Source organism: Notolepis coatsorum, assembly GCF_963971535.1.
Source record: "Notolepis coatsorum genome assembly, chromosome: 7".
Classification (NCBI taxonomy): Eukaryota; Metazoa; Chordata; class Actinopteri; order Aulopiformes; family Paralepididae; genus Notolepis; species Notolepis coatsorum.
This window is the reverse complement of record NC_140171.1, coordinates 12,368,322-12,496,890: the sequence shown is the minus strand read 5'-3', so window position 1 is coordinate 12,496,890 and position 128,569 is coordinate 12,368,322. Positions and strand designations below refer to the sequence as shown.

At 44.7% G+C, this 128,569-nt stretch overlaps 1 protein-coding gene across 1 annotated transcript; it reads left to right on the top strand.

Annotated features, from left to right (window-relative positions):
* The first annotated feature begins 31,999 nt into the window (after positions 1–31,999).
* On the top strand, positions 32,000–120,556 carry LOC311232029 (uncharacterized protein). The gene is made up of 20 exons (XM_084318695.1): positions 32,000–32,079; positions 33,654–33,812; positions 34,203–34,311; positions 35,067–35,160; positions 35,439–35,589; positions 43,909–44,041; positions 45,974–46,099; positions 54,585–54,644; positions 54,736–54,858; positions 56,938–57,093; positions 60,352–60,405; positions 61,650–61,876; positions 76,395–76,474; positions 107,157–107,246; positions 107,327–107,404; positions 108,040–108,144; positions 112,736–112,841; positions 113,349–113,399; positions 114,135–114,295; positions 119,881–120,556. The coding sequence occupies exons 2-19, from the start codon at positions 33,695–33,697 to the stop codon at positions 114,290–114,292; spliced, it is 2,019 nt and encodes a 672-aa protein (XP_084174821.1). The 5' UTR covers positions 32,000–32,079; positions 33,654–33,694; the 3' UTR covers positions 114,293–114,295; positions 119,881–120,556.
* Positions 120,557–128,569: the final 8,013 nt, after the last annotated feature.

Genomic DNA, 128,569 nt, shown 5'->3' with positions numbered 1-128,569 from the left:
GGCTCCGTGAGCAGGCAAGCCGTATGATGAACATGGCAGTGATCACGGGACGGGAATCAGCCTGGAATATATGTTCACAGTAGTCAATCGATATCTTTATCTTTATATATATCTTCCTGGACATTTACTTTTAAATCGACATTTTACAATTTTACACTAATTACTGTACATTTTACTGTATATTTTTGGCTGTATATACATATCTCAGAATATATCCCGGACCGTATTTTATTCTTTATTCTTCTTTCGTGACTTTTGTTTTGACTACCTAAATGTTTACAGTTACTGTTGTTACAAAGTGTTTATTGTTACTCAGCTGATAGAGTTGTATAAACTTGTAAGTCGCTTTGTATAAAAACTTCAGCTAAATGACTAAATGTAAATATATGCGTGTGTGTGTGTGCGCGTGTGTATGTAAAATGCACATACATTTCCACTGGTTAACACCGAGGGGAGTCTGCAGGACATCTCGTAGTCCAGCACTTGTCTGGAGAATGTCCTCTCTATAGATAGTAGACGGTAGTGATCGATTTTTGGAATGGCGATCAGGAATTGGAATGATCTTTTTGGAGAACATCTGATCTGAGGTAAGGAATCTATTTTACAAGTCTTGGGATAATCAGAGTTGTATTTGCTGAGATCTCAGCATTCGCCCTGTGTGTGTGTGGGCGATCGCTTTGAGGAAATCAGAATCGATTTTTCAGATCGCCTATATAGCATGCATACATAATACTATCGATAATCTGGCGCTTATTTGAAAACTATTCATAAATAGGCAAAAAAATTACAGTTTTTGTTAGAGCCATATGAAATCCGTTTAATTTTTTTCCAAATTCCATTTAATTTTTTTCCAAATTCCGTTTTTTCCGTTTAAATATTTCAGAATTCTGTATTTTGCTTTGTACGCTCATTTTACCATCAGAAATAGTGTCTAATAAGTGGGAATGAATAAATGTCCACAATTTAATAAGATATAACAGTCCATTTAATAGGGCTGTCTTAAATACTTGGAAGCTTCGTTCGATGGGCATGGGATTCGAATATGAAAAAAAAATTGATAAAAAAAATTATATATATTTTTGCAAAATCAACTCTGCGTCTCTTTAACTACAACAAGCAATGCTGTTTGTTATTTATGAGGTCGGACTCGGCACTGACAGATTTGTGTTCATTGTGCTGCTTTTATAAAGCCTCAAATGACGGCTTACAATATTTCATGAAAGCAAAGTGTTTTGTTTGTCTAAGATTTAAAAAGGTTTAAACTTTACAGCACTGACAAAGTTGAACAAAGTGCTGTACATGTCTCAAAAAAAAAAAAAAATTATATAGTTGATTCCATTTTTATTGCTTAATTCCGCGATTCCGTCCGCGATTCCGTGATCGCGGATTCCATATGGCTCTAGTTTTTGTGTATTCTAGAATATTCCAGTAAAGGGCGATTATCATGGAATATTTATATTTTCCTTGAAAACAAGGGCTTTTCAAAATGCTATAAAACGAAAATGAACCGATAAAAAAACAATCCGCTTCGACTGTTTTTTTTTATATTTTATTTTTTTATTATTTTTTAAACAAACACAAACATAACAACATAAAATTAGATATACAAGCATTAATTAACAGTGCACATCCAATGAAATTACCATTTAAATAAATGTATTATACAAGATATACACCTAATACTTGCTATCTAATACCCTACACACATTATGCTCTCGCTCGCTCCCCCGGGCCCCCCCCTTGGATAATCCATCCATTATCATTCGCTCCTAACCAGGCACTACCATTCATATGCTAGCTTTTATTCTCTCCACCACTTCTAACCACATTGTAATTTTGGATTCACTGAGACCCAAAATTCTTGCTGTAGATATTTCTAGATAAATCACATCAAGATATGTAAGAATCCAGACCTTTCCGGCCCATTTTTTCCGGTAACCACATTGTAATTTTGGATTCACTGAGACCCAAAATTCTTGCTGTAGATATTTCTAGATAAATCACATCGAGATATGTAAGAATCCAGACCTTCCGGCACATTTTTTTCGGTTGAAACCATCGTGATTCCATCAGCTTTTTAGCCGCTGTGATACCAGATAAAACCAATCTCTTTAGCTGTATAGGGACTGCAAACTCAAAAACATCATTCAACAGTAATACAGAGGGGTGTACAGGTATATTCAGAGTTAAGAGATTTGATAATTGCTGGGTCACTTCCTTCCAGAATATCTTAACTGGTGGGCAATCCCAGTACATGTGCATAAATGTACCCTCATCCCCATTTGTACATAAGGAGCATCTGGAGTCTTGTTTAAGACCCATTCTGTTCAGTCTTATAAGAGTCGGGTATGTCCTATGAATATAGTTAAGATTTGTTGATGGTCCGGGTTACGTGACGCAAGTCGAACATTTGCCCAGGCTTCTTGCCAATCAAAATGTATTTCCAGGTCTGGTATATCCCTCCTCCAGACTGAGTCTAGGTGGAGGATTTCATACGAGGACGTTAATAATTGATGATAAAAATCTGATACAAAACCTCAGATCGCCTATATAGCATGCATACGTACACATAATACTATCGATAATCTAGCGTTTATTTGAAAACCATTCATAAATAGGCAGAAAAATGACAGTGTGTATTCTAGAATATTCCAGTAAAGGGCGATTATCATGGAATATTTATATTTTCCTTGAAAACAAGGGCTTTTCAAAATGCTATAAAACGAAAATGAACCGATAAAAAAACAATCCGCTTCGACAATGTTGACTGGAAAACGAGTCATTGATATGCGACGGGCAGATTAGACACACAGCCATAATTTAAAACATAGATTAGGCATTATTAACGCTAAGATTGAAGTGGATGGTGGGCATTCAACCGGTAAATCAAGATTAAGCTTGGGCTCTGAAAGTGTTAAGGTAATTAGTAGGGGTGGGAATCATACGGGAATCATACGATACGATATCGATTATTTGGACAACGATACGATATTTGCCGATATCACAAAGTCTGCCACGATACAAGAGGCTTAGGCTCAGCTTCTTCCCCCAGGCCATCAGAGCCTTGAACAATGAACATTGAGTGCCACAGAACACTGAACTATCCACACACAAGCACACACACGACACGCACGCTGTGCACGCTCACACACTAGCAGCCACTTTAACATGAGCGGGCACACACTCATGCCGCACACACCCACTTATGGCCAAAAGGAAAGGCCACTTTAAATTAGTATAACAGTAACAGTGTATTGCACTACCAAAGCTACCTAGCATGTCCTATATGCTCTGTAAATATTTTTTATGTACAGATACCGAGATGTCACACCATGTTACCTGTTTATTGCACAATGTTGTTTTTATTGGATTCTATTATATGTTGTACCACTGTATTGCACATCGTTTGCGGGCAAGACCACCCGCATTTCATTGTATACTTGTACAGTATGCCGTGACAAATAAAACTCTTGACTTGACTTGACTTGATACGATTCGACAGGTGCCTGCGATCGATATGAGATGATATTATGTGCCCATTTAACACAATCGGTCACATTTAGATCAACAAATAATAGGCTACGGAAATATCAATTGACGTTTTTATTTTTGAGCTCTTTCAGACATTTAAATGAAAAACAATCTATTGTTTTAATACAAATAGACCTGTTCACTGTAAAGTGCCACGTTTTTATATATTGAGCTTTAAACTTTTAAGTAATGTTTTGGAACTCACAACACGCAACCTAAAACCCCTCCCTCTCCCAAACTCCCTACAATTGTTTTATGTTGCATGATGATCATGAATACATAATGTTTAAATATCAACATTATCTGTCCATCCTCTGTAAATACTATCAATATAATAATACTCCTGACTTTCTGAGTTTCGAAAAAGTCAGTCAAAGCTTACCAAAAGCACGAGCAGTGAACTCCAAGCCCACGTGACTGAACTCAAACTAGAAAGAAACAGACTAAGAAACGACGTAAACTCCATGATCAAAACTGCAAAAAAGAATTTCATCAATGACAAAACTGAGGAAAACAAAAACAAACCACGTGAACTTTGGAAATTACTCAATAATCAACTAGGATGCAGTAAAAAACTTAAAACCAGATTCTCAAACATAAAAACGGACAACACGCTCATCACAGACAAGCTGGATGTAGCCAATTACTTAAACATTTTCTTCACAAACATAGCCACAACACTGGTAAACAAACTACCCTCCCACTCAGGGCTTTATGGGGTAGAACACATAGTAGCTTACTACAAAAACCTAGGGGTCCGCAAGGACGACTTCAAGCTGGAAATGGTAACAACAGATGAGGTACTCAATAAACTGAGCGCCCTCCAACCTAACAAGGCCACTGGCCATGACAACATCCCCTCCAAATTCCTCAGAGACTCAGCAGCCGCCATCACCCCAGTCATCACACACATAATAAACCTCTCCATAAAACAGGGACACGTCCCCAAGGACTTCAAAATGGCGAGGGTGACCCCTCTGCACAAAAAGGGCAGCAAATTAGACCCAGGCAACTACCGCCCTGTTTCTATTCTCACCTCCATCTCGAAAGTCATGGAAAAAATAGTCTACGAACAGGTCGAAAAGTACCTAGCGGAAAAAAATCTAATCTACGAATTCCAATCTGGCTTCAGAACATCCCACTCCACTGACACATGCCTTCTCTATTTGAATGACCACATCAAACAAGAGGTGGACGCAGGCAAATACTGCGGCATGGTCATGCTGGACCTACAAAAGGCCTTCGACACTGTCAATCACTCCATTCTGATTGACAAGCTAAAAGCAATTGGTTTTGATAGTCTATCAGTGAGCTGGATGCAATCCTACCTTGAGGGGAGGGAACAGATGGTGGAGGTAAACGGTACCCTACCCCCCCCCCCCCCCTCACAGTGAGCTGTGGTGTTCCACAAGGAAGCATACTAGGACCGCTACTGTTCCTAATTTATGCAAATGACATGTCGTCAGCTTGTGACTGCAACTTGTTCCTGTTTGCGGACGACTCAGCCCTGCTGGTCTCTGACAAGAACAAGTTACAGGTTGAAAAAACCCTCAGCTCGGAACTAGGCAAAATCTGCATATGGCTCGCGGATAACAAACTATCATTACACATGGGCAAAACAGAGTCCATTCTCTTCGGTTCAAATAACAAACTCAGCAAGACCGACGACTTCTCAGTTACAGTGGGTGACAATATTGTCACAAGGAAAGATGAAATTACCTACCTGGGTTCCATCCTAGAGGCTAATCTCTCCTGTGACAAAATGGCATCCAGTGTAATAAAAAAAGTCAACCAACAAACTCGATTCTTGTACCGGATCTCCTCTCTGGTAAACAAGAATACCCTGAAGACTCTGGCAGGAGCACTCATTCAAGGGTACTACGACTATGCTTGCACCTCATGGTACCAAAGCACCTCAAAGGCGCTAAAAACAAAATTACAAACATCTCAAAACAAACTGGTCAGACTACTGCTTGACCTTACTCCTAGAACCCACCTCACCCCTGCCCACTTTGACAACCTAGGATGGCTTAGAGTAGACGACAGAGTACAGCAACTTGCAATGGGCCTGGTCTACAAGATACACTACACGACCAAGGTACCCATGTACATGTCAAAATACTTCCCAAAGGTCAGTGAATACCACGATCACAACACCAGAGGGAGTGCCACAAATCATGTTAAACCCAGATTCGGCTCAAATAAGGGACTAAACACGTTTCGCAATTATGCCACATCAATGTGGAACGCCCTACCCAAAGCTGTAAAGGAATGTGGATCACTACCCACTTTCAAAACCACTCTCAAGGGACACCTACGGGAGACTGCAATTCAAAACTGGCCCCTGTAAATGTCCTAACCCAACCCCCTCCAATGTACAGTCATTTACCTAGTATGGTTTTGTCAATAGTCCAATGTACAATTTTGCTTGTTTGTACAGTGTCTCCCCCCCCCCCCCCCTCAATGTACAGTTTTGCTTGTTTATACAGTGTTTCTCCCCCCCCAACCACCTCCAATGTAAATTACCCAGTATGGTTGACAATATCCCAATGTACCCAACCCCCCCACACAACCCCACCCAACCTCCTCCAATGTACAGTTTCTACGTCAAATGTATATACTCCCTTTTCTTGACTCCTTCTGTATCACAAACAGTACTGTATTTGCAAATCTGGTATGTCATAAATGTATAGATGTAGCAGTACTGAATATCTGTATGTCATGTATGTCATATGTCCTGATGAATTGAAAATGGGGGACCCTGATGTAAACGAGACGAAAGTCTTTCTCTGGTCTGCATCCCCTTAACAATTGTGTATTGAGCTGTACTGTATTGTACCCATTCTGCAATCTGTTAATAAAGTTTTCAATCAATCAATCACTTCATCTGGTCTTTTCAAACGCACACACAGAATGCCCTTCCCCCAGTCCCCACACGCAGAAAGGTAGAATGCCCCCCCCCTCCTCCTTCCCCAGTCCCCTCTCCTCTCCTGTTCTCTCTCAGGGTTAGCTGCTTAGCTTAGTTAGCTTAAGCAGCTAACGTAACGTTAATTTAGATCTGCCCACGCGACGCGGGCATAAAAGAATGGCGACGATGCAAAGCATGTTGGATGCATTTGACCCGTTGCGGGGGAAAAACTGCACAGACTTATATCGGGTCGCAAAATAGGCGCTCTGTAGCCCTGCTGTGCTGTACAGAGCTACACAGCGGTTCACTACTGGGGGGATACGACTTGCCGGATTTACAAAATAAGAGTATCACAATATGAATCGATCTTTTTACGTTGCATCGATCCTATTTGATTATTGATAATAGATCGATATATCGATCGACTCCTAGTAATTAGCCCAATCCATGTCAAAAAGAGTAGCCTATAGTAAATGTATACACACACACACACACGAGAGGGAGAATAGCTTCTAGCCGACTTAATCATTTTAGAATGTTTCTGTTTCTGAAATATGTATTCAACTATCCAGTTAGTTTTTATAGTTTAACTTTTGGCTACTTCAAATCATTGAATGTAAGAGAAAAAGAGAGAGAGACGGGCTCAGCCGATGGTCGATGATATCGACGAATCGTTGCAGCCCTACTAAGCATGCTGCGGCCTCAACCCTGAAATCCCTGGTCTATCACTCTGCCCTCAGATTCATTACTGGTGATAGATACGTTGTTAGCTGACTAACATACACTCGAGACTGCAGCACTCAAGTTTGAACACTTTGATGAACATTGTTACTCAGCTGATAGAGTTGTACCCTTCCTGCTGACTTGTCGTACAAAACTTGTAAGTCGCTTTGGATAAAAGTGTCAGCTAAATGACAAAATGTAAAAGTAGATACAACACTCATCTTCATCACTGTGTCCTTTATGAGAAGGTTGGTTGGTCCTCTCTCGAATATCAAAGAAAAAAATCGATTTTTTTATATATATATAATTTTTTTTTAATTTTTCTTTTGTGACATGCAACAGGGCAGTTTTAAAACCAGAGAAAGTGGACAGACTTGTCTTTCTTGCCTGCAACTTAAAGTAATGGCTTTGCTTGTCCAAATGACAATACTGACCAAATTGAGATTTATTTTTCTCTTGTCCATTTATTTTGTTTGCTTTCTAATTTAAAATACAGTTTGAAACCGTCTGTACACAGTAGGCTATGTGTGCTAGCAGAACTAGACTCCAGTCACGAGTCCACCAAAAAAGCGCCAAAAAATCGAAAATAAACTAGCAGAGCCAGAACTGTTCAACTCCCCTGGAGCCACAGCCAGCAGAGAAGCCGGTTTACTTTAGCTTTTAAACCAGCTGCAGCCTGAGAACTGGAGTGTGAGGGGATGTAACACTAAAGATGGCGGCAATGACAAAGAATTGCTGCAAAATAGACATACATCTGTTGTTTAAATTTTTATTTATTTTTTAAATATATATTTTTTTATACTTATAACAATTTCGATAATTATCGATATCGAGAAATATGATAACATTATCATATCGTTATCGCGATATGATTTTTTTCCATATCGCCCAGCCCTACTACCTCCTTATACTACATCATTAATGGAATGGAATTATGGAACCCGTTCTAGTGGCTGGTCCTTAACAGTTTGAGTGCCAGCCATTAACATGGGAAACATGGTTAAATGCCAGAACCCACTTCAATGATAGCGCTGTGAACGCATAATCTCTCTCTTAAATTATGGCTATGTGTCTAATCTGTCGTTTATCAATGACTTGTTTGCAGTCAACATTGTCGAAACGGATTGTTTTTTAATCGGTTCATTTTCGTTTTTATAGCATTTTGAAAAGCCCTCGTTTTTCAGGAAAATATATAGATTACATGATAAAAGGCATTTACTGGAATATTCTAGCATGCACAAAAACGTTGTAATTTTTCGGCCTATTTATGAATAGTTTTCAAATAAACGCTAGATTATCGATAGTATGTGTACTTATGCACGCTATAGAGGCGGGCTGAAAAATCGATTCTCTCATTTCCTGATTGTGCACACACAGACACACACACGCATAGGGCAAACGCTGATATATCTGTGAAAAAAGCTCTGATTATCCTAAGACTGGTAAAATAAATTCCTTAGCTGAGATCAGATGTTATCCAAAAAGATTATTCCAATTCCTGAACGCCATTTCAAATATCGATCACGCTTATTGATTACAGTGTTGGGTCCTGTAAATACATAATCCACGCGTTTTCCGGGCCGGCGAGCACAATCGATCCTTCAGTTGGCTTGACGGAAAAGTAAAATGAGCAAACTGGCCACCCCCCTGCATCAGTGTAAAGCAGACCTGGGCATTGTACGGCCCGCGGGATGATTCTGACCGGCCCGCAAAAGATTACATGATAATTTAAAATATATATATTATTTTTTTTAAATATATATATATATTTTATTTTTTACTTTTTTCTTTTCATGTCAACGTTCACACGCACAATATACGCTTACCTAGGATTTGACTTGATTCATCAACAACAAAGCAGTCGGGGCAATGGCAAGCCGAAAACGGTCGAAAGTGTGGTTATTTGAAGTTTGGATTTTTTTTTTTCACAACTGAGGTAGGTAGATTACATTTTTAGAGACTAAAGTACCGAAAAAAGGTACCGTTGGGTACCGTTGGGTACCGGTATCGATTCACAGGTACCGGTACCGTATCGGTTCAAATGTGAATGGTACCCATCCCTACTGAACACACAACTGCAGGGCAAGGGCATTTTTGCTCATGAAATGCATAGCCATGTGAAAGCCTTCATGACAAAGTTGCAATTAATTTCAAGGCAACTAGGCAGCAACAATCTCGAACACATGAAAACCCTGAAAGAAGTCAAACCATCAGCTGATCACCGGCACAGGTACTCATCCATGTTGGGAGCACTGCATGATGAATTTTCAAGGCGTTTTCAAGATTTAAAAAAGGTTGAGGATGAAATGCAGCTGGTTTCCTCTCCCTTTACCTGCAGTGTTGATAGTTGATTGACCTGCAGTCTGATTCACTACTGAAAGAGCACTTTAAGTCAGCATCACTGCTAGAGTTCTACTCTGCTCTCAAGGAGGAGAACTTTCCAAACATGAGGAGACATGCTCAGAAGATGTTGGTTCTCTTTGGATCCAACTACATATGTGAACAGTAGGGCTGCAACGATTAGTCGACATAATCGACGACGTCGATTATAAAAAATCGTCGACGAGAAATTGTTGCGTCGATTAGTCATTAAAAAAAAATAAAAAATGTATTTAATTTTATTTTTTATTTTTTTGTGTGCACTACCTATCTTTGTGAGAGTGGCTTCTCAGGGTTCCAGACAACATCATAACATGATGATCCCATAGCAAATTTTGGACATTGAAAACATTGTTCCCCTGCAGGAGATGATGATCAGACTAGACACACAATACATTACACACGCACTCCTCTCACTCACACACAGTGATCAGAGTAAGACACACACATACACACTCCTCTCACTCACAGCGATCAGAGTAAGACACACACACATACACACTCCTCTCACTCACACAGCGATCAGAGTAAGACACACACATTCACACTCCTCTCTCTCACACACAGCGATCAGAGTAAGACACACACACATTCACACTCCTCTCACTCACACACAGCGATCAGAGTAAGACACACACACATACACAAATTACACAGTACACACCTCTCACTCACACAGCGATCAGAGTAAGACACACACACAAATTACACAGTACACACACTCCTCTCACTCACAGCGATCAGAGTAAGACACACACACATACACACACACACGGACTCCTCTCACACACAGCAAACAAAAGACCTAGAAGTCTGTCTGATCTGACTCATCCCCATCTCCCCTTACAGCTGTTCCACGTCACCCTCCTGGTCCTGGACCAAGTTACAGCCCCATCAGCCGCGGTGCTGGGGGCAGATGCTGCTAGTTATTTCTTTTTTATTATTATTTTTTTGGTTATTTAAAGTACACTTCCACTTTAATTTGTATTATTTAATTTATTTATCTTGTTATGAGTGATTGCTGTATTGTTGTTCAAATACATTTTCATTTAAAGTGGCTTAAAGATCCAAATTCAAATGTTTCATGAGTCATTATTTTAATTTGCTATGGGATCATCATGTTATGATGTTGTTGTTTGGTCCTGACAAGAGTCTCAAAGTCTGGGGTGATGGTAGACAAGCAACTCTGAGGTCATGCTCAATGTCCAATCTGTTCCTCTGCTCTGTCTTCAGCTGGACCAGAGCTGAGAAGCCACTTTCACAAAGATAGGTAGTTAAAAAAAATATATCTTTTTTTTTTCTTTTTTTTTTTACATAATTGGTTTTCGATTAGTCGACTAATCGAAAAAATAATCGACAGATTAGTCGACTACCAAATTAGTCATTAGTTGCAGCCCTAGTGAACAGACATTCTCAGTCATGACGTTTACCAAATCCAGGTACAGATCCTCTCTCACTGATGAACATCTGTCAGCTGTGCTTCGCATCTCCACCTCAGACATTCAACCTGACTGGATTTCTCACACTGAATGAAAAAAAAATAACTGAAGAACACTGAAATGTGGGAATATAACAAGTGAAATGGGACACTTGATCCTTTTCTTTTTTTTCTGCACAGTAAAAAATGGGACACATGATGTATATATATTTTTTTGCACAGTTCTGAAAACATTAAATGTTTAATATAGGCATGTAAAGTCAAAAAGGCTACAAAACTGGGACACTTTTCTTTACACAGTTCAGTCACATGTCTTGTTTATTTTGGCTACAAAGATGATGTGATGTATTTAGAAAGCTAAGAAAATCCTTGTTTCAATAGTATATGAAACTCAAAATGCCCTTTGTTATTAATGTGACTGAAAATGAGTTAAATGTTTCACATTTTGTTTATCATTTTGGAAATTCTATTTGAATAAATGATATTTTTGAAAGCTAACCTCACCTTTTAATTGCCAAATAATAACATACACTCTTATTCTCTCATACCAGCGGTCAAAACAATGCCATTTACTGCTTTTTATATAGAAATAAAATGTATATTATGCATAATTGAGTTCGGAATTTTGGCCCGGCCCTCCAAAATATTTTCAGTTGCTTATTTGGCCCCCTGGGAAAAATAATTGCCCACCCCTGGTAAAGTAATGTGGTGCAGTTACACAGGGAGAGACGATAGGGGGCGGTATCTTCCCAATTGAGCTCAGAGAGACCCGAGGCTGGATTGATGAAATATAAATTAAAATCGCCAATAATAATAATAAAAAAAAAAAAAAACGCTATATAGCGTCGGGGGCACTCAAAGGTCTGCATGAACTAACAACAAAACGTGTCCGTGGCACTCAATGTGTTAAGGTCCCCTGTGTTTGCTCAGAACAGGGTACATCTGCATTTCACTATGATGCCCCTCTAGCTCATGGAATGAACAGTCACTTAAAGCTTGAGGTTCTCCCCTCTGTTGTAGTGTTTAAAACCTTGATCTCCAACCTTTGTCAATGAAGTTGTACATGTTTTAATTTATTTGTTATTCTTGCTTTTTGCCTAGTCCTTTTATTATGATTTTATACGCTGTGATTTTATATGCTTTTCTTCTTATTTTCTTTATTTTTTTTATAATTTATTTGCTTAATTCTGTATGTACACTCAACATGACTGAATGAGAGAAACCTCTGTTGCCTTTCGAGTTTGAATAAAGGTTTGGAATTAAATTAAATTAACACACTGCTGCGGGGAGCTCCAGTAGCTCACCGCGTATCTCGGCGCTATTTCGGCGTCGGGGACAACCGTGCGCGTCACGGATCTGGGGTACACCAGTTCGACTCCCGGACTCGCCGTATTTTCTCAGTGTCTTTCCCCGATCTATATCCCATTCAACCTGTTTCTGTCGGTCATGCTTGACTAGAAAAAAGCGATAAACGCTAAAAAGAACCAGCTGACTGGTCAAAGTTTAAAAAAAAAATTAACACACTGCTGGTGCTTTGGAAAAAGCCATGCTTAAAAACTTGAATGATTCTTATTTATTATTATTAAAAAAAAAATTATTTAACCAGGAAGTCTCTTGAGATTAAAATATTTTTTGAGGGAGACCTGGCCAAGATAGCACACCATTACAAAGTTACAAATGTATAAAATAGAGCATGTTAAAAACAAACGGGGAGAATAAAAATTATATAATAAATGGAGCAGTGGCAAAAAAAAAAAAAAAAAAGCCCGACGATGTGCATTGGGCCGCGGCTCTCTGACGCCTTATTTTCTGGGTCCCGACCTGAAAAGTTTGGGAACCCCTGGTCTAGACAGCAACGTGTAAAGCATGCATGTAAATAATGTCCCCATAGTCTAGGGGCGACTGGCTCGAGAGGTAGAGCAGTCGTCTGGTAATCCGGAGGTTCCCGGTTCGATTCCCGCTCCTCCCGGGAGCTCAAGTGTCCTTGAGCAAGATGCTTAACCCTAGGGTTGGGCATCGTTTGGATTTGAACGATTCCGGTTCCGATTCTCCATTTCGATTCCCGTTCTAAACGATTCTCGATTTCGATTCTTTGAGGTGCAGGTCAAAACAGGTCACAGCTTATTTCGCAGGAGATTTTTCTTTTTTTTTTTCAGTTGAATTGATACAGTTTCATTTGGTTGCTGTACTGTAACTAGGGTATTAATGAACAACGTTTTTTTTTTTTTTAAAGAATCGAAATGCAAATATGTTACTTCCGGAACCGGAAGTTAGGAACCGGTTCTAATAGGAACCGGTTCCTAACTTCCGGTTCCGGAAGTAACATATTTGCATTTCGATTCTTTAAAAAAAAAAAAAACGTTGTTCATTAATACCCTAGTTACAGTTCCTATTAGAACCGGTTCTCGGTGCCCAACCCTACCCCTAACTGCTCCAGATGAGCAGGTTGTCACCTTGCATGGTTGCCTCCGCAGTGAGTGAATGGGTCAAATGTGAGGAACAAATTGTAAAGCTCTTTGGATAAAAGCGCTATATAAATGCAGCCATTTACCATTTAGAACACTGAATAACGTAGCCTGTACAAGTGTTTTCCTAACTGCTAATAAAATAAAATAAAGGGCCCTATTTTGATAATAACCCAGCTTAACTTTCAGCTTCTTCACTAGGCTCTCAATATTGCACTCTAGAAGAAAGCTTGTCATCTACCCAAGTATTTGTAGGATTATACTCTTTTAATTTGAGTCCCTTCCTAATGTATGAATGCCAACATTCTCTGAGATCTGGAAAAGATCATGCATTTAGTTTTCTTAGCATTAAGAACCAACTTGAAGGCGGTCAGGTGGCGTAGCAGAGATTGCGCTCGTCACCAATGCAAGAGGCTGCGGTCTCTATTCTCCCGGAGTCAGCATTGCCTCTGGCTTGGGCTGATCGCTATACTAACCCGTTTGGCTGGGTTAGGGGGCGGGAAGTCACGGGTGGGAATCTGGCATTGTGGACAGCGACGCCTACAGGTCAGGTCTGGGCGCTTGCTCAGCGGAGGCAGGACTTGATGAAGGCAGCGTGACCTCCCACGCGTTACACTTCACCAATGAGAGTCCTCGCTGCCAGGTGAAAAAAGAGTCACTGGCTGTCGCCGCGCGTGTCGGAGGAAGCGTGCGGATGACTTCAGGATTCCCTTGTACCGACCAGTAGGAGAACATGCGCACAACAAACGGGTAGGGGAGGGGGGGAATTGGCACAACGACTAAGATTGGGATGGGGAGAAAAACAGAAAAATCGGAGAAAAAAAAGAACCAACTTGAGACCATACAATGATGCCTGCAGCTGTTGAAAGGCAATCTGAAGCTCACTAACAGCCTGTGTCGGAGAAGAGGCAACTGAATAGACTATTCTATCATCTGCAAAGATGCACTTTAGCTTTAAGCATGACCTTCCTAATTTCCTCCCTTGTTTATAAAAATAGAAAATAAGACTGATGGATGGATTGATTGATTTGTATTATTATGTCATGCACCTAAAGGTACCCAGCCCACATAGATTTACAAGGCACTCCATATAATCTTTGCAGTGATGTACAATATAAAAATATACAACAGGGCTCCAGACTCACTTTTTTCACCACTGTCCCAGAACCGTCCCAAAATACAATTTTAGCCGTCCCAAAGTGAATTTAAACCGTCCCAAAAATCTAAATGTTGTTTCTTTACTTTGGTTTTGTCGTTTATAGTTATTGCCATAAGAAAACACCTTCAAATGATTAAGAAATAAATAATGAAATTTTTATTTGAAATTATTTTTACATTCTGATATTTTCACGGGTCTTGTGCAGTGGTTGCCACTGTCAACTAAGCGACCGACAGTGGCACGAGACGTGCACCGTTTGACAGTGATATGCGCACTAATAGGCGGCTCAATTGACATTTCCAAGTGAACATTTTTTTGTATCCTCTTGCGTCCCGGGGAGGATTTCTGTTCGTCCGAAATACATATTTTATTGTTCCCGGGACGGTGTTCGTATCGAGCCCTGGTATACAAACTCAATGATGTACAACATAAAAATATACATCTGTATACAAACTCAATGATGTACAACATAAAAATATACATCTGTATACGAACTCAATGGTGTACAACATAAAAATCAACACCGGTATACAAACTCAATGGTGTACAACATAACATTTTTAAATCAACACCGCTATACAAACTCAATGGTGTACAACATAAAAATCAACACCGGTATACAAACTCAATGGTGTACAACATAACATTTTTAAATCAACACCGCTATACAAACTCAATGGTGTACAACATAAATATCAACACGGCTACAAACTCAATTCCACATGTGCAAAGTATTCTGTCGTTTTCCCCCAGATGCTCTGGTGGAAGCAGTTTGATAGCCAGGCATCAGGCATCACAACAGAACGTTGAAAAGATCAGAATGTTTATTACCAAGCACAATGACGGCTGTCTCTAGAGATGAAAGGTGTCCACAAAGGTGGTTTACAGAAATTACCTACGCTCCTTGCATATTGGAGACATTAATGCAAAAAAACAATGCTAAGAAGAGTCTTCTTATATAACCAGTAAAAGTGAAGGATGGTATCTTAAGCGGTTTGGAGTAAACACACAGTGGCTCAGGAGGTAGAGCTGGTCGTCTGGTAATTAGAAGGTTCCTGGTTTGATTCCGGCTCCTCCCGGCAGCGTGTCATTGAGCAAGATACTTAACCCCTAACTGCTCCCCTGCCGTCGGTGTGTGGGTGAATGTGAGGCATTAAGTTGTAAATTAATTTGCTTAGATTTTACACGTCTGGTCAATTTGAGCATGGTGTTATTCACAGTCAAAGATAAAAAAAAAAAAAAAACGTGGATGAGCTTTTCGGCGTCAGACAGAGTGTGGGGCAAAGTTTGGCGATGTTCCTAAGGTGGTAGAAGGAGTTTTTGTACAGTTGTCTGATGTGCGCCTCAAAGGTCCATTTTGACCCCTAGGTTGGTGATTGTTGGTGACAGGGTGATGTTCTGGCCGGAAAAGGTGATTGTGGATGAGCGGACCTGCTGTCGGGTGCCAATGAGAATGGCTTCAGTTTTGGAGCTGTTTAACTGTAGGAAGTTGTGCTTCATCCACGCCTTAGTCTCCTCCAGGCAGGTGGTCAGAGTGGATGATGGCAGGACTGTGGATGGGGTAGAGTTTATTTTGAGGTAGAATTGGGTGTCATCAGCGTAGCCTAAGTTGGAGAGAAAGCAGTGCCTTGTGGCTTCTACTGATCAAACTGTGTAACCTATTCTAAGTGTATTTATGACTCAAAGAGCCTTGTGTTATTTTTGTGAATGTGATTATATATAATTATCTCTGTGTACCACATGTACTTCTTTTGAAACCTCTCAATACATGATGACTGCACTTTACAGAACCTTGAAGCCACAAGTGGAGTCATTTGCAGAAGGACCCACGTGGGTATGGAACCCCCAACCCTGGCAGGATTAGTGCCATGCTGTACCCACTGAGTTGGAGGAGCCTCACAATGGAGGAACCAGACGTGCATAGCCTAAAGTTGTATTGGCCTTAGATGGCTCCATTTTGTGGCGTAATTTCGCTAATATAAATGAGTGTGTGCCGATCAGACCTGGCAAGTTAACGTTAGCTAGCTATAACCTAGGCCTACTTGGTGAGTTTGTTTGTGAGCGAGACATGAGATAGACTCATTACACAATGGTCAGACACTATTTCTTGCCTACCTTATCTATTAAATGTCATATGACTTATTTTAAGATCACAGTCAGAGACCACTGAAGACGGCATTCAGTCTTTGTGTTTTATAAGGTCTTTGATTCCCTGGAACACAAACTACAAATAAATAAATGTGAACAATTGACACTTATTTCTGTATATACAGTAGTTATGTTATGTATAATGTTTTCTGTCTATACTTACTGTTGAATTAAGGAAGAAATGAATGGAGGGAGTCACTTACTATTGTGACTAGTGGTGGGACTCGATAAAATGTTTTACTAGTTAATTAATCGCATATCAATATTTGATGCGAAAAGCAACATTTTTCAATTCAAATGAATTTTGGTATACGAGTGAATCAATGAATATACATACGTTTAAGCAGCAAAATCCTGTATTAGCTACTACACAGACCAACAGATCAATGCAATTTTTAACAAAGTGCAACAATTTTAGAAATAATATATATATATAGCGCAAAGGACCTTTTGTAAACTCAAGCACTTTCGAGGTAAAAGTAAAACGCAGTACATTCCAGAAGTTGACCATTAAAAAAAAATAACTACGTGTGTGTGCTGTGGCTGCCTCACTAAGCCGTTTCCCCAAGCTTTTATTTAGTTCTAGCAATATGCATAAATCAAACCAACAATAAATAATATAGAGAAGAAGACAGTATATGGCATATTAATACAGTATATTCCACTATACAGTAGCTATATCCACGGCGATCGGTTTAGCTCTTATTTATTTAGTCTGCTCTGTGTGTAATGCTCACAATGCCTCATTGATTCAGGACTATAAATGCAAAACGTAATTGTTAATGATACAAATATTGTCGTATTTATTATCATAATTATTTAATTCCACAGATGTCTGTAGTATCGGCAATCCCCAATGACTTGTCCCAGAGAAAGCTGTTGAAAATACGGGCGTGCACCGGTCTGTCCGACTTACCTTTTTTCGAGTTCGTAAATCCTACAACGAATTTACAATACGAAGCCGTTCGAGAATGCAAAATTAAAGTATGTAAATCGAGTTACGAAGGAATTCCTTGGTAACTTTTACGTATGTCCGTTCGAGAATGAGGACCAGTGTTGCCAGATGTAAGAGAATTATCGCATTTGTATGATCATTTCACCCTCTGTACGATCAATAATGCCAAAAGTCCCATAATGTATGACAATTTGACCATTTTGTGACACTTGAGTATTAGTAGTTGTACAAAGTAGGACAGTTATTTTTGTCAGCCAATTTCCCGCCGTCGACTAAAAACACCTATTCAAACAATATCTGAAATGTACATAATATTATATTATGTGACCGGTGTAAATTGTTCTGCGTTGTGTTTCAATGATGGAAGGGACACGCAGCCAGGACTCCGCTTTGTAGAACACAGGTTTATTTCTTTCTGTACAAGAAAACAAAGACACACACAGGTCTCGAGTCAGCAACTGTGCTCTCAGGCCAAGCAACAGTTGCCTTTCTGTCTCTGGAACATGACAAGAGAGGGGCAACAGTTGCCTTTCTGTCTCTGGAACATGACAAGAGAGGGGCAACAGTTGCCTTTCTGTCTCGTGAACATGACAAGTGTAACTGAGGGGTACAATTCCCTGACTGTATTAATCAAGTATTAGTATCATTAAACTACTACCGTCTATGTACTACTGGCCACACCGTACAAAGGTATATCAGATGACAACACTTCCCACAATAACACGGTTTCCACACGAATACTCGTTTAGAATATTTATTACATCAAAGAATATGATATTATATACTTTGGTCACTTTGGATGCGCTTATAAGGCAAAGAATGTGCAGGCAAATCAATAGTGAATATTAAGTAATTAGATCTAGGGATATTCTGGGAAGGGGGGGTGTACTACCGGTTGTAAGCCAGCAGGGGGAGGTAATGCTCTATGAAAGTCAATGGTCCACGGAGCTTCAGCAAGGCACCTGGAGACGGTGTATTACTCCCTGAGTCAGCGGGGAAAAGCAGCCTGGTCCCAGGGTGCGCGCCGTGCAGGTGAAGGTGGAAGCCGTGGAGTCTCTGGTACGACAGAAACGGGCTCGAGTGATGGTCTCACGGGCAGGTGTAGATCCCACAGTAGCAGTGGGGTAGGCGGTTCTCTGCTCCAGCAGCTTGGTCAAAGCAATGAAGAATAATAATCCTTGCCGGAAAGTGGCTCTGCTGGTCCGGTGTAGGTATCCTCCGGTGCGCGGTAGTGCACGGTTGAACTTGACGTTACTATCCTATTAGTACGCGGCAATAAATGCTCTATGTAGACGCACAATTACCCACTTCACGTGGTCTTTGACTCGTAATGAAGGTTTACTAATAAATAGCGAACGATACGTTAAACAAACGTATTAGGATAACACGAGACTCTATCTTGGGGCGATGCGAGCCCTACTCTGCCCACGTTGCGTAGTGGGGAGAGACGTCACTTGGATAACTGGAACTGAACGAGACTGAACGGGACAAGGGACTAAGAGGAGTTCTACATTTCTTGCGCCCTATTTATGTGCACGGTGAACAAATAGTACCATTCGTATTTCGGTAGCCGTATTCCTACGCGGAACCGGGGCTAGTTGGGACATGTTCGTCGGCACCTTTCAAGTCAGCTCTAGGGGGGTAAGTCACTGGCGCCAGGGGATCGCTTCCAATAGGAGAACGAATATTATGGTCTGTCCTGTAGACTAAAGGGATATTCCGTATATATGTACAAAGAATATACAAGGGATATCAAACGATATACAAATATTATACATGGGATCTCAGGCAATAAATATATATATTTGGTTTAATCTGACCCTTTGTAACAGCCGCCCCCTAATTAGTCCCACCTAATTAGCTAAGCAGAGACAGATTAACCGCACTGTCCACTACTCAATGTCTGTGAGGGGTCGGGCAGTTCACAAAGTCAGGGGTCATGGTCGTCATTAGGCGAGTCGGGGAGCCTTGGCGACTCTATCAGCCTCGCCACGGGTCGGTTGTAGATCCGCCCTTGGCCGAGCACTTCTGCCACTCTGACCTTTCCGTCGGCACCAGTGGTCACTTTGCTTACGCGGCCGGCCGGCCACGCAGCTCGGGGTAGTGACTGGTCTATGGTCATAACGACTGGACGGGATGAAGGGGGGCTTAGGAGGAAGCGGGCCTGAGACTGCTTTGATCTGTGCTTGGCTGTGCTTTCTCCTCCTCCGTCTGTTTCTCTTGTTCGCTCTGTACCCCGTGTGAGGAGGGGCCGGTCCCGGCCGCCCCGTCAAGGAGTCGCTTGGGGTGCTGGGTTCGAGGTCAGCTACGTCTGAAGCGCAGCTGAGGGGGGTGGAGTTCCGAACTCCCTCTGGTACCCACGGTTCTCTCACGGGCCTCTCGCTTAATGTCAATAGCCTCTGCTGTACGGGGGAGAGGCCGGTGTCGCTCGCCTCTGTGTGTAGGCAGCTTGTAGACGTGGGTTGACTGTCAAGTCCGTAGAGGGGGCCTTGGAGCGTCCATCCCAGTCGGGTCTGAACCGCGACCGGGCATCCTTTGGGTCCGACGTGGGCCGCCTCAATTGGGAGAATGAGGTCCGCGTGGTCGGAGCCGATGAGCAGGGTCGGTGTGGCGCCGTCGATAAGCGGTATAGGTAGTTGACGTAGGTGCCCATACTTAGCCATCAGCTGTGGGATGGGGTAGGTGTACTGCGACAGGCCTATGTCGTGGCTGGTGAAGACGTTACTTATACTATACTGCTTCTCGGGCTTGTCCACCGCTGCTATCTCGAAGGAGACCTTTTCACCCTTTATGGTCTTCTGGTCCCTTCTGATGGTGCGTATGGTCATCGTATCTTTGACACCTCGCAGGCCCAACTGGGCTGCTGCGGAAGCGAGGAGGAGAGTCTTTTCGGACCCATCGTCCAGGACGGCGTAAGTGTCCAGGACCTTGTCCTCGTGGCTCAGGAGCACTCTGACCACTTTGAGGAGCACACAGGGGGTCCCGCTATGCTGGGGGTCTATGTGGAGCACTCCTGTCTCGGGTGGTGACGTAGACTCTATATGGTACGAGTCGCACCTTGACTCCCAGTGTCTGCCGTAGCAGTCGGGACACCAGGGAGCGGTCTGGTGGAACTTTGGTTCTGGTGCCACCGCCTCGGCATGGTACATTACCGCGACGGGCCCACTCGGTTGTCCTGGCTGACGCTTGTTGATGTCATGCAGGACCTCCAGGTGGGTGCCACCGCACCTGCTGCACTTCTTTTTCAAGCGGCACTCAGCTGCTAGGTGGCTGCGCGCGCAGCGGAAGCAGCGGCGGTGGTCCTTGACCCACTGGCTCACATCATCCGTGGTCAGCTTCTTGAAATCTTCACACTGATGGAGCCGATGTTCTCCCTCACAGTACTGGCACTCAATCTTCCACTGGTCCTCTTTCGTCGAGGGGGTGTTGTGGTTCTGGTGCTGCGGTACTGATTCGGCTTGGTGCATAACAGTCACCGATCTTCGGCCATCGTTTACTCTCCTAGGTCCCTCTCTGGAGCTTGGTGTGCTCCGCACGAACGTATCCAATCGTAGGCTGCTGACTTCTCTCGCCAGGAAGTCGGCCAAGTCTAGGAGGGATGGTTCTGGACCGTTAGGATCACGGTGGTCTCTTTGCCGCCTGAAGCGCTCCTGTCTGGCGGGCGGCAGCTTCTCTAAAATCCTCTCGACGTTAGAGTTGGCGTATAGCTCGTGCATACCCTTTTCTCGTTGCGCTCCCAGCATCCCTACCAGGGACTGTACTTTTATAGACAGGTCGTCTAGTGAGCGATTGTCTGTTGCTGGGGGTAAGCGGTCAATATGCCTTATCTCTTCTATTACGTAATCCCATATACGTCCATATCTCTGGTCCAGCGCTGCTAGAGCCGCGGTGTATGGGGTCGTAGAGGTGGCATAGGCTAGCGCTATATTGTGCGCCCGGGGCACTTTCAGGTGCTGCAGTAATATTGCATACTTGTGGCGTTCATCAGCGACATCCACCATCATTGTCTCTAAGCACATCCGGAGCTCCGTATACTGTGCTCGATTCTCATGGGTGAAGTCTGGAAACGTCGGTGTGCCAATGTATGATGCCATGGATGACTGGCACATCGGTGAGCGTTGGGGGAGAGGCCTCCTAGGCGAGTCTCCTCTTGCGTGTCGTCTTGGGCTGGTACTTGGTGGGTACCGAAGGTCGGGTACCCAGGTGCTGTTCCTCGGGGCTGACGGTGCGTCAAACTCACCCGTGAGTTGAGTCGGGGGTTTGTAGCGCAGGGCCTCGGGGCTGACTTCTGGGCTGTACTGGACCTCCTGGTCCTGAGTACGTTGCTGCTGGTCGGGGCTGTACTGGGCCTCCTGGGCCAGAGCACGTTGCTGCTGGTCGGCTTGACACTCCTTCTCCTCCTCCTCCTCTCCCTCTGCTAGGACCTGGAGTCTTCTGTTCAGTCTCTCGGCGTGGTCCGGTTCTTCCCGGTTGCTAGGTCTCGTATGGACCGGCCGGGGAGGGGGTTCCGAGACGTGGACAGGATCCTCCTGTTGGCGGGGTCCCGGGTCGCTTCGTCGGGTGGGGGAATGTGTCCTAGACCCATGTCTTGACGATCTCTGAGAGCTCCGTGCGGAGTGAGGGGGTGGCGCCATGGCAACCAGTTTGTCCATCAGCTCCGCCTGCAGCCGGTCGCGCTCTGCCTCGCGCCGGGCATGGGCTGCGTCGCGCGCGGCTTCGCGCTGGGCATTGGCGATGTCGCGCTGCGCATTGGCGCTGGCCTGGGCAGCGTTGCGCTGTGCGTTGGCGACGTCGCGCTGGGCATTGGCGCTGGCATGGGCAGCGTGGAGCTGTGCATTTGCGACGTCGGCGCGGCTTCTCTCAATGTTCTCTTCTGTCTGGAGGCGTCTGGTCTCCAGTCTTATTCGGTCGTCTTCACTCCTTTGTTGCGCCTGGAAGCGCTCTCGCTCGCCTGCAAAATGTTCGCGCTCGCACGTCTGTTGCGCTTGAAGTCGATCGCGTTCGGTGGAGGCTGCCAGGGTGGCGATGAGTGCTTGCGCCAGCATCTTGTCCGCCTCGCTGGGGGAAGACGCCGTTCGGGGCGATCGGCTCCCGGCAGTACTTGTTGGAGATCCGTTCTCCTGTTGCGTACCGAGGAGATCCGTCTCCTGGGTGCGCGTCTCTTTAGGGTTGTCTTCCTCCCGGAGCTGATCGGGGACTATTTCTTCGGTATTGTCTGGGGGTAAAGTCGTGTCAGTTCCCTCCTGGTCCCCACCGTGAGCTTGGTCAGTTACATTAGAACCCACTAGGGCCTCTGTTGGCGGGGTAGCCTGGTTGTTAGGGTCGGACATAATTTTACTTTCTACTTTTTCCGCGTTTAACTTCCCTTTAAAGCTAGGTATTGGACTGACAGAGTATGCCTCTAGATAGGGAGGTGGCTGCCGTCTGCGCTGCGGGCGATCTAGCTTAGGAGAACCGTTTGTGGAGTGTTCGTCATCGGCCATGTCAATATTAATATTATATTAATATTACGCTAATTATTATCCGGGGCTCGAAGGACCAATTGTAACTGAGGGGTACAATTCCCTGACTGTATTAATCAAGTATTAGTATCATTAAACTACTACCGTCTATGTACTACTGGCCACACCGTACAAAGGTATATCAGATGACAACACTTCCCACAATAACACGGTTTCCACACGAATACTCGTTTAGAATATTTATTACATCAAAGAATATGATATTATATACTTTGGTCACTTTGGATGCGCTTATAAGGCAAAGAATGTGCAGGCAAATCAATAGTGAATATTAAGTAATTAGATCTAGGGATATTCTGGGAAGGGGGGGTGTACTACCGGTTGTAAGCCAGCAGGGGGAGGTAATGCTCTATGAAAGTCAATGGTCCACGGAGCTTCAGCAAGGCACCTGGAGACGGTGTATTACTCCCTGAGTCAGCGGGGAAAAGCAGCCTGGTCCCAGGGTGCGCGCCGTGCAGGTGAAGGTGGAAGCCGTGGAGTCTCTGGTACGACAGAAACGGGCTCGAGTGATGGTCTCACGGGCAGGTGTAGATCCCACAGTAGCAGTGGGGTAGGCGGTTCTCTGCTCCAGCAGCTTGGTCAAAGCAATGAAGAATAATAATCCTTGCCGGAAAGTGGCTCTGCTGGTCCGGTGTAGGTATCCTCCGGTGCGCGGTAGTGCACGGTTGAACTTGACGTTACTATCCTATTAGTACGCGGCAATAAATGCTCTATGTAGACGCACAATTACCCACTTCACGTGGTCTTTGACTCGTAATGAAGGTTTACTAATAAATAGCGAACGATACGTTAAACAAACGTATTAGGATAACACGAGACTCTATCTTGGGGCGATGCGAGCCCTACTCTGCCCACGTTGCGTAGTGGGGAGAGACGTCACTTGGATAACTGGAACTGAACGAGACTGAACGGGACAAGGGACTAAGAGGAGTTCTACATTTCTTGCGCCCTATTTATGTGCACGGTGAACAAATAGTACCATTCGTATTTCGGTAGCCGTATTCCTACGCGGAACAGGGGCTAGTTGGGACATGTTCGTCGGCACCTTTCAAGTCAGCTCTAGGGGGGTAAGTCACTGGCGCCAGGGGATCGCTTCCAATAGGAGAACGAATATTATGGTCTGTCCTGTAGACTAAAGGGATATTCCGTATATATGTACAAAGAATATACAAGGGATATCAAACGATATACAAATATTATACATGGGATCTCAGGCAATAAATATATATATTCGGTTTAATCTGACCCTTTGTAACAACAAGAGAGGGGCAACAGTTGCCTTTCTGTCTCTGGAACATGACAAGAGAGGGGCAACAGTTGCCTTGCTGTCTCGTGAACATGACAAGAGAGGGGCAACAGTTGCCTTGCTGTCTCGTGAACATGACAAGAGAGGGGCAACAGTTGCCTTGCTGTCTCGTGAACATGACAAGAGAGGGGCAACAGTTGCCTTTCTGTCTCGTGAACATGACAAGAGAGGGGCAACAGTTGCCTTTCTGTCTCGTGAACATTACAAGCAAATGTCCTAACCCAAGGGCTGGGCGATATGACGATATTATATAAATATCGGGTACAGTTCATTAACGATACACTTTTTAAACGTATCGTGGATATCGTGATGTTTTGCCCAAGAGGCTTGTGTCGCGTCAATCTGGTCCACACGTTGACACTTTTGAACAGCGCCGCCCCACACACACTACTGCATCAAAAGTTACTACTTATGATAACAAAGGCATTCGTTTTGTGGCATTAACGTTATATAGTTACACTTTCAATAACATCAGCGTATTTACATAGCAACGACCGAGGTCGACCTATATAGCAAGCAGTCGTTCATATCTCAGCCCGTGCTGACTCAGTTGTGCCCATTCTGCGGTCTGTTAATAAAGTTTTCAATCAGACAGATGTATGGAAAGGCTTTTATTATAACATCCGTTGCAGTAAAATCATTATGCCTCCAGTCGTTTAGTCCTTCTGCGGAGCTAAAAGCTAAACGTCGGCTGCGGCGAGCTACGGCTGCCATTGTTATTGTCATTGAGCTCTCCAATGGCGGAAGTAAAAAATGAATACGCGCTTGCCGATTGGTGCTAAGAACAGCAGGGCGGGTGCAAGCGATGTGACGTAATTGGCAGACGCGACTGTCAATCAAAATGATTCTGTTTGCCGACCGAATGAATGAGTAGGGGGTATCTGCAGAGCCGCAGAGCCAGGCTGGACGGGTATAAGTGGTCTGGACAAGTATAAGTGGTCTGGACAAGTAGTTGCGAATGGGGGGGGGGGGGGGGGGGGGGGGGGGGGGCGGGGTTCGTCTCGTTTAGGTACATTATACATAGACAGTAATGTTACATCTAGACATGTAATAATAGAGTAAACTTGTACCCATACAGTGTTACATCTAGACATACCAGATCTAGTAATAATAGAGTAAACTTAACTTTCGTCTCAGTAACAATGTTCATAAAGTGTTGAGTGCTACAGTGTAGGTTAGTTTATTAGGACAATTCCACCATTGTGGGGCAAGGACTAAGAATAGGCGACTTCTCTTTGATGACCCGACTTCTCTTTGATGACCCTCCCAGAGCTTGGATAGGAGTAGGAATAAACTGTACATATACAGCACTGTTTGAACCTGGCACACAACATACTTCACATGTCATTTTTCTTTTTGTTATTCCACCATTGTGGGGCAAGGACTAAGAATAGGCGACTTCTCTTTGATGACCCTCCCGGAGCTTGGATAGGAGTAGGAATAAACTGTACACATACAGCACTGTTTGAACCTGGCACACAACATACTTCACATGTCATTTTTCTTTTTGTGGAGACGAAGATGATGAGTACCGGTCTTCTCCTCAGACATAAAATCAGTTTTTCAATACAAGTACGACTCAAGACACAGAACATTAGTATGCAAAATAAAAAATGAACACAGATTTTGAGTGTGAATGAAAACTTTATTGCAACAAGATTGCAGAATGGGTACAATACAGTACGGCTCAATACACACAATTGTTAAGGGGATGCAGACCAGAGAAAGAAGTTTTGTCTTGTCTTCTCATACTGAAAACGTGACTGTTAGCACAGAGACGGCTGCAGTTACACACAGGGCCATTTTCGTTTAGTTTTCAGGGTCAGTTTCGCTTTTCAGAACGCAACGTAATGGCAGGCAAGTTGCCCAGTCCACACGAGCGCTGGATTTAATATAACCATGATTGTATGTGCGCAGTTGCACTGTTCGGCCACTTCTTTCTCTGGTCTGCATCCCCTTAACAATTGTGTGTATTGAGCCGTACTGTATTGTACCCATTCTGCAATCTTGTTGCAATAAAGTTTTCATTCACACTCAAAATCTGTGTTCATTTTTTATTTTGCATACTAATGTTCTGTGTCTTGAGTCGTACTTGTATTGAAAAACTGATTTTATGTCTGAGGAGAAGACCGGTACTCATCATCTTCGTCTCCACAAAAAGAAAAATGACATGTGAAGTATGTTGTGTGCCAGGTTCAAACAGTTTGATTGATTGATTGATTGAAAAGTTTATTAACAGATTGCAGAATGGGTACAGTACAGTACAGCTCGATACATACAATTGTTAAGAGGATGCAGACCTGAGAAAGACTTTCGTCTTGTTTCCATCAGGGTCCCCCATTTTCAATTCATCATATGACACACATGACATACAGATAGACAGTACTGCTACATCTATACATTTATGACATACCAGATTTTCAAATACAGTACTGTTTGTGATACTAAAAAAAATCCAGAAGAAGAGTATATACATTTGACATAGAAACTGTGCATTGGGGGAGGTTGGGTAGGTGGGGTGGGGCTGTACATTGGAGGTGGGGGGGGGGGGGGGGGGGGTTGGGTAGGGGGGGGGGACACTGTACATTGGAATACTGACATACATTTGACATGGAAACTGTACATTGGAGGAGGTTGGGTAGGTGGGGTGGGGTTGGGTGGGGCTGTACATTGGAATACTGACAAAGCCATGCTTGGTCTTTATTGTACAATTGGGTTAGGACATTTGTAGGGGCCAGTTTTGAATTGCAGTCTCCCGTAGGTGTTCTTTGAGAGTGTTTTTGAAGGTGGGTAGTGATTTACATTCCTTTACAGCTTTGGGTAGGGCGTTCCACATTGTTGTGGCATAATTGCGAAACGTGTTTAGTCCCTTGTTTGAGCCGAATCTGGGTTTTACATGATTTGTGGAGCTCCCTCTGGTGTTGTGATCGTGGTATTCACTGACCTTTGGGAAGTATTTTGACATGTACATGGGTACCTTGGTCGTGTAGTGTATCTTGTAGACCAGGCCCATTGCAAGTTGCTGTACTCTGTTGTCTACTCTAAGCCATCCTAGGTTGGCAAAGTGTGCAGGGGTGAGGTGGGTTCTAGGAGTCAGCTGTATATGTACAGTTTATTCCTACTCCTATCCAAGCTCCGGGAGGGTCATCAAAGAGAAGTCGGGTCATCAAAGAGAAGTCGCCTATTCTTAGTCCTTGCCCCACAATGGTGGAATAACAAAAAGAAAAATGACACGTGAAGTATGTTGTGTGCCAGGTTCAAACAGTGCTGTATATGTACAGTTTATTCCTACTCCTATCCAAGCTCCGGGAGGGTCATCAAAGAGAAGTCGCCTATTCTTAGTCCTTGCCCCACAATGGTGGAATTGTCCTAATAAACTAACCTACACTGTAGCACTCAACACTTTATGAACATTGTTACTGAGACGAAAGTTAAGTTTACTCTATTATTACTAGATCTGGTATGTCTAGATGTAACACTGTATGGGTACAAGTTTACTCTATTATTACATGTCTAGATGTAACATTACTGTCTATGTATAATGTACCTATGTAAACGAGACGAACCCCGCCCCCCCCCCCCATTCGCAACTACTTGTCCAGACCACTTATACTTGTCCAGACCACTTATACCCGTCCAGCCTGGCTCTGCGGCTCTGCAGATACCCTCTATTGGAGTGAATGAGAACGTTATTAACAGATTGCAGCATGGGTACAATACAGTACAGCTCAATACAACAACAGTCAACAGCGGACTGGAGGATGCAGACCAGAGAAAGACTTTCGTCTTGTTTACATCAGGGTCCCCCATTTTCAATTCATCATATTTCATATCTAAATCATATAATATCTTATTGCTAAATATATGCAATATGCAATATATAATCTAATAATCCAATAATCTAAATCTAATATATAATATAAAAATGCTAAATGCATGGGTATTTTATTTTGTCTTTAATGTTAGCTTGCAAACTCAAATACTGTCTTGGTAAGCCTCATAATGAATTTTGGGGAAAAAAAGAAAAACATCGTGATGCGTATCGTGTATCGCCGAAAGGTCAGAAAATATCGTGATATCATATTTAGGCCATATCGCCCAGCCCGGGCCCCTCCAATGTACAGTAAATGACCAAGTATGGCTTTGTCAATATTCCAATGTACAGTGTACAGTGTCCCCCACCCCAACCACCTCCAATGTACAGTTCCCCACCCCACCTACCCAACCTCCTCCAATGTACAGTTTCTACGTCAAATGTATATACTCTCTTTTCTGGACTCTTTTTGTATCACAAACAGTACTGTATTTGTAAATCTGGTATGTCATAAATGTATAGATGTAGCAGTACTGTCTATCTGTATGTCATATATGTTATGATGAATTGAAAATGGGGGACCCTGATGTAAACAAGACGAAAGTCTTTCTCTGGTCTGCATCCCCTTAACAATTGTGTGTATTGAGCTGTACTGTACTGTACCCATTCTGCAATCTGTTAATACATTTTTCAATCAAACAAGAGAGGGGCAACAGTTGCTAGAGCAAAGGCTTTGGGGACGTGGACGATATCAAAATATAGATTGTTGATGTACAATCATTGGAATTGCAGGAAAATATTATAAAACACTGCATAAACCAAAACAACAATGCAGCAATATATCAGAGAGGGAAGAACATTACGGAATTACGTGTAATTAATTAATCAGAAATGTCCACTCCCCTACACTATGACCCCGTTCCCATGCCCAACAAGTAGCATCCTGAACAAAGTGGACATGTATGTAAGTGTAGTGTGTGATGATGTGTAGAGATGTGGTGTAATTATAAACGCAAGGCATATATTCCACTTGTTACACATACATTACAAAATAAAGTAGGTGAGGGGGACCCTGATGTAAACAAGACAAACGTCTTTCTCTGTAAATTAATCAGAAATGTCCACTCCCCTACACTATGACCCCGTTCCCATGCCCAACAAGTAGCATCCTGAACAAAGTGGACATGTATGTAAGTGTAGTGTGTGATGATGTGTAGAGATGTGGTGTAATTATAAACGCAAGGCATATATTCCACTTGTTACACATACATTACAAAATAAAGTAGGTGAGGGGGACCCTGATGTAAACAAGACAAACGTCTTTCAACCTGTCCTTGGAACAGGCCGTCATCCCCACCTGTCTGAAGAAGTCCACCATCATCCCTGTACCCAAAAAATCTACGCCCGCTTGCCTCAACGACTACCGCCCTGTAGCCCTCACCTCCATAGCCATGAAGTGCTTTGAGAAGCTAGTGAAGGGCTACATCTGTTCCTCCCTCCCCATCAACCTGGACCCTCTGCAATTTGCATATCGCCCCAACAGGTCCACGGAGGACGCCATAGCCCATGTGCTGCACACAGCAGCATCACATCTGGACAAGAGGAAGGGGAACTATGTGAGAATGCTGTTCATCGACTACAGCTCAGCATTCAATACCATAGTCCCCTCCAAACTCATAGCCAAGCTCAGGGACCTGGGCTTGAACTATGACCTGTGCCAGTGGGTCCTGGACTTCCTGACGGGCAGACCCCAGGTGGTAAGAGCCGGCAACTGCACCTCCTCATCCATCACGCTCAACATAGGGGCCCCCCAGGGCTGTGTTCTGAGCCCCCTCCTCTACTCCCTGTACACACATGACTGCGTAGCACAGCGGAACAACAACACCATCATCAAATTTGCTGATGACACAGTAGTGGTGGGCCTGATCTCTGCCAACGACGAAAGGGCCTACCTGGAAGAGGTAGAGAACCTGTCACAGTGGTGTCAGGAGAACTGCCTCTCCCTGAACGTCAGCAAAACAAAAGAGATGATTGTGGACTTCAGGAGGTCGGGGGTCAAGGACTACAGCCCCCTCAGCATCGACGGGGCACCAGTTGAGAGAGTGAACAGTTTCAAGTACCTCGGAGCCCACATATCCGAGGACTTGACATGGACCACACACATTGACAGTGTTGTGAAGAAGGCACAACAACGCCTCTACTTCCTCAGGCGCCTGAGGAAGTTCCAAGTCAGTCAGAAGATCCTTAGGAACTTCTACTCATGTACAATAGAGAGCATCCTGACCGGCAACATCACCTCCTGGTTTGGGAATAGCACTGCACAAGACCGTAGCAGACTACAAAGAGTGACACGTTCAGCCGAACGCACAATTAGAGGGGGGCTTCCCACCCTCCAGAACATTTACAACAAGCGGTGCAAGGGGAAGGCTAAGAGAATTATTAAGGACTCGAGCCACCCGAACAACTGCCTCTTTGAACTGCTGCCGTCAGGCAAGCGATACCGGAGTCTTATGGCGAGCACAGAAAGACTCAGAAGGAGCTTCTATCCCCAGGCCATCAGGCTGCTAAACGAACAATAATCGCTAAACGAACAATAATCACTATGCAACAACCATCAAATGCACACAGCACACACACCCACAAGCACACACTCACTCAAACAAACAACACACTGCAGCACCCACTCTCCACACTTTAGATCACACAAACACACTTACACTTTATATTTATTGATAAAGGATTTGCACTACAACTCGTACACCTACTGTGAATTGTACCTAAACTGCACCTCGTCCATTTATGCCTTGCACTATATAGTATTGTATATTAGTACACTGCACAGTATTGTATATTGTATGGTAACTACGTCTACGAACATTGTACATATGTCTAAACTGAACACTGTGACCTCTTTTTTTTACTTCTAATTTTTACTATGTTTTTATTTCATACTTATCTTGTCATGCACAGTCTCTGGAGCGCAACAGTAAGAAGCATTTTGTACAAAAGTATTCTGTACTTCTGTATGACAACTATTAAAGAAACTTGAAACTTGAACTTGGTCTGCATCCCCTTAACAATTGTGTGTATTGAGCCGTACTGTATTGTACCCATTCTGCAATCTGTTAAATAAAGTTTTCATTCATTCATTCATTCATTGGAATAGAAAAGAGGAGGTAGTAATGACCAGATTAATAGAACACAGTAATTTGAAATGGACTACACCATTTTCTATGCCTGTCTTTCTTTTGCTGCTGTGAAGCACTTTGAGCTGCAATTTTTTTTTATGAAAGGTGCTATACAAATAAAGTTTATTATTATTATTATTATTATTATTATTATTATTATTATTATTATTATTATTATTATTATTATTATTATTATTATTATTATTATTATTATTATTATTATTATTATTATTATTATTATTATTATTATTATTATTATTATTATTATTATTATTATTATTATTATTATTATTATTATTATTATTATTATTATTATTATTATTATTAAAGTGAAAAGAAACAATGTGCCGATCATTAAAAATCCTGTAGTTGGCGACAAATGCAAGGCCACCGCAAAAAAAAACAATAGAAGAAGAAGAAGAAGAAGAAGAAGAAGAAGAAGAAGACGTCATTTCTTGTTTGGTGGCCGCGGCGCGAAATCAAATGGGCGAGAAAAAACAACTAGTTAACCGTTGTTGCAACACACTTTGGCAAAAGGGAGAGGTAAGGAGGACAACACCGTCGAATAAGTACACGAATATAACTATAGCCATATAATGCGAATTATATAAACTATATATATCAGTTATGTTATAAATAATACAATGACTACGTTAGTCTTGTCTGACCACATTCTACGCCACTCTGCTAGCTTGTTATATCACAGCCTGGCAAGTTAACTTTACCTTTGGATTTCCTGGGCGACGCACGTCATGTAATTTAATTTTACTTAACGTTACCCATAATAATTATATATTATCTAAACATTATTGATTTGAACACGATTTGTCAAACACCCACCCCGAAGTGTTAGACAAACGTCTATAAATAAGTAAAGCTGAATGAATGAATGAAAACTTTATTTAACAGATTGCAGAATGGGTACAATACAGTACGGCTCAATATACACAATTGTTAAGGGGATGCAGACCAGAGAAAGACGTTTGTCTTGTTTACATCAGGGTCCCCCATTTTCAATTCATAGCTAGTGAGTAGTGACCACTGTTCTCAACACACCATTCCTCAGGTCAGGCTCATCATTCACTTCAGTTTGAGGACCAAGTCTGGGGTTAAACATCACACTTCTGAAGTGTAAACAAACTACTGCACTGTGCACAGAAATATTCTAAACGTTCTGTGAGAAGTTGACAGTTGGTCATCATACTACACCTCAAGTGAGGAATAGTTTCGTCACTGATCATTTGGAAATGGTAACGTAAGTTAGCTCAATTTTTTCTTTTCTTTTGACTCTAAATCCCCCGCAAAATGACAGGCCAACCTTTCAATCTATTCACCTGTTTGACTCTCATGCAGTCATCTTATCTTTGGCATCTTATAATTCACACACAAACAGCAGTCCTTCTTGCTCTTTACCTTTTGAGGCTTTGCAGACTCACTCAGACAACTATAGACACGGTGTGTGACCCCCATCCTTCTAGATCACACTAGACTAGAGGACTAGGTCATTATTAGTGTTTCATTTGGGATTGTCACTTCTTGGCCAAGCTGCAAAGTTGCCACAATTTCCCCCTTAAAAGTTCTTACCTTAATCCTAACCTAAAAGGAACACGCCAACATTATGGGAATTTCACTTACCGTCGTCCTCGGAGTCAGACAAGAAGATGGATATACCAATTTGTATTTGGCAGAGAGGGATCCAGCTGCATGTTATCCTAGCTTAGCACAATGAGTGGAAGCAGAGGAGGAGCGGCTAGCTTAAAACTCCCACCGCTAGGCTAGCCGCTCCAACCCCCCGCTTCTAGTCATTGTGCTGCCTAGCTTAGCACTCTCTACTGAGCGCACAGAGAGGAAATTGGTAACTATATTCTTGTCGGACTATAGAAGATGGTAAGCTAATTTCCCATTATGTTCTCCTCACTACATCCTTGGGATCTAGCATCTCTACTGTCCCTCAACCCTGCCTTACGGCGTCCACTGAACTCAACCCTGCTTGACGCCGTCCACTGAACTCAACCCTGCTTGACGCTGTCCACTGAACTCAACCCTGCTTGACGCTGTCCACTGAAAGTAAACCGCCAACCTGTGTGACTGATGTCAGTCTTCCTTCTTCTGCTCAGTACCCCATCTAGAAAAGGAACAGACACTTGATTGTTTCACCATGGACATGAGCTTAATAATCATCGACAGTGAAGACGACAGTGAAGATGACACTGGTCAGCAGTCCATCAATGACCTCTCGGTTCTAATCGTGGAGGTGGACGAGAAGAAGAGCACAGGTAACGTTGGTGTCTCTTGTGGTACTAGGGTTGGTAGCATCATTGTCAATACCTGGAGCTTGTGTCAAAGGAGCACAGGTCAATTGAAGTTGGTAATGCTCTTTTGGGGGCTGTTATGGGTTATGTCATGGTGTGTTGTTCCATAGTATAAATATCTATAGGCATGTTTATACTTTCTTTTGAAATGAGACCAGTAACTTAATGATATACTTGTCTTTATAGACAAAGGTAGTGATATATTAGAGACTATTCTGAAGCCCTAATGCACAGAAAAGCACTGTTATGCACCTCCTCTGTATTGTGTCCCACAGTGGAGTACCTATATCTATTCATCTCTCCCTCCCTGTGTATTTATACTGTACTGTGTGTGTGTGTCTGTGATGGTACCAGACTATACGTTGTCTCCTAGTAAGTTGGATGAAGACCTGGTGATCACCTTCTCTCGGAAAGCCGAGGTGCTGCCTCACGCACGCTACGACTGCACCATACACCCGTTCACGTGAGTAGAATACTGCCTCACACTACGACTGCACCACACACCCGTTCACGTGAGTAGAATACTGCCTCACACTACGACTGCACCATACACCTGTTCACGTGAGTAGAATACTGCCTCACGCTACGACTGCACCACACACCTGTTCACGTGAGTAGAATACTGCCTAACACTACGACTGCACCACACACTAAGGCTGAGCCCGAACCCTGTTTTTAGGGTTTGAACGTTCGCCAGGGTTTATCGTTCGAACGTTCGTTTTTTTTTTTTTTTTTTATCCACTTTTCTCCCATTTTCTATATATTTTTCTCCCATCCCAATTTCGTATCATCCAATTCAACCCTCCCCTGTCACGAACGCTGTTTCTTGCCTCCCACAAGCCGGCTGCAATGTGGACTAAGTCATACATAGCACAAGTCCCCTTCGGTACTTGAGGTAACAGCAGTCGCATCTTTTCACCTGCGCAGCTCGATCTCTCAGTGGCGAGGAGTAACGCGTGGGAGGCTCACGCCTCACGCTGCCCCCGACACTTCCTGATTCTACTGCGCAGGCGCACCAACCGACCTGTAGGAGTCGCTGTCCACAACGCCCGATCCCCACCCATCAGTTTCCCACCTGTTTCATTAATTGTGCAGCCCTAAGTGCACAGGTTCCCAAAATGTGCAACATGCTAAACAAGCACACCGTCTGTAAAGTGTATATATCTCTTCCTCAGGGCTTCAAGTAGTTGCAACTTGCAATGTCTCTTCTGTCCTCAGGCCAACGGATCACGACATCCTAGGTCCAGTCGGCAGTAACCGGCTGTTCTGTGATCAATGCTTCTGCTATGTCTGCGACAAACTAGCATCAATGGTACGTGTGTGTATCCATGTGAGTGAAAGACGGGGACGGGGACGGGGGGGGGGGACGGGGTGTGTGTGTGTGTGTGTGTGTGTGTGTGTGTGTGTGTGTGTGTGTGTGTGTGTGTGTGTGTGTGTTCCATAGTGACTCTTCCTGTGTGTGTTCCAGTGTAAGGTGTGGTGTGTGTGTTCCGTAGTGACTCTTCCTGTGTGTGTGTGTGTGTGTGTGTGTGTTCCAGTGTAAGGTGTGGTGTGTGTTCCGTAGTGACTCTTCCTGTGTGTGTGTTCCAGTGTAAGGTGTGGTGTGTGCAAAACATCTGTCACTGCAACAGCCACAAGAAGAGTGTGTTCTGGAGCCATCACCGTGACAGCCTGCTGCTGGGAAACCTGAGAGCCTTCAACCTGCAGGTGTCGGACCTAGACAAACACCTCCGACATGCAGGTACACACAGACATAACCTAATCTTAACTATAACCTAAACCCTAACCTTAGCAGTGATGATACTAATAATATTACAGTAGCTTGTCATACATAATCAGGACGTCGAACATGTCTCCATTGGGTCCCCAACATGCCAAATGTCCTGATTTCATAGTGTGTATTCTCAAAATGATGTTCTGATTTTTCACAAAAGTACACACGCATATACATATAATACAGTACTACTACTATAACTATAACTACTACTACTACTACTACTACTACTACTATAACTACTACTACTACTACTACTACTACTACTACTACTACTACTACTACTACTCCTACTCTGTTCACATATGACTGTACAGCCACACACAACAGCAACAGGATTATCCAGTTCGTAGACGACACAACAGTCATCGGACTGATAAACGACAATGATGAGACGGAGATGAGCTAGTCCAGCTGACACGTTGGTGCAAGGACAACAGCCTTGCACTGAATGCCAGCAAGACTAAGGAGGAGCTCATCTTGGACTTCAGGCGACATCAGGGCAACCAATCCGCCTGGATGGGATACCAGTGGAGGTCGTCAACTGCTTCCGGTTCCTAGGACTCCAGATCTCCGATGACCTAAGGTGGACCTACAACACAGAGGTCATGCTCAAGAAGGCCCACCAGCGCCTCTACCCCCTGCGGCGCCCCAGGAAGTGTGGCATAAGCACGCAATGGCTTGTGAACTTCTACCAAGGCACAGTAGAGGGCGTACTGACAAGCTGTGTCACCGTGTGGCATGGCAACACCACCACTCAGGATAAGAAAGCCATCCAGAGGGTCGTGAGGACGGCAGAAAAGATCATCGGGTGTTAGGGCTGTCGCTAGCGACAATTTTGTTATCGATTAATCTGCTGATTATTTTATCGATGAATCATTAACCATTAATTTACCAGAAAAATCTATTTCAATTGAATATTTCAAAATGTTTAAAGGAACACTCTTTCTTTCTCACTCACCCATTTGGGTCCGTTCCGATCCGTTCTGGTCCGATCCGTCTCTGAGTGCGATCTCCCCCCTCTAGTTTGTGTACACACTTCAAGTCTTGGTGCGCTCCGGGTTCTGTTTACGGTTTGCGTTTTGAGCATGTACGCTTGTCGTAGGCGATGATGTCACGCTCGAAAATGTAAACACAGGAAGTGTTAACATGGCGCTGGAGACTGGATGCTGATATAAAATAAACAAATAACCAATAAATATGAAGTTATATTTGAACCTCTGTTGTCAAGCTTTTTCAATATAACCCACCCCCTTTTCTCACGAATGGATGGTGTTCCCAGGGCTAACGCTAAGCTAATGGCTAACGCTAGTTAGCTTAGCCTGTTCAGCAGCTAACATCCCATCGCTCGTGGCAATTATATTGCATGTCATTGATCTACTGGTCGACCACGGCCGACTGGTTGGGCACCACTGGTCTAATAGAAATAAATGCATTCGAACAAGAAAGTATAGTAGACAGACATAGCACTGGCAAACGCTAAGCTAACGGCTAACGCTAGTTAGCTTAGCCTGTTCAGCAGCTAACATCCCATCGCTCGTGGCAATTATATTGCATGTCATTGATCTACTGGTCGACCACGGCCGACTGGTTGGGCACCACTGGTCTAATAGAAATAAATGCATTCGAACAAGAAAGTATAGTAGACAGACATAGCACTGGCAAACGCTAAGCTAACGGCTAACGCTAGTTAGCTTAGCCTGTTCAGCAGCTAACATCCCATCGCTCGTGGCAATTATATTGCATGTCATTGATCTACTGGTCGACCACGGCCGACTGGTTGGGCACCACTGGTCTATAGAAATAAATGCATTCGAACAAGAAAGTATAGTAGACATATAGCTATGGCAAAAAAAGTTACCAGGCTTAATGCGAGCCAGGGAAGTCTTTACCCCCTTCCGTGACTGCTATGTGCAAGCCAGGGGCCTTATATCCGATACATTTCGAAGATATATAGAAGATATAAATATCATTTTAGTGGGTATTGTCCAGTTGTTGCTGTGTGTTTTTATCTGCCCACAATTCAAGCAAGTAACGACGTTGTGTGTGTCACTGGCGCACACCCAGAAGCACCTATTTCAAGCGTCCCAGGTTCAGCGGGGGGGGGGGTAGTACGAATCATCGCCGCTTCGCACCCAAAAGGGGTGTGTCCGTCTGAGTGAGAACACCCGTCCCCGTCCCCTGTCCCCGGGGGCGCTGATTCGACCCCGAAGTGTCTGTGTGTGTGTGTGTGTGTGTGTACATACACACCCTGGAGTTGGACAAGAAGATGCATACCTTTTTCTTCTCTGTGCATGCAGTAGGAGTAGGAGGACGTTGGGAACTAGGCTAATGGAGGAACCTACTTCCAGTGACTGACGCTAAGCTATGCTAACGGTGCGTGTCTTCCTACTCCTACTGCATGCACAGAGAAGAAAAAGGTATGTATCTTAACGCCAACATTTTGGGAACCCTGGAGTTGGACAAGAAGATGCATACCTTTTTCTTCTCTGTGCATGCAGTAGGAGTAGGAAGACGTTGGGAACTAGGCTAATGGAGGAACCTACTTCCAGTGACTGACGCTAAGCTATGCTAACGGTGCGCGTCTTCCTACTCCTACTGCATGCACAGAGAAGAAAAAAGGTATGTATCTTCTTGTCTAACTCCTGGTGGCAAATAAGCAAATTTCCCAAAATGTTGGAGTTTTCCTTTAATGAGTATCCTCATCCTTTTTAGCTTTAGATTTAAAAAAACTACCAGCCAGAGAGATTATTACCGGCCATAAATAGCTTTTTAGTATATTTTAATGAATTATTATGTGTTGTGTGTTATCTCTCCACTCCACGCTACAGTAGTGCTTGTGCCAGCACAGGAGATACGATTAAAATGTATTTTTTATATATAGGCTATATCATCATCATTAGGTGGCTTCTTCGTTCCGAAGGTTGCCCATCACTCTCCAACCCATTCTGTCCCCACTTCTTCTCTCCAACTCCGTGACTCCGCCTCTCACTCCGCTCCAATCACAGACGTCGTCTACCCAGCCTCTTCTTGGTCTTCCACTTCCTCTCTTTCCATCCACCTTCCCCATCACCACCTTCTTGAACATCTCCCTGCTGGATCCTCTCAGAACATGCCTGCACAACTCCATCTTTCTCTTTTTCAACCTCTCCAGCAGCTGTCCTCCTTGCATATCTGCTCTTCTCAGTACCTCCTCATTCTTGATCTTATCCTTCCATGTTATCTTCAGCATCTTCCTCAGCGTCCACATTTCAAAAGAGTCTATCATCCTCTTTGCCTCTTCATTCAGCGTCCATGCTTCTGCTCCGTATGAAAAGACTGACATAACATACGTTTCCAAAATCCTGGTCTTCGTTTTCCAACGTATGTTTCTTCTCAATAATTCCTTATGGTTCCAGAATGCGCCCTTTGCAATTCCGGTTCTTCTCTTAATGTCCATGTTAGCTCTTCCACCTTCACTGATCCAGCTTCCAAGGTACATGTACTCCTTCACTTGTTCAAGTTTTTCTCCATCCACCTGTATTTTACAAACAGTTCCTGGTGTTTTTTCAATGATCATTACTTTAGTTTTCTTTGTGTTTAGCGACATTCCATAGTTTTTGCATTCGACATTCAGCTTATTCATCATGTCCTGTAGATCTTCTTGACAGTTACAGACTATAGCCGTGTCATCCGCGTATCTTATATTGGTGATGTTCTCTTCGCCAAGTTTTACTCCTTTCCCTCCTCTCAGACCTTTTTTCATCAGTGATTCACTGTACATATTAAAGAGTACAGGGGACAAGATGCATCCTTGTCTTGCACCCTTCTCCACCGGGAAGTCTCTTGATTTCTCCTTTCCTATTCTAACATTAGCCTTCTGCCTCCAGTATAAGTTGGCAATTATTCTTCGGTCAGAAACTGGTATTTTGAATTCTTCCATTGTTCTCATCAATGTTGTATGTTCAACTCTGTCGAAGGCCTTCGTGAAATCGATGAAGCAAATATACAGCTTCTTCTGTTGGTCTATCGATTTTTCACCAATGATTCTGAGTTGGCAGATTGCATCTCTTGTTCCTTTTCCTTTGCGAAAACCCATTTGGCTATCCGAGAGCTGATGTTCAATTATGGGTTCTATTCTGTTCTTGATGATTTTCGGGAGTACTTTTGATGCATGAGATATCAAACTGATAGTCCTGTAATTGTTGCATTCTGTGGCTCTTCCGGTCTTTGGGATCGGAATGAACATTGATTTTAGGAAATCATTTGGAATATTTCCTGAGTTATAGATGTTGTTTACCAGTTTCACAAGGAGCTCGATGCATCTGTCACCAGATAGATATAATATACATATTTAAATCAATATCTTCCTTTTCAATAAAATAGGCTCGGGAATCAGGATTGTTAAAGCTAATTAGCCTAATCCACGTGAAAAAGAGTAGCATATAGTAAATGTATGCACACACACGCGCACACACACACGAGAGGGAGAATAGCTTATAGCAGACTTAATGATGTTGCAATATTTTTGCTAATGAAGTGAAATGTTTTATCAACTATCAAGTTCGTTTTTATAGTGTACATTTTAGGCTACTTCATTGATCATCATCATTGAACGTACAGAGAGAAAGAGGGAGGGAGACCCCCCCCCCATTCATCACTATTAGAACTCCATGAAACTGATCTATCCTGTGCCTGTGAGCTAGCTTAGCTTAGTTAGCACTAGCAGCTAACGTTAGTTAAAAAGGTTTTTAACCGTGACAGGCATATTTATAGTAAATGCGAGGATATAAAGCATGTTAAAGACACATTTATTGGACCCGTAGAGTTTACATAGAAACAGCGTGACTCCCAGGCGTTCACAGGCTATAGAACGCAGGGCTGAAGAGCCCAGCAGCTTCACAAAGGCATCAACTGAAGGGACTCTTGATGGCCTGATGGTACTTTGTACAAAGATTATATCTGGACTATGTGGACTGAATGGCAACTGTGAAGCTGTCTCTTACACAAAGCCATGTAAAAAGACTTTGTGTCTATTGTAGATATATTTCTCAATCTCTGATTTGATATGTCTAACACTGGTAAGAGGCACGAAGGAGTGACTGGTTGTCTTTTTTTTTTTTTTTTTTTTTCTTTTTTGATGGTATATATTTTTTTATTTTTGTCGTCTTGATTTTGTCTGTTCGGTCTGATTTGTTTGTATCTGTGTTAAAACATTGAATACAAATAATATCAAGAAGAGCTGCCAAGCTGCTTCTAAACTGTAAAGTGTGGGTATCGGCCAGGGTCAGCCCCTCGCTTCCAGCTGGAGCGAAACACAGAAGTTATGTGACTGTCGAGTCCTGGCTCTAGGCAGAATCACCAATAGTGGTCTAAGAGAAGTTGATTCTATTTTGAACGTGATTCACTGCACATTAGTTAGATTACACGTTGCGCATGTTATGACTTTGAACGTCCACCGCAAAAGGCACATTTAACAATGCGACGCGTCGATCATGAATATGCAAACCGATGAAATTTACTCCATGACAGCCCTAATCGGGTGTTCACTGCCATCCATTGAGGAGATCCATGAGTCCAGGTGTCGGAACAAAGCCATCTCCATCATCCAGGACCACAACCACCCGGGACACCAGCTGTTCTCCCCCCTGCCATCTGGTCGCCGTTACCGCAGCATACGAACAAACAAACCGGTATAAGAACAGTTTCTACCCACAGCCCGATGAACAGTTAATCTGCTCATTACTCGACTCAAATGCTGCTACAATGCTCAGCCACTTACTGCACCCTCGGGCATCAATATAATGTGCAATTATTTTAGCTCGTCTGTATGGCTGACCTTCAAAGCTTTTTTTGGCAATCGAAGCTTCGGGGCCGAGCTTCGATTTTAATTCGAAGATTTGAGAAAAAAAAAAAAAAAATATATACATTACCGATACCGATATTCCGATATTGTCCAACTCTTAATTTCGATACCGATACCGATACCGATATCAACCGATACCGATATATGCAGGGTTTCCCCCCAAAAAAACTGAATAATTGCAGGTAATTAATAATTTCACTGGATGCATTCAAAAGGCTTTCTAAATGTAAGCATTATCTGTGCAAAATATGATAATTAAAAAAGTAAAAATTAACATTACATATCTCTTGTTGAATTAAACCAACATGCATACTTTTGACAATAAATAAAATAAGAATTGGTTCTTACTTGCTTGCCTGGGTAAATAAAGGTTAAATAAATGTAAAAAAAAAAAAAAAAAAAAAATTATTTATTTTTACAGATACCGATATTTTCCAATATCACATTTTACTGCCGATATCGGCCGATAATATCGGTCGGCCGATAATATCGGACATCCCTAATATATATATATATTTTGTCTTATGTTGTGGGACTTGTACAGCACTTTGTTGTTTTTAAATGTGCTCTATAAATAAAGTGGATTGGATTAATTAATTAAGTAGCCCCTTTCGTGACTGTGACGCAGCCAACAAGGTTTCACTCGGCTGCGCTGCCTGGGTGCAGTGGGGCTGCTCTCACAGCCAACGACATGACATTACATAATTATGTTGCAACCTTCATCTATCAAGCAAACAATTATATTATATTTAATTTATAATTTATAATTATATCAGACAATGCACCTACAAAAGCAGATGATTACAATTAAATTAGCCAACTTGGTAACACATTAGTCATAGCAGCATAGGCATAGCCTTATTAATGTTTTGTGTGGCGTCGCCGTCGTGTACAACTCCAAGGGATATTCCCTTGGAGATGCATTTTGGAGGCAAAAAAAATATATATATATATTTTTTTTACACTTCGATTTTTTTTTTATGTTCGAAGCTCATGCCATTGAACGAAGCTTCAAAGTATTTAAGACAGCCCTACTTGTCTGTGTACTTATCATTATTATTATTTTTATTTGTACATCATATTGCACATACCGCAGACGGTTGATTGTTTATTGTATATAAATACCTGCTTTTTTATTTAGTAAATTGTTGCATTTTATTCCTTGATGCTGTGGAGCAGAGATTTGAATCTCTGAATCTGAACTACTGCTGCTATTACTACTACTACTACTGCTGCTACTACTACTGCTACTACTGTTGCTACTACTACTACTACTACTGCTACTACTGCTGCCAGGGGTGTAGCTCCAGATTCTGGGCCCCATGAAAGAATGTATTTGTATGCCCCCTAGTGAATGCGAGCGCGCGTAAGCGAATTATTTTTTGCCATTTTTTTATTAATGAAAACGCATAATATGGTTTTTACCTATACATTCGGATCAGCAGTTCAGCACCTGCACTGTTGGTGGGTGAGCCTAGTAAAGGATGTCGCATTGTGTTCATCTTCAATGAATGGACCAATGCAATAGTCTACCAAAGCCCCCCCCCTCTCTATATATCTCACACACACACACACACACACACACACACACACACACACTTCAGAAACAAACATAGTATCAATGAGAGCATCAATAATACACCTGAGTGATGTCTAGTAAAAAAAAAAAAAATTTTTTTTTTTGGGGCCCCCCCTCAGTGCTGGGCCCTTGGAATCATCCTAAGCTACCCCCCCGACTGCTGCTGCTACTACTACTACTACTGCTACTGCTGCTACTACTACTGCTACTGCTGATGCTGCTACTACTGCTACTACTGCTGCTGCTGCTACTGCTACTGCTACTACTGCTGCTACTGCTACTACTACTACTGCTGCTACTACTACGCTCCAACCTTTGTCAATCAAATTGTATCAGTTGTAATTAGGGATGCTCGATATTGGCTTTTTTACCGATACCAATATACCGATATTGTCCAACTCTTAATTTCCGATACCGATATCGACCGATACCGATATATGCAGGGTTCCCCCCCCCCCCCAAAAAACGGAATAATTTCAGGTAATTAACATTACATATCTCTTGTTGTGGAATTAACACAACATTATGCATACTTTTGACAATAAATAAAATCAGAATTTGTTCTTACTTGCTTGCCTGGTTAAATAAAGGTTATAGAAATGTAAAAAAACGGCAGATAATATCGGACATCCCTAGTTGTAATTGATTTGTTATCCTTACTTTTGTCTTGCCTTGTTATCTTATGATTTTATATGCTGTGTGATTTGATTTTTTGCTTATTTCTGTAAGTCTCATTTATTTTCAAACCTTTATTTAAGCTATAAACTTTAAGGCAACTACAGTTTCCATAATTTACAGTCACATTGAGTGTATGTACATAAACTATTCCTCTTGATTAAACATATATTTTTCCTACGTCCAGATTCTCTGCTGAATATATTCAAATCACGGCTCAGCAAGGAGTACTGCATCTACCTGAAAGGAAAGGATGCTGATCCCTCCGTGCCTCAGCCCCCTCCACACAGCCAACGACGACTGATGCCTCAATTCCATGAGTGAGTGACACAAGCCTGGGCCAAAGCCTGGGCCAAAGCCTGGGCCATTCAAATCAACTTTTGTGCAGGGTTTTAAAAAGTCTTGGGTCTTAAATTCTTAATTCTCAATTTAAGGCCTTAACACTTTGGGTGCCACGCGTATCGCTTATCTTTACCCCTAGAATGCCAGTGTTATAGTCGTTTCCACGGTCGTTTCACTATGTTTGTGAAGCTGTGTGTGTGTGTTTTGTATTATAGCTGTGGAGACATGGTGTGGCTCATTTTGACAAACATTACTTGTAGTTCAACGTGGGAGTAATAGTTTGTTTCCACGCGCTGTAGTTTGTAGTTTATTACACGCTAAACATTGCACATTTCCAAGATAATCCAGTCTTTTTTCATAGATTGTGAGATAAAAACGCGTTATGTGCAATAAGCCCAAACCGTTCTGGCTGATCCCCTGAGACCCCAAATACTCCCAAATCAAAGGTATATGTACTCTCAAATCAAAGGTATATGTACCTTCACAAAATCATCAAGGGGGGCGGGGGCGTTCTAACTCAAAACTGTGGTCGTGTTTGCCGAGCATGTTTTTTGTCCGGCAAAAAAATCTCCAGGCGATCGCTCCGTCTCCGAGGAGGAGGGGCCCTTGCAAAAAAAAAAAGAGAATGGGTGTATCCACACCAAGCTATTCCAGTTCAGACACGGACGATACTGCCACCTGGTGATTGTCGATCGGCATTGCAGTTCTAGTGTGTGGGGATGTGCCAAAATGATGCAGATTGCTCCGGGCAAGTCTGTAGAGCGGGGATCAAAGTAAAAAGATCAAACGATCCAAAAACGTAATTTCTCGTTTTTGTCACTCGACGCTTGTCGAGCAAAAACGTAATATCTAATTTTTGGCACTGAAAGTGTTAGTGTATTAAAAAGTCTTACATTTAATTTGCACAAGTATTATGTGGGGGCAGCCCGGCTGTCGGGAGATGAAATAATGTTAAATATATTAAATATTTTTTGTATTCAAGTCGTTGTTTTTTGCGGGGCTACCGGGAGCTTGGTGCGCCTGGCGAGAGCTTGTATGGAACGTAGGGCTGGGCGATATGGAAAAAAATCATATCGCGATAACGATATGATAATGTTATCATATTTCTCGATATCGATAATTATCGAAATTGTTATAAGTATAATTTTTTTTTTTTTTAAGCAACAGATGTATGTTTATTTTGCAGCAATTCTTTGTCATTGCCGCCATCTTTAGTGTTACATCCCCTCACACTCCAGTTCTCAGGCTGCAGCTGGTTTAAAAGCGAAAGTAAACCGGCTTCTCTGCTGGCTGTGGCTCCAGGGGAGTTGAACAGTTCTGGCTCTGCTAGTTTCTTTTCGATCTTTTGGCGCTTTTTTGGTGAACAAACCACCGCACATGTGCACCGTGACTCGTGACTGGAGACTAGTTCTGCTAGCACACATAGCCTACTGTGTACAGACGGTTTCAAACTGTATTTTAAATTAGAAAGCAAACAAAATAAATGGACAAGAGAAAAATAAATCTCAATTTGGTCAGTATTGTCATTTGGACAAGCAAAGCCATTACTTTAAGTTGCAGGCAAGAAAGACAAGTCTGTCCACTGTCTCTGGTTTTAAAACTGCCCTGTTGCAGGTCCAAAAAAAAAAAAAAAAAAAAAATCTTTTTCTTTTTCTTTCGATATTCGATATCGATTATTAAAATATATCGTGATATTTATCGTTATATCGCCCAGCCCTAATGGAACGTGCAATAATTTTAATTAGTCATCGAAAAGTCATGGGATTTCATCAACACAAACATGTTGGAATCCCTGCATAATGCACCTTCAGAAATCAAAGCCACGTAAACGTAAGAAGGTTGAGCTCCCAGGATCGGTATTGTCAAAGGATGACGTGGTATCAAATGATCATGTAATGTGTGTGTTGCAGTTACTCACCGGTGTATGAGTGTCTGTCATCCTTCCTGGACGAAGCTGACCGACAGGAAGACAGAGCAGCTGCCGTCATGCGACTGGGAGCTGCACAAGACTTCCTCCTACACTACCAGGCTCCAGGGTACGCACACGCACACTGTGGACATTCATGCCTTGTTCCACAAATTATTCATGATTTTGTTTTGGAAAACACATTTTGCCCTATAATTTTTCTTGTGACTGATGAGACTCGCAGGCTAAACTCACAAACAATATTAATCCTGTTCAGTGTTTCCCACTGGATTTTGTGAGACTGGTGGGTGAAACTTGGACCCTCTAGGGGGGTCCGGGGGCATGCTCCCCCTGAATTCTTTTTACATTTAGTTTTGTTTTCATTAACCCATTCAGTGCCAAGCACGAGATTAGTCTGGTTAACTCGCCATGTGTAACTGAGGGGTACAATTCCCTGACTGTATTGTTAGATATGATATTTAATACCACTACCTCTTGTACTTTAACTTCTGGCCATCCAGTACATGATATAAGTATGATGAACACTTTCCCACCTGATGAAACGAATCCACACAAATGTACCAAATCGAAGGTTTAATATAGCAAAAGGTATATACAACGTTCACTTAATTACATTTATGATTTGAAATATGAAATATGCACTTTTATGGCAAATGAGTATTCGTAGGTAAATCAACATTGAATGTCCAATCTCTGGTTACGCAGGGAGTAAGTATACAACCTGGAATATTTAGGAAACGATAGCGATGGTACTTAAATGATTATAGCTGGATACACTAAGGGGGGGGGGGGGTGTCCCGCTGGTTGTAAGACAGTAGGAGGGGGGGGGGTTAGAGAAGCCGCTGGCGGTATCCCATCTGGCCGACGGTGTCTTGGGAGAATCCAAAGTCTTGGACACGGTGCCCACAGAACCTCGGTCCGCAGACGAATACAGCTGGACCCTCTGTGGACGGTAGCTGCCGGTCCACAACGGAGAGACGTGAGGCGACCTCACTGGTGTCGAGCGCCGTCTCACCTGGAGTCCTCTCCGGGGGGTAGTTCCAACACTCCGCAGTGTTGGCCTTTATCCATGGAATAATCAAAGCACCCAAAGCATAATCCAAGCCGTGGAAGGCTCGCCGTCGTCCGGGTAGAGTAATCCAATATACAGGTCCAGTCGCTCTTGGCCCGGAGCTCCTCGGATGCAAGCACCACTAGGGGTCTGCTCAGCCTGGTTAAGCGTCCAGATAACGTCAGGAACGATGGGGGTACTGATAACTTTAGAACTCTAACCGAACGATGCACCATACATAAATAGACTATTATTAGCTTAATAGAATACGTCCAACTCGACGGTATAGTGCCAAACTATGGCTATTCAATTATTAATCTACACGATATCTCAATGCCTATTCTGAGGCCAAGTAGGCCTTACTACACCACACGTGCGTCGTGGGGAGGCTTTGCGTCTGTCACTCTGTTGGAGGGTAAAGAACTGGACTAAAGAAAGTTCTACTTTACTTGCGCCATATATATATATGCGCTATGAACAAATAGTACCATTCGTATTTCGCCCGACATATTCCTGCGCGGAACCGGGGCTTGCCACGACATGTTAGGCGGCACGATTGAACTTGGACCTAGGGGCATGGCAACCTGGCGCCAGGTTCTCGTCCAATGGTAGAATGAAACTATTATGGGCTGTTTAGTAGACTAAAGGGATATTCAGTGCATATTGTACAAGGAATATACAGGGGATATCAAACGATATACAAATACAATTAAATATATATATATAAATAAATATATATATTCGGTTTAATCTGATCCTTCACAACAGCCGCCCCCTAATTAGTCCCACCTAATTAGCTAAGCAGAGACAGATTAACCGCACTGTCTACCACTCAAGGTCCGCTGTAAGGGTCAGTCAACTCACAAAGTCATGGGGTCATGGTCATCATCGATAGTGTCTGGGAGTCGGGGCAGTTCTATGAGCCTCGCCACGGGACGTGTGTAAGTGCGCCCTTGGACGAGTACTCCAGCTGCTCGGACCTTGCCATCGGCACCGGTGATCACTTTGCTTACGCGGCCAGCCGGCCACATAGCTCTGGGTAGTGACTGGTCAATAATCATGACGACTGTTCCTTCTGTCAAATTGTCTCTCTCTTTTACCCACTTCTGGCGGGTCTGTAGAGACGGTAGGTAGTGGAGTAGGAAGCTGCTCCAAAACTTGTCAGCTAGTACTTGGCTGTACCTCCACATTCTTCGGCCGTTCGCTTCTTCAGGCCTGTACATTGTCTGGGGTAGTGCGGGGTCCAGCCGCCCCATTAGGAGTGTGTTGGGGGTGACTGGGTCGACATCTGCTACATCACTTGAGACGTAACCGAGGGGCTTGGAGTTCAATACTCCCTCGATCTCCGTGAGGACTGTCATTAGGACTTCCTCCGCCACAGTCTGGGCCCCAAGTACGGCGTACAGGGCTGTCTTTATAGAACGTACTTCTCGTTCCCAGGTTCCACCGAAGTGGGGTACGTTCGGGGGATTAAACTGGAAGTCAATCTGGGCTGGAGCGAGGTGGGTCTTAAGTTCTGGGCCCATAGCTTGGAAGCTCTCTCTCAGCTCTCTTTCTCCGCCTTTAAAGTTTGTCCCGTGATCAGACAACAATGTAGACTGTTTTCCTTTCCGTGATGTGAATCTTCGGAAGGCCATAAGGAATGAGTCTGTGCTCATGGTCGGAAGGAGCTCGATGTGTATCGCTCTGGTGGTCATGCATTTGAATACAATACCCCACCGCTTCTCGGTGCCTCTTCCTCTCTTTATATACAACGGGCCAAAGCAGTCCATGCCTGTGGAGTGGAATGGCTTGTCGCCGATTCGGAGGCGACAGGGGGGTAAGTCAGCCATCCGTGGTATGCTGGGCTGCGCGCGCCACTTACGGCAGTCTAGACAGGTTCGCTGGAAGCGCCGTACTGCTTCTCTCCCTTGCAATATCCAATAACGACGTCTGATCTCCGCGAAGACTCTCTCTGCTCCTGCGTGGTGTACATCCTCGTCGTATTTCTTTATGATCAGCTCTGTGACCTTGTGTCGGCTGTTCAAGACGATCGGGTACTTAATGTCATCTGGTAGATCGGGGGCTCTCCGCAGGCGACCACCCACTCTGATGAGATTATGGGCGTCACTCTCTGGTGCCAGGTGAATCAGTCTGCTGTCTGATGGGACGGGGTTTCCTCCCTGTAGACAGTCTAGCTCATCGGGGAACGAGTCTCTCTGGGCTCGTTGTAGTAGAAGAAGTTCTGCTTCTTCGTAGTCAGCTGCTGACATGTCAGTGGTAGACTGAATCTCTGGGTGGTGCCGCAGGAATGTTCTTTGCTGCGCACTCTCTAGGGTAATGCAGTCATCTATGTTGGGGTCTGTGGAGGCGACAGTGCTCAGTCCACAGAACATAGGTTTCTTGTTCTCAGCCTCCTCGTTACTTGCTTCCCGCGGGGTGGGCGTAGGCCAATCTCCTTCCGGGAGCTTGAGGAATTCTGGTCCGTCACTGTTGATGTTGCGACGGGTTAGGTCATCCAGAGACATTCCCCGGGTGATGACGTCAGCTGGGTTGTGTTTGGTGTCCACATACCGCCAGCTCGCTTCTTCTGTTAACTCTTGAATCTCGGTGACTCTGACTCCCACGAAGACTTTGTATCTGCATGAATCAGACTTGATCCATGTGAGTACTGTCGTGGAATCTGACCACAAGATTGTTCTGTGCACCGGAATGGTGAGTTCACGTTGGATTAACATGGCTAGGTGCGCTCCTGCTAGGGCTGCGCAGAGCTCTAAACGTGGGATAGATTGTTGCTTACGTGGGGCTATTCTTGAGCGGGCCAGGATGAAAGCAGTGTGTATCTTTCCTCCCTTCTCTTGGGCACGCAAGTAGGCCACCGATCCGTAGGCTACTTCGGAGGCGTCGCTGAAGACGTGTAGCTCAATCTCGCATGTCTCTGGCCTCACTGTGGATGGGAAGTAGCTGCGGCGTATATTGACGCCTGGGAGTGAGCGGAGTTCCGTCTCCCACTCTCTCCATGTTGAGGCAAGGTGTGCGGGTATTGGGTCGTCCCAGCCCTGGTCCTTGTCCCATAGTGCTCGTACAATCATCTTTGCCCTGGTGGTGTAAGGTAGAATACATCCCAACGGGTCATATTGTCTGGCGAGTGTTCTGTACACACTCCGTCTGGTGCTCGGTATCGCAATGTATGACGCCGTGGATGGCTGATACATCGGCGAGCGTTGGGGGAGAGGCCTCCTGGGCGAGTCTCCTCTTGCGCCTCTCTGTGGGCTGGTACCGGCAGGGTACCATGGCCCGCTGGTCCAGGTGCTATTCCTCGGGGCTGGTCGTGCGTCGTGCTCACCCGTGAATAGAGTCGGGGGTCTGTAGCGCAGCGCCGCGGGGGTATAGCCTGGGCTGTACTGGACCTCCTGGTCCGGTGGAGTACTGTGCTGTCGTCGGGCTTGGTTCTCCTCCTCTCCCTCTTCTTCCTCTATCAGGTCTTCCAGATCCTGTAGTCGTTTATCTTGCTTCTCCGCCGTGTATGCCGCTCCTTCCTTGTAGCTGGGTCTCGCTTGGACCGGTATGGGAAGGGGGTCTGCGGGGGGTATAGGCTTGGTCTGTTGGTCAAGTTCAGGGTTGCTTGCTCGGTTAGGAGGCGCTGCCCTTGACTGTTGTCTCGACGAGTTCCTTGAACCCCTGGCGGAGGGAGAGGGTGTTGCCCTGGGGATCATCAGCCGCTTCATTAGCCGCGCCCGTATCTTGTCGCGCTCGGCTTGTAGTCTGTTGCGCTCGGCTTGGCGCTGGATGAGATCGATGTTGCGCTCTGCTTCTCTTTGGGCATAGTCAGCGGCGCGCTGGGCTTCGGCGGCGGCGCGCTCTGCTTCTCTTCGGGCATAGTCAGCGACGCGCTGGGCTTCGGCGGCGGCGCGCTCTGCTTGTCTTTGGGCACCGTCAGCGGCGCGCTGGGCTTCTGCGGCGGCGCGCTCTGCTGCGGCCCGGTCTCTTACCATATTAATTTCCGTCTGAAGGCGTCTCATCTCCCGGCGTATGCACTCTTCTTCGCTCCGCTGCTGCGCTTGGAGGCGTTCTCTTTTAATGGTAAAATGTTCGTGCTCGCTAAGCGTCTGTGCTTGGAGACGATCGCGTTCACCCTGAAGTCGATCGCGTTTGGTAGAGGCTGTCAGGCTGACGAGGAACGCCTGTTGTAGCATCCTCTCCGCTTCGCTGGGGGAAGGCGGTTGTGGAGGTGAGCCGCTCCTGCGTGAGCCGCTCCTGGGGGTACTCGTTGGGGAGTCCTGGAGCTCTATTTCCTCGGCGCTCTCCTCCTCTTCTTCCGTGCAGAGTTCTCTCTCTGTAGGGTTGTCTTCCTCCCGGGGCTGGTCGGGGACTACTTCTTGGGTAGTGGCGGGGGGTAAAGGCATGTCAGCTCCTTCCTGGTCCCCACCGTGAGCTTGGTCAGTTACATTAGGGCCTACTAGGGCCTCTGTGGTCGGGGAAACCTGGTCGTTAAGGTCAGACATAATTTTACTTTCTACTTTTACCGCGTTTACCGTTTGTCGAAGGCTAGGTAGTTGACTGACAGTGTAAGCCTCTAAGTACTGAGGTGTCTGTCGTCTGCGCCGCGGGCGTTCTAGGTTAGGAGGATTGTTTCGTGGAGTGTTCATCATAGGCCATTTCGATATTAATAACACTATATTAATATTACACTAGTTACCCTCCGGCTCGAAGGACCAATTGTAACTGAGGGGTACAATTCCCTGACTGTATTGTTAGATATGATATTTAATACCACTACCTCTTGTACTTTAACTTCTGGCCATCCAGTACATGATATAAGTATGATGAACACTTTCCCACCTGATGAAACGAATCCACACAAATGTACCAAATCGAAGGTTTAATATAACAAAAGGTATATACAACGTTCACTTAATTACATTTATGATTTGAAATATGCACTTTTATGGCAAATTAGTATTCGTAGGTAAATCAACATTGAATGTCCAATCTCTGGTTACGCAGGGAGTAAGTATACAACCTGGAATATTTAGGAAACGATAGCGATGGTACTTAAATGATTATAGCTGGATACACTAAGGGGGGGGGGGGTGTCCCGCTGGTTGTAAGACAGTAGGAGGGGGGGGTTAGAGAAGCCGCTGGCGGTATCCCATCTGGCCGACGGTGTCTTGGGAGAATCCAAAGTCTTGGACACGGTGCCCACAGAACCTCGGTCCGCAGACGAATACAGCTGGACCCTCTGTGGACGGTAGCTGCCGGTCCACAACGGAGAGACGTGAGGCGACCTCACTGGTGTCGAGCGCCGTCTCACCTGGAGTCCTCTCCGGGGGGTAGTTCCAACACTCCGCAGTGTTGGCCTTTATCCATGGAATAATCAAAGCACCCAAAGCATAATCCAAGCCGTGGAAGGCTCGCCGTCGTCCGGGTAGAGTAATCCAATATACAGGTCCAGTCGCTCTTGGCCCGGAGCTCCTCGGATGCAAGCACCACTAGGGGTCTGCTCAGCCTGGTTAAGCGTCCAGATAACGTCAGGAACGATGGGGGTACTGATAACTTTAGAACTCTAACCGAACGATGCACCATACATAAATAGACTATTATTAGCTTAATAGAATACGTCCAACTCGACGGTATAGTGCCAAACTATGGCTATTCAATTATTAATCTACACGATATCTCAATGCCTATTCTGAGGCCAAGTAGGCCTTACTACACCACACGTGCGTCGTGGGGAGGCTTTGCGTCTGTCACTCTGTTGGAGGGTAAAGAACTGGACTAAAGAAAGTTCTACTTTACTTGCGCCATATATATATGCGCCATATATATATGCGCTATGAACAAATAGTACCATTCGTATTTCGCCCGACATATTCCTGCGCGGAACCGGGGCTTGCCACGACATGTTAGGCGGCACGATTGAACTTGGACCTAGGGGCATGGCAACCTGGCGCCAGGTTCTCGTCCAATGGTAGAATGAAACTATTATGGGCTGTTTAGTAGACTAAAGGGATATTCAGTGCATATTGTACAAGGAATATACAGGGGATATCAAACGATATACAAATACAATTAAATATATATAAATAAATATATATATTCGGTTTAATCTGATCCTTCACAACACCATGCGTTGAGTGCCAACCCGAGAAAACTCGGGTTTTAATCGTTATTTCTTTTATTAGCAATATCCAGTCATTTTTCATCTATCCAGCCTGACGTTATCATTGGGAATGGGTCTGAGCTCGAAAAGGGCAAATACCGCCGCCTATCGTCTCCCGGATGGTATTGCACATCATCAAAAAGAATGCTCCGTTCAGCCACAGGGCACACTGCATTATCGCGATAGCGCCCCTAAGAGGATCTGGCCGGTATTGCACTTTCTCGAATTCAAAGAGTAGGGTACATCTGCAGTGCCGCTCGGCGACCTTGAATAGGTTATTAAAATGGAATAGAAGCAATTACAACTTGCCACGGATATATCCGTGCTTCTGTCCACAACGGGTGGAATCGAAACACGGAGATATCCGTGGTCGGGCGCCATTGTGTTAAGGGATAGAAACTCAATCTAAACATATTATCAACAAAGTCTTTAGTTTTTGTATGTTCATTAGATTTCATCAAATAAATATTGAAGTCGCCACAAACAAATCACCTTATCCTTATGCCTTTGCATATAATTCAGAAATCTTCTTATTAAATTGATCAATACACGACCCTAGAGTTCTGTAAATGCAACTAATTAATATATTTTTGGATCTTTCAACATTGATTTCCATCAAATAGTCAATAACTGTTTTCAATAACTTTACAGTTAAATTCAGACTTCACAAACAGGGCAACTAAGGCGGCTGAGTGGCGCAGTGGGCAAGGCGCTCCCCACTAACGCAGGGCATGCTGGTATCGAGCCCAGCTCTCGGCGTTGCTACCGGCTTGGCCGGCCGTCATACTAACACAATTGGCAGTGTTAGAGGGTGGGAAAGCCGGTGGGTGGAGATTGGACGTTGTGGACAGCGACTCCTACAGGTTGGTTAGGTGACGCCGGTGCGGCGGAAACGGGAAGTATCGGGGGCAGCGTGAGCCTCCCACGTGTTACTCCTCACCACTGAGAGTTCGAGCTGCTGCAGTGAAAAGATGCGACAGGCTGCCTCCTCGTGTACCGGAGGGGACACGTGATGCAAGGCTTCTATCCTCACTACAGCCGACCAGTGGGAGGCATAGTCTAGCAACGTTCAAGACAGGGGAGGGAAGAATTGGAAATACGAAATTGGGATGGAAGAACATTTTTAAATGGGAAGAAAAAGTGGATAATAAAAAAAAAACAGGGCAACTACTACAGCCCCCCATGGCATGGATCTTTATAACTCCAGGGTCGTCTTTGAGAAACTGTTTATGGCATGGATCTTTATAACTCCAGGGTCGTCTTTGAGAAACTGTTGTTTATGGCATGGATCTTTATAACTCCAGGGTCGTCTTTGAGAAACTGTTGTTTATGGCATGGCTCTTTATAACTCCAGGTTTGGTGTTGAGAAAGTGTTTATGACATGGATCTTTATAACTCCAGGCTTGAGATAAACAAACCAGAGGCCTGTGCCTACAAGGCCAAATCCATACTGCTGCAGAGGTATGTACATGCACACACACACACATCTTTCTGATGCTCTGATTGTAACGTATGTATTCTGAATCTACAGTGTATGTATGTGTGTTCACAGGGTAATAGATTCTGTCCAGAGACAAATGGTGACAACTAATTTCACTTCTGAGTTTATCTACAAACTGGCGGCGTTCTACCAGAGACTCAGTTTTACTCCCCTTATGAGGAACCTGAAGAACAGGTGTGTGAGTGAGCATACATGTGTTTGTCTTGGTTCTTCTAGCCTGTATGTGTCTTGGTTCTAGCCTGTGTTTGTCTTGGTTCTAGCCTGTGTTTGTCTTGGTTCTTCTAGCCTGTGTTTGTCTTGGTTCTAGCCTGTGTTTGTCTTGGTTCTTCTAGCCTGTGTTTGTCTTGGTTCTTCTAGCCTGTGTTTGTCTTGGTTCTAGCCTGTGTTTGTCTTGGTTCTAGCCTGTGTTTGTCTTTGTTCTAGCCTGTGTGTGTCTTGGTTCTAGCCTGTATGTGTCTTGGTTCTAGCCTGTGTTTGTCTTGGTTCTAGCCTGTTTGTCTTGGTTCTTCTAGCCTGTGTTTGTCTTGGTTCTAGCTAGGGATGCCCCGATCACGTTTTTTGCCACCGATCGTCGTGAGCCATATCGGCCGATACCGATCTGATACCGATCGTTTTTGATAAAAAAAAATGTAAAATGATTTTATATAATCTTTTTTTTAATAAAATATATATATTATATAATTAGACTTGTACTTGTATTATCTGCGAGACATCGCCACCACGCAACAAGCTCCACTGTCTGTGTGTACTCGAGTAGCCTCGAGCTACGGCCAGGATTCTCCTGCGCTGCAGCTGGACCCTATTGGTATAACGTTACTGTGCTCGGCAAGCCCTCAGCTCGAATACGTGTCGAATCAGTGTTATAAGACATTGATATCAGGAGCTATCTGTAGCTACTGCTAGCCGGATATATAACGTTGATACAGCGCCTCAGTGAATTATTTAGTTCAATGGGACATTTCGTTTTGAACAGTGAACTAACTTGCGCTAACGTGAGCTAACGGAGTATCATACACGTCTCTACTAGACTATTGCTGGAGCATTTGTTGATATCAGGAGCTATCGGTAGCTGGCCGGCTAGATACCGTTCGGTTAGACAATGCCTCATCATGTATTAAACTAGGGCTGACCTTCGAAGCTTTTTTTGGCAATCGAAGCTTCGGGGCCGAGCTTCGATTTTAATTCGAAGCTTCGAATTTTCTTTTTTTTAATTTTAATTTTCTTTAATCTTATGTTGTGGGACTTGTACAGCACTTCCATAAACGTTGTTGTTTTTAAATGTGCTCTATAAATAAAGTGGATTGGATTAATTAATTAAGTAGCCCCTTTCGTGACTGAGCCAACAAGGTTTCACTCGGCTGTGTGATTTACCAGATTTTTTTTTTAATGTTCGAAGCTTTTGCCATCGAACGAAGCTTCGAAGCTTCGAAGTATTTAAGACAGCCCTGTATTAAACTAAAAATGAATAGTTGACTGGGTCATTTTGTAACGGTAGCAGCTAACGTTAGCTCAGGGAGACTCCGTCCTCCCATCCCACTAGACTAGACCCGTGTTTACATGCGTGCGGGAGGGGCTGGAGGGAGAAGCAGACGCCGCAGCGAGTGAGATCGGTTTTGACGATCGGCGAAAATAAAGCATCATCACCGATCACCGTGACACTGTGCGTGTCTTGGTTCTAGCCTGTGTGTGTGTCTTGGTTCTAGCCTGTATGTGTCTTGGTTCTAGCCTGTGTGTGTGTGTCTTGGTTCTAGCCTGTGTGTGTGTCTTGGTTCTAGCCTGTGTGTGTGTCTTGGTTCTAGCCTGTGTGTGTGTCTTGGTTCTAGCCTGTATGTGTCTTGGTTCTAGCCTGTGTGTGTGTGTCTTGGTTCTAGCCTGTGTGTGTGTCTTGGTTCTAGCCTGTGTGTGTCTTGGTTCTAGCCTGTGTGTGTCTTGGTTCTAGCCTCTGTGTGTCTTGGTTCTAGCCTGTGTGTGTGTCTTGGTTCTAGCCTGTGTGTGTCTTGGTTCTAGCCTGTGTGTCTTGGATCTAGCCTGTGTGTGTGTCTTGGTTCTAGCATGTGTGTGTCTTGGTTCTAGCCTGTGTGTGTCTTGGTTCTAGCCTGTGTGTGTGTCTTGGATCTAGCCTGTGTGTGTGTCTTGGTTCTAGCCTGTGTGTGTCTTGGTTCTAGCCTGTATGTGTCTTGGTTCTAGCATGTGTGTGTGTCTTGGTTCTAGCCTGTGTGTTGGTTCTAGCCTCTGTGTGTGTCTTGGTTCTAGCCTGTGTGTGCGGCCTTGGGACGACCTGCTACTGGTGTCTGTGCTGAGGGGTCAGAACGTGACGGGGGTCCGTAAGGATAAAGGCAAGAAGGACATGCTGGTTGAGCCAACTGCTGTCGTCCTACTGAGATCAGAGCTGCTACAGCAACAACACAGGTACAACCTAACCTTAACCTCTGTGGTTCTCCTGAGATCAGAGCTACAACCTAACCGTAACCGCTGTGGTTCTACTGAGATCAGAGCTACAACCTAACTGTAACCGCTGTGGTCCTACTGAGATCAGAACTACTACAGCAACAACACCGGTACAACCTAACCTTAACACATTCCCAGCCAACAGCGAGTATACTCGTTATTGGGAGCCAACACTTGAACGCCAACGAGTATACTCGTTATTTGATAGTTTTTCCTTTTTTTTCCGAATTCTTTTTTTTAATCCACTTTTTTCTCCCCATTTTCTATTTTTCTCCACTTTTTTCTCTCGTCCCAATTTTATATTATCCAATTCTTCCCTCCCCTGTCTTGAACGTTGCTAGACTATGCCTCCCACTGGTCGGTTGTATTGAGGACAGAAGCCTTGCATCACGTGTCCCCTCCGGTACACGAGGAGGCAGCCTGTCGCATCTTTTCACTGCAGCAGCTCAAACTCTGTGGCGAGGAGTAACTCGTGGGAGGCTCACGCTGCCCCCGCTACTTCCTGCTTCCACCGGCGTCACCAAACCGACCTGTAGGAGTCGCTGTCCACAACGTCCAATCCCCACCCACCGGCTTTCCCACCCTCTAACACTTGCCAATTGTGTTAGTATGAACGACCGGCCAGCCGGTAGCAACGGCGAGAGCTGGGCTCGAACCCAGCGTCTCCTGCGTTAGTGGCGAGCGCCTTGCCCACTGCGCCAATCAGCCGCCCCTTTTAAAAAAATATTTTTATTCATTATTCATCCAGGGACCTTGGTGTCATAGGGAATGAGTCTGAGATCGCCAAAGTGCAATACCGGCCGCATCCAGCTAGACACCGTCACGGTGGTATCGAGCACCCTTTGAAACCTTGTATCTTGGCCTGTGTAACGGCCAAATGTCTCCGGGCGCACTTTTCTTTGTCGGGCGAATGGAGCAGCTATAACGATCGGATTGAGAAGTGTCAAATGCTCCCGATGCATGATGTGTGGTGGATTATGTTGGCGACACGATGGACACCAATACTTGGAATCGCGATCAGATAATTGGAATATTCTTTTTGGGGTACATCCTAGTGAATGTAAGGACTATAATCAATCCTGCGTTGATCCAACCATGTCTTCACCTCAATTGCAACGTGTGTGTAACGTTACTCCACAACGTATGCCGTTGGTGACGATCAAAGCATCAAAAAACAACCCTAGTTCATGATGAAACATAATACCTATTATATAGATTTGATTTGGGAATAGTACCGTGTCTAGGCAAGAAAAGGCAACGGTTATAGTAGAATACATGTATAAGGCTATTCCTCAGCCTTTCGGGAATTACCCCAGATCACTCTATAACTATACTTATATTCACCACGGTAACACGGAAACGTATGGATAGTGGTGCACGATATATTGGCGGCCGATATAATATCGACCGATATGGTAATTATTTACACATCGGTATCGTTCCGATATCAAGATAGGGCCGATATAAAAAAACATATATAAATTATTTTTAATAAAACAAATTTGTACATGTTTTGGTCTTAAATAGTTTCAAAATATCAGTCATTTCTGAAAATAAGTTACAAAAGTAAAAAAAAAAATATGCGTTTTGGAAAATAGCTCTTTATTTGATTATCATAAAAAAGTGGTTTCTATACAGAGATATCGGTAAATATCGGTATCGGCTAGGGATGGGCGTGAATAATAGATTAATCGTTAAAGTGTTATGATAACTGTCTGTTGATGAAGTGTTGTTATGATAACTGTCTGTTGATGAAGTGTTGTTATGATAACTGTCTGTTGATGAATTGTTGTTCTTATAACTGTCTGTTGATGAAGTGTTATGATAACTGTCTGTTGATGAAGTGTCATGTTAACTGTCTGTTGATGAATTGTTGTTCTTATAACTGTCTGTTGATGAAGTGTTGTTATGATAACTGTCTGTTGATGAAGTGTTCTTATAACTGTCTGTTGATGAAGTGTTGTTATGATAACTGTCTGTTGATGAAGTGTTCAAGTTTCTTTAATAGTTGTCATACAGAAGTACAGAATACTTTTATACAAAATGCTTCTTACTGTTACGCTCCAGAGACTGTGCTAGACAAGATAAGTATGAAATAACATAGTATAGCATGTAAATTAGAAGTAAAAAATGAGGTCACAGTGTTCAGTATAGACATATGTACAATGTTCGATGCAGAATAGACGTAACTGAGTTACCATATAATGTACAATATACTATGCAGTGTACTAATATACAATACTATATAGTGCAAAGCAGAAATGGGATGAGGTACAATTTAGGTACAATTTACATTAAGGTGTACGAGTTGTAGTGCAAATCCTTTATCAATAAATATAAAGTGTGGAGAGTGGGTGCTGCAGTGTGTTTGTTTAAAGTGGGTGTGTGCGTGTGGATGTGTGTGCTATGTGCATTTGATGGTTGTTGTGTAGTGTTTATTGTTCGTTGAGCAGCCTGATGGCCTGGGGATAGAAGCTTCTTCTGAGTCTTTCTGTGCTCTCCTTGAGATTCCGGTATCGCTTGCCTGACCGCAGCAGTTCAAAGAGGCAGTTGTTCGGGTGGCTAGAGTCCTTAATGATTCTCTTAGCCTTACCCCTGCACCGCTTGTTGTAAATGTTCTGGAGGGTGGGGAGCCCCCCTCCAATTGTGCGTTCGGCTGAACGTGTCACTCTTTGTAGTCTGCTTCTGTTGTTATAACTGTCTGTTGATGAAGTGTTGTTCTTATAACTGTCTGTTGATGAAGTGTTCTTATAACTGTCTGTTGATAAAGTGTTGTTATGATAACTCCCTGTTGATGAAGTGTTGTTACCATAACTGCCTGTTGATGAAGTATAAAGTGTTGTTATGATAACTGTGGCTGTTGATGAAGTGTTGTTCTTATAACTGTCTGTTGATGAAGTGTTGTTATGATAACTGTCTGTTGATGAATTGTTGTTCTTATAACTGTCTGTTGATGAAGTGTTGTTATAACTGTCTGTTGATGAAGTGTTCTTATAACTGTCTGTTGATAAAGTGTTGTTATGATAACTCCCTGTTGATGAAGTGTTGTTACCATAACTGCCTGTTGATGAAGTATAAAGTGTTGTTATGATAACTGTGGCTGTTGATGAAGTGTTGTTATAACTGTCTGAAGTGTTGTTATAACTGTCTGTTGGTAAAGTGTTGTTATAACTGTGTCTTGACATGTTGTAATGATGGAACTCTTCTGTGTGTCTGCAGGTACAGAGAACTGGCCCGTTACATCAGAGTGGTCCAGACTGACAGAACCCCCCGGTGAGTTGACACACAATAACACACTCTGGATTCCATTCTGAGCTTGTTTGTATGTTTAACACATTCGGGGCCATTGGGATCCGTCTAATCTCACTCTATAAGGCCAGCTTATCATAACAACCTTTCATTGTGCGTGAGGCTGTTAATCTATACTTTATATTATTGCTATCTGTCCATTGTCATTGTCAATTGACACTATAAACCGTCCCTTCAATATGCCTTAAATAAATAGTTTTTTCATCAATACGTTCCCATTTTATAGCGTTGTGAATATGAACTATATACCGCAATGTTCTGGGGTATTTCCTGGAAGGTGAGATATAGGGTGCTAAGCTAATAACGTTAAATCGAATGGCGTTTCGGCTATACACAAGCTAGAGCTAAAACTCAAAATGCATATTATCGGTATCATGGTCCACCATGAATGCATGAAAGGGGGGGGGAGGGGGGGATGTCGTTTCTGATTATTGATGATTACCATTAACGGCATTAGCCTCATATGCTGACCGGGTGGATGGCTAATCAAAGCAAGGCCCGATCAGGCTGAAATTGACGTCAAATCGCTCTTACCTGTGGCCGGTTGGACTGCAAAAAGGATTTCCCAGTTATCGATCGCCATCTGGTAGATCCATATGTCCATTGGCTGATGCTATATTCCTTTACTGCATACTGAATTCAGTGCCCCAAAAACGATTGCAGGCGATCGGCTACAGGCATAGCTTTAGGCTAACAAAAAAGTCAACCCATGATAAAAATAAAAAAAAACACCGGTCTGTAACGGGGAACACTGCATTATCGAGACAGCGCCCCTACGAGGATCTGGCCAGTAATGCACTTTTCCGAATTCCAAGAGTAGGGTAAATCTGCGGTGCCGCTCTGTGACATTGAGTAGGATATTACAATGGAATAAAAGCCAAAACAACCTTACCACGTTTATATACGTGGTTGGCCCTCAAGCGGTGGATCCGAAACACGTATATATACGTGGTTGGCCACGAATGTGTTAATCATGACACTGTTTCTCAACATAATCCACAGACCTTGTTGTGAACAGTTTCATTTAGGAACTATTTCCTACCAAAGTCCACCGGTATCCGCCTGATATCTGATATCAATATAATTGTATTCTTAGGTGAACTGTGATGTTATGACAACCCTATCACATGTGTTATTGATCTCCTGACCTCCTCACGTTTGTGTGTGTTGTGTTGGTTTGTGTGTGTTGTGATGGTGTGTGTGTGTAGTGTTGACGATTTGAGAGACCTCATCCCTCTCTTCAAGGCTATGGTGGGAGAGTTTCAAATAGCCATTAGCGCCTTCTTCCCTGCCCTGCATGGCCTCGCCTCCCGCCTCAGGCCACACCTCTTCTGCCTCTACCTCCGCATCTTCAGCACGGCGACCGGTCCCATGGTGACCACTGGCCTGCCGACGGAGCCGGTCCCTGCTGAGGCTGAGTGGCAGCCAATAGAAGGTCAGACATGTAAACGCGCACGGGCACACGCAGATACAAGCACACGCACGTATGTACATGGCTACACGTACACACAAACTGACACACACACACGCTTACACATACCACAGTGGCAAACACGGTACATGTTGGAGAGAGTTTGCAGCCGCTATGAGGGATATTCCACATATATAATGGCTGAACAGGTATTGCCTGGCTGACAATGGTGCAGACAAGACGGCTTACAAAGCATAGGATGGGTGATGGGAAGCATAGGAAGGGTGATAGGAAGCATAGGAAGGGTGATTTGAAGCATAGGACGGGTCATAGGAAGCATAGGAAGGGTGATAGGAAGCATAGGAAGTGTGATAGAAAGTGTGGGATATTGTGGATATCCTGAAGAAGAAGGTTCTCAGTCAACCGTGGTTCAGTTAATAATGAGGTTTAGGATAGAAACATACATAGTACATAGAGAGAATGGCTGAGGCTCGCGCCCCAGGTGATCAGCTGAATGACCCAGGTAGCGATCTGGAATGTTGTTGGGAGGAGCCTTTTATAGTGAAAAAGGGGGAGGATGGGGGGACCCATTTGATGGGTCAAATGGGTGTGGGGGGGGGGACACAGCATAGGGGACACAGGGGAGGGGAATGTCTTTACATGAGAGTTCGGGAATCATTATATTATTCCACAGTTACTCACTTTTCTCTTCATAATGTGGGTGAGATTAATGTATAATATACCAGGATTATTTGGAACAGGTAAAATATTGAAAAGTGAATAGATATGGTAAAAGAATGGGACCGATGTAATCCATCGGTTATCAGATAATGAATGAAATAGAAAACAATTAAAAGAATGAAAATTTTGGCCAATGTGATTTGTTGGTTAACTGGATTAATGAATGAAAATCAATTCAAATCCGTGGTTGGCATAACAGTTTAAAATAGAAATATTTACATACGTGATTCATGACATGATTGACTGGACTAAAGTCTGTTATTTTTTATATCAGAGGTGGGATGTGGGAATATCACCCTTTTCTTTTATTAATAATCTCAAATACCTATATCAATGATTGGTCCTCAACTCTGATATCAAACACAAATAACATAATCATTAGAAGCTCTGGTTGTGCATATCTTGGCTTGGCACTTAGCTCCAGTCATTCACGTCATGAATCAGACATTTAAGTGTTAACTATGTGTCTTTATGATAATATCTATGGGAGTTAAGATCATTAATACTCAACCATTTAACCACATAAGATCATGGTCGCACACATACATATTAATAAACTAATTGAACACATGTGGACCCTGTCTCTGTGTGGTCAGAGTGCATAGGGTAAAACACAAAATTGTGTGCATAATTATCAGGGACACAATTTATAAATAGGCATTAACCTGGTGGCTAATGTATAAAAAACATTTAACCGTTACCCTAGTGGTTTATATAAAAACTGATATAAAAGGTGATTATGATAACCGTTATGTATTGTTCTAGTATATTGTTGTGGTGCATACTGTCATTGGTCGAAACAAAACTTGGTGTCTTGGAACAAACCAACTGGTTCTATGAAATTAATAAGAAATGCATAACAAGGTGGACAATGTATGTTAGGCGTTTCTCTTGGTCTATGGGTCTCTGATGATGTCCATCTTCTTGACGGAAACATTTACCCTTTATTATTCAGAGGAGGCCTCCAGGCGGTCACCATCCATTTCCTGTGTGCCTCGTCAAAGGTTACAGGGTTGTTGGGGGTATTGGGGTGGCCGTCCACGGGGACAATGCAGATTCCCCTCCCGGAACCTGTGTTGCTCTCCATCTGCCGCTGTGCTCACGCTTGGCCTTCACCAGGCCTAGATACATGGCGTTATGGTGTTTTTGAACATGCTGTGTTGGTCGGTCCCCCGCTCCCCGTCATCGTGGTAACACTTGGTGGAGGGCGAGGGTTTGCCGGTGTAGCGGCCAGTCAGCAGGACGTTCTCTCTTACACAGATGACAATCTTATCATCGGCATCCACCTTGATGGTCGGGGCTCTAGTTCCCTTCTGCAGGTGATGGGTTTGGTCTGCCGGGGTGAGGCTGCATGTCGTCCTTTGTCTCTGCTCTCCTTCCTTTGGGGACGTCTGTGTCGTGTGGGCTGGGTTGGATGGCGGCTCCCCCACGGCTCCTTGGCGGTGTCCTTCGTGGTCCTCTGTTGCCGTGGGTCGCCCTGGTCTCTGGGTTGTGTTCCTCCTTGTCTGGTTCCGCCGTCGTTCAGGTCAATCACGTGTCACTCCTCTATGATCTGAGGATGATAAAATGTGCCTTAGAAACGTCTTCACATAAATGATTCAACGCCTTTCTGCTAAAGAGGAAAATCATTTAGGGTTACTTCAATTCATTGTCCTTAAAATCACTTAATTGAAATAGGGATTGCAAGCCAATTGCATTAGCAGTGAGTCCCAAGAAGGTTAGATCACTATAATTTATCAGATCTTGTATCTAGCTAGATCTTACAGCATTAGGCTTTAAATAAAATGGTAAATGACTGGCCAAAGTCTTGAATCAGTCAAAATAGCTCTTTATCTTTATAGTCTGTGATGTTAAATTGAAGTTGACCTTACCTCAGGATGGTGAGCGAATTTTCGTATTTACCTATCCTCCTTGAGTCTCTTATTTGCCTATCATCAGTGGGAAGATGTTTTGGGTTTCCTCACATGTCCCTCTGTGTCACGATATTAGCATAGAGAAGAAATAAAAATCTATAGGCAGCCAGTTAATTTTGCATGAAAAACAATCATTCATTTTCTCATCTACTCTTAAGTAGCATTAATTCAATTATCCTATAATATATCATGTGCATTTTTGCAACTGATAAAAATAAATCTAACCCTAACTAACCTTAATGTCATGCACTTGTCCTAATAAACTAACCTACACTGTAGCACTCGACACTTTGATGAACATTGTTACTCAGCTGATAGAGTTGTGCCCTTCCTGATGTCCTGTCACATAGAACCTGTAAGTCGCTTTGGATAAAAGCGTCAGCTAAATGACCAATGTAAAGTACACCTTGTACATGTTGATAATCATTGTGTAACCGTTTGCGGTTTGATATTTGCAGTCATGGAAAGTATTTGAAATAGCAAGGAGTTATTGGTTATAAGCAGAGAATAGGAGGAGATTGCAAGTTAAGTTGTTTTCATCATTGATCCTTCATCTCTGGCACTTCTACTTTGTCTGGTTTTATTCAGAAATCATATCTCTAATTCGTGTGCTTTCTTGAAAAGAGATGATGAAAACAACTGGTTAGTTATTCTGTTAGTATGGGAATTAGGTAGACTTTCATGACTGCAACATCATCACCTGTGTCTAATTCATGTTAAATAAATGAACAAGGGTATGTTCATTTTAAAACATTGCATTCCTGCTATACTAAGTTGAGTTTCTATGTGTGGTCAGAGTCCTCTCTGCTATTTGCATTGTCTTTCAGCTCCAAATCGTCCTCAGCTGATTTTCGTGTTCAAATGTAGATTATTTTGGGGTCTCAATTTACATGACTGCAGCTGGTCTCACTCTGTGTCCTGTCTGTGTTCAGATGCAAATCATTGGAGTTTCAGTCTTTTGTGATTCAATTTGAGTGTCCACATCGCTCTGAACCCCGACCCAGAGCCAAATCTGTCTGCCTCTTCGGTTCCGGACAGCTGTTGTGATGACGTCGTCCTCATAGTTGTGTTCAGTTATTGAATACCCTTATAACTCCCCCCCCCTTTTGTGTTTATGTGTATCTTCAATCGAATAGTGGTCCTTGATGCTCTAACACGCTACGTGTCGTCAATGCAATGCTCGGCTCGTTTCTCCGGTGGTCTGGGACAATGCCACTTTGGAAAAACTCTTTTTTGCATCTCGCTACAGTAACACGACACGTTCTAATAGCAGCGTGTACATACACATACAAATAAAACAGATACTACACGTGGATTTCATATACCCTCGGCCTCGGGCATATTAACCCTTTCTCTGCCACGCTTATGTACATCCTTATACCATCCTCTGCCAGCTCTATTTGTCTATGGAGAAGTTCCCCTTCTTTGCAGGGCTATAACTTTTTAAATTGTATTGCTAAATTGACATTACTATGGCCCATTCAACGTCAATTATCTATCGTTTAGGATGTAGCAACGTTCTACTTTTTCATTCACATATTCATACTAAAATACGGTCTAAAGTATAAATATGTTTTTATCGTTTTCTGCAGCATTCTGCAGAACGTGATTTATAGCCCTAAATGCATTATATTGATGATCAAATACAGTTTGATGGCGATCGGCGCCAGATAAAAAATGTCAAATGTACGTGCTTCTAGAAGTTACTACTCATCATCTGATGTTGACCGGATGGGGGGGGGGGTCGTTTATAATTCCGTGGCCAACGTTAGATGATTCATGTAGTGTGGGTCATATGATCATCAGAGCAGTTTATATGGAACACATTAGAAAATAACGCTGGATCTTACCGTATCTTCCTCGCGCCGTTGGACGATCAGCTTGGAGTAGACAGTTTTCGATTATGGGATGTTGATCTAGATGAACCATTTCCAGGTTGTATAATACTATATACGTCCAAATAACGTTGTTTATTGAGTTAGGGCGAGCGATTGATTATCCAGTGTGTCGAGATGGAGTCCGGCTAACGATCGCGAGTGCCCGGACGAAATATGGATGAGCACTTCCTGTTTGGCGCATCACTTCCTGTTGGCCGATCTGCTGATCGGCCACCAGATGGCGCTCTTGAACCGTTAGACAGTTGAGTGGAACTCAGCAGTATATATCAGGTCCCCGGAGGAGAAATATGATTTCGATCACAGATTTTTGAAATATTGATATCAAAGACGTGTTACGGCGTCTTCGGCAGAATGAGCATGGCGAGCAAAGACAAGTTACGGCGTTCCCGGCGATTAAAGTGTTAATAAAGCAACGCGACGGGTCCTATAATACTGTGCACATACAAACGAAACGTAAACAGACAAACAAACAAACAATAATACATAAAAGATAACGTGTGTATATACCTGATCTGTATCGGATTGCTGTTCGTTTAATCGACCAGCACCATGCTGCGATAAGGCTTTTATACCCTTGATATACACTATACATCGTCATTAAAAAGCATAACGACCGAACCTGAACTTCGAAATTTAACAGCGCTATATTAGATTCAATATACCATTTTAACCAGTATTCACGGTCTCGAAACACACGCGACTAATGTCCCGTTTAATGTAGGACTGACGTCCTACCGGAACATCCCGTTGTTATACTACCCGCCTATCTGTACTGATAAATGGTTCACCTAATCCGAATACATCGTTTTCAGGAATGGAAGAGGTCGTGGGCTTAGTTTGAGGTTGAAACTATGAATATTACAACGTTACTCTGGTAAATCTAATCATGATACTCCCAGCTCTTGGTTGTTCTTCCCGCCTATTGCCGAAGAATCATAAAACAGTTTCTAACAGAGTAGCGTTTTCCAAGGATATCACGTCTTTTTCAGGGGGGGTGATGGGCCCCCCAAAACTACTAGTGTTGTTGCGGGGGGCGCGTGTCACGGATACGTGGTGTTAACACTTTGGTCGCCAGGCTTATATTCATAATAAACCATCCCACGCCAGCTCTATTTGTCTATGGAGAAGTTCCCCTTCTTTGCAGGGCTATAACTTTTTAAATTGTATTGCTAAATTGACATTACTATGGCCCATTCAACGTCGAGTATCTATTGTTCAGGGTGTAGCAACGTTATACTTTTTCATTCACATATTCATACTAAAATACGGTCTAAAGTATAAGTATGTTTTTATCGTTTTCTGCAGCATTCTCCAGAACGTGATTTATAGCCCTAAATGCATTATATTGATGATCAAATACAGTTTGATAGCGATCTGCGCAAGATAAAAAATTTCAAATGGACGTGCTTCTAGAAGTTACTACTTATCATCTGATGTTGACCGGATGGGGGGGGGGTCGTTTATAATTCCGTGGCCAACGTTGGATGATTCATCTAGTGTGGGTGATATGATCATTAGAGCAGTTTGTATCGAACACGTTAAAAAATAACGCTGAAACTTACCGTAGCTTCCTCGTAGCGTTGGGCGATGAGCGTGGAGCAGAAATATTCCTATTATGGGATGTTGAAATATGCGATCCATCTCCAGGTTGTATAATAGTATATACGTCCAAATCATGTTGTTTATCGAGTTATTGGTAACGGATTGCTATCCATTGTGTCTAGCTTAGTCGGGACTATTAGCGAGTGATAGGACCGAATTGGAATGAGCACCAGCTTCCGTTTCCGGTTTGAGCGATCCGCCGATCGGCCACCAGATGGCGCTCTTGAACCGTTGGAGAGTTGAGAGGGGATCAACAGTAGATCTCAAGTCTCCGGGGGAGAAATATGATTGATAGATTTTTGAAATATTGATCTCAATGACGTGGTACAGCGTCTTTGGCAGAATGAGCATGGCGGGGAATGACGTGGTAAGGCGTTTTTGGCGACCAAAGTGTTAACAGTGTTGTCATAAACGCGCGCAGTAAGGCGGTTGTTAGTATCGGTGCATTTCTCTACACTGAGCTGAAATGAAACCATTGCACATAAATTAGGTAAATAAATATTAACTATTTATTTACAACACATAAATTAACTTATTTACAATTTTACATACAGTAGTGACAACACACATATGAACTATTTACAATACAGGGACAGTGTTTTATGAGACTGTGGTGGGTGAACCCTGGACCCTCTAGGGGGGTCGGGGGGAATGCTCCCCCGGATTAAATGTCTATTTAAAAGTTAAATGCATCAATCTGGTGCACTTTGAGAGCAAAATAAAGAGGCCAGATCTATGAGAGATTGCAGAGATTGCTCTCCTGAAATGGGAGCTGAACACCATCGCTCTCAATAAAAAGGCCCGGAAGCGGATGTACTTCCTACGTCAGCTGAGGAAGTTCAGGCTGCCGAGGACCATGATGGTCCAGTTTTACACCGCCATCATCCAGTCCATCCTCACCCTCTCCATCATCACCTGGTTCCCTGCAGCCACGGCCAGAGACGAGGCCAAGCTGCAGCGGGTGATACGCTCGGCGGAGAGGGTGATCGGCTGCCCCCTTCCCTCCCTCGAGTCCCGACACTCCACCAGGGCCTTGAGGAGGGCGAGGAAGATCATGGCATACCCCGCCCACCCGGGTCACAACCTCTTTAACATGCTCCCCCACGGCAGGCGGCTACGGCTGCCCAAGACACTAAAGTCCCGCCACAGACTTGAGTTTCTTCCCCTCAGCAGCTCGCCTGGTAAACGAGTCAGGTGTCCCCCTGCTCCCCCCCCCCCCCCCCCCTCTATGGCGAGCTGCTAGGGCTGGACTTCTGGACTTGAACTTTGTGTTGCACTGTATCCATGTCCCCAACCACTGCACTTTCACAGTCTTATTGTTGTCTCACTGTTCTGTCCTGTCTTGCACTTTACTTAAAATTATTTATTTACTGTTGTATTGTTCTTAATTGTGAAAAAAGTATGCACTGTAATGTCTAATCACGTTCCATTTTGTACCTGTATAAAATGGCGAATAAAGTAATCTGAATCTGAAGTGCTTCCCAATCCTCTCCTCGGAGCACCCCAGCCGTTGGACTAGAGCAGGGGTTCCCAAAGTTTTCAGGCCGCGACCCCCGAAATAACGGTGTCAGAGAGCCGTGACCCCCACTATTATAGGAGGTAAATATATTTGTTTATAAAATTTATATAAAAAGAAAAAAAAATCTTAAATTTTTTTATAAATGGAAATGTATGGTTGAAACATGCAAACGTTCAAACGCACACACACTAATAAGCATTGGAGGCTTTTAACCAGGGCCGCACTGGGCAAATCATTCAGGCCAGGAAATATAGTGCGAAATATAGCCCCAGTTAGGCCACTTTTTAAGCGGGGGTCTGGGGGTCCCCCACCAGGACATTTTTTGTTACAAAGACTTAATTTCCTGCATTCCGGTGTAGGATTTTTTTAATTTGTACCCTTTAAATGCCAGTGTTTGTGATGGCATCACAAATTATTGTTAAAAAACAGGCTAGCATATGTATGATTAGCAACAACACTGATTTTGATGGATTTTCAGTTTTTTTGTAATATCAGATTGAAAAAAAGGAATAAATTGTCCTTCAAAAACGCCATAAAAAACGCCATAAAAATATTACTGTTATAATAATTTACCACTTTTTCTTTCATAAATCTTTCTTCTTTCAAAAACCTGATCATAACACCACATATTCATTTTATAATTCTAACCCTTTAAATGCCAGTGTGTGTGATGGCATATATATTTGCAATATATCAAATGCAAAGTAGATTTTTCACATGCAGCTCCCTTTGTGTGTGTGTGTGAGCAAGAGAGAGAGAGAGGGATAGTTCTCCAACTTGTGTGAGTTGCAGTTATCTCCTGGTTGTTCCCCACCTAGGTTATCTAACTATTGTGCCGCTGCAACTAGAAACATTGGCTTGGCCTGCTTCTAAGTTCAGTGGCCTGACTGCATTAAAAAAAAAAACTATTGAGGAGTCGTCAGAGAACTTCTGCAGGTGGCACCCGCTTGAGTTGTGGCAGAAGTCTGAGGTATAGAGGGTGAAGAGGAAGGGTGACAGCAGAGTTCCTTGGGAGGTGCCGGTGTTGCTCACCAGTACGTCAGACTAGGGCTGGGGCGATATAACGATAACGATAATTGATGACACAACAGTAGTGGGATGAATCAGCCTATAGAGCTGAAGTTGATAGCTTTGCTGTATGGTGCAAGGAGAACGACCTGCTTTTAAACATCTCTAAGACAAAGGAAATTATAGTTGACTTCCGGCGTGGGGAGGCAGTCCACCCTCCTCTGTACATAAACGGCCAGCAGGTGGAGAGGGTAGACAGTTTTAAATTCCTCTGCATCACCATATGTGATCATTTAGCCTCATAATTAGCAAAGCCCACCAGAAGCTCCACTCCCTGCGCCAGCTTAAAAAGTGTCCAGGGAGGCGATGCTCAGCTTTTACAGAGCCACTGTGGAGAGTGTCCTTACCTTCTCAATGACTGTGCGGTACGGAAACACCACCTTCCATGATAGGGGACATCTAGAAAGAACTGTACGCACAGCGTCAAAAATCATCTGCTGTGATCTCCCCTCTGTGGCCTCCATTTATGCCACACAAATCAGGCGGAAAGGGGAGAAGGTGATCAGGGACCCTTCTCACCCTGCTTACGACCTCTTTAACCCCCTTCCCTCTGGCAGAAGACTCAGGTTTCAGGTGCAGGACATCCCGTTTTACAAACAGTACATATCCTGAGGCTGTCCGTCACCTGAACTCAAGTACAAATGTACAGGCACTTTACACCACTAGGGCTAGCACCAGCCGACTTTAAGGCAATATGCACTTTAAACTGGAACACTGAGCTATTTATTTTAGGTACTGTAGCATTTATTTTTTTATTTTTTATTATTCATCTTTTTCCCCCTCCTTTTTCCTCAGATTTTCTCCCATCCCAATGTTAGTCGTTATGCCAATTCCCAATCCCCTTCCTGGTCGCTGCGCACTTACCCCCCACAGTCTGTCTGGGAGAGTGGAGGCTACCACGTGCTTCCTCCGACACACGTCCAGCCAATCAACCGCTTCTTTTCACCTGGCAGCGCGGATTCTCACTGAGAGGGCGTAGCGTGTGGAAGGATCACACTATCCCACTTAGATCCTATCCGCGCTTAGCAGGTGCCCCGACCGAACTGTAGGAGTCGCTGTTTACAACGACCCGGACCCACCCCGCCAGCTTCTCCCACCCTCTAATACTGCCAATTGTATTAGTGTGAACGGCCAGCCAAGCTGGTGACAACCCCGGAGCTGTGAGCTGGATTCGAACAGGCGAATCCAGCCGCTCCGGGGATGGTGATGAACGCAATCTCCGTTACGCCACCTGACCGCAGCATTTTTTTCTTTTTAATTGTTTGTGTAAAACCTTTATTGTGGGGATTGTATTGCATGTATTCTTGTGTTTTTATATTGTATGTTTTTATAATTTATGTACTGTATGTGCTGGCACCAAGACAGATCCCAATCAACCATGTGTTGAAATGGCAATAAAGTTTTCTATTCTATTCTATAATTATCGTGAAATATCGATTTTTTTTTATATATATATATATATATATATATATATTAGGGTGCATCAAATTGCAATGCAAAAATTTAATCTCAACATATAAATCTGTGTGGGGTTGCATTCTGTTCGGACAAACATAAAAATGATTTGTGCAAAGTTTGGGAAAGATTCGTTGAGATTTAGAGGTACCACACAGCATGTGAAATATATGAAAATTGGCCTTTTTGGGCGTTTTACTAGATAACATGACAAGGCAATTTCAAAAACGGCAAGAAATAGTTTTTGAGAACAACATTTATTAACCCTAACATTTAAGAACAAAATGTTTGATAACAACATTGAAATAGTCTTTCAAACATGTCTCAAGCATCCTAGAGTCCTAGACCTGGTCCAGCTTGCGCTTGCAGCAGCGAAGATTTGGCTGTGTTGAGCAGTCATGCTCAACTGCCTGTAGCACATTCTGCAGGTGCTCCTCGCTCCTGGCTGCTGCCACAAAGTCTGACGTCAGTTTGATGCCACGCTCGGCACAGTCATTCACAACATTGATGGCACGTACATTCACTGCACCCATCTGAAATGCTGTACTGGTAACCCAATCCTCTACATCCAGTGAAAGAAACGCGGGATCGATGTGCAGCAGGTGCATGCCGAACCAGCAGTCTGGGTTGGCGAGGTCAGCCAAGCTGGTGGTCGGCGAGAGGGTTGGAAACTTTGGCTTGCCGAAGCCGGTGCCAAAGCGGAGCTGTGGGGCTTGCATGGATATATCAGCCGGCTTGTGCTCCAATATAGCATCTGCAAGTGCGCGCCGCTCGCCAACTGGCACCTTGGTGCTGAAGAGTGCCAGGGGCAGCATCTCGCCTGACAGGTACCATAGGTGCCGCTTCAGCGCCTTAATCGCTGATGCTGCGATGCCCTCGTCAACAGACTTGTATGCGTACAGGTTGTGGTAGAGTGTAAGGTAATTCCATGCCGCATCTACGGCCGTGTCGCAGGTCAACCACCACGTTGCGTAGATGTGCGTGATGAAGTTGGCAAATGCCCGAATCTTCAGCACCTGCTGCTGCGTAGTGATGGTCCCCTGAGGAAGCAAGGCAATGTGCTGCTCCATCAAGGCCAGCTTGAGAGTGTAGAGCAGCTTAGCCATCCACCGCGCCTTGTGCAGTGCTCCCGGTCGTTGGAAGTTAACTGGAGTGTGCTCTGCACTGTCTGCACTCAGATACACAAGACATAGCTGCACGAACTTGCGATAGTCGCCTCGCTTGTAGTCGAGCACTCCTGCAGCGCACACAATTAGTTCAGCACGCAACTTGCCCAGGAACGGTGTTTCGGCATCGCCAGGAATGTAGCGGGCCAATGGGCCGCTGTCCTTGTGTGGCAACAGGTTCCAGTTGTCGCGCAGACGTGTAAACAATGTAACCTCTGGCGAGCGTGACGTCTCCACCTTGAGGTCAGTGAAGATGTGGCTGAGGAGCACCTCGCCGATGTGGTGCCGGCACCCGGACCAGAGCAATGGTCGACCCAGTGAGAGCTGGATGGCAATGCAGGCTGCAGTGAGATGGCCAGTGTTTGACGCGGTGGTGTCAAATGCCATGTTGACAACCTGATCGGTGCAGCACCAGTCCTGCAGCAGCTTGCATGTCAGCCGGGCAATGATCGTTTCACATGCCTCATCAGTCCCCTTCATGTATGCTGGCACACCAAGCAGTTTGAGCCGCTCCGCGTCTCCGATCACCAATGTCAGACGCTCCTCCAACTGGCGCACATTGTTGAGCATTGGCGTCAACTTGCTGTCCCAGTGCAAGGTGCACATGGGAGGTGGTGTCCACTGTTCTTGCTGGTCCTCACTGATGGCCTGCAACACGTGGCGGCGCGCTCGGTCTGCTGTTGCGTAGGATGTGGAGACCATTGCCGAATTGCCACCGGATTCCTCGATCAGACCGCGCGTGAAGGCAGCCTGCTGCATTGGTGTGATCTTCAACCGTGTAGCCAGTGACACAAGACTCGGCCGGCTGAGAATGTCTGATGGAATGAAGGCTGTGGTGCCAGTCTTCTTACGCTCACGGGTGGGTGTGTTCTCAGCCGGTGGAGCAGCTGTTTCATCTGCATTGCTGTCTTCATCACTTTCGCTTTCCAACACCACCGCCATGCTGGACCTCGCAGTCATCTCCTGCTGCTCCTTGGTAAAGCATGCCTGCTGCGCTGCTTCACGCTCCTGTCGCCGCTTCAACTTGGATTGCAGATTGGCATCCAATGCTCCAAATGTGGCCACTCTGTCGCCCTTCATGCTGGCCAGGAAAGCAATGTCCTCTGGATCACAGATCAGCTCCTCTGCATTTGGAGACCACAGCGGGAATGTGGCATCCAGCTTGTGCTCCATTGCGTCCACCAGTCGAGCTGTAGCCTCACTGGAGCGCCTGGCCTTTGGAATTTGCTGCAGCTTGTTGCTAGCATCGACAAGCGCTACTATCTTGACGCATGCTCGACGATCACTCACCATTGGAATATTGGCCTTTCCATAAAATGGCTGCACCTGCTCCAAAACGTCCTTAGCCGCATGGAACCGTGACAAGGCTCCGGTCAAACCTGGCCGCTAGGCATGCAGTTGCGTGTCGCAGTTGTACAGCATGCACCGCAAGATCTGGCGACCACTTGGCAGTTTGGCACCAGTGATGATGGCATCTGCATTGGTTATGCTGGGGCCCAGACCAAAGACCAGGCTGCGGCTGCTCTGGCGGGAGCCTAAGGGCGGCGACGCCATCTTGTGAGAACTGGATAGCTGGAGATATAGTTGGAGAGCTGGATCATGTGGTGGGTGATGGTGGAGTTGGGGGTATTGAGTAAACTGTGATGCAGAGCCACACAGGTAAAGCTATTTATAGGCCCATCCCGCCCATCCCCCCAAAAATTGCAGGACCAGGTGCGAGATGAAACAATGTTGCAACTCACACACACACACACACACACACACAGACACACACAGACACTAACAGCAGGCCATGTTGGGAGAGGACAGCATGTACTGATGTACCGTTGCACATCTAAATCACCTCGTATTGCAAAAATATTTTGCATGTATTGTTTTTACATGGATGGTAACACTTTTAGCACCCATACAAATCAATACGCTGGAAATGTGTATTTTGATGCACCCTAATATATATATATATATATATATATATTTTTTTTTTTGGGGGGTTTGTGACCTGCAACATGGCAGTTTTAAAACCAGAGACAGTGGACAGACTTGTCTTTCTTGCCTGCAACTTAAAGTAATGGCTTTGCTTGTCCAAATGACAATACTGAGACCAAATTGAGATTTATTTTTCTCTTGTCCATTTATTTAGTTTGCTTTCTAATTTAAAATACAGTTTGAAACCATCTGTACACTGTAGGCTATGTGTGCTAGCAGAGCTAGTCTGGTGTTTTGGTTTGTCCACCAAAAAAGCTCCAAAAGAAACGAGCAGAGCCAGAACTGTTCAAATCCCCTGGAGCCACAGCCAGCAGAGAAGCCGGTTTACTTTTGCTTTCAAACCAGCTGCAGCCTGAGAACTAGAGTGTGAGGGGATGTAACACTAAAGATTTTTTATACTTATAATAATATCGAATATCGAGTGATATGATATTGTTATCGTTATCGCGATATCATTTTTGGCCATATCGCCCAGCCCTACGTCAGACTGACTGTCCTGTAGTCTGATGTACTGCAGTCTGTCAGTGAGGTAGTCCTTGATCCAGGCCACCAAGCCGTGCTCCAGCTGCATCACAGAGAGCTAGCAGTGACTGCTGGATGGTGTTGAAGGCACTGGAGAAGTCGAAGAACATAATCCTCACTGAGCTGCGCGGCTTCTCCAGAAAAAAGGTACCGTTGGGTACCGGTATCGATTCCCATGTAAAAAGAAACATTTCCAGGCTCTGTGTCCCGAGCAGACCCACCGCGTAGGCCAGATGCAAGCCACATTTTACAATAAACCTCTGTTGGGCTGCAATCGCAATATCTGTCCGAAAAATCGCAATTAGATTATTTCCCAAAATTGCGCAGCCCTACTGCTGACTGGGGCCTTGCTATGATGTTGTGTATTCTGTGAGGCTGCTGACTGGGGCCTTGCTATGATGTTGTGTATTCTGTGAGGCTGCTGACTGGGGCTTTGGTATGATGTTGTGTATTCTGTGAGGCTGCTGACTGGGGCCTTGCTATGATGTTGTGTATTCTGTGAGGCTGCTGCCTGGGGCTTTGGTATGATGTTGTGTATTCTGTGAGGCTGCTGCCTGGGGCTTTGGTATGATGTTGTGTTTGCTGTGAAGACCTACCACACATCCCCTGTCGATCTGAGACAAATGTTTCTTTTATAAGACGAGCTAAACCTTCTCCCTTCCTCCTCCCTAGGGGCCACACCGCTGTCGCGTCCTGAGCTGGTCATGTTTTTTGTCAGGCTTCTGAAGGCCTGTCCTGCTGTCTACGACGATGTGAGTATATAGCACAGGAGAACAACAAGAGGATATTATAATAAGATATAGAGTTGCATCAATAACCATAATAAGATATAGAGTTGTTGTAACCATACTAAAGAATGCAACCATTCATAGCTGCGAATGACCAATACCAACCATTTTCACCATAGACAATCATATTTTTGGATCTGAATGTTTAGTGTCAATTGAAGTCCGACCTCCTACTACAGGGTTCTCGCAGGGTCTTACAAAGTCTTACATTTAATAAAATACCTTGAAAAGTCTTAAAAAGGTCTTAACCTCTTAACTTTCAGTGCCATAAACGAGAATTCTCGTTTCTGGGTCGTTTTTCCTTTTATTTTTATTTTAATACCCTATTCAATGTCGGGGAGCTCTATGTTGCCTGTAAAAGGCATACTGGGACTTCAAAGGTGCAGTACCGGCCAGATCCTCCCAGGCGGCGGTATCGAGCACCCTTTGAAAACTTGTATCTTCGGCTGTGCGTCGATTATATGGGTCCGGGTCAGCTATTTTTCTCTGGGCAAGACGGAACGGTTATAACGCTCGGATTGAGAAGAATCAAATACTCCCGATCCATGTTGTGTGGTGGATTATGTTTGCGACACGATGGACATCAATACTTGGAATGGCGATCAGATAATTGGAATATTCTTTTTGGGGTACATCCTAGTCAAGATAAGGGCTATATGATATCAATCTTGCGTTGATCCAAGAATGTCTTCATTGTGATCCGAGCGTATGACATTTCTATTTCTTTTTCACATCTTGAACGGAAGGTTCTTACGGTCAAATGACCATGGTATTGTATCCATAGCTATAATATAAAATATAGTTATAGCTAGGGATGGGAGCCGGTTCCTAATTGTCCGATTCCTGGAATCGTATGCCTCCGTGACTATCAATTCCTCTTATCGCTGCCAAGGTTTTTTGACAGATGCGCATTTTAAAACAATAACGTTAGCGCCACACATGTAGCCTTAAGGGCTTGAAATTGCCTGGGTTTTGGTCATATGCTCCCGAAATGCTCCCGCTGTTTGACTGTTTCTATGTGCAGTGAAAACTACTCCAATGCTTTAGAACCTAGTCATTCATTTAATTCAGGGCAACCTACCGTTAGCCGCGGAGCTAACGCTAGCTAACGCTAGCTAACGTTGGCTAACCAAGCTCACACAGACACACAGAGACAGACACACTGCTCAGGTAGAAAAAGGGTGGGGGCGAGCGGGGACCAGGGAGGGAGCAGTCTCTGTGTGTGTCTGTGTGTGTTTGATTTTATTTTATTACGGATCCCCATTAGCTGGTGCCATGGCAACCAGCTAGTCTTCCTGGGGTCCACACAAAAAAACACACAAAAACAATTATTGCAAAACAGAATTATTAAAAGTCAGTACTCAACATACAATACACAATGAAACTAACAATTAAGATGGCTAAAATTACATGCAAGCAAAGAAACAGAAAAAAACAATACAAAATACAGTGTTCCACCCCAGGTGAAACTCTGCATAAAATGTATACCTAGGTAAATGGAATATTGCTCCACTTCTACAAGGGCTATTTGCATATTCTTGGTATCTAGGTACATCTATGGACCTCAGTGAATGTATTCAGTGTCAGAAATATTGTCTATTACTAGGCTTGCTTAAATTGTGATGAAACAAAGGAAATATGAATTATGATCTTTCTTTTCATCTTTGACAGTGAATAACACCATGATAATAATGACCAGACTTAAAAAACCTCGTTCAGTACCCTCTTGAGATCATGTGTACAAAAAATCTAAGGAAATTAATAAAGGGAAGATGATAATACCAAAGGTTCTGTATATACAGTACTGAATTCTCCCATCCGGACCAATGCAAGTTGAAATATTATTATCGAATATAGAATATATGCTTATACATTACCTTATTATAGCCAATTCGCACATTTCTATATATATATATACATATAGTATCTTTCAAATGCCCGAGTTCAATTTGGATTTAGTATCACCAGGTGTGCATAATAACAGATAATGATTATCTACTGTAATTCACTGTAGTTTTTATTTTTCTCACAGTGCAACCATTTTGAAACTAATTTCAGATCTAATTGTTCCCACATGCTAACAATATGGAGGAGAAACTAACTGCGTTTCAATATTTGTCAAATCGTTACCTTTTGTGGCTTATTATGGCGAATTATTATAATTATTGCCATTATTCATAATTCAACTCTGAACTTTGAACCCCCGTAAAACTTGAAGGGAAATGTAGTTCGGAAAAATGTCAACGCTGATCTACACCTATGAATGCCCTCGACAAAATGGCCGACATCAAACTACAATTCCCTTTTTTCTAAATTTTCAAAATGGTCGCCAGCTCGGATTCAGCTCTGATTATACTTCTTCAAAACGAGAAGGTAGAACCATATTATGACACTTATAACCTATTGCTAACCTCACGTTTTACATTCTACATGCTTTTGTGACATGTTTGTGATGTTAATACTTGAAAACGGTTGATTTTAAAATCGCAAATTATTTCCATCACTCATAAAAATATGGATCTATGATCATAATGGCAAAAGGGGTCGGTACCGACCCTGAGGGGTGGAACAGGTTGCTCATCAATGTTACTAAAACATCGATTTCACCATACCTTTAAAAAGAAAAGAGAAAAAAACACACAAAGTAATCAGAAGAAGTTTTGGATAACATGGCTGCAGCTACACTCATGCATGACATATATTAATTATGGCTCCTTTGTTTCTTTTTGAAACTGTCCTTGTTTTCCGTCCGTATAATATGTAATGGGATCCTATTCCAGTATGTTATGGCTCTATACATTGCAGTTTTCTTTAGAGCGTTGGTTCTAGGCAGAGGTAGGGTGAAGAGGTAGGGTGAAGTGTGTGTGTGCGCGCTGGTCTTCTGAAAGAAGTCAGAGTAATAACAACCTGTTGAATGCAACTACGGTTCAATAGATTAAATTAGTTTAAGATAATAATAATACACTTTATTTGTATAGCACCTTTCATACAGAAACTACAGCTCAAAGTGCTTCACAACAGAAAAAAGACAGGCATAAAATTAGCACATAAAGTGCAGACATATAAAATCAGAATCTCAAATACATTATTTTGGCGGTCAGGTGGCGTAGGGGAGATTGTGCTCGTCACCAATGCAAGAGGCTGCGGTCTCGACTCCCGGAGAGTCAGCATTGCCTTGGCTTGGGCTGATCGCTATACTAACTTGTTTGGCTGAGTTAGGGGGAGGGAAGCCGTGGGTGGGTCCTGGGTGTTGTGGACAGCGACCCCTACAGTTCGGTCGGGGCGCCTGCACAGCGACGGTAGGATCTGGAGAAAGGTAGTGTGACCTTCCACGTTACACTCTCCCGGTGAGAATCTGCGCCGCCAGGCTGGCTGCTGGCTGGCTGCACATGTGTCGGAGGAAAGCATGTGACAGTCTCCGGCCTCCCGGACCAACAGTAGGGGGGGGGTGCGCAACAACCAGGAAGGGGGTTGGGAATTGGCATAACGACTAACAGTGGGATGGGAGAAAAATCGGAAAAAGGAGGGGGGGAAAGATAATAGAAAAAAAAGACATTATTTAATTTAACACTTTGATTGCCTAAGGCTAAATTCATGATATACCATCCCTTGCCAGCTCTATTTGTCTATGGAAAATTTCCCCTTCTTTGCAGGGCTATAACTTTTTAAATTATATTGCTAAATTGCCATTATTAGGGCCCATTCAAGGTCCTATATGTATTGTTCATTGTGTAGCAACGTTAAACTTTTTCATTCACATATTCATAGTAAAATATGGTCTAAAGTATAAGTATGTTTTCATCTCTTTCTGCAGCTTTCTCCAGAACGTGATTTATAGCTCCAAATGCATTATATTGATGATGAAATACAGTTTGGTAGGAATCTGTGCGAGATAAAAAATTTCAATTGGACGTACTTCTAGAAGTTTCTACGTATCATCTGATGATGACCGGATGGGCGGGGGATCGTTTATAATTCCGTGGGCAGCGTTATATCATTCATCTAGTGTGGGTGATATGATCATCAGAGCAGTTTATATCGAACACGTTCAAAAATAACGCTGAATCTTACCGTATCTTCCTCGCGCCGTTGGACGATGAGCGTGGAACTGAAATATTCCTATTATGGGATGTAGAAATACGCGATCTATTTCCAGGTTGTATAATAGTATATACGTCCAAATCATGTTGTTTATCGAGTTATTGGCAACGGATCGCTATGTATTGTGTCGAGATCGAGTCCCGGGACCTATAGAGAGTGCCCGGAAGTAATATGGACGATCAGCACTTCAACCACATAACTTCCTGTTTGGCGCTTCTGCCGATCGGCCACCAGATGGCGCTCTTGAACCGCTAGAGGTTTGAGAGGAGCTCAGAACTGTGTGTGAAGGCTGCGGATGGAAAATATGATTCCGATCACAGATTTTTGAAATATTGATATTAAAGACTAGTTACGGCGTCCTCGGCAACTTGAGCATGGCGGGGAAGGACGCCTAAACACGTTTTCGGCACTTAAAGTGTTAAGTGTGTATAATATATATATATATATATATATATTTTTTATCAAATTTTTTATTATTATTCACATGAAACAAGACAACACATTAACCACAATCACAGTACATAGAACTTCACAAGAAAATAACAAAAACAATAATAATAATACAGACTAACAATTATACAGACAAGAGAAAAGAAAACAGAGTTCAACCTTCTAAATTTTAATTCCAAGGGGTACTATCTAATAAATGGTCTCTCCCAGTGTTCAGCCCCGATTCCCGGCCGTGTGACCCTATATTAATAAAACGTACATCTCCAATCCACCACAAGGACCATTTTTTGAGAACACCGACCCGAAAACAGAGCAATGAACCTTCATGAAAAAACAAAAACCTGTAGAGGTGTTCCATAGACTCACAGAGACCGTGTAAAAGTGGCCAAACATTGAAGAAATAGTTAAATAGCTGCCCCCCCCATAATATCCCCAGCTAAACTCAAGATGACAAGACAAAAGACAAGACAGACAAAACATTTCCTCCTCCCCCTCCCAAGAGACCGCCGGACTCACCCGAACACGCGAACAGTCCCGGGCTCAGAGGGCAACCCTGTCTAGAAGATCTGGAGACTGGAAAGAGTGTGGAACAGTTTTTGCCTGTCAGTATCATCGCAGATGGCGAGGCATACAGGACTTTAATCATATGAATAAAACTCTTTCCAAGACCCATGACCTCAAGTACCTTCCACAGGTATGACCACTCAAGTCTGTCAAACGCCTTCATGGCATCCAAAGACAGAACTGTGGATGGAGTTGTATTGTCTTTACTGTTATCGATTACATGCAACAGCCTCCTAAGATTATCTGCAGCCAGACGCCCCGGGATAAAACCAGTTTGATCGCAGTGTACCAATACAGACATAAATCTCTGCAGGCGACGGGCCAGCACCTTAGCAAACACCTTTAAATCGGCCCCGAGAAGACTCAAGGGTCTATAGCTACCACAATCATTGGGATCTTTGTCCTTCTTGAGAAGTAAAGAAATCAACGCCATATTGACATCTCTTGAGAACTCCCCTTGTTCGATAGCGTAATTGATCATATCGAGCATCAATGGACCCAGTTGGTCCCAGAAAGCTAAATACACTTCGGGTGGAATACCATCCCAGCCTGGTGCCTTTCCCCTCTGCATTTCAATAATCGTCTCCCTCAATTCTACGAGAGTAATCGGTCTCCCCAGTTCCTTGGCCTCTTCCTCAGAAATGTGGGGTATCTCAAGCCCGCCAATGAACGATTCAAATTTAGAGTCATCAAGATTACCCTCTGAGCTATATAACTGTGAGTAAAACTCTTTAAAAGTGTCATTGATCTTTTTCGAATCAGTAGTGACTGCACCCTGGCTCGTCCTAATCGAGGGGATATCCGAGAAATGATCATTTGAGCGTATTTTCATTGCCAATAGATGGCTAGGTCTGGAGCCGTGAAAATAGTAATTTTGTCTTGTCCTATGTATCAAGAACTCAGACTGTTGTTTAAGTATGGAGTTTATTTCTTTTTTGACTATCTTACGTTGTGTGTTTAGTCGTTCATTATAGTTAGTTTGCAAGGATGCGTATAGGTCCGCATATAATGATTCCAGTCCTTCTAGCTTTTTTGACCGGGATTTTCGCAAATTGGAGGCAAATAGTGTGACATGACCCCTGATAAACCCTTTCAATGCGTTCCACAGGACCCTAGGGTCTTCTACTGTGCCAACGTTGATCTGCAAAAATTCAGCTAGTTTACTCCTGAACTCAGAACAGAAGTCATCGTTCTTTAGCAAGGTCGAATTAAAACGCCATCTGGGAGCTCTTGCGGAGAGCCTGCCAAAGGTTGCCGTAAGGAAAATCCCCTTGTGGTCTGAGAGAGCCAAGGGAACCAATGAGACATCGAAACTATCAAACATATTAGGGGACGCGAATGCATAGTCAATTCGAGAGAAGCTTTTGTGTCTGGCTGACGGGTGAGAGTAATCTTTGAGGGTGGGGTTGCATAAGCGCCAAAGGTCTGTGAGCCCCGTGTCTTTGGCCCACATCCTAAGGGCCTTAGAGGCCCGTTTTTGGTCGCTCGTTTCAGAGGGCCCGGACCTATCCATCTCCGCATCCCAGCACGCATTAAAATCGCCACCCACAATGAGAGCGTATCCATTAAGTTCCAACATATTCTTCGTGATTGTATTATAGAACGCTGAATCAAATGTGTTAGGAGCATACAATGCTATTATAGCCATCTTCCTATGCAAGAATTCAACTTTTGCTATAGTAATCCTTCCCTCCGTGTCCGACCATACATCCAAGATTTTGATATCAAGGTTACGTCTTGTAACTATGACTACTCCTTTCGTCTTATCATCGGCTGAGGATGAGGAGATAACGTGATATTGCCGATTTGCCAGTCTTGACACGTCACCTACCAATAAATGCGTCTCACTAAGGAGAGCAAGGACAATATTTCTCCTCTTCAATAGCCAAAGGACACTGGCACGCTTGTGTGGGGCGTTAAGCCCTCCTGCGTTCCAAATTAAAATATTCAATTTAGCCATGGTCGAGCTTGTATAAATGCGTAGAGAACATACCAGTGCAGCCAGGCTGAGTACAGAGGTGCTGATCCCGGCGGGCCCGGACGGTCAATCCCAGGAGTTCAGAGGAGGAACAATTACACACATATAAGACAACAGTACAAAAAAACATAAAAATACCACCACAGCTACAACCCCCCCTCCTTCTACTCTAAACCCTAACCCCCCCGTCCTATTATAAGGCCCCCTATACCCACTCTCCAATCCCCACCCTATGCCCCATCCACTGAGGATGGTCATCTTCCTATCACTTCCCACTAGAGACATGGATCAATAAGACGCTCCCCACTCCAACCCCCCTCTAGATAAACCCCTGAGTAAACCCCCACTAGTCCAATAAACACAAATAATAATAAAAATAAAATTCAATAAAGATATCGGTCGAAACCCACCTGAGCCCTGGCCCCAACATGAGACAACCATAATGGTAAAAATAGCCATTATTAAATAATAACTCCACATCAACCTGCAGCCAACCATTTCCGAAACTGCGCTTCAACGTCGCATTGTTATAGCCCAAAAGGGTATAGGAAAATTCAAAACAAAATTAAATTAAAGCATCCCAGCCGATAGTCTAAGGCAGGATCGGGTCACAGGTTAATTGTGCAAAATTGTGTGAACAATGTCAATTAAACAATGACAAAAAAAAGGAAGGGAAAAAAAGGGTTATGGTCAAAGTGCACCCCTTTAGCTGTCCCTCTGATCAGGCACAACGGCTGAAATTACATAACCTATGTAAGAATAGAATTAAACACATTAATTAATTAATCCGGGGATGGTAATAAGCAACACCTGACACCACCTGTTATCATACATTGTTTCAATAAAGATATCGGTCGGAGCAGTTAATCCAAGGTAGGATCGAATCACAGTTAAATTGCTCATTCAAATGCCATTAAAACAGCGACAATAATTATTATATAATTACTCAGCATCAACCCTGTAACCATCTACCTTGGAGTCTGCATATTAATGTCGCAACGTTATACTATAGCATAAATGGATCACGGAAAATTCAAAACAAAATTCAGGCAAATCAGCAGTTAGTCCAAGGTAGAATCGGATCACATTTAAATCGCGCATACAGATGACATAAAAACAGCGACAATAAGAAAGAAAAAGAAAGTGTTGTGGCTGATGGTTGTTAACACAGCAGGAGACGATATTTCCAATTTCAACAGGCAATTTGTTTAATGAAAGAAAGTTTTAACAGCAGAGCTATGGATCGAGCAGACTGACCACAGCTTGAACAAAAACACTCTGACTTCTCAACCCCTGTGCTTGTCCCATAAATCCCTTCTCAGCCCTGCCCCCACATGACAGATATGATGACGTGACATATTATATCAGATATGACATGACGTACATTAAAATGACACATAGATTTAACATGAAGAGAGATAAAGACATTAAGAAGAACATAGATTTAACATCGAAGAGAGATGCGATTGAGTGAGATGTGTGTGTGTATGTGTGTGTGAAAGAGAGAGTCAAGATTAAAATGAGTGTGTGTATGATTGAGTGAGATGTGTGTGTGTATATGTGTGTGTGTGAAAGAGAGAGTCGAGATTAAAATGAGTGTGTATGATTGAGTGAGATGTGTGTGTGTATATGTGTGTGTGAAAGAGAGAGTCAAGATTAAAATGAGTGTGTATGATTGAGTGAGATGTGTGTGCGTATGTGTGTGTGTGAAAGAGAGAACAAGATATTACAAGATTAAAAGCACACGACGTGATGTACTGAAATGTCTATCTGTCTATCTCAAAGTTGTTTTAAGAACATCAGCCGGACCGTCTTTCAGTACTGCTAGTTGACCTATATTAAACTAGTTCACTCCATATACACATTTTCCACAACATTCCCCCATTTGGGGCTATCCCTAGTCCCACCCAAATCATATAACCAAGAAAATGTGAACGTAAAAGTTTAAATGCCTAATCTAAACAAGAAACCTAATACATTTTAAATGTCTAACTAAACAAGAACGCTTACTTCATTCACTGGACCCCTAACGGACCAACAAAGGCTGACTACCGTTCTCACAATAAACACAAAACCGCTCAAAACAAGAGTAATAATAAAACATCAAAAAAATACCCCAACTTATAATCCTAACCTGACAGACAAATCCCCCCAACCTCCACCGCTTACCAAATGAGCCACAGTTCCGGCCGGAAACCGCGACTCTCATCAGGGAAAGGAGAAGTTGACCGTCAGAACTAAACATAGAACATCCCTCCCCAAAAAAAAATGACATTGTCTCTTCCATAACACTGAGTCCTAGTGTCCATCGCTCAGCCCCCCTTCCATGCCCACGCCATAGTCTCTTCACCGTATCGCCAAAAGTCACATTTTGCCAATACAGCAACCACCACGCCACACCTCCAGTCCCCGTAGAAGCATGTCCCCATGCCTGGACGGGAGGCGCTGGTCCCAACCTCACCACGTGTCCCCCCCATCTTCGACGGGAGGTGCCCATCTTGCCCACTGCGTCAGCCCCCCCATTTGTCCCTTCAGTCCCCAGAACCGATCCCCAGAACACTTCTTCTCAATGCTTCCTCAGGCTCAGAACCGACACTCCGTACCATTCCATACCGATGCCCCTTCCCATTCCGGTTTGACCAGGACCATGAGTAAAATAAACAAAAATAATAAAAAATAAACCATCACTCAGACCATCCCCCGTCACTCTTAAAGGAAAGAACCAATACAAAATGTCTTCAAAAAACCTTTACATGTTTTTTTTTTTTTTTTTTTTTTTTTTGGAAGTAAACGGAATAAAACAAACAAAACTGAACCAAACAGAAAGAAAATGTCCCTTCCTCACCATACGCCTAGTTAAAGGAATAAAACAAACAAAACTGAACAAAACAAAAAGAAAATGTCCCTTCCTCACCATACCCCTAATCCTCCATCCCCTCGTCTCCCTTTAAGGCAGCATAGAGCTGAGGGCATGGCCCGATTGGTGGCTCAATCTCTTTCTGCCCCACCATCAGCATTCGGCTCGTTACGTGTGAAGTTACCAGCCTACCCAAGAGAGGCATACCACAACAGAAAAGGAGAACCAATATCAACCCTGCCACCCCAATGGATATCCCCGTCTGCATCATTATGCTTCCCCACTGTCCCAATCTTTCCAACACCCCACTCCCCTACCATTCTTCATTCCGGCCAGAATTCCCCCTCAACTCCTCCCTCAAATCCTTCAGCTTAGCCATGGCCTCGGAGAACTTTCCCCCTGGCCCCACATTCGTCGGAATGAATGTGCAGCAGTACTGTCCAAACATGGAACAGACTCCACCCTTCTCCGCCATTAACCAGTTCAGAGCCTGTCTATTCTGCCACGCCACCGTACTAGTCGTATGCATCTGGTCCCCCATTGCATCCAACGCCTCCTCGGTGTAGTTGAGATACCGCTGCTGATTGTAAAACAAATAGTTGATCCACCCGGTGTTCTTATTGACCGATATCCATGGCAGAATAGACTCAAACCCTGCCGCAATCTCATTCTTAGCCATGAACTCGGCTGGAATGCCCCTTGGCTGTCCTATGCTGTCCAGATACACCCTTGGGTCTGCCTTGTAGCTACGCTTCGTTCGAGAGATAGGAGACTCAGAAGGTCCTTCCGTCACTGATAATGGTAGGACCACCATTGGCATGATCGCCTGAACCCGGGCACATCTACCTGACCAATCTAAAGGAAGTGTATTCCTCAACCTCCTACCGCCGCAGAGCCAGTATTGGTCCGCCAGTGCTATATCCTGGACATGAAAAGGGCAAGCTACAGGCCGTGGGTTGGTATCCACTCCCTTTAACACGACCCCGTGTCCACACTTTCCTTCTTTCGTGCAGTTAGTCGTGATGCTCCAAATAGTAGTGCACCGCCCCTCTGCCACCTCCCCTACGTCCCGGGTCCCCTCCTTTTGCAAGCACTCGAAATCCTTGGTCAGCCATAGTTTGACACCTCTGGGTATTGGCAACCCCGTCGCTACCCCCTGCACACGTACATCCAATTTCCTACAACGTTCCCGCATAGTGACATCCTTGAAATCCGTGACGTTTCCTGCCGCCTTAAAACGACTAGAGCCGAGAAACCCCAAACACTCTGCCTCGCACCAAGGGCGACTATTATGGGGCCCCTCCCATGCCTCTGCGTCCCTGTCACACTGAGCCCAACTGAACTTCGTGCCCTTCACAAGCAGCCTATCCGGACGTGCCTTGGAGCAGACATAACAATCCTCTATCTGATTCTGCGCGCTCGTGTACTGGACCCACTTAAACCACTCATTCCCTAAAGCCGCCCTATACATCGGGTCAGCCTCCGGGTCTTCCTCGTCATAGTCATAGTCGCCCCCATCTTGTTCCCCGGGAGGAAGCAAACCCCTCAACCTGGCCCAGAGTGAGCCCACTGAGTCCCTCAACGTTCCGGCTGTCCTCTGGAACATATCCTGTCCCCCCACCTCTTCCGACTCAGTGTCCTTGACCTCCCTTTTTCCCCTCACCCCTGTCCCCTGTGCTTGGTTCGGGACAGGCTCAACCCTCCTATCTACCCCCACCGCAGTTGCGCAAATGGAGACGTCAGCTCTCCCGTCCACGTCTACTACCTCCGTCAATGTAGCGTTGGCATATGCACGCACTATATGCCTCTCAGGACGGTCTATGCGCACCGTGCATTCAGCGGCCCAACATGAAACGGATCTTAAGTAGTATTTAGAGGCAGATGGTAGCGAGCAGAACTTCGTTGCCTCTTTTAGCGTCACCGTCCACCGTCCCACCCCTAAACTCAATCTCATTCTGTTACGCTCTGCACTCCAATGGATGATGATTACACACATATTGTGATACTGCTGAGGGCGTATTGCTGACACCAACATTGACACCGCACATTTCACAACCCGATCCTCGTTAGTATAGTGGTAAGTATCCCCGCCTGTAATGGGGGAATGGTCAAAATCAAAAACATGCCCTTGCGGTCCTCCGGGAAACACCCCTTTTGGTTGTAGTCTTATCTTCTCCCCCCCTTCCTCAATGGAGGGCAGAGGGGGCGCCTGATTCTGAGCCTGGTCATGAAAGCCTGCCGGTACTTGAGCCTGAGCGGGACCCCGTGGGACTCCTACCCACTCAAACCCGTCATCCTCAAGGACGGGTCGACCGTGACGGTTCTCAATGACGTCGTTGTCCCCGGCCGACCGTCCGCACACTGCTGCCAACATCTGCGGGAGCATCAGCAGGCACTGCACCTTCCAGTTGCCGTCTCGGGCCCTCCATGTCGGGTTCTGCATAACTGCGATCGATTGTATCCCCCAAGAGATCGCCGCTGGCCTTTATGCAGTGATTGAAGTGGAACCAGGTCGCTGATCCTTGGACTGCCGTTCCAGTTGATCGGATCACCTCGTACGGGCCCTCTCTCCGGGGTGATGACCACTTTCTCTTGTGGACCTTTACGAAGACCAGGTCCCCAGGGATCAGCCTCGGTTTGGTGGCTTCCTTCTCCGCCTCCTTCACCCCCCTTTTCTCCTTTCTCTGCTCCTGTCGAAACACAGCTTCATGTATTTTAGTCACTTGCTGAAGATATTTTTTCAGATCTTGCTCAAAAATATCTAATGCCGGGCCCCTAGCCAGGTGTCTAAATGGCGGTGCTGGCATGCTGCGGCCTGTAAGCATTTCATGCGGTGTTAGCTGTGTTTGGCGGTTTACGCTGCTTCTAATAGCCATCAGAGCAAGTGGCAAAGCATCAATCCAGTTAAGCTTAGTTTGCATACAGATTTTCAACAGTTTGTTTTTAATTACCAGATTGGCCCTTTCCACCTTTCCCTGCGACCCGGGACTATAGACACAGGAAAGGCGCTGTCTTATACCTAATTTCTGCATCAGCCCTTTAACCACCTTGTCGATGAACTCGCGGCCATTATCGCTTTGTAATATCGTGGGAATTCCAAATCTCGGAATGACCTCGCGACACAGGAACTTGATCACTGTGTCCGCGTTCTTGTGTTTAGATGGAATGGCCTCAATCCAGCGACTAAAGCAGTCCTCTACTACCAGGAGGTATCGTTTGCCCTGCACTGGCGTTATCATCGCTTTGACCCTTTTAACCTCCTTCCAGTTAAGAGTACCCTCCTCCCGTTCGGATGCACTCCTTCCCCTACTTAGATGCACCTCTCCCCGTAAGGTTTAGGCAGTCCGCTACGACGCAACAACCAGCTCCTTTCTTAGGACTGCCTTGTCCGACGTCGGCCCCTCTCCCCAACAGAGATGCAGGTCTCCACTTCCGGCGGTAAGGTCTCCTCTCATGAACGGAAGCAGTCCCCTTATTTTACCTTCAGGTGCAGTTTAAGGCTGGGTCCCTTTCCAACCTTAGGAGAGACAATCCAGATTCCTCTGAATTGACACCCCTTACCCTTCTGCTTCCCAGTGGTTCTTTTCAAACCTGCTGATCACAGAAGCACAACTCGCCTACTAACCCTGTATCGGTTAGTAAGGTTACTGTGGCCTGACTGTACATTGAGCCAGGTGCATTCATGCCACTGTTGTCCAGTCACTCACGGTCCCACATCCCGCGTGTCTGTGACTATAAACAGGGTCATAACACTCTCCCAACCGGCTGGCGACCCAGTCGATAGCGACCTCATAGTCCGTCATCAAGTCAGGACCCCAAGCGGCTGACTGTCCGTAGTACCTATCAGCCACTCAGTTTAGAAACCGACGGTCTTGTCCCCACCCCGCTTGCTCCGGGCATGGAAATATTGACAGTTTTCGCCAGCCTTGCCTGTTCACGGCAGGAGCTGTGCCCCCTACGGTGCACCGCCCTGCTCCTAGGGGTGGACTGTCGCCCACGTACCACCCAGTGCCCACACCAACTTACGTGCGACGTTTCCTGGGCCGACTAGACGGTACCACAGTGGTATGTTATTTCATACCTCGTTACGCACGAGGGCCTTCAGTTTCTCCCCAGCACTATAGGATTGTGTTTAACGTGCGCCCAGACTCTTGCGAGCCCACTGCCGCCTGTTACAGACTAGAGGTTCGGGGTGCCTACCCCCTCCCTAATCTGTGTAGTCCATAATCAGGTGTCTGAATGGTCCCTCAGGGAGGGGTGTGTAAGCCGCCACTGTCGGTACTCCTTTGCGCACATTGCCCTGTATGCATGTTAAACACCTGGCTAGTGTAACGTCAATTTGTGCCTGAAGCTTTGGGGACCAAAATCCCATTTTCGTGATTCGTTTCAGGGTCTCTGCTCTTGCACAGTGATCAACACCATGAGCCTCAGGTATCACCAAGGACAGAAGATCGATGGAGGCGACTATCAAACCGTTATGACTCCTCCACAGACCATCTGCCCCCCTTACAGCCCCCCTCTCCGTCCACGACTGTTTCTCGGCCTGCATGGCTGAGTCCTGAAGATCACTCAAATTATCCTCAGTTACCTCAGTCGTCAGTTCGGCCGCAAACATCAGAACAGCCGTGGACGGCACCGCAGCCGCCGCCTTCGCGGCCTCGTCCGCCGCGTTGTTTCCCGTCGTCACAAAGGACAGGTCTTTTCTGTGTGCCTGGCACTTTACGATAGCAATGCTTTTGGGCAACTTTACAGCCTGAATAAGCGCCACAACCTGCTTGTGGTGAAGGATCGGTGAGCCGTCCGATTTCTTAAAGCCTCTTGCCTTCCAAATGGCCGCGAATAGGTGGCATACGCCATGCGCATAAGCAGAGTCTGTAAAGATGTTAACCGTGCGATCTTTAGCTATTATGCATGCTTCTGTTAGTGCTATTAGTTCTGCAAGCTGGGCCGAACATGGTTGCATGCATTGTCCGGCCTTTCTTGTTAGTGTTTCTCCGTTAGGTTTGCACTGTACGACGGCGTATCCTGACCTTAAATTTTCCCCCTCCCGATAGCAGGACCCATCCACAAAAAGTGAGAGTTCTGCTATCGCGAGCGGGTCGACTCCCAAATCAGGACGGAGTTTCACGAAAGCCTGTACCTCCACCTCGCACTCATGCGGTTGACCCTCGCTCGGGAGTGGTACCAGATCCGCCGGGTTACTGCCGTGGCATGTTTTTATCGTAACATCCGAGTACTGCATGAGCCTCATGTAAGCCTGTTGCCGTTGGCTGGTCAGAACAAATTTGCCTCTTTCAATCAAGTTTGCCAATTTGTGATGTGTCCAAATGCAAATGTCATATCCCATTGTCACGGCCGTTGCTTTCTCATACATCAAATGTGCTGCGGCCAGGGCCTGATAACAAGGTGGCAGACCCTGCTCTACCGGCGAAAGAGCTCTAGAGTAATATGCTATCGGTTGTTTTTTCCCACTCCCCCCCTGTGTTTGAGTCAGGACAGCTGTCGCATGCTGCGCTCTATGTGAGACGAATAGGTGGAAACACTTCTCATAATCCGGCAGCGCCAGGGCAGGGGCCTGTAACAACAGACGCTTAATGTTTATGAACGCGTCCTCCCCCTCCTCGGTCCATGTCAAGGGAGCGCGAAGCTTGTCTGTACCCGCCTCTTTTATCATCATCCTCAACGGCGCTGTCGCTATCGTATAGTCCTCCACCCACTCAGAGCTGTACCCAGTCATCCCTAAAAACGTCATCATCTGTCGGACCGTCAATGGCCTAGGTGCCTTGGATACAGCTTCGAGCTGCGTGGGTGAGATGTTTTTTATGCCCTTTTGAATGATGCGAGACAAGTACTCAACTTTTGGCTGGCAGTACTGCAGTTTTGAACGGGATGCCTTGTGGCCTCCCACGGCCAATCCACTCAAAACTTTGATGGAGTCCTCATGGCACTGCTGACGTGTATCCGAGCAGATTAGAATGTCATCTGCATACAGTAAGACCGTGCTGAGTAGTGTGTCGCACACTCCTTGCAAGTCTTCCTTGAGCGCCTTCGAGAAGTAATGTGGCGAGTGCGCGAACCCTTGTGGCAACCGGGTGTAAGAGTATTGTTTCCCCCTGTGGGTAAAAGCAAACAGATACTGAGACTCTTTTTCCAATGGAACACTGAAGAATGCCTGCGTGAGATCAATGACCGTATAGTACTGCGAGCTACTCGGGATGTTTGTCAGGAGGGTGTGTGGATTAGCGACTTCCGCCTCTGGTCCAGACACCACGTCGTTCACCGCCCTCAAATCGTGTACCAGTCTGTACCTAGCCCTGTCCGCCTTTAGCACTGGGTGGATAGGTGTATTACATCTGGATTTGAAAGGGACGAGCACTCCCGCCTTTAACAGTCCCTCAATCTGATGTGATATAGCTTCCTCCGACTCTGGCTTCATTGTATACTGTCTGATAAAGGGTGGTCTACAACCCTTCTTTAACCTGACCTTCACTGGCTGTGCCGACAATATTAGACCCACATCTGTGTCGTGTTTTGACCACAACCGTTCTGGGGTGCGCGCCAACATGTCCTGTTCCAGCAAAGCATCCGCCTCTGGAATAACGCAAGGGTCTCCTGGTAATCTGATTACTTGCGGTTTTGCCAAAACTGAAAAGGAAATCATTATTTTTATGAAACTCCCATCTGCGCTGTTCCAAATTAGCGGAGATTCCGTGGAGACCCACCTTTGAGTCTCGGATTCCTGTATCATTGAACCTAGATGTTCGGATTCGTAACCAGGATTTATTCTCAGAGTGATGTGTGGGGCGGCGTCTCTTAGTCTATGTTGTTCCCGTAGATACTTACTTGTGTTAACCCTCAACGCCGCGCCCTGTCTCCCTACAATTATCGTAGATGAGTTAATCTGCACCTGCTCGGGCTGTCCCTGCAACCATGCCTTGTTCCTAACTAGGTCACTATTCGTCAAATACTGTAGTGTGCAATGTGCCTCCATGTTTGTTTGTCTAGACTGAGGCAGTTGGGTTTTCAGAAATGGCTCCCAGGGGTCACAGACCCTTTGCAGCTCTGCATCTATGTTGCCCAGCCAGAACACCGTGGCCTCTTTCTCCCCTGTCCCTTGTAACATCATTTGGTACACGTCTTGTTCAATTTGAATCCCCTCAGGCGTACATAGGATTTTACAGCCTAGTTTACACATTGCATCTCGTCCCAAGAGATTGCGCGGGGTGCTGTCCGAAATTAATACAGGTATTGTTATGGTCTTGTTGTTATACGTCATAGAGATTGGATCTGACGTGGGTATTAATTGTGTTTTTCCCGAGAATCCGACCGTCCGAACATACTGTCCAGACTGGGGTAAGTGAGCGGCGTATTTTTGCTTTATGCAGGAAAAACCTGCTCCAGTGTCTGCCATCATCTCTGTTAATTTGCCCTCCACTAGGACCTGCAGAATAGGTTCTTGCTCAGCTCCCTTGGAAACCACAATCATTTGATTTCCCCCCGTCGCATTCTCTGGGCACCCCTAGTGATTACCCCCCTGGTTTCGGGGCCCTCCTGTCTCCCCCTGGTTGTAGGGCCCTTGTGACTCCCCCTGGCGCACGGGTCTTCCATACTCCGAGCCGGGACGGTATGGTTGCCCACATCTCATTTCCCTGTGTCCCTGCATGCCGCAGTTCCAACAGTGGAAACGGGGAAACTGTTGTTCGTTCCCCGGTCCCTGTGTAACCCGTGGGCCTGATTGCCCATTCCCTGCCTGCCGCCTGGGCGCCTGGTTCTGTGAACTATAGCCATAGCTTCTCACTACCTGAGGTGCAGGCGGGGGTCCCTGGTCCTGTATGAGTGGAGAGGTAGCAGATGACACCATTACTGCCTGCAGCCTCCTTTGGGGCTGCAGTTGTTGCTGAGTTAACTTCCTTGCGTCATTTCTATCCTGATCCCTGACTTTCTGCTCCTGAGCCCTTTGCTTCTCCACACTATGTGTTACATGTGCACAGAACAAAGGATAAGTCATGTCCATTAACCCCACCACGTCTTCCAGTCTATTCTTAACCACCTCTGGAAGCCCTCTCATCACACTTTCTCTAAACATCGCTCTCTGCAACGGGTCAATTTCTGGGTTGTGTCCTAGCTCACCTCTCCACTCCTTCAGTACTTTGTTCACATAGGCGCCAGGCCCTTCCGTCTCCATTATGGGGTTGCCTGCCAGTTTTGCCGGATTAATACGTGATGGATATTGATTCCTGAGTTTGTACCACAACGCCGCTCTATGCGCGTTGAATATGTCTCCATCATGGGCCTGCGTGTCGCATGCCACTCGCATCGATGTATCACCCATGATGTCCCGGCAGGCACCAACTCCTAGCAAACGCGTCAACAGGGCTTTGACGTCACCCACTGCTAGCAGAAAAGGTGACGTACTTTCCTCAAACTGCGTGATCCACCTGGAGGCTCCTTCTGAAAGGTCTGGTAGTCTTGCTATTAAGCCATCGATGTCTAGAGGTGACCATGGCATGTGAAAGATATCGTTCCCCTTTATTAGCAGGGGAAACTGGCCTGTGCTTGTCACACTTCCCACGAATGTAGGGGCGAAAGTCAGGGTTCCTGTAATGTTTCCTTTCTCCTGTCCTGGTTTCGTGTCATTCTCATCTTCCTCCTCAGTCAACAGTTTAGTGTGGCCACACGCTCCGTGTTTCTCTGATGTCTGCTGTGCCACATTTTGACGGGGCTCTACCTCTATCTTCCTCCTGACTCCCTCCCTCTGCCTGCCCAGGTTCTCTACCTCCTCTTCCTCTGCATTATACAACTGCCGACGTGCTGTCTCGCCATATGCCGCCAGGTCTTTCGGATAGAGATCCTGCGGGGTCAGTTTGGGGGGGGTATCTCGCCTAAGGGAGGTCTCTGATCTAGCGGGGGTTTCTGACCTAGCGGGGGTCCCTAATTCCGTCTCCTCATATTCTCCTCTTATTGTCACAGTGCCCACCGGCAATTGCGTGACATAAGGTGGGGATGTTGGTTTCCCTATATCCGTCTCTCTCTGATTTAGCGCTAAAGCTTCCTGCCTGTATGCTCTCCCCTTCTGGGCGTAGAGCTTCATTACCCCCAACTCTTCTGTCCTCTTTTTCAACCTCTTTTTGCTGTTGTCGCCTGGCTTGTGGTTACGAATCATTACATTCATCTCTTCGCATAGGTCGAGATCAAAAGTACCTCCGGAAGGCCATTTTGTGTCCCCGGCCTTTGTACGCCTCTGCCAACGGACACCTACCTTGAGAATTAGGTTTTTTAGGAGCGGGTTCCGGTCTAACAGTATGTCTTCTGCTGTATGCATCTTGATTGAATTTAGGACAGGTGAGGCACCAGTGAAAACAAACCGTTATGCCAAGTGTGTAGTTGTTCGTGCTTACTAACTTTGTATATGTCTTGTGTGTTTATTGCGTTGTTTAGTGTGTGCGTGTGCTTATTGTGTTGTGTGTGTGTGGTTGTACTACAGCCAGGACACGGTTAACCTGGTTCTACTACTCCAGCCAGGACACGGTTAACCTGGTTCTACTTACAGCCAGGACACGGTTAACCTGGTTGTACGACAGCCAGGACACGGTTAACCTGGTTGTACAGTGCTACTACTCCAGCCAGGACACGGTTAACCTGGTTCTACTTACAGCCAGGACACGGTTAACCTGGTTGTACAATGCGGTGTGTGTGTCTGTGTGTGACTGTGTGTGTGTGCGTCTGTTTGTGTCTGTGTGTGACTGTGTGTGTGTGTGTGTGTGTGTGTGTGTGTGTGTGTGTATGTATGTGTGTATGTCGGTGTGTGTGTGTGTGTGTGTGTGTGTGCGTCTGTTTGTCTGTGTGTGACTGTGTGTGTGTTTGTCTGTGTGTGTGTGACTGTGTGTGTGTGTGTGTGTGTGTGACTGTGTGTATGTCGGTGTGTGTGTGTCTGTGTGTGTGTGCGTCTGTTTGTCTGTGTGTGACTGTGTGTGTGTGTGTGTGACTGTTTGTCTGTGTGTGACTGTGTGTGTGTGTGTGTGTGACTGTGTGTGTGTGTGTGTGTGTGACTGTGTGTGTGTGGTGAGTGTGTGTGTGTGTGTGTCTGTGTGTCTTTGCACAGACGTGTGTGTGTATTGTATGTGTGTATTGTATGTGTGTATGTATGTAATCAGCAGGTTTCTTATAAAGAGGTGTTTAACTCCACCCGCCTGCCTCACAACCCGCTGACTACCGGGACACAGGAATGTGTGTGTGTCGGTGTGTGTGTCTGTGTGACTGTGTGTGTGTGCGTGTGTGTGTGTGTGTGACTGTGTGTGTGTGTGTGTGTGTGTGTCTGTGTGTGGTGAGTGTGTGTGTATGTCTGTGTGTGTCTGTGTGTGTGTCTGTGTCTTTGCACAGGAATGTGTGTGTGTATTGTATGTGTGTATTGTATGTGTGTATGTATGTAATCAGCAGGTTTCTTATAAACAGGTGTTTAACTCCACCCGCCTGCCTCACAACCCGCTGACTACCGGGACACAGGAATGTGTGTGTGTGTGTCGGTGTGTGTGTCTGTGTGACTGTGTGTGTGTGCGTCTGTGTGTGTCTGTGCTGACTGTGTGTGTGTGTGTGTGTCTGTGTGTGGTGAGTGTGTGTGTATGTCTGTGTGTGTCTGTGTGTCTGTGTGTGTGTCTGTGTGTCACAGGAATGTGTGTGTGTGTCTGTGTGACTGTGTGTGTGCTGTGTGTGTGTGTGTCTGTGTGTCTTTGCACAGACGTGTGTGTGTTTTGTATGTGTGTATGTATGTAATCAGCAGGTTTCACAACCCGCTGACTACCGGGACACAGGAATGTGTGTGTGTGTGTCTGTGTGACTGTGTGTGTGTGCGTCTGTGTGTGTCTGTGCTGACTGTGTGTGTGTGTGACTGTGTGTGTGTGTGTGTGACTGTGTGTGTGTGTGTGTGTGTGTCACAGACGTGTGTCGGTGTGTGTCTGTGTGTGGTGAGTGTGTGTGTGTCTGTGTGTCTTTGCACAGACGTGTGTGTGTATTGTATGTGTGTATGTATGTAATCAGTAGGTTTCACAACCCGCTGACTACCGGGACACAGGAATGTGTGTGTGTGTGTATGTGTTTACAACCGGCCGGTCGAGTATATAAAGGAAAGGAGTATTTATATAAGGTAAATATAGCAAGGCCCAACAGTGGAAACAAACTAGAGTCTCGTCAAACGCTGCCCTCCTAACAGTGGAAACAAACTAGAGTCTCGTCAAACGCTGCCCTCCTTCTTCAAGGCCCAACAGTTTTTCAATCTCTGCTCATATTATCACAGCTGGCCTCTATCTACTATCTTCGTTCGTTTTTATTTGGATTAAAAAGATCACAGTGAACTCACATCCCTCTCCGGAGCGCTGTCTCTCCTAGATGAGAATGAGTGTGTATGTGTCTCTGAGAGAGTTATGTGTGTATGTGTGTGTCGGTGTATGTGTGTGTGTGTGAATGTGAGAATGAGTGTGTATGTGTGTGTGTGGCATGTACTAGTATATGCTTGTATGAGAGGGCCGGAACCTACAAAACAACCATGACACAGTTAACCACAGTTATAACAAGGAAGTGGGGAATGGGGAGAGTGTTTTGTAAAGGGTCAGAGAAAGTTTTGACCAAAAAGGTCGAAAACATGCAATTAAAATTGATTAGTGGCGCATTTATAGCCTGTTAAAAGAGGATTCGCCCTAGTGTCAACACCTCACCACTCGTGTTCATTTTCTAGTCGTCCATCCCAACCAGTCACACAGCCAGCTCACTTTTTCCTCCCGCAGAATCTCTCACGGATATTATAATAAAAAGCACAACGCTCACCTTATCTTTGTCGACAACCGCCAGAATGTCTACGGGAGATTCCAGGAACTGGCCGTATGAAAGGCCCGGCAGGGCGATCTACAGGTCAAGGGTCACCAAATGTTGTGGCTGATGGTTGTTAACACAGCAGGAGACGATATTTCCAATTTCAACAGGCAATTTGTTTAATGAAAGAAAGTTTTAACAGCAGAGCTATGGATCGAGCAGACGGACCACAGCTTGAACAAAAACACTCTGACTTCTCAACCCCTGTGCTTGTCCCATAAATCCCTTCTCAGCCCTGCCCCCACATGACAGATATGATGACGTGACATATTATATCAGATATGACATGACGTACATTAAAATGACACATAGATTTAACATGAAGAGAGATAAAGACATTAAGAAGAACATAGATTTAACATCGAAGAGAGATGCGATTGAGTGAGATGTGTGTGTATATGTGTGTGTGTGAAAGAGAGAGTCAAGATTAAAATGAGTGTGTGTATGATTGAGTGAGATGTGTGTGTGTATATGTGTGTGAAAGAGAGTCAAGATTAAAATGAGTGTGTGTATGATTGAGTGAGATGTGTGTGTATATGTGTGTGTGTGAAAGAGAGTCAAGATTAAAATGAGTGTGTATGATTGAGTGAGATGTGTGTGCGTATATGTGTGTGTGTGAAAGAGAACAAGATGTTACAAGATTAAAAGCACACGACGTGATGTACTGAAATGTCTATCTGTCTATCTCAAAGTTGTTTTAAGAACATCAGCCGGACCGTCTTTCAGTACTGCTAGTTGACCTATATTAAACTAGTTCACTCCATATACACATTTTCCACAACAAAAGGAAAAGAGGGTCATGGCTAAAGTGCAGGCTATATAACCATATAGCCATGAAGTGCAAGCCATACCCGACCCAACCTGTTATCATATATTGTATATGCATATTCAACCGACCTTGGTTTCTACTATGGATCCCAAAGCTCAAAACAACCTGGATATAAAAATAAAAGCATACCAGAAGTTAGTTAGGGATTCGATCACTCTTGAATTGTGCAAACCAATGTCCCTTTGAACAGCAACAGCAACCAAAATACGTAACCATTAACGGGTCTCGAATGTCTCAGCGCAGACTATAGACGAAGCCCACTGGCCAGCCCGAGGCTAGCGCGTAAGCTAGTGATGAATCCGGATAGCACGTTAGCCTATTATGTACATTGTTCAGCTAGCTCGTTAGCTTCCAAAGAGGCGATACACAAGTATGACCATGAGGTCAGCCTTAGCAAGTAACAGAAGTCATTGGGAAGCCCCGCTAGTTGGATGGGCATTGGGCAGTTAGCATGTCTGGGCATGACAGCAAGTATTTGTGAATAGTCGGCCTAATCAATGTATATAGGCCCAAACCGCCAAGTCACTCACCCGCCATAGATATCAAGCAACAGACTCGGGTATCTCCGCGAGATATTCCTTCGCTTTAGCCAACGACCAAAACAAACGCCGACCACCGACCTTCTCCAACACAGATAATTTTGCGGGAGCGAATAACGTGGGCCTCAGGCCTAGTTTCCATAGCTTAGTCAGGACCACCTTGTATTCGCCTCTCTGTGCTTGAACCTCCGGTGTAAAGTCTTCGAAAATGGCCACTTTGTGATCGCCAAGCCTCAGATTACCCCTTCTGGTACGAGCCGACCGCATGATGAGTTCTCTCTGTTGGAGTCTGTTCAGCTTGACTATGATGGGCCTCGGCTCTTTGTTCACGCCGGGAGAAAACCTGCCCGCTCTGTAGGCCGATTCACAGATAGGAGGCAAAGGGAGGACGTCCGTCCCTAGTATTTTCTGCAGCAGTTCGGGTACGGTCTCAGAGAGACGGCCTTCACCGCTGGTCTCCGGTACTCCAACAATCCTGACGTTGTGGCGTCTATCCCGGGACTGCATCTCCTCCATTGCCGACTGTAGTTTGTTGACTTCAGCCTGCCTAGCCAGCAGGGCGGATTCGAGACCCGCCATCTTCTCGCACTGTAATGATACCTCCGTCGTTAGCATGGCTAGTTCGTTAGCATTAGCCGAGGAGACGGCGTGCATCGTCTCCATCTTGTCTGTCAGCGGTACTACCGCCAGCCGTATTTCTTCTGATATCTCACGACGGAGGCTGACACAAAAATCCGCCAACACTTTCTTCTGTGCTTCAGCGATGCGTGTCTCAGAGTCTGCGTGTAGCTTGGTCATGACCAAGAGCACAGCTTCGCTTAACTCCCCGACAACGGGCGACGGTGCGGCCAGGCCCGGCGGTGATGGCTTGCTGGTTGTGGCGCATGGTTTCATGGCTCTGGTTTCCACCCCTGTCATCGTAGAAAGTCGAAAAAAGTAGATGAATGTATACTAAACACGACGACCTAGCAAACAGATAAAAAACAAATAAAAATAAAATAAAGACTAATGGGGAGAAACGTATATTCAGCACGGTAGAAGGGAGCTCATGTGAAACACGTCTACTCCATGATCGCTCAGCTCCCATATATATTTTATTTTTTACAGTTTTTGTATTTTTCTGACATGGGGGCTCAACAATAAATGACAATCAGAAATGTCAAGTTGCATGTTGTTATTCTAACAGCTTTGGATTGATGGCGCTGAATGATGGAAAATGTAGTCATTTTGAGAAGAGGACATCCAGAGCTTTCAATGAGCGTTGGAATTTTTCAAAACTACACATCCCAAAGGTCTCTAGCTTTCGGCAAGCAAATGACTTCCTGGTTATTTTTTATTTTTCTTATTACTTGGGATTATATACCACAAAACTGAACGTTATGTAAGGGATAATGTATAGCTACGAGGTCATTGTCGCAAAATAATTGACCGACACGAAGTTTAGAATACCGAGGCGCCGCGCTGAGGTGTTTTAAACGTACCAATCACAATCAAGCATTTCGGCGAATGTTAAAACGACATTATCCCTTACATATTGGAGCACAGTTAGTTTGTCTCCCCTATTTTGAGCATTTAGCAACCATCCGATTTGAAAATGGCGGAGCTCTGGCAAGAATAAGAAACCTACTGTACATACAGTAGATTTCATTATCTGTTCTTATGCACGCCTGGTGATACTAAATCCAAATTGAACTCGGCCATTTGAAAGATGAGATTTGGCCCAATCCATAAATGTGCGAATTGGCTATAATAAAGTCATTTATAGGCCTGCTATTCTATAATAATATTTCAAATTGCATTGGTTCGGATGGGAGAATTCAGTACTGTATCTACAAAACCTTCTGTTTAAACCATCTTCCCTTTATTCATTTCCAACATGAGTCTGCGCTCCAATATATGCCAATAACGTTCAGTTTTGTGGTATATTATTCCCGAGTAAGAGATATTAAAAAAATGCATACAGAAGTAATTCGCTTTTTTTGACGTAGAGGCCTCTGGGAAGTGTATTTTGAAAAATTCCAACGCTCATTGAAAGCTCTGGATGTCCTCTTCAAAATGGCCGACTTTCGCGATCTCAACAGAAAAACTAAAACTAAAATCGAACTAATGACACTTTAACCTATTGGTAAACTAACGTATTGATGATAATATACATTATAACTGCTGTTGTGACATGGTTATGATGTTTATACTTGAATATGTTTGGGGGGAAAAAACGATAATTTTGTCACAGTCTGTAGAGCTTGATTTATGGCGTGATGTCATCTGCGGTCCGCACGGGTGGAAGAGGTTAACACTTTCGGGCCATTGGGATCAGTCTAATCCCACTCTATACGGCCATCATTTCATAATAAACTTTCTTTGTGCGTGAGCCTGTTTGTAGAGCTAAATCTATACTTTATATTATTTCTATCGGTCCATTCTCATTGTCAATTGACACTATAAACCGTCCCTTCAATATGCCTTATACAAAAAAATTATTCATCAATACGTTCCCATTTTATAGCGTTGTGAATATGAACTATATACCGGAGTGTTCGGGTATATTTCCTGGAACGCGAGTTATAGGGCTCTAAGCTAATAACGTTAAATCGAATGGCGTTTCGGCTATAGACCAGCTAGAGCTAAAACTCAATGCATATCGTCGGTATCATGGTCCACCATGAATGCATGAAAGGGGGGGGGGGGGGGGGGGGGCGACGACGTCGTTTCTGATTATTGATTACCAATAACGGCACTAGCCTCAGTAGCCTTATTCGCTGATCGGCTGGTTGAGTATGATAATGAGGCCTGATCATCATGTAATTTACGTGAAAAAGCTCTTACCTGTGGCCGGTTGGATCCCCAAAAGGATTTCCCAGTTATCGATCGCCATCTGGTAGATCCATATGTCCATTGGCTGATGATATATATATATTCCTTTACTGCATACTGAATTCAGCATCCCAAAGACTTTCAGGCGATCGGCTACACGCATAGGCTGTAGGCTAACAGAAAAACCCATTCAAGATAAAAAATAAGAAAACACCGGTCTCTAACAGGGAACACTGCATTATCGAGACAGCGCCCCTATGAGGATCTGGCCGGTAATGCACTTTTCCGAATTCCAAGAGTAGGGTAAATCTGCAGTGCCGCAGGGTGACATTGAGTAGGATATTACAATGGAATAAAAGCCAAAACAACCTTGCCACGGACATATCCGTGGTTGGCCCTCAACCGTTGGATCCGAAACACGGACATGTCCGTGGTTGGCCCTGAATGTGTTAAGAGGTTAAATATGATTTTGATAGGTCTTAAACATTTATTGTATTAGGAAGTTACATTGACATTTTGTCATTTAGCTGACGCCTTTAATAAAGGGACTTACAAGTTCTGTACGACAAGTCAGCAGGAAGGGTACAACTCTTTCAGCTGAGTAACAATGTTCATCAAACAGTGCTGAAACTGGGGCGCTGCAGTGTTGAGTGCATAGTAGTAGAGACCTATTAGTATAGTAGGAAGAGTGCATGATAAAAGACAGTTTTCTTTAGTTTTTTGGTCAATTTAAGATTTTAAGTGAAGAAGAAACATAGAAGTCGACTTCTATGTTGTGATAACTTCTCTGTATCTCGTTTAAATGTCTTGTATTAGAAGTCGACTTCTATGTTGTGATAACTTCTCTGTATCTCGTTTAAATGTCTTGTATTAGAAGTTACTTCTATGTTGTGATAACTTCTCTGTATCTCGTTTAAATGTCTTGTATTAGAAGTTACTTCTATGTTGTGATAACTTCTCTGTATCTCGTTTAAATGTCTTGTATTAGAAGTTACTTCTATGTTGTGATAACTTCTCTGTATCTCGTTTAAATGTCTTGTATTAGAAGTTACTTCTATGTTGTGATAACTTCTCTGTATCTCGTTTAAATGTATTGTATTAGAAGTTACTTCTATGTTGTGATAACTTCTCTGTATCTCGTTTAAATGTATTGTATTGGGAAGTTACTTCTATGTTGTATCTTGTTTAAATGTTTTGGTGGTAAATGTCTGCTTACTGCAAAGTAAGCAGTATGGTAATAGCCATATATCAGTTCCTCCCAACAATTTGTAATGACTTTCATACTTTTTTGCCAGTATCGGTGTGAAATAAGCATTCAATTATATTCAAAGTGGTCTTAACAAGCTCTTAACAAGTCTTAGACTTAAAATGTTAAAACCTGCAGGAACACTGTACTAGGGAAAATGCAATGGAATGGCCCACAAAGTTGTCATTTGCAATGGAATGGCCCACAAAGTAGGAAACTCTGGCATGATCTCTCAACTCTCGACATAATTTCAACATGGCGGTATACACTGTAACCTGTAATCAACAGTGTTCTAATCTTTAGAAGACAACTGAAGCCTGGCGGCTAAGTGGCGCAGTGGGCAAGGCGCTCGCCACTAGTGCAGGAGATGCTGGGTTCGAGCCCAGCTCTCGGCATTGCTACCAGCTTGGCTGGTCGTTCATACTAACACAATTGGCAGTGTTGCGGGTGGGAAAGCTGGCGGGGTGGGTCCTGGTCATTGTAAACAGCGACACCTACAGCTCGGTCGGGGCGCCTGCTCAGCGAGGAAAGGATCAAAGGGGGGTAGTGTGATCCTTCCACACGTTACACCCTCTCAGTGAGAGTCCGCGTTGCCAGGTGAAAAGAAGCGGTTGATTGGCTACACATGTGTCGGAGGAAGCACGTGATAGCCTCCACTCTCCCAGACCGACCGTAGGGGGTAGGTGCGCAGCGACCAGGAAGGGGATTGGGAATTGGCATAACGACTAACATTGGGATGGGAGAAAAACGGAGGAAAAAGGAGGGGAAAAAATAAAATTAAAAAAAGAAGACCACTGAAGCTAGGTTCTCGTCCATACCAGTGTGGCAGCCTAATCTGCAAAGTTTCCCAGCATATATTGTGCTGGGAAGCCAGATACACAAACACCAGCCTCTTGCAGGGTAATGTGCTCCTGCCTTAGATAAACTTCCCAAGCTGGACACTGGAATGCACTGAGGTCATAATTCCAATTTCCCCAGCTGGGAGCTTCCGACCTGCCACTTTGAATGGATGCGGCAACAAGCCCAATGGGACTTATTATTATATATATATATTTTTTTGTTCTACCATCCCAATTTAGTCATTATGCCAATTCCATTCCTGGTCGTTGCGCTGATGCCCTACTGTTGGTCTGGGGAGGGTGTAGACCAGTGGTCGACATTTTTTATTTTTTTTTAAATCACAGTAAAGACAAAATGTACACATAAACAACCATGGACCACAACGTCTTCATCCATAGAAGAACAAATGAGGATGAGTTGGAGACGGGGCAGAAGGAAGCACAGCTTATCTAGTCCTGCCCCTTTCTTACACTATCATGACAGTTAAAATAAAACGCTCTCTACCTGATAGAGAGAAACAATTATAATACATAAAATAAGGTAAAAAAACAACAATACAACAATTTTTTTTTTATTTCTTTTTTTTCTTCTTAAACATTTATAGACATACAACACAACATATACAATAACATCAACAACACTATTAAACAGACATAAACAATAAAGAGAAAATTTAATACTCAAAAACAAAATAAAAAATACTGACTTGAGCAGAAATTCCACAAACATAAATAATAAAATGGAAAAACATAAAACAGTTGTCATACCCTAAACAAAAATAAAAATAAAAAAGCTAACTAAAGCAGCATTTTGTGACATGGGTTCAGAGACCCTCCTTGAACCTCTTTCCTCCTTTACCCTTCGCCCTCTTGTGTTGCATTTGGTTCTTCCTCTGTGATGTCGTTTTCGTTCCCCTTGTAATCCTCCCACTTTCCCCATCTTTCTCCAAATTTCTCTTCCTGTAACCTCAGCATGTGTGTTATCTTCTCCATATCCTGTATCTCCCCTACTATTCCTACCCGTTGTGCTATTGTTGGTGGGTCTTCTTTGTACCACAGTCTTGTTATTGCTTTTCTGGCCGCTATCAACATTATCTTTATTAAATATTTGTCCCCCCCTTGTATTCCCTCGTGTGTCAGGTCTCCTAAGTAAAGCACCAGTCCCGTTTGTGGTAATCCGTATCCTAATATTCTGTTCATTGCCTCCCCTATCTCCTCCCAATACCCCTTCAGCTTCTGACATACATTTACATTTACAATGTAAATGTAAATGTAAATGTGACATCCCCAGAATATGTGCGTGTGATTTGCCCCCTCCTTCCCACACATCCTCCAGCATGCTCTTTGTGTTGGTGCATATTTTCCCTTCAGCTCTGGCGTTATAAAGAATCTGATTATGTTTTTCCATCCAAACTCTTTCCATATCCTCGATCCTGTTGTTGAATGTTGCACCTCGCATATGTTACCCCATTCCTTCCCTGTTATTCCTATCTCTAGTTCTCTCTCCCATTTCTCCCTTATGTAATCGGTCGTGTGTCCCTTGCTGGTCATTATAGCCCGGTACAGTGCTGATATTACCCTTCCTTTCCCTCCTTCGTATGCCCTTACTATCATCCTAATTATTCCATTCTGTTCTTCGTCCTTGTCCCCTCTTATTTCTTTATTATAGTAATCTCGAATCTGTAGATATCTGAAGTGGTCCCTGTTTTCTAGTCCAAATGTTTGCATTTCCCCCTTATCTATCAATTTGCATATCGCTGTTGCCCCCCCCCCCCTCTCCCACCTTCTGAATCCATGGTCCAACCTCCCTGGTTTGAATCTCTTGTCATGTGCTATCCATCTCAGAACCCCTGTCTGCTTCTCCCATTATTTTTAGTTTTGACGAAATCAAAACATTCCCTGAGAGCGACTATCTATTTGTCTATCAGTGATTCATTTATTTTTATTGTTTAACTGTGCATTATTATTGCTCTGTTTTGTTTCTATGACGGTACCCATGGTGATTTCACTGGGATGTGGGTACATTTCCTGATTCAGAGCCTACATTTAAATTCAACTTATTTGGACGTAGCAGCTCAAATCTTTTTAAATAAAAATAAATTATACTTGAACGCACAGAGAGGAAATTGGTATCTATAAGAAGAAGACTACTTTATTGTCAATGTACACGGAGGCAATTCAAATTTGTCTTTTCGCCAATCCCTCCTAGTCCTCAACACATGCATTTCATCAGAGAGGTTAGAGCGCAGGTCACCCGCAGTACAGCGCCCTGGAACAGGTTTGGGGTTCAGTGCCTTGCTCAAGGGCACTTAGGCAGAATGGTGTGCACCGTAGATGTAATACCAGCCACCCTTCAGCCACCAGCTGGAATACACCCTCCTGTCAGTGACGGGGTTCGAACCAGCAACCTTTCGGTTACTGGCCGGCCACTTTACCTCTAGGCCATCCTGCCTACCTCACTGTTGCCCATCTTCTTGTCAGACTCTGGAGAAGGCGGTCATGTCCCATGATGTTGGCGTGTTCCTTTTTAAGCTGGCCTCTCCCTTTACGATGCGTTTGTGTTCCAGTGTCAATGTTGGGCCCATCTGCTGGAGCTGGTCAACACGCCGTCGGACCCACAGGTCCATCTGGTGGAGCCCAGTCCCACCTTCATACAGGTACGTCTCTCTCCTCTCTCCCTCTCCTCAGCTTCCTGTCTCCTGTGTTTCTTCACACCGTGTCTCCCATCTCTCTCCAGGATGTGAGGACATTCTCCAGACAAATGCTGGACTACGAGGGTTCCTGCAGACTCCCCTCGGTATTAACCAGTGGAAATGTATGTGCATTTTACATACACACGCACACACATACGCACGCACGCACACACACGCATATATTTACATTTAGGCATTTAGCTGACGTGTTTATCCAAAGTGACTTACAAGTCAGCGGACAGGAATAGAATAGAAATATCTATCAGCTGAGTAACAATAAACACTTTGTAACAACAGTAACCGTAAACATTTAGGTAGTCAAAACAAAAGTCACGAAAGAAGAATAAAGAATAAAATACGGTCCGGGATATACATTCTGAGATATGTATATACAGCCAAAAATATACAGGAAAATGTACAGTAATTGGTGTACAATTGTAAAATGTCGATTTAAAAGTAAATGTCCAGGAAGATTATGCCAGATTGTACTGTCACTCTGTGCTCAGTGATGCGTTATAAAGTCTGATGGCTGTTGGTGTGTTTGTGTGTGTATTCAAGAATTCTTGGAGGTGTGTGTGTTCAAGAGTTTTTAATAGGGCTATCTCCAGTCTTGTGGTTTGTGGGGGAAAAAAAGCTGTCCCTGAACCTGTTGTGTTTGTCTATCTGTATCTATCTGTCTGCGTGTGTGTGTTTGTCGATCTCTGTGTGTGTGTGTGTGTGTGTGTGTGTGTGTGTTTGTTTATCTGTGTGTGTCCAGGAGTTCAAGGACCAGGCCTTGTTGCTGTTCGTAACGGAGGCTCTGGCTCAGCGTGTCCTCCAGTCCCCTCTCAAACCAGCGTTCCCCTTCATCGCCGCCTTCAAGGTAGCTTCCTCTTCCTGGCTCTCTGACATCACTTCCTGTCCTTGGAAAGAGGCGCAGCGGTGGCCTAAAGGATGGAGAAGTGGGCTTGTGACCGGAAGGTTGCTGGTTAGAACCCCCCGGACCTCAATCTCAATACACACCACTGATGTGCCCTTGAGCAAGGCACTTAACCCTCAACCTCTCCAGTGGAGATGCTCGATGGCCAACAGTGTATTGACTGTGGCTGTACTGAGGAGCTCCCAGGTGTGAATGTGTGGTTCTGTGGGAGTGTAAAAAAACAAAAACATCCAGATCCAACGCAGCTAGGCAGTGGCTTCAATGTGACAGTGGGTGGCCATACTTGTTGGCTCATGCTCATTTATCCCTATGGTATTTCGTGTTCTTTTCAAGCCGAGTCATCCTGCAAAGCATTTAGCTTTAGATGAAGAAGCAGCGTTGAGAAGCAGCTACCGCCAGCTGTGTAGCCTGTTAGCTTTGCAGTAGCTCTGTGCCCTACAGCCACAGTGAGCTGCCTTGACGTAGGAAACATCGTCCCGCTTCTTTGACTCGGCTGTGATGTGCCACGGTCCACATTTAGTATAATTTACGCCAAAACTTCTTTGATGACAATTTCGCATGGCACCAGCAGGTGTCATGCTAACTAGTCTGGCTTAGCTAGCAGGTGTTTTGAGACTCTTGGGTCCGGATCAGACTGTAGGGCTTTTTAGAAGTTAAGGAGTCTTCTCTTCCAAACCCAAAGGCACAATGGAGTTCATTGAAGGGATCAAGCCTCAACCTTCTGTCCATTAGATCTTACTATGGACAGGGTTCGCACAACGTCCTTGAAGTGCTTAACACTTTGCATGCCACGCCTGAGATTTCTCGGGTTTACCCACCGCGGGTTGAATGCCCATCACGAGAATATTCGTTTTATTCGTTTATTTTTTATTTTATTAGCGATCTGAAATCATATTTCATCAAGCGAGTCTACCGTTGTAGATCCAGTCACCCCAGGCGCTCAGATGTGGAAAAAAGTGCCCCCTATCGTCTCCCAGATGGTAAATCACCCTTTTGGATTGGACTCAATGAAAATGAATGAAAAAAAAAAAAAACCTGCACTCCACATTTTACTTCTCACTCATGTCACCGGGGTCTACCAGCTTCACTCTGGAGCCTCGGAGCCGCGGGGAATATGTGTTTTACTGTATACACGATGGATCAATCAAATTAGTGATTTTTTTGAATGGCGATCAGGAATTGGAATAATCCATTTGGATATCATCTGATCTCAGATAAGGAATCTATGTTATCAGTATTAGGATAATCGGACCCGTTTTCACGGATATATAAGCTTTTATGTGATTATGGTGATAGGCTGTTTGACTCTGCTCGCGGTCAGCAAATGGGAGAATCGATTTTCAACTGGCGGCACGAGCGTGCATGCGTACACATATACTATCGATCATCTAGCGCAGGGGTCAGCAACCTTTTTGACATGGAGTGCCTATTTGAAATATAGTTGTAACTAGTGTGCCTCAACAATATTCCATGCATCGTATTTTTTTTTCTCTCATAATCAGGTCTTTTTAATGATAATTCTTACATTATTACATCATTATTGTTATTATTAACAATATTATTATGATGGTTGTATCAACCCTAAATCTGAGTTGGGGAGGGGGGGGGGGGGGGTGCAATGCAGACAAACAGCTGCATACAGTGCGACCATTTCACTCACATTTGCCCATTCATTTTTGGACACAGCACACACCATAGCTCCACCTACAGGCCTAATGGAGAACTGTACAAAAATAAATAATAATAAGTTACCCAAACTTAAAAATATTGAGTTCAGTTACTGTGCTCAGTTTTCAATCCATAATAAGTTAACAGAAAAATAAGTACACAACCACATTATTTCAACCTAATAAAACTATGTTTATTGTCATTGTTTTAAGAACACAAGTTGACTTGGTAATACTCACATTTTGAGTAAGAAAAATGGCTTTTAACATGTTCAATGAAATAATAGAAAAATAAATAATAAAATGTGTTGATTAAGCACTGGTCACAATGGTGACCGTAATAATGTTTTTGTTATAAGGCTCTGCAAATGTTACTGAATGATGTAGCAATGTATTTCCAGCTAAATTGAAATAATAAACAAATAAAGGGTTTCAATTAAATATGTGTACTATTGTCACATGACACAGCTCAGAAGCTCAGAACACCTCAGAACACAGCTTCATCTAACGAGGCGTCGCAAGGTTTAAGTTTAACTGAGGCTAACGTTAACATGATGGCACACACACAGTGCACACGCAAAGCACACTGTGCTCCACGAGAGAGAGAGAGAGAGAGAGAGAGAGAGAGAGAGAGAGAGAGAGAGAGAGAGAGAGAGAGAGAGAGAGAGGTTCAGCACCACATGCACAGTGGACAGCTCCCCTACACATACACATGCCGCGTAATAATATATGCGCGATTGTGCGTATGATCTATTATGCGTAGAGCCCTGCATATGCACGTTCAAGTTCAAGTTAACATGCAAACCGATGTACAGGAAAATAAACAGCAGCCTACCTGTCGCGTCAGTGTTTTGCCTGGCTGAGCTCCGGTTATTTGGGGGGTGTAATTAGTCACTTTAAGCTGGACACATGCTTAAATCGACTCCGGGAGGGGTTGAGCACGTACTTCATGTGCGAAAAGATCTGCTCACAGAGGTATGTTGACCCGAAGACCGTCAGCAAAGCCATTGCAACGTTCCGTTGACATGGTGGGGATATCTTTTATCCTTGCTTTTATTGTCTCTTTATTTGGCAAGCCTTCAAACAAAACATATGAGGTACAGATAAAAGCCTATATACGTCGCCATCCGTGAATGGCTTTCCACGTTTTGCAATGCAATGAGCAATGCGATAGCAATTGCTTCAGTTGCGTGTTTTTGAGCGCGCGTGAACACTTTGAGGGTGCTGGCTTGCTTCCCATACCTGGCGACGGCACGTTTAATGGATTCTGCCTTATCCGCCTGATCCTTGAAACTTGTTTTATGCTTAGTCTCGAAATGGCGTTTCACAGATGATGTTTGGCAAACTACATTTTCCAAACAGAAAGAACACATAGCACGGTCCTTCTGACGGTCCACAAACCCGTAATCGTCTGTCCACGAGGGCTGGAATGTGCGAATTTGCTTTGATTTCTTAGCGGGGGTTGATCATGACACTGCACAGAATGCAACCTCAGCACTGTGTGTTACCTGGCGCGACTGCTGCGGGAGGCCGGCGGGAGGCCGGCTACAGCGGAGCACATGGGAACAGCTGATTGCTGTCATAATATAGGGGTGTGCAGAACAGTCGACTTACAAAAAAGAACCTGTGGGAGGATTTCAACAAGAGATATGCGACAACAGTGCAAAACATTTCACAATAATATTTCAAAGCGAAGTAAAAAAAAAAATAATAATAATAATAATAATAATAATAATATTTTTTTTTTTTTTTTTTTATGCTGCCCCCCCCCCCCCCGCGTGCCTATGGAAATGGTCCCGCGTGCCTAAGCAGGCACGCGTGCCTAGGGTTGCCGACCCCTGATCTAGCGTTTATTTGGCAAAAGATTTTTTTTTAATCAAAATTCTTTATTTTCAATAATAATATTTTTCTCCCATCCCAATTTAGTCGTTATGCCAATTCCCCCCTCCCCTTCCTGGTCGTTGCACGCATTTGCCCCCTACTTGCCGGTCTAGGGAGCCCTGAAGTCTATCACATGCTGCGCGGACTCTCATTGGTGAAGTGTAACGCGTAGGAGGATCACACTACCTTCACCAGTTCCTTCCCTCGCTGTGCAGGTGCCCTGACCGACCTGTAGGAGTCGCTGTTTACAACGACCAGGATACCACCCACCGGCTTCCCTCCTGCTGACTCTGCCAATTGTGTCAGTATGACGACCGGCCCAAGCCGGAGGCACCCTTGACAGCCGGATTCGATACCAGTGTATCTGCGGTGGTAGACAGACGCTTAGTCCGCTGCGCTACCCGGCCGCCCATATACAAAACTTTTTAACGGTGAATTGGATCCTTTTTAAATGCCCTTTTTAAAATGAAAAATAGTGCTTGGAAAAGTACTTGAAAGTCCTTGAATTTCATTTTGCAATGAAAGTCTGTGGGAACCCTGTATGCACTAGTTTAGCTGGGGAACAGTTCGGACCCAAGTGCGTTTCCCCTCACGGCTATTGTATTGGCAAACACTGCGGTGGGAGATACACTTGGGTCTGTGTCGAATGTTTCATGTGGTCAAAGCTGAAGCCGTCTAAAGATGGTTGCACTGGAATGTTTTGTGTGTTGCTAGGAAACGGCTAAAACTACAGTTTACTTCCTGTTGCAGTGTTTGTTTACCCTTTCACTGTGACAATACCGGAGGTTAACCCTTTCACTGCCACACGACAAAGGTTTAACCATTTCACCGCCACACTACAGAATGTTAACCCTTTCACTACCACGCTACAGACGGTAGTAGTAGTAGGGTTAATATCCACAGTAGAGCGAGGCCTGTTGGCGACGAACAAAATGTTTTAGAATTTACTTTCAGATCAACTTGTTTCTTTCCCGTCTCTCCTCCAGGACAACATGTGGTGTTTCCGGTATCTCTGTGACAGCCTCACCTCCTCTCCTGACACTTACCACTACTTCCTGCAGGGAGTCCAGCTGGAGCTGGAAAAGGCAGGAGGTGTGTATGTTTGTTTTGTATGTGTCATTGCTCCAATCACTTTCATCCGATCAGAGATAATCGCTTGTCCTTGAGATAGTTTTGTCTGTTCATCCTGTATTATGGTACAAGTCATCTGACGAACTGACCAGGTGTCGGCCCTGCTAATTGTCAGGGTTCAAACTATGTGGGTATCAAACGGGAAGAAAAACTGCCAGGTTTTAAACAGAGTATCAAACGGGGACCAACATTTGTTCAATGTAATTGTCAGTTTGGTTCTTATGAATGTTCTTATCAACGATCAGTGTAGTGGAGACACTAATGAGTAGCCTGGCAGTGTAGTGGAGACACTAATGAGTAGCCTGGCAGTGTAGTGGAGACACTAATGAGTAGCTTTCTGAACCCATGTCCTCAGAAGCATATCCAACCACTGTCAATAATTGAATCCTATGTACAGTATGTGTTATCTGTGAATTAAGTTATTTAAATGTTTGCACATTTTGTGAAAATGTATTTATTTTCTTACAGGTTCTCCAGAAATTATACAGAATATACTACAGACCTCGTTTCGATTCACAGGTACTGATCCATTCACATACCGGCTGCATTAGTGGAACCATGTTACTCGAGTTTGACAGTCAGAAGGGTCATGTTCAGTCTCATCAAAGGCAGTCTTGCTCATCATTGCTCCATCTCGTATTGCTGCAACAATTACCAATGTGTTTTTACACAAATGGCTTAATAAAGGAATCTGAATCTCGCATGAAATGCTCCATCTCACATGAAATGCTTCATTTCACTGAATGTAAATATCTTGGTGTGGCTCGATGAGAGATTTACATTTAAAGTCCATGTGGACAACCCTGCCTCAAAGTTGCGACTGAAAAGTTGGTTTCCTAGAAAAAACACAACCAGCTTTCCTTTGATTAGTAGGAAGAGTTGGCGAAGCAGTCTTGGACTATGGTGATGTAATCTATAGGCGTTATGGCTGCAACTAACGATTTTTTTTTTATCGATTAGTCGATTAATCCAAATGATTAATTTCTATTTGCAATTTAATATTTCAAAATGTTTTACTAGTATCCTCAGGTCATATGGGTAGTTGCCTCTGACACCTACTGAATACCCAGAGTAGGAGATGAGCCATGATGTTTATTTATGTCTATAAATGCTGTGTAGTGTGGATGCCTATTGTACATGAGTAGGGTGAGTAACCTACATGCCATTACTGCTTTTTATCTATTGACTCATTATAGCTACTTTATTATCTTGAAATAATATAACACCCGCCCGTTATCATTACATACAATGTAGCCATGCCTGCAGCTGTGTCGGATACTGGTCGGATACTACGCCAGCGGCCCCTCCAGCTACCTGAGACCTCGGTCCAAAGACGAAGACGACTGCGACCACACTCTCCTTCGACAGCTGAGGGTGCAACGTCTGCAAAAATAACCAAAAATAAAGACTAAAGGGTAAACGTATGTTTTAAAAACGTATTTTGTGGAGCCGAACTGAAACACCTTACCCCATGCTGCCTGGCCCCCCCCCCCCCCCCCCCCCCCCCCCCCCAATTATGTAATATTCCAAGCCTAGACCATAAAATCATAAAACACTAGAAGTGTATTTTTTTTTTTTCACTCATCAGTTTTAGAATGAGGCTGAGAGAGTGGTTTGCTGGGGCTGCCCTGGAGCTGCTGTCTGAGGATCTCATGCACGTGGTCGAGGTGGAGATGAGAGGTTGGACCAGTGTTGTGTCTGTTCAACTAGGGCCCAGTGCTTCCCAATCCTCTCCTCGAAGCACCCCAGCCGTTCCATGTATTTGTTAAATTCCACCACACCTGATTCAACTTAACAAGCCCTTTATTAGTTGAATCAGGTGTGGTGGTGGTGGAATTTAACAAATGCATGGAACGGCTGGGGTGCCTCGAGGAGAGGTTTGAGAAGCACTGAACTAGGCTGTACAGCGAGTTTGTCAACAGTTCCAGAACACTTAGCTTACCTGTGGAGCTGCAACATTAGTCCTTTTATCATTACATACAATGTATCATGCCTGTAGCCGTGTCGGATACTGGTGGGCGACTACACCGGCGGCTCCTCCAGCTACCTGAGACCTCCGTCCAAAGACTGCGGCGACGACGCTCTTCTTCGACAGCTGCGTGGACGACGTCGGCAGTCCCTCGATATTTGTTGTGTTCGAGAAGCACCAAATCTACCCCGAGTATCTGATCAAATACGAGGAGTAAACCAATTGGACACAGCTGTACCAGCAGGTGTACATGAAGGCGCTGGCGGCAGCAAGTGCACCGCCTGCGCCTAGACCCACACCTGCACCTAGACCCGCGCCTGCATCCGCAACCCCGCCGCCACTCCCGCCAAACTTTGGATAAAAGCGTCCACTAAATGTAATGTAGCTAAATGCTGAAAAACAGGGAACAGAATTTACTTTTTAGCTTTAGGCTACGTTTAGACGAGCATTTTGTGAACAGAAACCGCAAAAGTCGTCTTGCGGTTTCACTTTTAATTTTGCGTTTAGACGAGCGTTTTGGGGTGGAATTCTCTGTGCAGACGAGGCTGTAACGACGGAGCACCGCTGTCACACGATTGGCGCATATGTCACATGACGTGCTGTGAAGACCCGCCCTACTCTGCCTCTGATTCGCAGACTGTGGATGGGGAATGTGATTGGACCAAAGCAGAGTCACTCACAGACAGAGGGACCAGTCACGCCGCGGGACAGATTCTTGTGTATTTAACCCTTTCACTGCCACACGACAGCCGGTTGTGTGATAGTAAAGGGTTAACCTTCTGTCGTGTGGCAGTGAAAGGGTTAAAAGTACTGCTATAACGCTACGTTCAGAACACAGAACGGCGCGGGCCAGTCGAGGCACCTGCTGGCCCTGTAATTGGAATGAGTACACTTTAAATCCTTTAACGAGGATCCATTGGAGGGCAAGTCTGGTGCCAGCAGCCGCGGTAATTCCAGCTCCAATAGCGTATCTTAAAACTGGACTGATTCTTGTGTCTTTAAAAGTACTGCCAATGTAGCCTTCAAGTGATCTCCGTTGATATAGTCAGACATACTTGCTTTGTTTACGTCTCGGCTACTGGCGCTTACCTGCTACCTGTGACGTAAGCAGTACGCGCGACCAGAGCCGTGACAACCCTTTCGTCATCGTTTTAACAGATTTATACGGTTTCATAGTTTAGACGAGAGCGCAAAGGTTTTGCGTTTCTAGGAATTCCACCCTGGAAGGTAGTCTCACTTTTTTGCGGTTTCACCCCGTAAAAACGCTGTTTCCGTATAAACGAAAGGCACATCCGTAAAAATATTTTTGCGGATTCACCTGCTAGCGTTTCCGTCTAAACGGGGCCTTAGATTAAAAAAATTAAACTACCAGCCAGAGATTTTTTACTGCCCAAAAATTATAAATAGCTTTTTAGTATATATATATATATATATATTAGTTATTGTATATATTGTGTGTTATCTCTCCACTCCACGCTATGGTAGTGCTTGTGCCAGCACAGGAGATACGATTCAAACTTATTTTATTCATATTATATATAGGCTATATACATATTTAAATCAATATCTTCCTTTTGAATAAAATAGGCTCAGGAATCGGGATTGTTAACCTCTTAACGTGCAACGCCCTGGGCCCTCTTGAGGACGATTTGGCCATCGGCGCGACACCCCACTTTGCCAACCTCTAGCGGTTCGAGTGTGCATTTCTTTATTTCTTTTATATATATTTAATTAAAGCCCTATTTTGTTGCCTGCCGATTTCCATTTCAGGCGACAAAATCCGTTCAGCGGTTCTTGAGTTACATGCGGATATGTGAGGCGTGCGCCAAAGTACACGGCAGAGTCGGATTACCACCCCCGACTCCCGGGGCTCTAGCTCCGTCAATCACTTGGCGATTGGATAGGGTTGTAGCCAATGAGTGTGGCTTTCCAATGATACCCCGGGGTATTTTAGGGTACTTTGGGGTATACTTTGGGGTACTTTGAGGTATTTTGGGGTACTTTGGGGCATTAGTTCAGAGTATCGGGGAAGATACTCCAGTCCTTCTACTCCGGAGCTGTAGAGAGCATCTTGACTGGAAACATCACTGCCTGGTATGGAAACAGCACGGCACAGGACAAGAAGGCCCTACAGAGAGTGGTACGCTCAGCCGAGCGTACTGCGGGTATTGCACTACCAACCCTGCAGGTCCTATACAACAAGAGGTGCAAATCCAGAGCCTGCAGAACAATGAAAGACCCTCACCACCCCAACAACAGCCTGTTCAAGCTGCTGCGGTCAGGCAAACGCCTGCAAACACCAGCAACTAGGACTTCGGCTCAGCTTCTTCCCCCAGGCCATCAGTCTTGAACACTGAACTCTCCACACACAAGCACACATGAGCACACACACACGCTCACACACTAACAGTCACTTTAACATGAACGCACACACATGCTGCACACGCTCACACTTATGGTCACTTTACTTTACAAAAGGTAAGGTCACTTTAAAAATAGTATAGTATAACTTGAGCTTGTATAATATAGCATTGTATAGCAGTGTACATAAAGACCCAGTGCCTCATCCGTAGCTAACAGTGTTGTTGTGAAGGGCCAGATTAAAGCTGAGAATCTACATTTATTGTTTTATATACATTGTATATTATTTATATATACACGTTATATCCCTTTAAGCCTGCGTGTAAATCATAGTAATATTCACTTTCCTTATGCATAATGCCCCCTGACGGCGGCGCCAGGCAGTCTCGCACTCAGACAGGTGCAAGGGGCGAGTTTGGGGCAAGTCGGGACATGCCCTTGGCAGTGTATTGATTCAGGGCAAGTGGTTAGGTTTGGAACTAGAAAGCCACTTAAGTATATATGCTGGCGCAGGTGCGCACAGCAGCAGTTCGTCTAAAGCAGCAGTGTGACAAGTTCGGTAACAGTGAAGTGAGCAGCAGTGCGTCTAACAGAGCGTGGAGAACCACGTGCGAAGGGAATAGTAAAGTGTCAGAGTTTAATGCAGTAACGTCAAGTTCGACCTAATCTAATGTGAAGTAAATAGTCGTTCATTTATTGTATATCGTGCAACCACAGTTCGTTCGTGTGTAGCATTGGACATGTGCACAGGAGAACCAGCGTCGGCGATTGCAGAACCATTACTGGTTGGATTATATTGATTTGGAACGTGTTACCCGGAGAAGAGCCTCGTTGATTTCCACTATCGTTTGGGATTCAACCTCGTGAGGATTACCACTCGGGCTGGCCTCGTGGACAGAGGCTGGCTGGCTGTCATCAGTGCTATCGAGCATTTGGATTACAATTATTGCTTTGCTGCTGATCGTTGGATTTACAAGGACCGACTCCTGTACGTGGAGTCTCTTTATTCTTCATTGAATCAGACTGAGTATCCGAACATTCCTCTACCCTCTAGGCCTTACAGCCCCGGAGGGAACCCATTGTCTCCAGGCGGTACCAGCATTGCCTTCTATAGTTGCTATTATACGACAGGTGGCGTCAGCTTAGACCCATCGTAGGATTCCTGCTATTCCTAGTGACTCATGCTATTGACTGACTTTACGCATATTCTTCGCCATACAAGCGCGACCCTAATTCTCATTCTGTAACCTAATGTTGCATAATAATAAAATACCCTCAAATACTATTTCATTGTCAATGCCGTGTTCTTGTGAGTGTTCACCATCTATATTCGATGTACTGTCTGGCCAGTAATTAAAGTACATACCTAGCAGTGGTTTAATCTATCACAATCTTTAATACAGTCAGGGTTTTGTAACCCCTCAGTTACAAGTGTATTGCACTATCACAGGACCTAGCATGTCTTACCATGCTCTTGTAAAAACTCATGTACATATACTGATATGCCCTACTTTGATTACTTGTATTATTGCACAAATGTCGTTCTCATCCTATTGGATTCTTATTATATTATTATTGGTGTATTATGCACAATCGTTTCGGGCAAGACCCCCCCGCATTTCATTGTATACTTGTATGCTGTGACAAATAAAACTCTTGACTTGACTTGACTATTTTGGGGTATACTTTGGGGTATTTTCTGGTACTTTGGGGTGATTAGTAGGACCCAACAGAGAGGCTGGAATCACCTTGTAACCCTGCTTGTAAAGGGTATAGCAGTGATCCAAAGTGTTCCCTCCCCTGGTGGTACATTTATGTGCTGATAAAAGTTTGGCATAACCTTTTTTAGGTTCGCTTTATTGAAATCGCCAACCATCACCATGGCCGCGTCTGGATATTTTATTTTGTGTTTGTTCAATGAGTCCTGGAGGTCCGACAGTGCTTTGTCGGTATCTGCTTGCAGTGGGATGTAAACTACGGTGACGATGACTGCTGTGAACTCTCAGAGGAGATAGAACGGACAACACAGAATGGTCAAATGTTCTAGGTCCGGCGAGCAGGAGCGAGCTCGCCTCGGGGCTGCACCATCCGTTGTTTATGAGGAAGCATACACCCCCTCCTTTGGCTTTCCCTGACTCTGCTGTCCTGTCCGCTCGGAAGACAGAGAAGGACTCAGACTGGGTGATGATTTGATCCGGTGTTAATGGCGTTAGCCATGTCTCTCGTCAGACAAAAGATATTGCGGTCATGTCCCGTTGGAATCTAATCCTCGCCCTGAGATCATCTTATTTGATCGAACATTTGCCAGGAGGATCGATGGAATTGCTGCCCGGTAAGCTGAGCTTCTTAGCCTGTTCCTAATTCCCCCTCTTTTTCCTCTGTGTTTTCGTCTCCCTCTCTGCGAATCTCCGATGGCCAAGCTTGGCATAAAGTGTCGCTAATCTCCTCTTTCAGTTTGGAGTTTAGGTCCATAAGTGACTGGCGGTTGTATGAAGTCCCCGCCAGTGTAGTTTTAATAAAAATATAATAACTAAAAGTATGCACAATCTTCGCGGAGCAAAACCAACAGCAACTGACCTGAGCCGCACCATCTTCTTGTGCTTTATTCTAAATGAATAAGTGAAGATGTGATGTCTTATCCCTCTGTCCTTCCTTCCTGTCATTTCACAGAAGAATATATGGATCCTGGGCTGCAGCTTGAACAGAGTGAAGAAGAGGGCATTGGAGCTGTTTGGGAAAACTTTTGGACTCTGTCGTGGTGCAGAGAAGAATGTGTGACTGGTGTGACCTCCTCCCCTGCTTCTACATCGAGCTGCTCACACACTCCTTCCCCGACGTCCTCCTCATCCACGCCGGCATCAACGATCTGGTACGGATGAGCAGCATGGAGCTCGTGGAGCATATGCAGCAGGACCTCCGGGAGCTTCGGAGAAAGTTCCCGGCCATGAGGCTGGTTTAGGCTGGAGAGACCTCGCCCCGGGGATGGTCAACGAGGCTTACGAGTTTGTGAACAACGCCATGAGAGCTTTTGTCAGGGATCTGGGTGGCGAAAGCATCGAATACCCGGACATCAATCACAGTGATCCAGGGCAGTTCCTGGCAGGCAAGAGTCAAGAGTCACTTTACTGTAAATATGTTTCACTATGGGAACCAGGCCCTGTAAATATGTTTCACTATGGGAACCAGGCCCTGTAAAGATATGTCACTATGGGAACCAGGCCCCAGAATCAGTTGTGACGTTTGTTTTTTTTACATGATGGCGGGTCATTTTAATTGCCTGATACCTTGTTTCTCCATCAGCTTCCCACTCTCTCGCCAGGTGGATTTTCCATTTTAACCCTTTCACTGCCCCACGACAAATGGTTAACCCTTTCACAACCACACTACAGAAGGTTAACCCTTTCACTACAGACGGTTAACCGTCTATAGTGTGGTAGTGAAAGGTTAACCTTCTGTAGTGTGGTAGTGAAAGGGTTTTAAAGTATTTTTTTAAGTTTAAGTTTTGTAAACATTTAATAAAAAGCATTGCTATGTGGAAAGTAGTCACTTTAACTGTCTTACAACACGCTTACAACAAGTGTAGGTAAACTATTCCCAACACTCTGGTTTGATTTGACATCTAGAGACTGTATTCTATTTGGTAGTATTTAGATTAAAATGTGGCTTAATAAGTAATGCATTTATTGTATTGTCAACACTTTCCTTATGTTTTCTTTTTTTTTAAATCTTTTTCCCCCCTCCTTTTTCCGATTTTTCTTCCATGCCACTGTTAGTCGTTATGCCAATTCCCAACCCCCTTCCTGGTTGTTGCGCACTCCCCCCTACTGTTGGTCCGGGAGGCCGGAGACTGTCGCATGCTTTCCTCCGACGCATGTGCAGCCAGCCTGGCAGCGCAGATTCTCACCGGGAGAGTGTAACGTGTGGAAGGTCACACTACCTCCCTCCAGATCCTACCCTCGCTGTGCAGGCGCCCCGACCGAACTGTAGGGGTCGCTGTCCACAACGCCCAGGACCCACCCATCAGCTTTCCCACCCCTAACACTGCCAATTGTGTTAGTATGAACGACCAGCCAAGCTGATAGCAACGCCGAGAGCTGGATTCGAACCTAGCGTCTCCAGCGTTGATGGCGAGCGCCTTGCCCACTACACCACCTAGCCGCCTCACTTTCCTTATGTTAAGGCACAATGCTTGACACTCTCATGGAACATTATAAAGAGTTTGTAACACATTGATCTATTATTGGCTACACTTGAAAAGAGCTCATTATCTTAAAATAATATAATGATTATCTGGAATGGTATTTCCAAGTACAAAGCTCATAGCTACCATTGCCCTTATATGATATGAATGTAGAAGGAGTTAATTCCAGGGCGCGGCTGGGTAGTGTAGAGGTCTAAGCACTCGCCTACCACCGCAGAGACTCCAGCTGTGAGCGGTACCTCGGGTTTTCAGTGTTCGCGGGTGGTCATTGCAAAACAGTGACTCCTACTGGTCGGTCCGGCGCCTGTTCAGCAGGGAGAGGGTCTGAGGGAGATGGCGTGAACCTCCGCATGCGTTACGCTCTCTCAGTTTTCCCAGTGAGACTAGAGGTCTGCAAGGGCCTGATATTTCGGCCCCAGCCCAAGCCTGTAGCATTCAGACCCGGCCCTACCCTAGCCCGAAAAGTTAAGCAATTCGGCCCTGGCCCGACTTAAGCCCGAGGCCAATATTATGATGTGATGACAGACATCGTACACATGCACAGTTGCACACACACACGCTACCTACATTACACACACAAATGCTACATTAAAACTAAAAATGCACAATGCAATAACGACATACTCTGCGGCTAACAACAGCACCAATTACATGCCCACAGACAAACATTAATGTCATGACACTAAAGCATACCGAAAACTCATAAACCAGCAGCCAATTAATTTGAGTAAATCAGGATGGACTCACCACTTCACTGTTAGATGAACGTTGGCAACAAAAACTTCTTGCGTTGAATAACTTCAACAAATCTTTGCCAACCGGCTAAATCCAAGAACAATCATGCAAAACCTTTTACAGTTTATTCCACTCTGCTGTTCATTCGTGTTCATAGCAAAGGCAGCTTCTCCATCTCCGACATGCACACTCTCAATGGTCTAGCTTGTTGCTTTGATGGAAACGCTACGTGACGGCACGCTTGTGTGTGTGCGCACGACTCGCGTGTATAAAATGAAGCCCGAGCCCTACCCGAACCCTATATATGCATAAAAGATTCCGTCCGAGCCTGGCCACAATCTATCCACGGTGTCTGGCTCCGTCGGGCCCCTAGGGCTTGCAGACCTGATTGATTGAAAAGTTTATTAACAGATTGCAGAATGGGTACAGTACAGTACAGCTCAATACATACAATTGTTAAGAGGATGCAGACCTGAGAGACTTTCGTCTTGTTTCCATCAGGGTCTTCCATTTTCAATTCATCATATAAGTGAGACTCCCTGTCGGGTGAAAAAAAAACGTCTGCCGACTACACCTTCCCCAGTCCGACAGTAGGGCAGCATGTGGTAGTCTACACCCTCCCCAGTCCGACAGTAGGGCAGCATGTGGTAGTCTACACCCTCCCCAGACTGACAGTAGGGCAGCATGTGGTAGTCTACACCCTCCCCAGTCCGACAGTAGGGCAGCATGTGGTAGTCTACACCCTCCCCAGACCAACAGTAGGGCAGCATGTGGTAGTCTACACCCTCCCCAGACCGACAGTAGGGCAGCATGTGGTAGTCTACACCCTCCCCAGACCAACAGTATAGGCAGCATGTGGTAGTCTACAGTACACCCTCCCCAGACCGACGGTAGGGCAGCATGTGGTAGTCTACACCCTCCCTTTTATCCAAAGCACTTCACAGCCTGCGCTGACAGCCTCACATTCACCCATTCACTCACCCACCGACGCCGGAGGCGACCATGCAAGGTGCCGACCTGCTCATCAGGATCAGTTTTGGGGTAAGTGTCTTGCTCAAGGACACTTTGACGTGGCGCTGCCAGGAGGAGATGGAATTGAACCGGGAACCTTCATTTACTACTTGGCTACAAGCATGCAATTATCATCTTTATGTATTTATTAAAATTTTAACCAAGCCGGTCAATTAAGAACAAATTCTTATTTACAATGACGGCCTAACAGGAGGACAAAAGGGCCTCTTGAAGGGTAACAGGGAAAATGTTTTATAAAATAGAAAAGAGACAGACGATGCATACATCACAGAGGTAAGTGAAGTGATACGTGAAGCAGAACATGAATTACAGTTAAAAGGCTGGGGGAAGGCGGCCGGGTAGCGTAGCGGACTAAGCGTCTGCCTACCACCACAGAGACAGTGGTGTAAACGATGTTAATATGTACCTCCGTTGGGTGTGGGTCAATGATCACGCTCGGGTTTACCAAACCGTAGGTTTATTTACCATCTAGATATGACGTGACGGCAAGAGCAGTTTGTAAGCAGTAGCACTACCGGTACGGTGGCTCGTAGTAGCCATTAGTCAAACTGGATAATCATTTAGCCAATGATGTACAAGTGGGATCGAATCCAGCAATAGTGCCTCCGGCTTGGCCGACCGTCCATAGCGGGTGGGAAGCCGGCGAGGGTGGGTCCTGGTCGTTGTAAAAACAGCGACTCCTACAGATCGGTCGGGCGCCTGCACAGCAAGGTCGGGTCCTGGGAGAGGTAGTGTGATCCTTCCACACGTTACACTCCCCCAGTGAGAGTCCGCGCTGCCAGGTGAAAAGAAGTGGGGATTGGCTACACATGAGTCTCCGCCCTCCCAGACCGACAGTAGGGGGCAGAGCACGCAACGACCAGGTAGGGTATTGGGAATTGGCTAACGACTAACATTGGGATGGGAGAAAAAGATGGAAAAGGGAAAGTAAAAAAAAGAAAAAAGGCTGGGTGACAGTTGCAGGTCTGCCTTTGCCTTTATGCATCTACACACCGGTAGTTATTTTATCCAAAGCGCTTTACAACTTATCAATTACATTCACTCACACATTCACACACCGACTGCAGAGGCAACCATGCATCGGGAGCAGTTCTGATTACCAGATGACAACTATACGATAGTCATTAAAATGAGAGGATGGTAGTCAATCTGTCTATTTGCATCTCGTTCCAACTGCATCTTGCGCACTACATTTACATTTAGTCATTTAGCGGAGCCTTTAATCCAAAGCGACTAACGATGATCAAACAGCTCAACTCCAACCAATCAAATAGTTGATCTCAGCTGATGACACATGATTCCTTGTTTGGCGGGGGTGGTGGCGGGGTTGCGGATGCAGGCACGGGTCTAGGCGCAGGTGCGGGTCTAGGCGTGGGTCTAGGCGCAGGCGGTGCACTTGCTGCCGCCGGCGCCTTCATGTACACCTGCTGGTACAGCTGTGTCCAATTGGTTTCCTCATATTTGATCAGATACTCGGGGTAGATTTGGTGCTTCTCGAACACAACAAATATAGAGGGACTGCCGACATCGTCCACGCAGCTGTCGAAGAAGAGCGTGGTCGCCGCAGTCTTTGGACGGAGGTCTCGGGTAGCTGGAGGAGCCGCCGGTGTAGTCGCCCACCAGTATCCGACACGGCTACAGGCATGGATACATTGTATGTAATGATAAAAGGACTAATGTTGCAGCTCCACAGGTAAGCTAAGTGTTCTGTTCTGGAACTGTTGACAAACTCGCTGTACAGCCTAGTCCAGTGGTTCCCAAACCTCTCCTCGTGGCACCCCAGCCATTCCATGCATTTGTTAAATTCCACCACCAGCACACCTGATTCAACTAATAAAGGGCTTGTTAAGTTGAATCAGGTGTGGTGGAATTTAACAAATACATGGAACTGCTGGGGTGCTTCGAGGAGAGGATTGGGAAGCACTGGGCCCTAGTTGAACGGACACAACACTGGTCCAACCTCATCTCCACCTCGACCACGTGCATGAGAGATCCTCAGACAGCAGCTCCAGGGCAGCCCCAGCAAACCACTCTCTCAGCCTCATTCTAAAACTGATGAGTGAAAAAAAGAATACACTTCTAGTGTTTTATGATTTTATGGTCTAGGCTTAAAATATTACATAATTAGGGCGGTCGCGTGGCGTAGCGGAGATTGCGCTCGTGACCAATGCAAGAGGCTGCGGTCTCGACTCCCGGAGTCAGCATTGCCTGCGGCTTGGACCGATCGTCATACTAACTCGTTTGGCTGAGTTAGCGGGAGGGAAGTTGTGGGTGGTAATCTGGCCTTGTGGACAGCGACGCCTACAGGTCAGGTCTGGGCGCCTGCTCAGCGAAAGGCAGGAAATGGTGAAGGCAGCGTGACCTCCCACGCGTTACACTACAATGAGAGTCCTCACTGCCAGGTGAAAAGAGAGCCACTGGCTGTCTCCGCATGTGTCGGAGGAAGCATGTGGTAGACTTCAGGGTTCCCTTGTACCGACCAGTAGGGGGAACATGCGCACAATGACCAGGTAGGGGAGGGGCGACTTGGCATAACGACTAAATTGGGATGGAGAAAAACATAGAAAATCTAAAAATATATATATATTACATAATTCAGGGGGGGGCGTGGCCAGGCAGCATGGGGTAAGGTGTTTCAGTTCGGCTCCCCAAAATATGTTTTTAAAACATACGTTTACCCTTTAGTCTTTATCTTTGGTTTTTATCCAGTATTTTGTTTGATACATACATGGAGATGACTTCCAAACGAGCGGTTGGACGAGGTATAGCGATGCTGTCCGCCAGCGTGTCTCCCTCGGCTGAGCTCGGCGAGACGAGTCTTGAGGCTATCGAGAAGCTAGTTAGCAGGCTGATATCTAACGCTGTGGCTGAAACGGAGATGCGTATTGCCAGGACACAAAAGGAGCCATTTGAGAGCTTTGGGCAATCTGTTACGTTGGAGATCAGGACAGCAGTTGATTTGGTGATGGAGCGAGTGGAATCGCTGAATACAATAGCCACGACTAATGCAGGGCGGCCGGGTACCGCAGCGGACTAAGCGTCTGCCTACCATCGCAGAGACAGTGGGATTGAATCTAGCTGCCGCGGTACCTCCGGCTTGGTTGGTCGTCCATACTGACACAATTAGCAGTGTCAGCGGGTGGGAAGCCGGTGGGGTGGATCCTGGTTGTTGTAAACAGCGACTCCTACAGGTCGGTCGGGGCGCCTGCTCAGCAAGGAAGGGATCTGGGTGAGGTAGTGTGATCCTCCCACGCGTTACACTCACCCAATGAGTCCTCGCTGTCAGGTGAAAAGAAGCAGCTGGCTGCCTCCACATGTATCGCAACGACCAGGAAGGGGGGGGGGGATTGGCATAACTACTAAATTGGGATGGGAGAAAAATACAGAAAAAATTAGGAGAAAAAGTAGATATAAAAAAACTAGAGCTGGGCCGTTAACGGCGTTAACGTGCTGCGTTAACGCTATACTAGTATCGCGCGATAATATAATTAACGCATTAATCTAATTTTTTTTTTTTTTTTTTTTTTTTAATGTTTTTTTTTTTTTTTTACCTTTATTTACCCAGGGTAGGTTCGCTGAGCACAGATGCTCTTTTTCAGGAACGCCCTGCTTCACATTCACACAGTTCCATTCACACCTGGGAGCTGCCCAGTACAACCACAGTTGACACCATTGGCCACTGAGCAACTCCACTGGAGCAGTTGATTCAAGCCATGTCACATAGTTCAAGTTTGAAATTATTCTTTCTGTTTTGCTCCTGAGAGTGCTAGATACTGTACTGGTAATATTATTTATTTGTGTTAACTTCTGAATAAAACAACTTATTAAACACAAGTACATCTTATTGAACATTATTTTGATATTTCATTACCAATTATCATAGCAAAACAGCTTTTTCAAACAGTCTGTAATGCATTTTGGAAACGGGAGATGGGCTCATGGTGTAATGGGCCACCTGGCCTGAGAAACATAAGGAGGAAAGAAAAAGTAAGGACTTACTTCTGGTCATTATTTGGGTAGAACACACATATTTTGAATGCCTTCGGCAGGTTTTTTTTTTTTTTTTTTTTTGCCATTTTAATCTAGATTAATCTAGATTAAATCCAGGATTGCAGATAGATTAATCTAGATTAAAAAAATTTATCTATGCCCACCTCTAAAAAAAACAAAAGAAAATAGCCATGACTAACGCAACTGAAATAACATCCCTAACCTCAGAAACTTCCAAACAGGCTGAGAGATTGCTACTTCTACAGGGGGCCTTGCTCAGCAAACAATCGGAGATGGCCAGTATGCAATCTACAATCTGTGAGATCCAGTCCCGAGAGAGACTCCTCAGCATTTGTATCGTTGGGGTCCTGGAGGGATCCGAAGGAAACCATCTCTTGGATTCCATGCCTGGCTTGCTGCAGAAGATTGTGGCCTCGACATTCTGACCAGCCCTCCACTGTGCGAAACGGCCTACAGAGCTGGCCCGGTGAGGACCGACAAGAACCGGACACCAAGACCCATTATTATGAGGCTCTACAGTCTGCATACGAAGGAGCTGATTATACGAGCAGCCCGCTCCAAGAGGGGACATTTACACCTTGGTGAACATAAGGTTGCCATTTTCAAGGACTTCACACCCGATGTTCTGGTGCAGAGAGGGGAATATCGAGAGGCCATGCCTCTGCTATGGAAGTTGGGTCTGTGTCCAACTTTGCTTTTTCCGGCCAGGCTGGCAAGTATGGTCGCTAATCAAGGCAGAGGAATATGTGAAGAAAGAGGTGGTTGACCCGGGAAATGCATAGAGGGACTATTGCTCAAGGTCTTTCAGGCTAGTTTAACATGCTTAAATTATCACTGTAACAAGCTGGACTCACGCTCGTTTGGCTAGCTGACATGTGCTCACTCAAGCTAGCTGGACAGATGCATGATATAACACTGTGTACTATCATGACAACTTAGCTAGGCTTGCCTAGGTTTGTTTGATCAAGCTAGCTGGACAATTGCTGAATGCTACACGTTTTCATTCATTCAAACTAACTGGACAAGTGCGTGATTTGTCACAACGGGGATGTGGAATGACACTGTGCTATCGTGGCAGGCTAAGCTGGCCTTGTTTGTTAAATTCTTAATTTTTTTTACACTTTCAGTGCCAAAAACAAGTTGAGTCGTTTCTGGGCCCATGTCGTTCAGTGCCAAAAACTATTTAAGTCGTTTCTGGGTAGTTTTTCCTTTTTTTTTGATATTTTTATTCATTATCCACCCAGGGAGCCTGTTACCATAGGGAATGAGTCTGAGGTCGCCAAAGTGTCGTATCTTAAATCAATACATTAGATTAATCACGGTACAATGAGGTTGTTATCTGGAAGGAGGGAAAGATCATAAGTGATAGAATGGTCTCCT

What these genes read in the sequence shown, in the direction of transcription:
- LOC311232029 (XM_084318695.1), top strand. Translation starts at nt 33,695, where the DNA reads ATGGACATGAGCTTAATAATCATCGACAGTGAAGACGACAGTGAAGAT. An exon ending in AAATCCATACTGCTGCAGAG is followed by an intron (nt 54,645 to 54,735) that starts GTATGTACATGC and finishes GTGTGTTCACAG; the next exon opens with GGTAATAGATTCTGTCCAGA. An exon ending in CGGTATTAACCAGTGGAAAT is followed by an intron (nt 107,405 to 108,039) that starts GTATGTGCATTT and finishes GTGTGTGTCCAG; the next exon opens with GAGTTCAAGGACCAGGCCTT.